At 39.7% G+C, this 144,179-nt stretch overlaps 3 protein-coding genes across 7 annotated transcripts; 1 reads left to right on the top strand and 2 right to left on the bottom strand.

Annotated features, from left to right (window-relative positions):
* Positions 1–18,585: 18,585 nt before the first annotated feature.
* On the bottom strand, positions 18,586–34,872 carry LOC131219384 (uncharacterized). Its single transcript, XM_058214490.1, has 2 exons — positions 34,451–34,872; positions 18,586–18,879 (listed from the first exon to the last, which is right to left on the bottom strand). Exon 1 carries the CDS (start codon positions 34,835–34,837, stop codon positions 34,451–34,453), a length of 387 nt encoding a protein of 128 aa, XP_058070473.1. The 5' UTR covers positions 34,838–34,872; the 3' UTR covers positions 18,586–18,879.
* A 34,397-nt stretch (positions 34,873–69,269) lies between these two features.
* Positions 69,270–93,884, top strand: LOC131219383 (nuclear transport factor 2-like). Of its 4 annotated transcripts, none has more exons than XM_058214487.1 (10): positions 69,270–69,363; positions 71,941–72,035; positions 72,164–72,301; positions 75,919–76,222; positions 76,692–76,924; positions 77,031–77,211; positions 78,205–78,326; positions 78,416–78,481; positions 91,471–91,538; positions 93,389–93,884. In XM_058214487.1, the coding sequence occupies exons 1-10, from the start codon at positions 69,279–69,281 to the stop codon at positions 93,633–93,635; spliced, it is 1,539 nt and encodes a 512-aa protein (XP_058070470.1). In that variant the 5' UTR covers positions 69,270–69,278; the 3' UTR covers positions 93,636–93,884. The 4 variants fall into 4 exon arrangements, with proteins under 4 accessions (XP_058070470.1, XP_058070471.1, XP_058070469.1 ...); XM_058214488.1 differs by having other exon boundaries at positions 69,274–69,363; positions 78,208–78,326; positions 91,471–91,534; positions 93,385–93,884; XM_058214486.1 differs by having other exon boundaries at positions 69,274–69,363; positions 91,471–91,534; positions 93,385–93,884.
* Positions 93,885–103,438: 9,554 nt separating this feature from the next.
* On the bottom strand, positions 103,439–128,118 carry LOC131219382 (uncharacterized). 2 transcript variants are annotated; one of them, XM_058214483.1, is made up of 4 exons: positions 127,911–128,117; positions 111,985–112,030; positions 110,376–111,352; positions 103,439–104,102 (listed from the first exon to the last, which is right to left on the bottom strand). In XM_058214483.1, the coding sequence occupies exons 3-4, from the start codon at positions 111,320–111,322 to the stop codon at positions 103,970–103,972; spliced, it is 1,080 nt and encodes a 359-aa protein (XP_058070466.1). In that variant the 5' UTR covers positions 111,323–111,352; positions 111,985–112,030; positions 127,911–128,117; the 3' UTR covers positions 103,439–103,969. The 2 variants fall into 2 exon arrangements, with proteins under 2 accessions (XP_058070466.1, XP_058070467.1); XM_058214484.1 differs by lacking the exon at positions 111,985–112,030 and having other exon boundaries at positions 127,911–128,118.
* Positions 128,119–144,179: the final 16,061 nt, after the last annotated feature.

Genomic DNA, 144,179 nt, shown 5'->3' with positions numbered 1-144,179 from the left:
AGCGGCCCTGTCCAGATGTGGCTCCACATCTCAACAGGAGTGACTCTCAAGTATTGCTAGATCATTTTACAGAAAGATTCAACTACTTTTTTGTTATTTAGATATACTAAAATTTCTAATTAATATTATTTTTGTTGCTTTTCTTGTGGCCCACCTTTGGCATATTGAATAATTTCAAAATGATATGAAATCAGTTTTTATTTCAAGAGACAATGTCATATGGACACTCAAGTTTTAGTTGAATTCCAAAAACAATATTTGCTTTTAGACTGTTTCCTAAAACTCACCTGTAGTTTCAAAACACGGTGAAAAAGGCACTTGTTTTGACTTTGATTCACGGCTATTAGAGAACCCAAGATAGTAATGTTCTTTTAAGCTTTTTGTTCCTTGCCCACTCCAGCGGTGGATTATGTTGTGGCCCCGTGATGAAGCATTTGTTTGATCCACAACATCCATTCTTTATGATTTTAGGACATGATCCCAAAAATTGGAAAAGATCTAAATCTCATGTGGACTCACAATTATTAACGATGCCAATTAAATCCTACTGTTAAAAAAATTACTAGGCCCCCATTGTAATTCCCTTTTTTTTCATTCAACCTGTTGATTCGGTAACGTGGACCTAAATTAAGGCCCCATCATGATTCTTCTTTTCCCTTAAAAGTTTTTTTGCCCCCAAAAAGTCATTAAGGATAAGCGTTTAATCCATTTTGTTTCCTATGGTGTGGCCCACTTGAAATTTGGATCAGCCTCATAAATAGGCATATGCCCTAAAATGATCTCAAAATTGGATAGATGGTGTGGATGTGCCACATATATCATGATAACTTTTGTCACCACATGAGTTATGGATCTACCTGATTTTTAAAATCCTATCTATTTTAGTCTTTCAAAACATATGGAGGGAGTGGATTTGTCACGGACATCTCTAAGGCCCCCACACAGCCCCGGGCACAAAGAGAGATGGGTTGCCACGTTGGGGGAGAGAAGAGAGAGAAACATGTGCTCATCAAAAGATAAAAGTCTCTTTTCAAAAATATGATATGAAATACCTAATGGTACGAGTCTATGTGCCGTGTTTTAGCTACAGGCATAAACCTTGACCAGTTTTAGGAAATAGTTTTAAAACAAGTTAAAAAAAAAAAAATAAAAAAATAAAAAAAAAATAAAAAAAAAATCAATCAAAACATAAGTGTCTAGCCAGCATTGTCTCTTATTTCAAAGCATATTAAATAAGTTTTCTAATCAACTTATGATCATACAATTTCGACACCATTTGAGTGAGTCATAGCTAATTTTCTCTAGATGTGTATGATTATAATGTAATTAAAGAGTATTTTCACCATTTTAAATATTTTGTTGAAAGAGATAGTTAAGATTGAAAATTAGGCTTTGAAAGAATTGTTTAGATTAATTAATGAAAGATTTAATTAAATACTCCGTTTGAGTCGTAATTTGATAGTCGATTGATCTTATAAAATTGTGTTTATTCTTCTTATTGAGTTTCTTAGGGAATCACGGTATCATTTATCAATCATCAATCAGCTTTACCATTCTTTGCTATCATTACAATTAAATAACTGTTGTTAGAGAAATAATCTTGTATCTGACCATCAATCATTTTTCCTCTCATTGAACTCTCTAGTTTTGCACCATTTAAAAATGGCCATAACTCTTCAACGGTACATGTAACATAGTTGTAAGGTAATCCAGACCGCCTAAATGTAGGGTTGTACACGAATCAAGTTAGCTCGGTTAGCTCACTTGACTTGACTTGAAAAAGCTTTATTCAACTCGGTTCGAAACTGAGTTCAAGCTGAGCCGAGCTGATTTTTTGAGCTCAAAAAAATTTCGAACTGAGTTTGAGCTCAACTCGACTCAGATCGAACCCAACTTAGATCGAACCAGTTCAATGACTCAGTTACTTTGATATTGATGTTGCTCACCAAGTGTTTGATGAAATGACTCAATGAAGTATTGGCTAGTGGCAAGGAAGGTATGTTTCATCAAACAAATACCCTTTATTCTTGATTTTGATGTTGCCTACAAGGTGTTTGATGAAATACCTTTAAAACCACTGTTGGTGTTTTACATACAGTGAGAATTTGAACGTGCAATCCACGTGTTTGTGAAAATGTTACAGGTGAGCTCGACTCGATCTTGGCTCAAACTCGGCTCGAACTAGCCCGAGCTACTAACCAAACTGAGCCGAGCTGGCCAGTCAGGCTCGAGGGCCAAGCCAAGCCGAGTTCGAGCTGAGGTCAGCTAGTAGCCGAGCCGAGTCGAGCTGTACCAAGCTAGACTCAGATCGACTTGTGTACACCTCTACCTAAATGGTAAAATCAATCATGGATGGAACATAACCAAAATATCGTACTAAGAAGACAATCTTGGACCATTAAGATTACCCTTGAAATTTAGACCACTCACTATTTTCTTTAATGAACCAATTGATGGCCATATGGGATAGTTATGATTTCTTTATCAATCTGTACTAAGAAGACAATCTTGGACCATTAAGATTACCCTTGAAATTTAGACCACTCACTATTTTCTTTAATGAATCAATTGATGGCCATATTGGATAGTTATGATTTCCTTATCAATCTGATTAAGGGATATGCTCCATCCGCGATTTGAATGGTTAGACAAGTGTAAGTCATTAAATGGTGAAAAAAATCCATGGACGATGGAACCCACGATTTGGATAGTGTTTGATAGATGTAAGTCATTAAATGATTAAAAAAGGCATAGGAGTCCTAGAGAGAGGGAGAGTACGGATCTGGCTATCTATCATTTTCCTATCATTAATATGCGTCATGACTAGAGAAAGATTCCTGGATTTGGCTATCTGTCACTGTCCTCTCATTCATACATGTTATGAGTATTGATTCAACCAAACGGTGCCATTTACCCAATAAGAAAATGACCATGATAGCATATCTCTCTCTCTCTCTCTCTCTCTCTCTCTCTCCAAAATGATTCTTTATAACTGAGATAATTAAAGCTCGGGCTCACCCATGCACTTTGTATGGCTCTCCTTCAAGGTGATGATTGAATTTGTTTTCTATAGATAACCTTGACCGTCCATTTTTTAGGACACTGATGTAATGGTCTATAAGAATCCAAATCCGTTGGTTGGGCTGTCCATGTGCCGAAATGCAAATCAAAATTTCACTGATATGAGAGTACTGGATCAAATATCATCTCTCCTGATATAAGAATATATAGTACTGAAATATGAATTTATTTTCACACGTGCGTGCATGTGTTGTATGGCATTGCTTGCAAACTAGACCGGGTCAGGTGGTAAAAGCCCACTACGGCGTGAGTGTGGGGGGGTATGTGTGCGTGTGTAAAATAAAAATAAAAGTCACTGGATCGTGTCAATCATAGACTTAGTGGGTCAATTCGAGCGTGTCAAGAAACTATTTTTCATAATTTTATTAATTATTGCGGGGTTTTGCTATTGTCCCCCACCTTTTTAATTACATGTTGGATGTTTATCATCAATTAGGATCAAGCCTCTTTAATTACATGTTAGATGCTCCTCCGTGGTTAAAAAATCATGCCCTTATTGGATGATCCTAAGTCTCCAATGAATAGCATGGAAAATGGATAGTCAAGATTGAGTAGATAAACATATTAATGTAAGACCTTATTAGGTGGGTCATACATGATTATCGGTTTAGATCTAACCGTTCGATTATTCAGATTGAGTGATTCGGTGGACCCCACTACAATTGTGATCATTGCAAATAAGTTTGGGACGGGATGCTTGAACCATGATCCCTATACATGATTATTAAGCCGAATATAGAAACCTACTGTGTAGAAACCCAGAAGGAGAGAAAGTATAATGGTTCCCACTTTATATTGCTTATTATTCCAAAAGCAGCACTTAACATTTAGTGATTATAACCATGCGATCTGTTGCTCGTAAAAAAAAAAAAAAAACACTTACGGTTCTAACAGATTGCCTCCTTCAGAGGGCTAGGATCATTTAATTTTCATGATCCTTTCACCATGGCTTTCTTCCAATGGCTCTATTGAATGAATGGTCCCGATTGGTAATTGGGTACCCCACATGTCATTAAAAAGATTTAGGGGGCGTTTGCTAATGTCCCCATGAAGGTGGGGATATTAGCAAAACCCCCCACATAAAATACATAAGCTTGTAAGAACTTGTAATTTCCTCACTTCTTTCCGTGTTGAATGAGTGAGTCAACTTGGTAGACTAGGCCGCGGTTCATGCTGAAATAAGAACATGACCTTATCAGCTTTGGGATGTGCTAGTAAATTATCAAACTGAGTTGACTCAGCGAGTTTTAAGTTCACTAACCCAATTTGCAAACTAGTGGAGACATGTTTGGTTGTGAATCAATGTTGACAATGATAGATAGATATTTCAATGTAGAAACTGACTTCGGATGAGTAAGTCATAAGATAGATGTTACATCCCTTGAAAATTAGGTACAATTTGAGATAGACAATTATTAGGTTGGGCTCAACCTATTCCGACTATTCCCATCTAAACTTCAGGTCAGGTTGGCTTGGATGGTTGGGTTGAGCTTGAGCTTAAAATCCTCCATACAAACTTAGGTTAGGTTGGCTACGGGTTGAGGCCAATTTGCAAACAAGTGGAGACATGATTGGTTGTGAATCAAAGTCGATAATGACAGACATTTCAATGTCGAAAATGATTTCCAACAGACAAGTAATAAGGCGATGTTGCATACCTCGGAAACTAGGTAAAGTTCAGGACACAACTTGGGTTGGGCTCAACCTAATCGGAATAGCCTAGGCAGAACTTCAGGTCAGGTTGGATTGGATGGTTGGGTTAGGCTCGGGCTTAAAATCCTCAATCCGACCCCAGGTTAGGTTGGGTGATGCCTCCAAACCTGATTTATGCAAGAATTAATATGCACGAATTATGACGGGTATATATGATATAAATATAAAATCATGGTTTGCATGAAAAATAAGATTAATGATTACAGCTATCCATACTATCAATTTTATAATATATGGCACGATCGGAACTATATGTCCATGCATTTGAAATAGGGTTCCTGATTGGGACAGACTTGGAGCACACATATGAGTGGTCTGATTATTGTAATTGCCCATGTTATGAACTGCCACATGGTAAATACCCCATCTTTAGTTGAATTTATAAACATTAGAAAGAAAATTTTCAATGGCTTGCATTCAACTCTAAAATTAAAGGTTCTTCGTTTTAACACTGAGGTCTTGGTATCAATTCCCTGGTGGGGGTTGCTAATAGTGAAGTGTGAACTGACAGTGGGTTGTATTAACAAGCTAATTTAAAAAAATTAATTAATTAATTTAAAAACAAACTCTAAAATCAAAGGTTAGGCTAAAACAAGGATTGGTGAATGTAGTGTTCTTCGTATCATCTTGTCCCTCCTCTTGTTGTTATCAAATTCCAATGCTACTAATTGAATAAAACTAAAAGATTCGGTGGCTATTATGGGTTTTTTTCAAGATTAGAGGCTGTTGTTATTCACATCTCATAATCTAAAAATATCTAATATTTGTTTTGAGATCTCTCCGTCTTCTCTTCCCACTTTGAAGAGTTGGTAAATTTTGTTATCTTTGTGTGCCCTAAAAAGTTAACAAAGACTATGATCATAGATCTAGATGACTACCTATGTTTGAAATAAGTTGCAAATGCTCTATTTGATTAGTGGAACTTTAATTATTTTGTTAATGAGTTAATAAAAGGGAGTTATATCTAAATTTAAATATTCAGAATATATAAGTTTTTAAATCATTGGTGAAATTATTAAAAAACATTAAATTTCAAGTTAGCTCATGCTTTTTGAAAAAAAAAATGTAGATTATGTTCGGCGGGGCGTCGGATGCACTCCATCCAACATCAATAGAGAAGCCCCACATGGGTGTATCATAAGTGGGGCCCAAAGTAAAAAGTTAAAAAATTCTTACATAAAATGACCATTTTATTATTTTTATTGTGAGTTTCATATAGTACACATATACACATGGTGCTTTTTCATCAGCGTCGGATTAAGGGCAGAAATGAAATCAGTGTCCTTTTGAAAATGGTCCACGGAGCATCCAAAGATTAAGTCAGTACCACTGTTAATCCCATTTGGCAACTAACTTTAATCATCAACGCCCACGATTTCCTTAGCCATTGATTGAATGGTGAGGATCATAAATTGAAATGATCTTGAGAAACATAGGCAATGCAGGTGGACCACATAGAGCACAACCAACCAAAATTTGTGATTGAACAATGAAACATATTCTATTATAACCATAACCCAAATAGATTACTGTATATTCTTCCATTATCATCATTGTGGACCGTTCTTCTTGTTAGCCATTGATCAGAAAAAATAGCTGGTCCAATCAATGTTATTTTTTGGAGGTATGGTCAAACAAAGATGGGTCCCACAGGGTGAAAGGTCCCGATCAACGACCAGTGCCGACAAGATGGTCGGCTATTATGATGTGAATATACAGCCATGTGGGCCCCATCCTATCACACATGCTGGATAGAGGAGGAGAGTGCTTTTTAAGTCTTATTCAGAGCGTGCCCAATGCATCGCTTTCTGTCTCCTTATTGACCTTTTGCACTGGATGCACTGGAATATGGTAGAACCATCTCTTGACCGTCCACGTGGCAGTGTAATATTTCTATCAATCCGGTACGTTCGCCTACTAGGACAGGGTATGGATAGCTTATATTTCAAATACCGAAACTTATTACATCGTATCCGTCATTTTTCACAGGATCGAATATTTGACCGTTAAAATCTCCATTTGCTGCTTTCACTTTGATGGCCCTGATCAGATGGACAGAATTCGCTAATGGGTGCCATTTTTGGGATATAAGCTATCCATACTAGGGACCACTATACTAATGGACCGGACAGCTACACCAGCTAATGGCTGATGGTCAGTGCTCTGTGGGCCCCACCATGATGTTTATGTTTCATCCATTCCGTCCATCTATTTTTCGAGATCACTTTATGGTACGAGAACAAAAATAAGGTATATCCCAATCTTAAGTGGACCACATTATAGGAAACAATGTTGAATGAACATCGATCATTAAAAAGTTTTTGGGGGACATAAAAGTTTTGGATCAAGCTGATATTTGTTTTTTCCCTTCATCTGGGTCTTTATGACCTAATAAACAGATTGGATGTCAAATAAATAGTACATTGGGCCTTAGGAGGATTTTAATGGTGGATATCCAATCACTACTGTTTTCCTGTGGTGTGGTCCAACTGAGAATTATATCCCTCTAATTTTTGGTAAAATTCACTAAAATGATCTGTAAAAATGGATGAACGGAATGGATGAAATAAATACATCATTTTGGGTCCCACAGAGCACCGACCATCAGCCACCAGACTGGTTGCAGGGGGAGTAGCCAATCCGTTTCCGCGAAGAGATGGAGGTTTGCCCATTCCACACGTGTAGATCCGTACACATCGACACGCACGCATAGGAGAAAATATGAAACTTGTGAAATCTGAGCTTTCCATAAGGGTTAGAAATAATCCTCACGTAGTCACGTATTCTACCTAAAATGTACGGAGACTTCAGCCCCTTCCTGGGCCGCGTGACGGTGTGAACACCACCCGCGCATGAAGTCATTGAGATGCCATTACTTTTTTTTGGCTTTTCTTTTACGTCGTTTTAGTTTTAATTTGATTGGAGTATGGTTAATTTAGAAGTATATTTGATTTGGAGTTGTCATTGACTTAATAAAAATTTAAAATTTATACTCAGTTAAAAATTGTAAAATTATTTAATGGTAAGAAAATTATAAGATTTTCCAACTTAAGTGACCCGTGCAGTTGGTTTGCGACTATAAATTATAGATAAGAGCCTCAGTTACATAAATAAAGATGTTAAGCACCATTTTCCGTTCACATTACATACAAAGTCTATTTTACAGGATTTTATGATTCTTCGGAGAGATTTAGCAAGGTTTCGATCGGTATATTTCATTTAGTTGTATTTCACAGATTTAAGACTCCGAGTAAGTAAAAAAGATAACATAAACACACGTAGCCTTGCTACATATGACTTAAGACCCTAGGTAGGTAAAATAAAGTTTTTTTAAAATGTGGAATTGCAAAATAAAGACAAAAGAAAGTATGCGCTCTTGATATATTTGGAACATGTGGACTAGAATACAAATTAATTTGAGGTATGAGATTGTAAAATGGAAAACCCGACACTCTTTTTTGCGCAAAAGGAATGGCCAGATATCCCCGATCTCAACCTTACTCTTGACTTTACTGGCTTCTCCTAACAAATTGATTTTTCTATGGTTGACCTTCCGAGTCGGGCAAGGCCTCGGAGTCGGTTAAGAATCTTCGAAATCTTTGGAGAAGAGGACGCACCCGAACATATCCCTTTTTGCCCTGCTCTTTCTCTCTCCCTCACCTTCCTAGACCAAAGGCTTGGGGTCGAATTTATAAGGAAAACCTGTCAGCTAGCCGTTGGCCGACGGTGGACACTTAGTAAAAATTCATTATGCAAGATCTATCAGAATGTATCTAAATCTCCAATTGGCCGGAAGGTGGTGTCAGGTATCTGTCGGCCAACGTTGGCCGACAGTCCATGTGGCACTATAAAATGGGTCATTGACACTTGTAAGGGCGAAAAATGGGAGCATGGATGATGACATCACCATCGGCTAGTCATTAGCATGTGGTTTTATTTTGTTAATCTGATGTGTTGGTTACATCCGAGAGGTGCCGAGAACCCTAAATGTGTGACCTGTTTGGATTTGCAATATTTTATGGGTCAGATAGAGGTGATTTTAAGGTGATAATCAGGGTTCCCAGAGCAATCAGATGATCTGTCGGGATCTGATTTGTTATATTTTAGATCTGTTGATTGGGTTCGTCAATTATTCTTGCAATGTCCCAAGAGTCCTGCCCATTTGATCCATTGAATTTGTAACGGTCCTCAAATTTCAAGGTGTGATTTTATCAAGGCTTAATTGAAGTCAGAAGAGTAGTTTAGTATCATGTTGGGTGCGGTGTCTACAAATTTTCCCATTTGGCAGAGGTTACATGCAGTTGAATGCCAAAGCAAGTGGACATCCCACCTTCCAGGTTAGACATAGATGCAGTCTGGTCTATTCCAACCGGAGTACCATTGTTAAAATGATCATTTGGTTAAAGACTAACTTGGACGTCTCCCGAGGATTGGGAAAAATGTTATGATTTGTCCCTACACTTTTCGTAGCTTTACAAGTCATCAAATTGCAACCCTTTTACATTGTGATCGGTATTTTTATGGTGAGTGTGTCTGCGAGTTTAGATTTTTTATTGTTAGAGCTCCTATGCTTTTTGTGGCCTTATGAAGATAACCTACCTTCATCTGGATATGTAATTCTTGATGTTGCACAATCTCACAGGATCACTTGTAAGACAGGCCGTTTGTAACGAGCAGTTGCATGCATATTTTGCAGCTTTATGGACCTTTCATGTTATGAATTGTTGGGCTTACAAGTGTCCCGGACTGGAGTCACACAGGCTATCCTTTTGTTGCTTGAGTTTTTTTACTTTGACACTTCGATTGTAAAAAGTTTTTTCGCAGCTGGAAGTATGGTTGCACTAACTTGGATTAATCGTTTGAGCATGTGAGGGGAGAGGACTCTTATTATCATCATGCCTTGTGTTCTAAAACTTCTCGTTCTAACTCACTTGTGGTCGATGATGGGATTTTCTTCATTGTCAGCAGAGTTATGTCTTTTTGGATAGCGTGGGACTTTAAACATCAGAATCCAGAGCTTAGACCAATCTAAGAAGCTTTGTGGTGGGGATGAGGGTTTGCCCCTAGGGGCTAATTTTTATCACTTTTTTATTCTTTTCTTTCTTTCTATTTTTGTTGCATGCCCTTATTATTCTCCAGAGATTGGACTATTTTTCTTCTTTTTTCGTACTTTTTCTCTTCTTTGTTTTTAAAAAAACCTAAGGCAACGTTTTAGGGAAGTATGAAATTTCCCATTCTGGTCGATTTCTTTGGGCTGCCTTTTACAGTCACACCCGTTACTTATGATAAACTTTGACGTGATCGGCATCGACTGGCTCAAGAAAGTCTTCACCTTTCAAGCTGGTAAGGCAAAGAGCGCCTCCTAGAAGAACTTCTTATATATTAGGTGGGCACCCTTCAGATGGGTTTGAACTTGCCCCCAAGATTAAGCAGGTGAGGGGGGAGGACTCTTATTATCATCATGCCCCATGTTCTAAAACTTCTTGTTCTAACTCACTTGTCAGGTCCTCTCGCGATTTCTTTTGATACCTATGAGAGAGTGATGCAATGCTTGTGCGTACTTTTCATTGATCTGGTATAGTTGATCGCAGCGAGTTGGTGGCCACTCTACTTTAAAGAAGTCTTTTGTCTTCTAGTGTACAAAGAGCGTCCCATCCTCAATGGAGTTGACCTAGGGAGTTCCATAATGGCTTGGTGACTTTGCTTTTCAAGGATGTTGTTATGGTAGCATGAGTTGCGGCTTCCACCCATTTGGTGAAGTAATTGATTGTCGTAAGGATGCACCCACGATCATTAGATGCTTTCAGGCTCGCTTTAGCTAGTGATGTTAATACTCCATATTGATAATGGCCAAGGTGTTATCAGGTTGTAAAGTTCAAAAGCAGTGCATGGATCCAGTTTGCGTGCTCTTGGCATTTGAAGTGTTTCCTATCATGCTGGTAGCAATCTGACTCCATAAACATCCAGTGGTATTCGTGCTATTGGATCTTCTTGACTATCATGTGTTCATTCATTGTGGACCGCAGACTCTGTTGTGGACTTCGGATATGATCTATACTTCTTCTGTTTCATTCATGTATCGTAGCAAGACCTGGTTGAAATATTTACTTGTACAGATTGTTGCTGCAAATCATGAGTTGGACTGTCAAGCGACGATCTGTAGATGTTTATATCTTTAGGGTATGTCTAGACTTCTAGATATTGCTTGATGTTAGCGTATCAAGGGCAGTTATCATGTTGCAATTCGACTTGTAGGAAAAATATTAGGTCCTAGCCAAGTCCAAGCGTGTCTTCATGAGGAAAGACAAAATTTGACAAACGCGGTTTTAAGAATTCAATCTTTCTTTGTTTATTCTTAAGGGTAAGAATTTTTCAATACGCGCTTCCTTAAGGATTTCAGATGCCCCCTAGGTTTATAGCCTTGAAGTCATTAAGAATAACATTGGCTTTTGAATCAAACTTTCTCATGGTCTTCTAGTTCGAGAATCAAATCAACATTTTCCTCGTCCTTAACCTCTTCCAAACCCATGAGTTCAAATTCTTGTTCTAGATTGAAATCGTAAAAGTCAAGTTCGAATTCATGTGGATCATTAGATAGGCTTGGCACTTTGTTGTTGGATATTGAAGGGTTTTTTATTTAGATTTTTGGATTTTAATTTTTTTTTATTTTTTACCTTAATTTTTTTAATATTTTAGGGTTTTGAAAGTTTTTGAAATTTTGAGTATTTTTCAATTTTGGGGGGGATTTTTTTTAAGCAAAAATGGTGTTTTGGATTTTGAAATGTCTTATTTTTTAGCTGTTGGATTTTTATAGTCTCTAAGTAGAATTGCACTGCGAACCAGGGGTTGCCTTTATTGTAGTCATCATCCTCAAAAAATTGGCAGACTTATTCTGTCGTTGTGGGGATTATGATTGAATTGCTACCTTGTACTCCTTCCTCTCAAGAGGCAGGTCCAAGGAATACCATAGACGGATCTTCACGCTATTGAGCCCAAACGTCATGGTGAAATGGGGATTGGGCTCGAAGGCATTTTTGGATGTGGTGGCTCCTGAGGCATCTTAGAAGTGTTAGAGTTCCTCTGATTCTTGCAGCTCAAGTGAGATTTGGACTGTGGCTCAGTCAATAAAGGGCATTTTTTGCTCCTTGCCTGAGTCCTCAGTGGTTAGCTTAATCAAGGTCAAGCCACACAGTTGGTCCTTTAAGGCAGAGATCAACTTGTCATCGAAATGAATGATCCATGCACTGGTGTGTCTGATTAGTGTGCAAATGAAGGGATTATTTTTCTCTTTGTGGCCTCGCTCTTTTCTGAGACCTTGCCACCCTCGCCTCACATTTGAAGTAGGTTGATATCCTGATCCGATCTTGCTTGGATTTTCTCGAACATCGATGACTCGGTTCAAGTCCTGGAATTCAAGTTGATAATAGAAAGTTTGGTGCTTGCCAGGAGAGAAGACATAGTTTGATCCGATAGGACACGTAGATGGAATGTAGTTTACAGTCTCGATTTTGAAATGGTTGCATGGAGTGTGCTCCTCAAATTGTTGTATGTCTGTGACTGAGGATTGAGAATCTAGGAGTTTAGGACCATAAGAGACGGAGGTTGACGAGTTAGAGTAACTTATCAGGCTCTTTTCCTAAAGGATTACAAGCTCATTACATGCTAAGGGGCCCAAAGAGGGGACTAGACTATGTGCTTGGAAGACAACTGGCTGGTCGGTGAGGTGTTCTGACTTTGCCAAGGTATGAGGCAAACGATTTGGTTCAAATGCCCTTCCCTGGAGGACAAGGGATTGACTGGACCACTTTGGATTGTAGTAGGGAATTATGGTGAATGTTGGCTCATGGATCTTTCCCTGGAGGACCTATGGATGATTGGCCCATGACTGGTTGGAACTCAAAGATGAGGGACATGCCGACTTTGGGGCCTTCCGTTAAAGGACCAATGGTTGATTGCCCCATGATTGATTGAAGCTAGAATATATTGGCTAAGGGGCCTTCCCATGGAGGACCAAGATTGGAGGAAACATTGATCTAAATGGTGCCCCCTGCAAGATGAGCAGTGCAAACTCTGGGAGGAAGTCAATGGCTTTAATAGACTGGGCTAGATGGAGAGGAAACCTTTTCTTGATGAAATTGATAGTAACGGTGCCCGATGTGTTAAGGCTCACTTGATGCTGTGGCAAATGATTCTAATTTATGTTGTTAGCAGCTCTGTTGGAAAGCATGATCAAAAAATTTCTTTAGTGTCAAATTTTGGATTTTAATGTAAAACAATGGTCCATCGTATGCTCCCTAGACTAATGGAATGTGCGATACTTGCCTTCGTTATAGTTTAGTGTAAGCGTGTTTGGTGGAGGCCTAGGCTACAATGGAGCAAGAATTTCCCTTTGCATTAGCGTGGTTAGTACCTCACGGTAAGATTGAGCCAATGGAGTGAAATGCCTAGGTTCTTGAACCGTAACCATTTTTTTGTTCTAATTGGAGTATTGCAGGTTCCATCTCTATGGTTGTTGCTAATGTCATTGTTGTCCCTATTGAAGGGCAAAAGGTGCACCTTGGGCAAAGGTGACAAGATGGTTATCTTCTTTTGGATAGGGAATAGGGACATTACAAATGATGTCCTCGTATTTGGTAAGCTCTCCATCCCCTTTATTTCAATCTTCCAAGGTAGCTTGATGTGGATAAGGGGAGATTTTTTCAGCCTTTATTCCGGCTCCAACTTCTTCCTCAATGCAGATTAATTAGATGAAGTAGCATATAGATACGAGATGAGGTGTCCAGATACACTAAGATTTGCTGAGTGGATAATCATGGAGATTTGTTCTTCCCCATCGATTGCTATTTTTATTTTAATGGCTATGGCCCACCACCGCCCAACATGAGCTAGCAATGAGAACTTATCATTTCTGTCTTAAGGCAGCAAGATTTGTCCTTCTGGTTGACGCATTTAGATTGCACGTGAAGCAGTCTACAAATGCTTGGGCAAGTTGTTCCAAAGTCTTGATCCGATGGTAATCGAGTGACGTGTACTAATCAAGAGCGTCACCCTATAGGGACTTGAAATAAATGGATTAATGCTCTAACAACACCTATCATGGCATCAAGTTCCCCACAAAATACAAATGGGCTACGGGACATTGTATCATTTGAATTTTGGTACCTCGAAGTTTTGAGACACCCTGGCATCCAGAAATGGACAAAGATCCCTAAATTTAGTGGACGGAATATCTACCCCATGCTGCTTCTAGAGTTTGCTTTTCATGGCCCTAAGTTGTTCTTCAAAATGTTTTCTAAGCCGATCAATTTTAAAGGGATCTAACTGGGGGAGGTTTCCCCATGTGGTGCGTGATTTGTCATCTCTTCATAGTGGTCAACCTTTTGGTTGCAACTATGACCCCTATTGGGAGGAGGTTGGATTTGGTTGTAGCTCCTATTAGGGGGAGTGTATTGCACTAGAATCGGGAGGGGAGATTATGAATGAAAAGAAATCTCGACCGTGGGAGTATGTTGTCTGTTGGAATGTACATGTTGTGGCTGACTGGAATGTTACTATCTAGAATGCAAAGGTTGGAATTACGATTGGCTCTCGTTAGGAGGAGGATGTTAAAATTGACTAGAATGTAAATGTTGGAAATAAGACTAGCTCCTGTAAGGCGGAGTTGGATGGAACTGATTAGTTGTATTGAAAGTTGGGTTTTAAACTAGCAAACCAACTGGAGCAATTGATAGTTATAACGGCACGCTTTAGATTGATGGGATGGCCCTACTTTGGAGGAAGTGGGTCACGAGTTCCTCTAACCTTTGCAGGCTGAGGGCTATTTCAAATATGGAGGGCGAAGTTGCAGGTTTGGTGATTGGACACATGGGTGATCATGGGGGAGCAAATGGTTCACCGTGTATTGACATGATAGCCTAGGTTGGGAGCATGTTATGGTGGGTGGAAGTAGACTTTAACGGGTGTACTCGTAGATGACTTTCGAGTCCAATGGCATTAGAGGGGCCTTCTTCTTTGTCAGACAATGTCTGCCGCTTCTCTCTCTCTCTTCTTTCTCTAGTTTTTTGTATTTTACTTTTTCATTTTTTTATTTTTCTTTTTTTGATTTTTTTTTTTCTTTACTTTTAATCATTATAACAAAAAGTAGAGTGCAAGCTGTACAAGCCGAAAGATAAACGAGACCAATTTAAACTGGAATAATAAAATGTACAAGCAGGAATGTAAATTGGACTAGTATGAATTGGAATTGCAGAATATAAAGGTAAGAAAGTAAGTGGACTAGTGTTCACTGTAGAGCTAGAAAGTAAATGTGCTGAAATTGTGGAATCTCAAAAAATAATAATAATAATAATAAAACCATAAACACATGTTTTGAGTCTGACCTTAGTGGCTAGCACAAATCCCCAGTGGAGTCTCCATTCTTTGAATGCTTCCAATGCTTGAAGATGTGAAAGATGCCCTCACTCCCTTGGCTTTCCTTCTTTGTCGTTCTAGTTTTGCTTTGGTTGGAGTATGGTTAACTTAAAGGTAAAAGTACATCTAATTTAGAGTCGCCATTAGCCCAATGAAGCTTTAGAAACTACAGCTAGCTAGAAACCATAGAATCGCTTAAAGGTCAAGGAATCATAAGATTCTCCAACACAAGTAACTCTTACAGTTGGTTTGCGAACGTAAATTATGAGTAAGGGCCTTGATTACAGAAAATGAATGGGTTAGGCACCCTTTTTTCACCCCCCGCATGATGTACAATCTCCACTTTATAAAACTTTACGATTTTTTTATTCAGCAGAGTTTTAGCATTATTTTATCTAGTCATGCTTCATAAAATTTAAGAGCTCAGGCAAGCAAAAAGAGAACATAAACAACACCTAGCCTTACTACGAAGGGTTTAAAACCCTAAGTAGGCAAAATAAAGTTATTAAAAAAAAAAAGGATGGATAGGAGAATTGAAAAATAAAGATAAAAGAAAGTGAGTATGTGTTTTTGATGTTTTTAGGATGTGTGGACTATAATGAAAATTGATTTGAGTTGTGAGAAGGAATATGGGAAACCTAACACCCTTTTTATGTGAAAGGAATGTTTGGATATCCCTTATCTCAACCCCACTCTTAAAGTCCCGGCTTCTTCTAACAAGTTGTCTTTTCTGTGATTGACCTTCTGAGTCAGGCAGGGCCTCGGCTTTAATCAAGGATCTCCGAATTCTTTAAAAGGGCTCACCTGAAATTGCAATTTACGACGGTTTTGGACTGTCGTTTTTTCACTGTCTTGCCAGCTTCACTTGAATTTGCGTTCAGTTTGAGTTGGTCGTTAACCCGGCATAAGGTCTCTAGCAAACCGTCTACTTCCAGTTCTTCATTCTTTGTAAGATGTATAATTTTGAGATACAGTTGTTGAAGAGTGGTCTTCAATATCGTGAGAGATTGGACTAATTAACGGTGCAATTTTGTACAAGTCGTCCACATCAGTGTAGCCTCTCATCTTCCATCAAGTGCTCAAGAGAATGCCGACTCTCAGCAAGTAATGTGCTTGTGCCTGCCATTCCAAGCCACAGAAAATACCTTCTCCAATAAGTTACATAATTATACATGATTTCTTTCGCTATTATTTGTAGGATTGGCCATCCATAACTAAGACGTGTAGATGACAATCTCTTTTGTATATAATGCTTTACGGAAAAGTTCTCTCTTTGTTAGACTATTGTACTCTATGAATTACTGGGAAAATAGCCTTTATTAAACTCTTATATCTAATGCTCCACAATCATTCCTCAGTATAAGCACGTCTTTAACTTCTTAGCCTTAAAACTTCAATTTCACTGCGCGTGGTATATTGACAACACGTAGTGTGTCCTATGAGCCATTGGGCCTGGCAATGCTATGTCAGGTGCAGACAATGCTCATGTTTGGCGGTGTACGGCTCCAATACATGTGGAATTACCAAACCTCCACTACGAATGAGGGAAGGGAGCCCTTTACTTTCATGGACTTGGATCAACCCATCTATCAATTTTTTTCTCACATCCATGAAGAAATGCACCACACGTGTCCTACTCTCCCCGGCCCTGCATACAAGATATGAGTCTCGCTCATCTGGTGGGCCCCATTACAGATGCCTGCAAAGTTGGAGAACGTTGGGCTGCTCCGCTCATCAAATGGGCCTCCTGTGTGAAAGATCGGACGTCAGAAATAGCAAGCCCTCAACATTAATGGCACATGCATGGGCCAACCTGATGACCCGGACGGGGCTTCTCCTTCTCTGTCAGCCTGGGGTTTAAATGCCCACGCCCATACACGTCTATGTATAGACATCAGCTAGAAAGCAGGGTCCAGGAGCAGACAGGCCCACTTGAGGGAGGGTTGTGATGGTTGAAATAAAGCCACAGCTATTGGGCACCAAAACCACTGCTCCAAAACACATCCCATTGTCCTTTACCCACAGCCCAAACTCATCCCAAACCGAGCAAGACACAGGCCAGGCCCAGACCAGCCCATAGTTCAAGAACAAGAACTCTGACTCAACTGGTCGGGTCTACTCAACAAAATCCAAGTATATTGTAATTTGTAACATATAGAGGAAGAATATTTCTTGTGGAACTCTGGTAATTGGCTACTACTTCCTTGTGAAAATGTTGTGGGCTGCCTTTTGCTTCCATTCGCCAATAAAGCAGTGGATTGGTAACACATTAGGAAATCGGATTGCGTACTGAGTTATTTAGTACACTCTCTTATCGTACTGAGTAAACTCAGTTGGGCCCACCTTGAATGTATGTGGTCTATCCATCCCGTCCATCCGTTTTTCCATCTAATTTAAGGGGTTTAGCCCAAAATTCAAGCATATCCAAAGATCAAGTGGATCATGCCACAAGAGTGGGGATAATGATTTCCAATGTTGAAACCTCGCTGGGCCGCACAGTGATGTTAATTTGTCATCCAACCTGTTCATAAGATCATATAGACATGGATGAACTGAAAACACAAAATAAGCTTGATCCAAAACTTCTGTGGACCCCAAGAAATTTTCAACGGTAGAAGTTCAATTTAACTGTTTCCTGTGTTGCGATCCATTTGAACATTGTATATGCTTCGTTTTTGGGCTAAAGAGCCTAAAATTATCTGATAAAATGGATGTACGGAGCAGATCAGATACATTGATCATGGTGGACCTCACAGAGTTTACTCAGTACGCCAAGGGTAGTGAGTTACTATGCAATCCGCTTCCACACATTAGTGGTTGTTACCCTTACCGTGTGGGGCCCACCTTGGTGAATGTGTTGTTTATCCACGCCGTCCATCCGTTTTTCCAGCTCATTTTAGGACGTGACCCCAGAACTGCAAATTAGAGAGTTGAGAATTGCCTCGTTAATCATGTGGACGCCCATTCACTGGTTGGACCACGAGATGAATGGTTTGGATCATCACAAGTAGGCCATGTGTAACATGGAGAAACTAGACAGACCACCAATTGAGGTGATTCTACAGGCTCAGAAACCAGGCCCCTGGATAAATTGATTCTAGAGCAGCCACAAGGAAACTAAAAGGCAGGCATCACACACCATTTCTGCCACACGGAACATGATCCAGGCCATTCATCTGGAAGGTCCCTTCATATGTGAACTACTGGATAGAGATCTCATTGACCAAAGAACCTCACATCCACGAAAACAGTGAATCAAGAACTGTATTTCAGGGACCTCATCTCCAACTCAGCTTTTGCACAGAGACTTTTTTTTCTTTTGCATGGCTTGTGGCCCATCCAAGGTGGGGAGACCTTATTGAACCATCTGCATCATCACACGGTGCCATATGCATCCTTGCAATTTCAGGACTAATAATTCATGGCCCAAGATGAAAAGCCCATGTGCTTTTATTTTCTGCACTACCCAACTGCCATTGCAATTGGATTTACCAAAGCAGGGATCATCTAAGGAGAGAAGAAAGAAAGGAAAAAAAAAAAGAAAGGAATGAGAGGTTCTAATCACAAAAATGAAAAAGAACATCATACACTGCCATTTGAGAATCCACTATGTTTTTCAGGCTTAGGAAGTGGATGCAATGTGATCTGCAGAACTTCACCATGCAGCTCCAAATCCTGAAAAAGAAAAACAGATCTATTGAGATTCACCGTAAATAGAGAACAAGATGCATGAGCAAAAAGGCCACAATAACATTGGTACTGCAGTGTTCAACAGACTCTGTACTTGCATGCACACATGTGCCCATGGGCATCTGCACCAACACAAACGTTCCCAGCCATACACGCACACATACCGACACACCCAACCACATCCGCCCACATGCTCACATACCAAACAGTTCAGAATTGGTGGGGAATCAGTTAACAGAGCAACATGCAGCAAGTAGAGCTTCTTCCCGTAAATCACGTGCAAGTCAAGAGCTTTCTAATATAAACCATCCATGTGGTGAAATTCCACTAGCGTGAGTGTGTGGGGTGTGTGTGCGTGTGTTTTTTAAAAAAAAAAATTATAAAAAAATAATAAATAAATAAATAAATAAAGTCAAGAGCTTTCTAATATAAACCATCCATCAAATAGTTACTCTTACATTCAGCATATTGTGGTGGTCAGAAATTGGCTGGGCGTTAGTCCCGAGATGAGACGTCTCTCAAGATCCAACTTCTTTCAGGATTTGAAGGCTGTGATTCCCATTGTGTAGTAATTTCCATAATGCAAAAACGTTGAAAGGCATCTACAATGCTACTGAAACTTAATTTTGCTAGGTGCACCCTAGGAAAACAAGTCCTGGTACAAAGCAGTGTCAAGAGAAAATGAGTGGGTGGCTGTTTTGGCCTTTTCAGGGATTCGCGGGCTGGTTGGTTCCTATGACACGGAAGTGTTAGCACATCAGGAAGGATCATCAGTTCTTTCAACTTCCTTCTCCATAGATCTTGTAATTGAAGGTGACTCCCAGAACACCATTAAGTGGGACTCATCATCTAATCCCGGAACTTGGAAACTTGCATTTAGTATATAATAAATTACCACCAATGGCCAATAAGATTGTTTTCTCTAGTGTGCTCAAAGGATGCAAACGTGATAGTGGATTCCCTTGCAAACAATGGTTTACAAGAGGTCGGTCACTTTCAACTCCTCAATCATCTTCCTTCAATGTCTTTTTTTTCTTTTTTGAACATTGACAATTTTATTAATGAAAGGCTGCGGCCAAATGAATAGAATGTGATAAGGACAAACACTACAGATCTAGCCAACTATCAGGAAACTGAGCAATAATCTTTGACGAAGTTGCCCACTCCATTACATGCATCTTAACCCTACTGAAGACCTCTGATACTTGCCCTGCCCGATTCCTAAAGCATCAATTTTTCCTTTCTAGCCAAAGGAACCATATCCCCGCTACTAAAGAAAGATGTCAAACTTTTTTCCCAACCTTCCCAATACCACCACCATGCCGCATCAAGAAAAATTGATCAATCGACCTCAGCATGACCCAAACTGATCTGAACAAGTTGAAAAAGTAATAAGGACTTCACCAAGAATTTTCTAGACTTAACCAAACCATTGAGTCCTCTTCCGATTACACAGGCTGAATCTTGGAAAACAAAACCAACTAGTTAACCATCTCCTCAAACTCCTTGTCGTCTACATTACTCTACAAGGCGGAGCCCAATTAACTTCTTCTCCTTGAACACTAAACACCACTCCACCAGTAAATTCTCCTCTAACAAAATCCTCGCTGACATGGAAAAACGACCCCCAATTTTTGCTCCCCCACCTAGATATCCTCCTGAAACCTAATCTTCTTTCCATTGCCCAAAGAACAACCAACCCCTTCCTATGCTATTTTTTACAACCCCACCAACTTCCAAGGAAATGAAGCCCTATAAAACGAAGACGACCGGATCCATCTATCCCCTTCTTCCACCCCATATTTCCTACCTGCCATCTCTCTCCACAAACTACACCATCTTCCACCCCTAATCTCCAAACCCATTCACCTAATAATGTTAAATTCATTCCCTCCAAATTCATAAGACCGGCTCCCCCTTCCCATTTAAACCCCCGATCCATCTATCCCCTTCTTCCACCCCATATTTCCTACCTACCATCTCTCCACAGACTACCCCATCTTCCACCCCAAATCTCCAAACCCATTTACCTAATAATGTTAAATTCATTACCTCCAAATTCCTAAGACTGGCTTTAGAACACTGAACACTCATGCCATTTTATCTCTTCCTCCCTTAACCTAGCATTATACTTACCTCTATAAACCTCTTTCCAAGCTCTTTCTTCTTCTGACAGCTTGCCTTCCTCTTCATTAATATCCAGCCTCTGAATCTCATATAACAACCCCTCTTCTCAACTTCCCAAGCCTCCTTTTTCCACGCATTAATTTTTCCTTTTAGCAGTTTTAATTTTTTAATAGAACAAAACCTGCTCCTCCCCGAACTGACATTGATGACCACCACTCTTGCACCTGTTTTGAAAATCCTCTATCTCAAGCCATGCAAGCTCAAATCTAAAAGGCCACGGGCCCCAATCCTCCTCGTCCAATTCCAACAACATCGAACAGTGATCTTAGATAGGCCTCGGCAAGCCTCTTTGGTATACTAGAGGAAAATTTTCAACCCAATCTGGAGATAATAAGAAATGATCCATTTCGACTTAATTACTCTATCCTGACCATTAGACCATGTATACTTCACCTCTCCCATAGGCAAGTCAATCAATTCATTTCGATGATCCACTCTGAAATTTTCCTCATACGACAAATAATCCTACCCCCATTTGACTTCTTGTATGTGAATCTCACAACATTGAAGTCTCCCCCCACACCATGGTAATAGCCACTTATTCCTACACACATTCAGCTCAGCCCATACGCTACAGTGAATACCCAGCGAAACCCTGTTGATACATCTCTCAACATCAAGGAAAGTGAAAACTACCCCTTAAAATTGTCCTCCCCTGCTCCATTTGCTAGAGTTCCAAATTATCAAAATACCCCCTGCTGATCCATCTGCATCCAGTGATTCCCATTTTTTAGATTCCCACCACTACAAGGAGTCAACTATCTCCTTGTGTACAACCTGTATTTTAGTTTCTTGAAACGCAACCATTTTCACTTTATTTTTTCTACACATACCTGCTGCCTTTTTTGTGCACACCCCAAACCGCATACATTACAATTTATTATCATCATTGGAGATCTGCTAAACCCATACAACCCCTGATCTAACTGTCACCAATTAATGCACCTCACTAGGTGGCCCAGAATCCAAACACAGGTCATCCCTGTCTTGAACCTGGCCCGCATCATTTTGACCTTGCTTGTTGCATTACCTACCCCTTCCACAAATTTGAGCAGTGTGACGTAGTCCTCTGGCCTATTTCTAAACGTGAACCCCAGTAATCGTGCCATTTCCCTTGTAACCACTTTGATCCGCTTCATTCCTTGGGCCATCAAAAATTTTCCGACCCCTGACCTACTGAGAGATTCACACTTTACCTCCCAATACTTTAAAATGGGTTGGAGCCAACTCCACTTCTATCAGACCATCCGGTTGCCGAACCACTGCCAGCGGCTGAGCTTCTTGCACCCCCACCACTCAGATAGATCTTCAAGTCCCCTTCTCTACGTTAACGACTTGGCTATCAGATTCTGTCGCGTACGAAATGAAGTTGTATCTATGCTGTCTCCTCCTCCCTTTCCATTGCGATGACTTCTTGATTTTCATTCTACGCTTCGACCGTCTAGCTCTCCTCTCCATTTTCATGGGATTCTTCTATCTTTGTCTGCAGCTCCACCCATTCCGAGATGGCAGCCATCGAACATCCTTCGTCAGCTTCCCCCGTCTCTTGTTGAGCACAGTCGAAAAGGGTTAGGGAATATGAAGTGTCAGGGACTGTATAGGAAAATCCTGCACATGTGTGACCCCTTATGTTAAAAGCCACAAGTGTGAGGAAAACCATTTCCTTTGCATGCTTTTCTTTCATCACACTCCCTTCGAGACGAGTCTCGATTTGAGACGCTTCTCCCCCCTTTAAACTCTCTTCAGGAGCAATGTCTTCTTCTATGATGTCATCCTGATAGGTGTCACCTTATCCCGTATTTGCATTAATTCGTTGGCATGCTCAAGAACCATGGGTCAGCTCTCAGCTTCCACTTCTTTAAAAGTTGCTGAAACCGTCACCTCACCCCACCCGCCCTTGCCACGTGTCTCTAGCTCAACGGCTATTCCCACCAATCATAAGTTGGCCAATAGGATTGCCACAGACATCTCTCGCACCTTCTGGTGCTCTGGCAGAGTACACTACCTATGCACCTTCATCGATAGGAGGCTGGTCCGCCATTACCGCACTCTTTCCTTGTGGCTCTAACTCCTTGCTCTCCATCTCTGCTTCTCGGAGTAATTGGATTGAAATTTTATCCCTACCAACTCTTGGAATCTCTCAGGGATTGAATGAAGCTTCTTCTTCCTTATCAGAATCCTCGCGTATCGAAGCATATGACAGTCTTCCGTCAGAGGGTCAATCAATACAACCTCCCCAACACGTTGGCCGATATCTCCATGAACACATCATTAAACAAGAATTATAATGGAACATCCCAGATTTGCAGCCAGATTTCCTCCCATCCGAAAACCGACCAATCCTCCCACTGCCATATCCCTCGAACCGCATCGTCCTAATACAAATTGTACACCATAAAGAAACTATCGGCCTCTGGCTTGTGAGCATAAGGATATATAGACTTCATCCTTCTTAGAAACTTGACAACCTTGTCCTCTGTATCTATACTGCAATTGTTATTCAACCAATCCCCGACTTCTTCCTTCGTAACTCCCGGTCTCACCGATGTACAAAACAGAACTAGAAGGGTTTGAAAGAAGTTTCCATCACCTTTTCATTAATTCTCACTTCCAGAACGTCTTCCGTATCTATCTTCCATACCCATTTTTCTGATTTTTCTGAGATTTCCCCTTTCTCTGTACTCCTACTCCCATCACTTGAACTTCCTTCCACCACCTCTTTATAAGATTTTGTATTTTTTACTACCTGAGTATCAGAGGCAATCTTCATAAGCGTTGAATATTTTCCTTTCCTTTCTTGCTCGAAATTGACTTTTCTGTCATCCCCCTTCTTGTTTTCCTTCTGTTTCCCCCCTTGTTTTTTCTCTCCTGGCCATAACATGCTTTCTGTATAGCTAACTTCCTGCCTCCAAATCTCTCACCATTCAACATCTTTGCAGCCCTTACTACCACCTCCTCCAAACTCATCCAGACAAACGTAAATCATCTGAGCCAACTCAAACAACATCAAGGGCCATGTCATACTACAAGTGTTTCTAGAATATACTACGAGACAACAATGTCAAAGCAATATAAGATTATTTTTACAAAAAGTAAAAGTGCTAATGAAGGAAGCTTAATCATAACCTCGAAACTATAGTTGCACAAACCATGAAGCGAAATGACAATAGATTAGGGTGCTGGAATGAGAATGTGTCTGTTTCAAAGTGATAGCGAAGTACAAACAGCTATGAAGTTGCACCTACCTAGAAGGATCGTGCAACCAAGCTGATACCCATATAGACTTATGCAATCTGGTTATCGAATCAATGAGATTTAGATACCCGGATTGCAAAAATGGAGAAAGAACACTAACACAAAGATAATAAGTAGAGAGGAATAAACAACTTCATTGAAATTGGAACTTTTTTATTTCTTAAATAAACCTCACAAACTCAAAAAATGTGGTAGTGCTTCTACCTCCTAGAACAACCCCTTTATAAGACCCTAAAAGACACCATAAAATGCCTATGAATCTTTGATTAAAATTTTGCAACTACTCCAATAAGATGCTGAATTGCAAGAACTCAAATCTACAAAGCTTTGGCCATGTTGTAATGGCCTAAAAATAAATCTAGCAAATAATCCCCAAAATCTTTAAAGAATCTTCAAAATCAGCACTTTTTTTCTAAAAGTAGTAAATGTCATAATCCTCATCTGAAAGAGGACCCAGCTCTCTCTAGTGATGTATCTTAGCTCAAAGATCAAAATATAGTATTTGATATTGGCATCATTGCAACTATTCCACTATTCCAGAGTTTGATGATCTAAAAAGTTGCCATGCGACAGGTTCTAATCATCCCATTTCTCTAACAAAAGAAAGCCGGCCATGTTTGGATACCGGATAGCATGAATTCCATGGAAATCAATGGATAAGGAAATCAGTTTTCCTTTGATGTGACAAGTTAGAACGTTAAGATACAATGAAAATGAGAGGATTTCACAAAGCAATCATTAAACTTATCCATTATTAGGAATCTCCAGCACTAAAAACAAGGTTGCTATTGTCTAATAAACAAGACTACAATTTATTATCTAAACAAGACCCGTATATTTTTCCATTATTTTAATTAAAAATAGAAGAAAATGTAGTTCGAACCATACGTTATTATAGAGGGGTGAATGCCACACACTATTTAAAACACGGATATTGCTGTCACAATCATCGCCTCTCATAAACCTAAGGTGTTCATAGCAACATCCAATGGATAACCAGTGTCTACTCACTATCTCCATACATGTCTGCTACATCTTGCCCAAGTTACACCTAAGGGTGGCAATGGGTTCAGCTATGTCGGGCCTAGGTTGGCCCTAGCCTAGGGCTAATACCTGAAGCCCCAACCCTAGCCCAACCTCAGCCCTATTAAGTTGAAAAGGCCTTTGCCCTGGCCCTGGCCCTAACCCTGGACTTAATTGGGCCAGCCCTATAGGGAAAAGAGTCAAGTGATCGAAGGTTAGGGCCTTAATTGGGCCAGCCCTATAGGGAAAAGAGTCAAGTGATCGAAGGTTGAAGTCTAATTTCAGATTTTTTGTTTTTACATATCCTCCATCCCGAAGAATCCTACATATAAATGGTTTGGATCATTGAAACATGACCTCGGATCCAATGATTATCATTATATATCACATGTACGTTAAATGGGAACCATTAACATGTGCCTTTAAACCATTATAACAATGGCCCACTTAAACACTAGAATGAGCCAACATGATGGAATGGGTTGAGCCACTCAACATTGTGCCTAGCCCGAGCATCTAACCTAGATTTCAGGCCTTGGCCTAAGGTAATGGGTTGGGCTAGGGCTAGGGCTAGGGTTGGGCAAGGGTTGACCCTAGCCGACACTAATCCCCTAAGCCCTAACCTTAGCCCACCCTAGGCCTTAATCTAGTTCAAAAGGACTAGGCCCTGGCTCTAGCCGTAGCTCAACCCTAATCCCTTAAGCCCCCTTAGCCCTAATCGAGTAGGAAAGGCCATGGCCCTGGCCCTAATCGGGCCAAGGCCAACCCTACGGGAAAAAGAGTCAAGTGATCAAAGGTTTGAAGTCCAATTTAAGATTTTTTAAAACATCCTACATATACATGGTTTGGATTATTGAAAATGACCTCGGATCCAATGACTGTCTTTATACTTCACATGTACTTCGAATGGGAAACATTAACAAGTGTGTTCAAAGCATTATAACTATGGCCCCACTTACACATTGGATTGGACCAATGGGACAAGATGGGCCAAGATGGGCCAAGCCACACAACACTGGCCTTATCTTGACCCAACCCAAGCATTTGGCTTAGATTTTAGACCCCAACTTGACCCTCAAGCCAAGTTTAAGTGCCCAAGCCCTTGCACCATAGGGCTCAGTTGCTTGGGTCAAGTCGGTGACCTAGCCCATTGACACCCACAGTTGTGCCCCATCATCATATTCATCTTCTTTATGACATGCACTACTTTCATTTACATGCAATGGGGAGTGCCTTTGACGTATTCTCAATCCTCAAGCAAATTCACTTTAACTGCAGAAAGATGTAAGAGGACATTCGAAAGATAGGCGCCCAATAGCCAACACATAAAGCATGTGAAAAAAGTGGTCTTATCATGTCTTAGGTACATTAATCCACCGTCCATAACCACCTGACCGTGAAGACAGACGATTTGTCTGCCTTCCAGATGATGATATCCTTACGTTCCTGATTAGGAAGCGCAGGCTGAATGCAGTCCATTAGCTCCACTAATTCAGTAATCTCCCAATCCTCCAGATTTCTTCTGCATTGAATGTTCCAGGCCACCTTGTCAGCTTGTATAGAGTAGTTTTCAGCTATAAAACTGTTGCGGTTTGCAGCCAGGCGATAAATGGTGGGAAATCTGTCTTTCAGCGGAATTTCGCCAATCCAAGTGTCCATCCAAAATCGTATGCAATCTCCCTTGCCAACTTCAAATCCAATCCTTTGGATCATCTCATCTTTCATTTGGCAAATGCCTTTCCAGATTGCAGATGCCCTATAGGAAGAGGATTGTCTCGTCCACCACCCCCCATCAGAGCTCCCGTATTTAGCTTTGAGGATTTTGTTCCACAGACAGTCCTTTTCAGTGTCGAGTCTCCAAATCCATTTCCCTAAAAGGCCCGATTCATCAAATTTAAGTCTTTTATACCAGCTCCTCCATCCTTAATCTGCTTGCAAACCTGCTTCCACTTCATAAGATTGAATTTCTTCTTTTCTTCGTTGCCTCTTCAAAGAAAATTGCGTCTGAGGGAATCTATATCCTTGAGGACCTTAGCATGGCATCAAAACAAGGACATGAAATAAGTAGGGAGATTAGACAGGGCTGCTTTAATCAGCGTAAGACGGCCCCCAATAGAAAGATAATGACATTTCCACCTAGACAGGTGGTGATGGAATCTCTGAATAACTTTGTCCCACTGATTTTTTTTGGGCGACCCAAGACATAAAGGGAGACCGAGGAAAGAAGTCGAGAAGGACCCCGATGAACATCCCATTAATTCTGCTAAGTCTCTAACCTCCTGGATATCCAAGTCAATCCCATAAATTTTGGATTTGGACATATTTACCTTCAAACCCGCAAATGCTTCAAAACACCTAATAACTGTTCTCAAATTGGCAACAGATTTTGTGCTTGCTTCAGAGAAAATAAGGATGTCATCCGCAAACTGCATGTGAGAGATAGGGTCTTGCAGTCCTTTCATTTAAATTCCCCTAAGAATGCCTTCCTTCTGGCCTTTGAGAAGCATCGCAGATAAGACCTCGCCGATGATTAGAAAAAGGAGGGGGGAGAGAGGATCGCCTTGTCTGAGCCCACGAGAACTTTTGAAGAATCCTTTGGGCGATCCATTCAAAAGGATTGAAAAATAAGCCGAACTGATGAATTACCCTATTCAACTCCTCCATTTCTCGCCGACCCCCATACGCTTCATCAAATATAAAAGGAAATCCCATTCAACGTGATCATAAGCCTTCTCCATGTCCAGGTTGCAGAAAATAAATTTCTTCTTTGATCGATGACAGGAATGGAGGCATTCGTTTGCAATAAGAGCTCCGCCGATGATCTATCTACCCGAGATGAAGGCGCACTAGTTAGGGGTGATGATAGAGCCGATCACTTTCTGCAGCCTATAGCAAGGACCTTGGCCAGGATCTTATACAGACTACCAATGAGGCTAATTGGTTTGAATTCACTGAACTCTGAAGCCCAAGAAAACTTTGGAATGAGCTTGATAAAAGTCGCCCCAATATTATTAGATACTCTACCTCGTTCATAAAATTCATTGATAAAAGCCATAACCTCATCCTGAAGGAGATCCCAGAAGGATTGGAAGAAAATAATCGGATAGCCATCTGGGTCGGGGGCCTTGTCTCCACCTAAGTCCATCACTGCTTTTTTAACTTCATCCACAGAGAAACACTGTTCCAGGAAAGTAGTATTATCTTCGCTGATACTTAGGAAAGATAGATTATCCAGCCGAGGCCTGGACCATCCCTCGTTTTGAAGGAGCCCTTGAAAATATGAAATAGCTTCCCTAATAATCGACTCTCTGTCTTCGATGCGGTTGCCGTTTATAGATATGCTACTGACGCGATTGACCTTTGCATGCATGCTGGCTACGCCATGGAAGTACCTTGTATTCCTATCTCCTTCCTTGATCCATTTCGAGATTTCACCTTGCAAGACTTTAGCTGATAGGGATTGAATAAAATAGATTCTATTCGCCAGAACCTCTTTCAACATTGGGGTGCATTCAGCAGTGGCATTGATTTTCTAGATTTCTAAAAGGATCGAATCCATCTCCTCTTCCGATCTTCGCCGTTCCTCCTTTGACCACTGCTTGAGTTTTTCTTTCAGCATCTTTAGCTTGGACCAGAGGCTATGTCCCGCAAAGCCATGAGACTTCCACTAGTCAACCACCATGGGTTTGAAACCTGCAACATGGAGCCATGAGATATCAAAACGGAATGGCTTGGGACCCCAGTCTTCCTCCTCAGCCGATAGAATAAGGGGCCAGTGATCTGAAGTAGTCCTGGGGAGGACTGATTGAGAGGAGGAAGGTAGGTGGTCCAGCCAATCGGTGGAGATAATAAAACGATCCAACCTGGACATAATCGGGTCAAGCCTCCCATTTGCCCAGGTGAATCTGGAGCCGAATAAAGGAAGATCAATCAGACAGTTACCGTCGATCCAGTCAGAGAAGGCGACCATATAGGACTTCATTTTGCTCCCCGTGGATTTCTCAGTCGAGAACCTGATGGTGTTGAAATCTCCAGCAAAGCACATTGGACCGCTGAAACTCTGACAAATTAATGATAGTTCTTTCCAAAAGTCTTTCCTCAGATCATTGTTGGTAGGGCCGTAAACGGAGCAGATCAGAAAATCCGTAGCCATTGCGTTGTTTCGCAGAATAGCTGTGATCGAGAAATTCCCAACTGAGCTGTTGAGGAGAGACCAATACGCTGATCTCCAGGCAATCAGAATACTCCCAGAGCTGCCAGATGCATCCTTTACCACCCATTTAGCATCCGAAGCCTTCCAGAGCGATCTCATAAGACAATTGTCTAATCGGTTCACTTTGGTTTCCTAGAGGCAAATAATGTGGGGATTACATCTACTACAGCTGTTCCTGATGAGCCTTCTTTTTTGCTTAGACCCCACCCCCTGAAAATTCCATGAAAGAACATCGCATCCCCGCAGACCCTTTTCGCCTCTGTCGTTCATGAGGTGCAACTTGGATGCCGAGTTTTCCTGCCCTTGAGGTTCGTCTCTGGGGAGTTCTATTTGGATCCAATGGTCGTCCTCTATTCTCGACACACTGGAATAGGGCAAGAAAGTCCTCTGGACAGTCGCCGAAAGATAACCCTAACAGTCTCCCAATATGTCCCATTGCGTCGCGAATCCACTTCTTCCTCTGGATTTTCTTACTCAAAGAGGCCAAATGAATTATACCTTTAAGGGTCTTGTTTGGATAACAGATGGATGTCTCATATTCATTAGATAATAGTCACCTTGTTTGTTATGCCAAAGAATCTTAACTATGGATAAGTGTAATGATTGCTTTATGAAATCATTTCATTCCCACTATATCCAAAGATTCTTACTTGTCACAACAAAGGAAACAAATTTCCTTTTCCATTGATTTTTATGGAATACTTGCAATCCAAACATCGCCCAAGCGTGTGTGTATTGGACATTTTAAATACATCTTTGAAAACCAATTCATTCCTTTACGCCCAGCTAGGACCATTATATATCTTGAATTTCTTGGCCATCAAATTGACCAAACCACATCCATGATGTTAAGATATGGAATATCTCAATGAATTCGTTAACCAATTTCCTTTTATGCAGATTGTGAAATCTTTGATGGAGATCATGGGCATAAATTGTGGGTAAGAACTTCCTTTTTTTCTTCATCTTTTTCCAAATGGTAACGCATGACCTAAAACATCATGGCTACTAATTCAACCTTCAGATTATTTGGGATCACCATGCACTCTAACACTTTTTCCACCTTGTTGAGCAAATCAACGAAGTCGACAACATGCAAGCGATCGTGGAACTCTATAATTTTTGCCTTTGTTCCAAGCTTTCTATTGTATTTCAACAATTGAAGAATTTGATCATTGGTATCTTCGGCATCCAAGGCCACCTGTTGTTACTAGAAGCTTGGTGGGGACCTCCCTCTATGTGCCCTTGTGCACCAACTTCAATCTCCAAATTCCCTCCATGGTGAAGCTCTCCCACTTGATTAATGAGATCAACTTCCGTGTGAATGAGTTGATCTACTCACTCTATGAGTGCACCAACGTTGTTAAGTGCGATCACATAATCGTTGAAGCCATTTCAAGCATGTGAAGCGTTAATGCAAGACGGATGGTCTAACCTACAATGATGTGTTGAAACTAAATAATGGATTAATTAAAGCAATCGAAACACAAAATAAAATTACTCTATCTCGAAGTTAAATAATACAAATAACAAAACATGTTCCAGTTCAAAGCCATAAACAATCCCGCAATGTAGATCTAACAAAATATGAATCGATTAGGATCAATAGAAGGTAGAACTTCCATCTAGCATAGAGATTACTCTTGATTCAAAGGTAATCACTTGTCCTAGTTAGGGTTTTGGTGGGTTAGGGTTAAATTTGAGGATTAGGAAATTGGGGGATTGGATTAGGATTTTAGGATTAGAGGTTGGGATTTGGGTTTTGAGATTTGGGAGATTTTGGGTTAGGATTTTGTGATTCGGGAAGCTAGGATTTGGAGATTAGGGTTTTGGGAATCTAGGTTCTAGGTTAGGGTTTTAGCCTTTTAGGGTTATAAGATTTAAGGGGAAAGGATGAAGGATCAAAGAGGGAGAGAAAGGGGGAATAAGATGGCCATACAGACGGTCGTACGGTTACAGTCGTACTGTCACATTCACACGGTCATACTGTCAAGGGTGAGGGTCCGTACGGTTGTATGGTTGTGGTAGATCTAGGTTTAGGTGGGTTTTTTTTAGAGGAGAACAAAAGGGAAATAAAAGAATAGAGAGAAATAGAGAGAGATTGAAAGAAATGGAGAGAGAGAGAGAGAGGAAAAAAAAAAAAGAGAGAGAGAGAGAGAGAGAGAGAGAGAGAGAGAGAAAGAAAGATAATACCTTGAAAGAAGAGAATAAGAGAGATAAGATGGAATCACTCCATGTCTTCACACTACTTCAATCACAGGAGGTTTTCTTTGCTCAAGCAAGAAGAGATTTTTTATATTCAATGCATAATAATGCTAGGGCACTCACACGCCCAAGCCTTTATAATCTATTTGGGGATGTTTTTACAAAAACACCCCTATTACTCTAAAATATCTAAAATAACCCCTAAATCAACTAAAACATAAAACAACGCACAAATTAAATAAAATAAATGAGAAAATAACTAAACTAATGTCCCATGATGTCCACATCCAAGATGGCCCAATGATCAAGATGGGCCAATGGTCCGGATGATCCAACGCGCAAAATCCAACAGTCCGATGAAAACGTCCACTCAATCCAACTGTCTAGATGTGATCAATAAACTCTTATATGTAGCCCACATGCATCTTCCCAGTGTGGGATCATCAAAGATGCATGTGGGATCTTCCAATGCGACTACGTACTCGATCTAAACCCCATATTATGATCATCTAACCATAGAGATGTTGGAACTGGGGCCAAAGCTCTCCTCCTCCTCTAGTTATACTCTGAATGGTGCTCGAATGTCCTCATCAACTGCATATGCTAAAAATGGGTTTTTTGGGGTTATGCAGTCGCATAGTGTTTCTATGTGACCGCTTATGCGGTTTTATGCAATTGTGCCATCGCATACGATGGCATATTCACCTAAAAACCAAATTTATGACAATTGGACCTTTTTTCCCCTCAAATCCCCCCACCCAAAAAATAAAAAATAAAAAAGAGGAAAAAGAATCTCTTTTTTTAGTAATTTTGAATTTTTGTTATGCATTGGTTAGTAGGCCAACTTTTGTAACCCACCTGAAGATTGGGTTAGCCTACTCTTCAGCCCAAGGCCTTATCATAATAAATCTAGCCCAATTCATATCTTATATCATGCGCACATCATGCTATTTGACATGGTGGGGTGATTTACCGCTTCAAGTTCTGCCTCATGTGAATACCCACACGTTCTATCTTTTATTTACTCTTTACCAATACCCAAACATAAGAAACTATTTATAATGAGACAGCTTACCTGTGAAAGACCAGTGCACAAACATCTCCAAATGAAACAGTTTACCTGTGTAAACATGTTACATAAGGGGTGGTTTGGATGCTTGTATAATCCTATTAATGTGAAGTTGTCAACACACTAATCATTACATATAGAGAGTTTCTCATATAAATTGTTTCTATCATGTCTGGCTAACTAGTAAAACGTTCATCATATATATATAATTTTATTTTATTTTTTTTTAAATGGCTAATTGGTGAAGTATTTAACAAGTAGAAAGTGAGTATTCACACCAAACAGAGCTTGAAGCAATAAATCTCACACGAGCGCTAGATATAAGATAGAGTAGACCATTAGGTTGAGCCTATTGTGATAAAGCCTTGAACCGATCCTTAGGCTAAAGCAATCATTAGATGTGTTTAATAAGTAAAAAGTGAGTATTCACACCATACAAAGCTTGAAGCAATAAATCCCACATGAAATCTTGATATAAGAATGACCATTGGGTTGAGCCTATTGTGATAAAGCCTTGAACCGATCCTTAGGCTAAAGCAATCATCATATGTGCCACAAAAGTGGCCCACTAACTCAAGTGAAGGTTTGATGCCACAAAGTCATGCCCAAATATTCGAGTGTGGGAGGGAGGGAGAGACGTTGTGGGTTTTGGAAGGTTGGCTGGATTTCTCTTTAATAAAGAGGAATTCAAAAAGCTGTAACCGCTTGTAAACTGAAACACAGCTTTTTTTCAGGAAACAAAAGTGGGGATTTTGGTCTGAACTGTTTACAACTTGTAAACACTTCATACCCCTTTTCCCTATTCAAACACTTTACAAGCATCCAAACGACCTGTAAGTGGGATTTTACTTGCATCCAGCGACCCCTAAACGACAACTAATTCAAAACAATCAAGAAGGTCATAACAGCGTGTTTGCCTGTTCCAAAATCTCTGCCCGGGGATTTCATGCCATTTCAGGCCAGAAATGCACCCTTCAGATGTAAATCCAATAATAGGTGACTGCCCCAAATGCATATGTTTGCTTTTCCCCATCCAAACACTTAACAAGCATCCAAACAACACCTAAGTGAGATTTTACTTGCATCCAATGACCCCTAAACTACAACTAATTCAAAACAATCATCATAACAGTGTGTTTGGTTGTTCCGTTTTTTGGGTAGATGGGTTGCGCTCGTCCAAATCTCTGTCAGGGGATTTCGCCAGAAATGCACCCTTCAGATGTAAATCCAATAACAAGCACCTGCCCCAAATGCATATATTTGTTCTAATCACAATGGTATCCAATTCAACGGTGTTTGGGTAAATCCAAATGGTACCCAAGAATCCATGGCCAAGCAAAAACCAAAAAACAATAGGAGAAAAAAAAAATTGCACAGTCGTATTGCATTATCAAATCCAATCCAGAAGACCCAACATCAAAACTACCCTAAAACCAATCAAACAAACATACGTTCATATTCCATTAATTAAAATCTAATAAATGCAAATTCCAACTACAAAACCACCATAACCTAATCCAAACAAACAGCAATCCAAAACCCAAACCCTGAAAACAAAATCAGATAAAAACCCAATTCCTGGAACCCGGAGATCGTCCCCTTACCTATTTCTGGTACCCGCCACCAATGGTGCTCCCGTCCTCGACGACAACATCGGAGAGGTAGACCCGCGGGAAGTCCGAGGCATCGAACTTCTTCTCCTTCATCATCTTCTCGACGTGGGCCTTGGTGAGAATGGTGCGGCGGACGGGCGGTCGGTCCCTCCGGCGGTCCCGGGTGTAGTACTTGATGTCGAAGACGGTCTCCGGATCCGACGAGGGGATGGAGGCCACGCCCGGCTGGGTGGCGGGGCAGAAGCGGCGGTACTCGAGCGCGCGGGGGACCGCGTTCCTGTACTCGGGATCGGCGCAGGGGCCGGTGATCTCCCACGGTTTCTTAAAGTAGCGCTTCAGGGATTGGAAGAAGGATTTTGCAGAAGAAGCCGCTGCCATTGATGGAGGAGAATGAAAGAAACAGATGAAAGAGGGTGTCTGAGGGGTATTTATAGGGGAGAAATGATCACATACAGTTGCTGTGTGTGAACTTTCGAACAGTCCGTTTTTTCCCGTGAATATCTGATCCGTTGAAAAGATGGGCTAGATCACGATGATGAGTTCATGTAAAAATCACGCAGATCCACTCATCGGGCTAGACACGGCAACAAAATCATTATACAGCCGATGGTATTACTCAATGTGATGGTGGGCCCCCTAGTAAGTTGATCCATTTACCTTTTTTATAAAAGATAATCTGCGTGATGTGGAAAGAGTTTTGCACGGAATGGGATGTTCTGCCTGTGGGGCACGTTGACGTGGAAGAAATGGTTGTACGTGAGTTCACGTACAGCTGCTGTATGCAATCATTCCCCTTTGTAAGAGCACTACTTGTGAGCCTGGATTCGGAACCCCGTGACTGGAAGCCCCTGATTTGGCACTGGAGTCTAATCAACTTTAATCCCAAAGTACCTATGCATGCGCATGGAGTATTTATAAGAGTTTTAAATTAATTACTAAATCAACTTTAATATCTTTAATTAGTGAGATATATAATTCTTGACGCTATGGTTTTGATAAGCCTGCTCACATATATGTTGTACCTGAAAATGATGAAATTCTAAGTCTCGGATTGACCGTAAGCACAAGATCAAATTTGAGTGACTAATCGACAATTTTTAATCGATGATTAATAGGGACAATGTTTGGACGATACTAATTTACTTGAACAATGATTGGACGGTGTTGATCATCCTTAGTGGGCCATGTGACCAATAGAATGATAGTGTACAGTGACACCCATGTCACACCTGCAACTATTGAAATGATTTTAGGTGTAATCCAAGCTCTCACCGTGAATTGCAAACCCCCTCGAAGAGGGGATTAGAAAGTCTCAGTTACTTTATGTTGCCAAACAACCAAGGGGATTGGAAACCCCCTCCAATCCCCTCCAATCCACTAGTCGTTTGGCACCATGAATTGGAGGGGGTTTACAATCCCTAGTCGTTTGGCAGCGTGGATTGGAGGGGATTGGAGGGGGTTTCCAATCCCCGAGGTTGTTTGGTAGCATAAAGTAACTGGGGATTGCTAATCCAGGGGGTTTCCATTTGAGGGGATTTCCCCTTTTGGATAAAAGTTGATTCACACTCCAGGGTGCCAAACACACTAAGAGGATTGCAAATCTAGGGGGTTTCTAATCATGGGGGTTCTGAATCCAGGGGATTCCAAATCCACACTCCCAAATAGGCCTACTATAACTAGTAATGCATCCCCACCTCTCCCGCAACATAACATATACGAAGAACATATGTACAATTCAAATGATGGGCCCTCTCTATACACATTGTCTTCAATTCCTAACAAAAGCCAATAAGAGAGAGTTACATGGGATATGGATGGATTTGCTTCGTGTATTTGGAGATATATGAAGATATATAAAGAGTATCCTATGATAGTATAGTGGGAGCACATCGAGCAACGCCATAATATTGCTTAAGTGAACGATTGAAGAGCAATCATATAAAAGCGGTTACGAGACAGATGGCAAGAGCAAGACTAAAGAAGGTCATGTAGAGTTGAATGGTTATAGTGACCGTTAAAACGTAGGAAGGATCGAGATTGCGAGGGTAGGGCTATAAATAGAAATTCAACAAGAATTTTTATCTCATACCAACCCAACAAAACCCAAACATATCTTTCAATTATCATTTTGATTACCTCTCATTTACATCCCTTGGTGTACTCACTTTACTTTTTTTGTCAATCAATTACATTTCATTGTATAATTCTTTACTTTTTACATGCTATTTACATTCCATAATGTAATTCGCCGAGTTAATCAAGTAGCTGGTAATCATAGCTGTAATTTGGGTCTACGCTCATATACTGGATTCAGTTCCTCATTTAGGAAGGTACTTCACAGTTGTCCTCTACGACCAACCGTAAGAATAAATTTCCTATTTTCTCTTTTATCTGTACTGAAAAGTCATTCCATATGAAAGGCAGAGGTGTAACCCGTCATTAGAGGACGAACCCTATCTTCTGAATATCGCATAATCATATTTACACATTAAGCGAGTGACTGAATAGGCGACTGATCTCATTGGATCTTGATCACATATTGTGTATTTGTCTATCTCGACGCTTGGGGTCATAGTTGTTTAGTTTGAATTGAGCTACAAAATGTAATTATGGCATGCCTACACTTTTTTTTCTTTTGGTTTTAACTTGTTACTACACAACACTATCAGTTGACACTTTCACTATTAGCCACCCCCACTAGGGATCGATACCAAGACGTCAAGTGTTGAAACGAGGTATCTTTCATTCAGTTTACCACTTGAGCTATGGATCAGGGTGTATGTCATGCCTACACTTATGATGTGACCAAATTGCCGAAAACAATGAGCAACAGGCCCATCGCGGAGAGGGTTCTAGATCAAGCCGATTCGCTAATCAGATAGGCCACACCATTGTAATGAATGGACAACCAATGGCATGAATAGACGTACAAGTGTGGCTCCCTACTGGGTGGATCGACCTAATTTTATGTAAGACCTGTATTCTAGACCGCACCGTTCCGTAGGCTTCCGCGGTCCTCCCGATTGAATTCCGGGAACCATCGACCTGTATCCGACGTTTGCGGGCGATCCTAAGCCGAGACCTGCATACCAAAGTCGGCTCGACCTGAAACTTATATCTTAGCAACCGCGCCGTCACCGCGGTTCCAATGCCGCGACTCGCGCACCGATCTAATACCTAGGCTAGGAGTTGTGGCCCGCATTCATTTTGAGAAAAACGCCGCGTGTTGCAAATTTCAAGGGAATCTCTACAACACGTCCTATCAATCAATTAAGTCAAGTACACTCCATACCTCAAGTACAAGCAATCCATCCCTCCTTTTCCCAAGTCAACTCTCTTCCCCTACCCATCCCTCTTTTTCTAACTTTCAAACTGAACCTTACCTCTCCATCTCATTTCCTTACAACACACATCCCATATCATCCCATCACTCCTCTCTCTCTCTCTCTCTCTCTCTCTCTCTCTCTCTCTCTCTCACATTCTCTAGTAATTTTCCAAATTCCAAGCTCCTCTCTCCCAAATGCTAAGTGTGGCCCACCTTCTCATCTCCCATCTCAAACTTCCAATCACCATCAACCTCCATCAAAAGTGAAGGCAAGGAATATACAAGTCCAAGGAGTTAAAGAAGGAGTGATATAGGTGGGTGATCCACCATTGATTTCAAGTTTTGGGCCCACTTGTTGTGGGATCCACATTGATGTATGCAGTATAAAGAGGGGCCCATAGTGGCGGGGTCCCTCTATCTCACCGTTTCTCTTTCTCTCTCTCTCTCTCTCTGTCTTGTATGAATGGTGTGTGTGGCCTATCATGAAGTAAGTATTTCATCCATGCCGTCCACCAAGTGGCCCACATGGCAATCCATTTGGAAGGGCCTGATCGAAGGAAAACACAAGTATCAGTTTGATCTGAGGCCGATGTGGGCCACACGTGTGGGACCACCATGGCATATGCATTAGCTCCACACCGTCCAGGGGTCAGGATGGCGGGGCCCAGCCTCATATTGATGTGGATTAATCCACGTCGTCGAGAGCGTCCAGACCTCCTGAACGCTGGACATGTATTATATAAACATGATATATGGTATATATTTATATATATTATTATAATATATATTATCATGATATGAGGTGGGCCACACGTGTGGACCCGCCATGTAAATATGTATGAGATCTCCACCATCCAGAACATCCAGGGGTCTGGACGGTGGCTCTTTATAATTTATATATATTATTATATTATATTATGATATATTATATTATATTATATTATATTATAATATATGTAAGGTGGGCCACGTGCGTGGGACCCACCATTGATGTATGTTTGTATCCACGCCGTTCAGCAATCTGGATGGGTGGAGTCCACCGTGATGTATGTTTATATTCACGCCGTCCATTCATCAGTTGGACAGGTGGAGTCCATCGTGATGTATGTTTGTATCTACGCCGCCCATTCATATGGCGAGCTCAGCTTTGGCTTAAGACGAAAATGAAGCAAATTTAGTCCTCTGGTGGGCCACGTACGTGGACCCCACCCCTGATGTTTGTATTGCATCCAAACCGTCCATCTATTTTGGACCACCTCGTCTCACAACTTGAGACTAAAAATAAGACAGATCTAGTTATCAGGTGGACCACACCATAGGAAACAGTGGATTGAACACCCACCATTAAAACTCCCTTTTGGGTTACAGAAGTTTTGAACCAATATGATATTTATTTTCCCTCACTGTTCAGGTTTTTGGTGAACTTATGAACAGTCTGGATGGGAAATAAATGCTATGGTGGGCCCTCTAAATTTTAACAGTGGAAATCATTATCACCACTGTTATTCGTGGTATAGTCCAGATGATCTTTTGATCTGATTTATCGTTTGGATAATGCTCTAAAATGATCTCTATAGATAGATGAATGGTTCGGCCTAAGTAGTGCGGCCCACTGGTTGTACTTGAGAGGCCCAATATGACGTATATGGGGCCCATGGTTAAAGGCCTATTGTGATGTATTTGGAGCCTAGAGGCCCACTGTGATATACTTGGCCCATTTGATTCGGCCCATTTGATCAGTCCATTTGATCGGCCCAATTGATTCGGCCCATTTGTACAGGCCCATTTGACTCGGCTCATTTGATTCAGCCCATTGGTACCCCTATTTGATTTGGCCCATTGAATCAGCCCATTTAAATCGACCCATTTGTATTGGCCCATTTGATCAACCCAATTGACTTAGCCCATTTGATTCGGCCCATTTGATCGACCCAATTGACTTGGCCCATTTGATTTAGCCCATCGACTCGGCCCATTTATATCGGCCCCCTGATCGACCCAATTGACTTTGGCCCATTTGATTTGGCCCATTGACTCAGCCCATTTGTATCGGCCCATTTGATTCGACTTGTTGATACGACCCGATGTTATATACATTGGCCCATGAGTAAGGCTCAATGTGATGCGTATATGCCCCATAAGCGAGGCCCATGATGATGTATATTAGACCATTGTATGAGACCGTGGACTCATTATACGATTGACCCTATGAGCGTCATTCTTTGGGAGTAATGTTTGTTAAAGGTCCACATTGATGGAGAATGATGGTTGGACGCCCACATTGTGACCTTCCCTTAAGCCTTGTTAAGCCCTTCCTCATCATTTTCTCGTGAGTTAACCTTAATCAGTGGGCCCCCATTCACCATAAACGGATGGTTTCGCACTATTGGGTTTGACATAACCACGGCCGAGGGCCGATCTTTATATTATGGTTCGATTGGCTGTTCATACATGGACCCCGCCTTGCTTATAGGCCGATTATCGGTGCCAATTATTGTCACACCCCAACTCGGAAACCAAGCTCACAAAATTTTCGATCGCCGAATCTGATGCCGACAGCCTCTGTAGTACCCTATTCTCGGCTCCCGGCATCTATACATAAGGTTCTGATCCTGGGATCCTACAAGGAAGATTTCAAACATGATTTTGATTCAGTATAAGCATAACCATAAGCATAACCCACGAACAATAACCACAAGAACACCATCACAAAATCTACTATGATCAAAAACTTTGAGTACAATGTGTATGAAAGAGAAATATAATATAATGAAAATAACAGAAACTCCAGAAGCTCGGCTGCACACTCCAACTACGGCGAGGCTATGGCTGCATCCTGGTGTCACCTGCACGCATCAATCGTGCATAAGCTTATAGAAAGCTTAAAGGGTGGTGTAAGTGTGTGCGCAATATGAGCGTGCTCAGAATGCAAGGTTAGAGTAATGCGGAATCATGCTGATGAGTACATGAATGCAAGCAGCCGTACCAAGGCTATGAGGTGCAATATATGAATGCTATCGGCCAAATCAAGACCATGCGATGTATGATGCAACTTAAGTATATCAATCCTCATTAAATATCAGTACAGTTCTCATTTTTTATAATCACCAGGATTTAGTTACTCCAAATGGCACTGCCCGTCTCCCAGCCGCACAGTCTAAGTGAGCATAAGAAACCTCACTATCTGCCTGGCCAATAGTGTGCCAATACCTATCCGGCACGTCGATAGCGGACTCATTCATGAGCTGGTCAAACTCAGCCTAGTAATGCCCCTACCCTCGGGTGAGTAAGGCCACACTCCTTTCCAACCGACCAGGACATAGTGGGAGATGCGGCCTCCTGGTATTCGGCCCTCGTGCGCTCATATATCCACTCAGCCTCGACGTTGGAGTCATCTTCTGGTACCATCAAGTTTAGAAATTTTCACCCAGGGACATCTATGCCGCCCCGATGCTAGAAACAGTATTTCTGGTATTCAATCCAGCCACCCACGATGTGTCGGTGGAGGCTATGGCCCTGATGTTGCTAGGGCATCCAATAATCACAATCACACAAATGCAAGTGCATGAATCACCCTACAAGACATGCAACAATCCTGAGCGTACCGCGCGCTCATGTGAGACAACTCCGCCTATCAGGGAGCCTATAAACATTCTACCTAAAGGCATATGCTATGATTGGTCACTCCTCATATCAGGCATACATATGATGCGTATGATCATAAATCATGCATCTATACTAAACAAGTTATGTGGTGATGAGCTCTGTTCATAACGAAGATTCGTTTAGACGGACTGTAAGACCCGTGTCCTAATCCGTACTGTTCCGTTAGCTTCCGCGGTCCTTCCGGTCAAATTCTGGCAACCTTCGCACCGTATTCGGTATTTGCGCATGATCCTAAGCCAGGTCCCGCACACCGACGTCGGCTCGATCCAAAACCTATGTCTTGGCGACCGCGTCGTCACCGCGGTTCCAACGTCGTGACTTGCGCACTGAACCGATACCCAGGCTAGAAGATGTCGATCTGCGTTTATTCCGAAGAAACACCGCGCGTTGCGGATTTCGAGGGAATCTCTACAATTAGTCCCATCAATCAACCATTAAAGCATCCCATACCTCAAGTACAACAACCCATCACCACCTTTTACAAAAGTCCACCATTCTTTCCACCTCACCACTCCTCTTTTCCAAATTTCAACAACAACCATACACCTTTTCACTGTTTTCAACCCAAACCATCCCCCATCACTCCATCACCCATCTCTTTCTCTCTCTCTCCCTCCCTTTACAACTATCTCTCTTATTCTTTTTTTCAAAAAAAAGAAATCCAAATCCAAGAGAGAGCACCATGAGTCCCCCATGGTGAGAAAACTTCATATGTGAGGTCCACCTTTCCCACCCCTTCATCTCTCATCTCAACCATCCATTTCCCATCTTCCTCCATCAAAGGGTAGTACAAGGAGCCAAGGAAGCCAAGGGAGCAAGAAGATCTAGCGGTGGGTGTTTGGATAGGATAGTTTTTGATGTTTTTAAGATGGGCCAAGTGAGGCCAACCGATCAATGGTTTGGATCTCGCTTTGGACCCTATGATGTGGCCAATGGCCCACTTGGATCATCATGATCATTCCATGATGGGGCCATTCTCCATGGACCCCATCATGATGTTTACTTTCTTGCATATTTAAGGTCATCTAGACCATTTGTTTTAGTGGAGAAAGGATCTCCACCGTTGGATTTCAATTCCATGGACCCCACATGTAATGGGATCCACTTGATGTATGATTTAGTGCAAGGGAGGGCCCATAGTGCCGGGGTCCCTCCATCACACGGTCTCACTCTCTATCCCTCTCCCTTTTTATTTTATTTTTATTTTATTTTATTTTTATTTTTATTTTGTTGTATGATGGTAAGGTTGTATGGCTACTTGAATGGACCCCACCATGTAGTAAGCATTTTATTTGAGTGGGGCCCACCTTATAAGTATAATACCCACGCCGTTCATCAGTGGTGGCCCACCTGAACAGGCCCACCTCAAATTGCAAAGACAGTCCAGCGTCCCTGGACGCTGGACGTTTAAATGGAAAACATAAATATCCTTTTTTAAAAAGCCTTGGAGTGGTCCACTCACGTAGGCCCCACCTTGATGTATATATTAAATCCGTGCCGTTCATTCCTTTCCCAAGACGATTTTAGGCGTTGAGCCAGAAGGTGGGATCCATCAGATCTTCAGGCGGGCCATACTGTGACAAATGGAGGTTTGCACCATTGAAACCTTTCCTAACCCTTTTATACGCTGAAGCAGGCCCAATATTGGGCTTGTTTTGTCTGTCGCGAGGCATGGGGAGTCAATGGACGGAGCAGATCTGCAAGAGGTGGACCCCACCTGCAAAATCTATGAAAAAAACGAATATCAAAAAAAAAAAAAAAACAAAACAGCAGCAGCTGCTGCTGCTGCCGCGTCAGAAGCGCAGCAGGCGCTGCCTGCGCCAGCGTCCGGGCGGACGGTGACCGAGCAGCCACCCACGGCTGCAGCCGTGGGCCCCACCTTGATGTTTATATGTCATCTAACCCGTTCATCGGGTGGGCCACTACCTGACGTGGGCCCACCCCAAAAATCAGACTGATCCAAGATTCGGGCGGCCCACATCAAAGGAAACAGTGTGAATTGGATTATACCGTTGAAACTCCTTTTTGGGCCCACAGAAGTTTTGGATCAGGGTGAAAATTATTTTCACCCTTCATCTAGGTCTGCTGGACCTTATCAACGGTCCGGATGGGATATAAACACTATGGTGGGCCCCACATGGAGCCCACATTGACGTATGTGTTTCATTCCCACCGTCCGCCTGGACGGTGGACGTGGAGCCACTTTGATGTGTATGGGCCCACTGTGATGAGTGTGTGGGCCCACTGTGATGTGTGTGTGTGTGTATATATATAGATATATATATATATATATATATATATAATATTATAGTTCATATAATATTATATACATATATTATGTATATATATTATATACTATATACATATTATATACTATATTATATGTATATATATATATATTTTTTTTTACTAATGTTGAGGCCCGTGATTGAGGCCCACCTCAGTACTTGTGACCCATGGTTGAGGCCCACTTTGATGTATATAAAAGGCCCATGGGTCGAGGCCCATTTGATGTAATGGGGCCAATGAGTTGAGGCCCATTTGATGTGCACATGGGGCCCAATTGGTGAGGCCCATTTGATACATATAAGGCCCAGGTGAGTAGACCCATTTGATGTACATATGGAGCCCAACTGTCGAGGCCCATTTGACACGTGTAAGGCCCATAAGCTTAGGCCTATTTGATATGTTCTGAAGCCCCCGGGTTATAACCCATTGCAATGTACATAAGGCCCATTGGTGTGGCCCACTTAATGAATATAAAGCCCATATGACTTGGCTAATTTGATGTATTTAAGGGCCCAATGGATGTACCTAAGGTCCATTGCAATGTGTGATCCCAAAATAACTTATGAAATGATATTTGTGGCAGTCGTGCCTTGGGAGCAATGTTGGTTTGACGTCCACATTGTAAGTGTAGTGTGGTTAAATGTCCGCATTATGACTTTTCCTAGGGCCCATTGTTAGGCTCGTGCGTGTTATGTGTAGGCCGTCTAGGCCCACCTTTGTTATGTACATCATCCATCCTATATAGCATGTTTAATTCCATGATTCATGATCATATGCATCATACGTATGCTTGATATGAGGAATGACTGATCATAGCATATGCCTTTGGGCAGATTGTTTAGGGGCTCCCGTACAGGGGGTGTTGCCCTACATGAGCGCATGATACGCGCAGGATTGCTGTATGACTGGATAGTGTGATTCATGCATTCGCATTGTGTGATATGGTTACTATACGCCCTAGCGACATCAGGGTCGTAGCCTCCATAGATGTATCGTGGTTGGCAGGATTGGATACCGGAAATCCTGTTTTACATGGGGTGCGATAGATATCCCTGGGTGAAAGTTCCTAAACCCTTATGGTACCAAGAGGTTGCTCCAACGTCTAGACCGAGTGGGTACATGAACGCTGAGTGTCGATTACTAGATGGCTGCGCTTTCCACTGTATCGTGGTCGGTTGGAAGGGGGTGCAGCCTTACTCGCCCGAGATGAGGGGCAAAGCTACGCGAGTTTGACCAGCTCGAGGAATGGGTCCGCAATTGATGAGCCAAGCCTGATATTGGCAGGCGGATAGTGAGGTCTCTTCTACTCACCTTATTGCGCGCGATGGGGCGGCAATCTGGTTTGGAGTGTACTGGACCCCGGTGATATTTTAGATTTGAGCCGTATTGACATGTGGACTTAGATGAGGATTTGTATGCTTGAGTTGCATTTTGCATTGCATGGCCTTGGTAGGGCCTACATCATTCATGCTTTGCACCGCATGGCCTTGGTACGGCTAATGGGATTCTTAGCATTCATCAGCATGTCCCGCATTACTCTGATATTGCATGACTACATTATCACCTTGGGCATACACTTTCACCACCCTCTAAGCTTTCTATAAGCTTATGCACGACCGTTGTGTGCAGGTGACGTTGGATCGCAGCAGCGCTGAGGCTTGGACGCGTGGCTGATCTTCTTTTGGAGTTTTGGTCTATCTTCATTGTATTTCCCTTATGCTCATTGTACCTGTAAAGTTTTTGATTATAGTGGAAATGTGATGGAGTTTTTGGTTGTTGTTTGTGGGTTATGCCTTTGGTTATGCTTATTACGAATCAAACGGATGTTAAAAATCCTCCTTGTAGCATCCCAGGATCGGAACCTGGCGAATGGGCGCTGGGAGCCGAGAATGGGGTTCTACGGAGGCTGTCGGTGCCAGATTCGGCGATCGGGAATTTTGTGAGCCCGGTTCCCGAGTTTGGGGCGTGACACGGACTACACACTACAAGTATGGACCTATCAATGGGCCCTAGGGAGAGTCATAATGCGAACATTTAACCAACATTATCCTTACAATATGGACATCAAACCATCATTACTCCCAAGGCATAGCCCGGTATAAATGTCAACACATATACCATGGTGGAATCACACTACAATGGGCCTTAGGTACATCCTATTGGGCCTCAATCCATGGGCCTCCAATGTATCAAATGGGCCTCATATATCACATCGGGCCTACTCAAATGAGCCGAAACAAAGTGCCGAATCAACTGGGCCAAGTCGAATGGGCCGAGTTGAATAGGCCAAGTTCAAATAGGCTGAACCCAACTCATTTATTTTTAGGAATCAATAAATATAAAATGAATCATATCAAAAGATCAACTAGACTATAGTGGAGATAATGATTTTTCCACGATTAAATTCCAGTGGGCCCCATCATAAGGTTTATTTCCCATCCAGCCTATTCGTAAGGTCACAAAGGCCTGGATCTAGAGAAAAAACAGATATCATTTTGGTCTAAACCTGGTAGCCCTCAAGAGTTTTAATGATAAACGTTCAAACCCACTGATTTCTATAATGTGGTCCACCTGATCCTAGATCTGTCTCATTTTTAGTCTCAAGCCTTAAAATTTTATTTCAAAAATGGTTGTACGGTTTGGATGCAATACATGCATCATGGTGAGTCCCATAGGGATGGATGGCATAGATAAATCACATACCCCATGGTGGAGGTCCATATTAATGAAAGGCGTGGATACAATACATACATCAGTGGGTCCCATGTGGGGCACACCATAATGTTTATTTTCCACCTAACCTGTGGATAAGGTTACACAGACCTGGGGCCCACCATAATGTTTATTTTCCACCCAACCTGTGGATAAGGTCACACAAACCTGGGGCCCACCATAATGTTTATTTTCCACCCAACCTGTTGATAAGGTCACACAGACCTGGGGCCCACCATAATGTTTATCTATCATCCAATCTGTTGATAGGGTCACACGTACCCTGAAGAAGAGGAAAAACAAATTTCATAGTGAACCAAAACTTCTGTATCAACCTAAAAGGGTTTCAATGGCAGTTGTTCAGACCCACTGTTTCCTATGATGTGGGCCACCAGAGTACTGTATATGGCTGATCTTTGGAGGGGGGCCCGCTGCCATAAAGGGCCATCAAATGCACGGCGTTGATGTTCACATACATCACGGTGGGGCCCACGGCTGGGACCGTGGGTCTCAGCCTGCCCGTCCGTCCGTCCGTCCGTCAGCGCGGCAAGCAGTGGCAACAACAGCGTCAGTTGCAGCATTATATTTATTTTTATTTTTTTATTATATTTTTTTGTTTTCCTGTGGGTTTTTCACAGGTGGGGCCCGTATCAAGGAAATCCGACCCAACCATTAAATTTTATGGCTCAATACAAACGCATCAAGCCCAATATTCGATGGGTTTTGGTGTACAGAAACATCAAGGCGTATTTCAACGGTAAAAATGTCATTCTCTATGCTATGGCCCGTCAGAGGGTCAAATTGGCTTCATATTTCGGCTCAACATCTAAAATGATCTAAGGAAAAGGATGGACGACTTGGATTAAGTACATACATCAAGGTGGGGCCTGCATGAGCAGCCCACACTTCACTCTTAGCACCCACCACGTCATTACACATCTCCACACACCACGTCAGTTCACATTTCACCGTGTACTCTTGTCCAGCATCCCTGGACGCTGGACAGTGTGGGTAAACACAGGCACCATTTGGGTCCCACATGCACTTGGCCCACCTGTTGGGCCTGATATTTGTGTTTTCTCATTAGCCAGGCCCACTAAATGGCCTGGATAAAACAGATGAATGGCGTCAATAAAATACATCCATCATGGTGGGTCCATGATCGATGTGGGTCGGCCACACCCATCACAAAAGAGAGAGAAAGAGAGGGAGAGAGAGAAAGAGAGAGAAATAAGTGGTGTAGATGGCGGGACCCCGCCACTATGGGTCCCTCATATGATTGCAACACATACATCAAATTGGGTCGCGCATACAAGTGGGTCCTCAAATCATGAAATCAACGGTAGAAACTCAAAGATCACCTACTTGTAGGCCTTCTCCTTGATCCCTTGGACTCCTATGCTCCTTGCCTTCAACTATGATGGAGGTTGATAGGGTTTTTTATGGTGGGGATGAGAGATGAGAGAGTGGGCCACACTTGTTGCTTGAGAGAGAGGAGCTTGGACGTATGGAATTTCTTGCTTGGGAGATTTAAGAAATGAGAGGAAAAAAGAGGTGATGGGATGATATGGATGGGATGATGTGGTGGTTGTAAGGAAAGGTATGGGTTGTTTGAAAATTTGTAAAAGGGGAATAGTAAGGGGAGAGAGAGAGTTGACTTATGGAAAAGGAGGGATGGGTTGTTGTACTTAGGGTATGGCTTATACTTGACATTGATTGATGGGACATGTCGTAGAGATTCTCTCGAAATTCACAACGCACGGCGTTTCTTCGGAATGAACGCGGACCCACAACTTCTAGCTTGGGTATCGGATCGGTGCGCGAGTCGCGGCGTTGGAACCGCGGCGATGGTGCGATCGCTAAGATACAAGTTTCGGATCGAGCCGACTTCGGTATACAGAACTTGGCTTAGGATCGAGTGCAAATGTCGGATACAGGTCAAGGGTTGTCAGAATTCGACTGGAAGGACCATTGAGGCCTACGGAATGGTACGATCTAGGATACGGGTCTTACAATTATCGAGGTTGATTATTGGTGCCGATTTCGATTTTCGAGGCCGATCTGATTGTTGAGGCCGATTTCGATTATTGAGGCCGATTTCGATTGTTGAGGTCGATTCCGACATCGAGGTCGATTCCGATTATCGAGGCCGACTCTGATTGTCGAGGTCAATTGTCAAGGACGGATATCGAGGCTGATTGCCAAGGCCCATTGTGATGTATATGGGGCCCGTATTTGAGTCCCATTCTAATGAGCATTCGGCCTCGGCTTGATGCATTTAAGGCCTATGTAATGTATGTGAGGCCTATGTGATAAGGCTCATCGTGGTGCATTTGAGGGCCATGCGATGAAGCCCGTTGTGTTGTATATCAGGCCTATGTGAGAGGCCCATCGTGATGTATATTAAACTCTTAAGTGAGGCCCATGGTGTCGTATATTAGTCCCTTGTATGAGGTTATGGGTCCACTATATGTTAGGCTCTATGCGGGCCATTCCTTGGAGGCAATATTGGTTAAATGTCCACATTGTCGAGGCCGATTGTCAATGCCAGTTATTGATACCGATTATGAGTATGTGACAGCATAACATCATGATACATGCCCATACGCATCATCTGTATGTTTATTGTGAGATGTGATTGATCATTTCATACGTCATAGTACAAATGATTTATGGGACTCCCTGATAGGTGGAGTTATCCCACGTGAGTGCACGGTATGCGCATGATTGATACATGATTGGACTACATGACTCATGCATCTTGCATTGTGTGATAGTGATTACTATACACCCTAGCGACATTAGGGCTATGACCTCCATAAGCATGTTGTGGATGACTAGATGGGACACCGAAAATATTTGGTTCGAGTATCTGGGCACTTTGGATGTCCGTGGGTGAAAGTTCCTAAACCTCCGAGGCCAAAAGACGCCCCAATGTCGAGACCAAGTGGATATATGAGCGCTCGAGTACCGAATACCAGGAGGCCGCGTCTCCCACTGTGTTGTGGTCGATTGGGAGGGGGTGTGGTCTTACCCGCCTGAGGGAGTAGGCATAGCTAGGCTGAGTTTAACCAGCTCGTGAATGGGTCCGCTATCGATGTGCCGAGTAAATATTGGCCGACTACTGGCCAGGTGGATAGTGAGGTCTTTTTCACTTACCCAGTTGTGCGCTTGATGGGGTGGCAAGCTGGTGTAGAGTGTACTAGACCCTGTTGATGATCCTAGAAATGTACAGTACTGATTTGTGGAGCAGGAGTTGCGTACTCATTTATTCATTCACTATCCACTTGGGCTGGTGGTGCGCAACCATTTGTTACGTATACCTTCGCAATGGTCAGGATTTCGGTTGGGGCACGTGAATAACCTAAGATCAGGAGTTTATCACATTGAGTCTGACTATCCAAAGTAGGTATGGGACATGTTTGGATAGAAGTCTCTTGTGATGGGCCCTATAGCTTGCGATACTACGTACCATCATCCCGACTTCACACTCCAACATGGTCATTCCATTTGCACCGCATATTACATTACATCTGCAGCATATGAAATTTTGAGTTACTATGTTTCTGCATATATATATATGTGTGTGTGTGTGTGGTCTAAATATGACTGACGGTATTCGTAACTCATCAGAAATTGTATATTGCATTGCACCTCGGCAAGTGATATTTGGCTCTTCATGACTCCTCTCTTGTATAATTGATCTGTATTGCGTACTCTTTTATCGTATGATTCATGATCTTACCAGTATTTCTGATATTGTATGATTATGGAATTGTATTGAATACTTGGCACTTACCTTGTGTACATACTTACACCACCCTTTAAGCTTTTTATAAGCTTATGCACGATAAATGCGTGCAGGTGATGTTAGGTTGTAGCAATGTGGAGCTTGGAGCATGTATCTGACTTCTGGAGCTTTGAGTTTGACATATGTATTTCCCTTTCAGCATTATATTCAAATCTTTATATTAGTAGATATGTGATGATGATGCTGCCTTTGTGATCTGGGTAAGCTTGTGGTTATGCTTCTTACGAGATAAATGTACATTGGAAAATCCTTCTTATAAGATCCCAGGATCGGAACCTGGCATATGGGCGCTAGGAGCCGAGAATGGGGTACTACGGAGGTTGTCAACACCGGACCCGGCGATCGGGATTCTTGTGAATCCGATTTCCGGGTTTGGGGTGTGACATTTTACATATGGGTGGTTTCAATGCTGGGTCTGCCCTTTTTCATAGACAAGATTTGGTGTGTCAATAGGAGGTTAGTGGGAGAGATGGGCACATAACAAGCTGGCATGTAGCCGACTGCAGGTGATCAATTCTCATTTGCAATCTTGGCGATGAATATGGCAACATAAGTTTCTCTCCCTGAAATTTTTTAAAATTAGATTTTTAACTTAAGTATCCTCTGGATGATTTCAAGCTTCTTTTTTTTTAAAATCAAAATCTTGAAACATAAATGTCCTTATATACTTTTTCAACTTTCAATACTTTTACTTTCTTTTATTACTATTACATGACAGACTCTTCTTCTACCAGTACATTTTAGCGATCTCTTGTGATTTTGGACTACAACTTTTCAAATACTTATTTATTTACATTCGAGACATATGCTTTAAAATTTCTAGACAAAAGTGTCTCCAAATACCTTTTTCAACTTTTTTATACATGTAACTTCATTTATCACTACTCTTTAACAAACTCTTCTTCTACAACTACACTTCGACGATCTTTTGTGCATTCCAATTATTCTTTGGTAATATTTCGTGTTTTTTTCTTTTTCTTTTTTAAAGACACAGGGTGTCCCCACCTCTTTTTTGAAGTGAGACTAATCCCTGCGGATAATATTTCGTGCTTTCTGACTACTCTCTCTAACAAAAATTTCTACTTCGGAAAAATGGGTTCTTCTTCTCCTTTCCACCTGTTATGTTGAAATGGGTTTTCTTAGAAAGAAAATTAGAGAGATGGAAAAAATATTACAAATATTCAATTTTTAAAAAATAGGTTCCTTTTCTTTTTAAATTTTCTACTTAGATAAATCTTGTATATATAAAAAAGAAAGAAAGAAAGAAAAGAAAAGAAAAACTAACCGAAAAAAGAAAATAAAAGAGAAGGTATAGCAAAAATACCCATTTAGAATACGTGTTCTTATTCTTTTTAGTAAAAGATTCTATTTAGATGAGCTTATTTAGAAAGAAATTGATATGAGGAGGGAAATATCAAAATCTCTACTTCTAAAAGGTGTGTTTTTCTTCTTTCTTCAAAACATTAGCCTTGGATGGGTCTTTTGTAAACGTGAACATGATTTTGGTCCACTTTTAAAAGCTTAAACGGTATTCAAATTAGATGATTTTAGTCTCATTCAAACAATTGTTGAACTATCTTTCCATTAAGAGTAAGATCGGCCCGATCCGACCTTGTAACGAGGGAGTTATGTAACACCCCGGATTTCGGGGCTGAGTAGATACTTGACTCCCGATATCCCGAGTGCCACTTATGCTTTGCGGAAGCGGGATTTTACAATTCGTTTCACCTGGCATTTGAGCAGTTCGTAGAATTAAAATAGACTATATGATGTACTTTGGAATAAACGTAAATTTTAACGCGAGTAATCAACTAACAAGTAAAATATATTTATCCAGAGTACAGGACTACAACTGAGCAAAATATACGGTTTCAAAAATACAAAATGTATCGACTCTAAAATCTCATTGACGTCTTGAAAGTGTCCTATATCAGCCCACCCAACAACTAAAAGTACAGGGACTCCTTCGAGTCTGTGTACGTCTCCTCCAACGTAGCATACTTCATAGTACCTACATCTACAAAAGTGTCTAGTTGATGTTTTAAAACATCATCCCAGAGTGGGAGCGAGTGATCAACTTAGTGGTTCCATTAACTCTAAGTTATACATGTTATCAATTCCACAGGTGCAAATAATGAAAAACAACTAAGCACACGATTCTTAAATACTCTTGTTAATACACATACATGGTATTATGATATGATACATGCCCTCACCATCCAACACTCCCTTAAGTAACACCATATATACATTCGCATATGACCGGTACTTCCTCAATGCGACCTCAACTACCGAGTCGCCAACCTGTGCTAATGCAATGCTACGACTATTCATGTTAGCCAAGTATTTAATTAAGTTTGTTCATCCAGCAAGATTGGAGAAGCTTAAACACCTCCGTTTAATCAATAGCCTTATCCAGATCACTTAGTCCAGGGCGGCCATAATGGCTTTGAGCCTGCAATCCATAATCCAAATTTAGGTATCATCCATTTGTCTTACAAATCAATAATTTCAAAGGTAAGACATGATGCCCAAAGGTATGAGGATCAACTCGGTATGGATCGTCACCCAAACACCAAGTATGACACTTAGTTCCGAGGTGCGGGCTTGTCACATAAATAAATCACCACAAGGAAGGGCTCGTCACCCAATTTCATTCATGTCCGGGTTGTTCGAACGGTACTCTGGCATGAAACTATTAGCCGGGTAATTTGACGGGGGTCGTTCGAATAAAGATCTATCCCTCCCATGCTCGCTGGTCACTACGAGGATGCTTGTCACTTCAGCATAAGCCGACAACACGGACACAATGTCCCATACCACTATACACGGCTCCCAAGACTTAAGAATCACATCACTAACGGTTAATAGTAGGCCTCTCAAAGGTATGAAGTGCTTCAAATTCAGGCAGGTGTGATCATACATGGTGAACACACATGGTTGGTCGGCTGTTAGGCTACTTTGGTTGACTTAGATAAACTCTGGCATAACTGGCATTGGGTTCAAGCATCCCGTGTAGTCTATCTACTGTCGGTTATCCTTGTTCGGCCCGTATTAATCAGACTAGTTTGGGGCAAACAACCCAATTAGGAACAGATAAATTAACTATGCATCTGTAGGAACAGATACAAGCAACAAATCAGAAATTTCTACTCTATTGGTCATTTTATCGAACATGCAGGCCGCGTAACAACTAACCTAGCAATTCGTGTGAGGTAAGGCATATTTGGTGCATAGGCATGTATCTAATAGGAAGCATGAGCAACAAATTTTGTAATTTCAACTTATTCTAGCATCTAATTGAACGTTCGAACTATATATATTACACATGATTAACATTTTATGGGAGGCAAAGAGCCATACGAGCACGCACTGGTTAACATGCAATCATCTATTCACTATATAAATCATTAATGGTGACAGAAGGTTTGATAAACGGCAACCTAGGGCTAATGGTCCGCACCTAAAAGCGATTAGTCGATTTTTTGTGCCGCTCCTAAGGTTGGGTCCGTAGGGTAGTGTGTCGATGCCCTGCGCTAGTGAAATTTGCTTGTAAGGGGCGCATGAAATCAGCCTATAAGGCTCAAATCACAAAGAGGGCATGATAGTTACCTCTTTTCTATCGTTGGATTGTCCCTTACGGCGTGGCGTTGTTGTGAGTTCCGTTGTGGCCAGCAATGGTGGGGAAATCTCCCGCACAAGCTCTCCCAAAATCTCTCTATTCTCCACTCTCTCTCTCTCCCTTTTGCAATTGAATTTTTGTATGGGAGTATGGAAGAGAATTTATGGGCTTTTATAGTATCAGATTTTGTGCCCAAATGGCCTTGGGGGCCTTTTTTCCACTATACTTGCCCATAAGGGAGCTGATTTCGATTTACAGTATCCTTTCAGGAGCCCACTAGCTCATTTGTGTCAGGGGAAATGTGCCCCATTATAGGATCTAGGGTTTGTCAGAATTGGGCGACAATCGGACACTTCGATCAACCATGGGGGCCCCACTTTCGATGGACAATCGTCGATGATCGATCGGGCCCACAGTTATACGGATATGACCAGAGAAATATCCTTAACTCATGCCTCAAATTTAGTTACGATCTAACGGTCGGAAAGTCACAACTTTGCGAAATAGCGGAATGTCTATTTCACTTAAGGTTTCAGATTTCAGCCTAGGGGATTCGCGCGTTTCAAGCACTTAGCTTCTGACCCAAGTTGAGCAATTCTATGAATTTCTTAGTTCACCACCCACAATAGACGTCAAGCCCAGTGAGATGGACATTATTTTATAATTTCGGAACTAGTGGTCTACTAACGAGCGACATGAGCTTATTCAGATAATTAGGACATTTTTCAAATGAATTGGGTATGGAGATTTCTTTGACGCAGTTGTTAGGGTCTGGATTAAACTAACTTCACAATGTGGCATATTCGAAATTATTGAAAATGGTGATTCGGTCATGATCACTCTAGATCGTTGGTTCTTAGGCTAAATGAGTGACCAGGTTGATTTGGTTTATTAATCAAGATCCGACCCATAGTTGTCTCGGCTTTAAGTAGGTCTTTATTTGGTTATAGTTATCTCGATTGGTCAATGATAGGTTGGCTAGATTTGGGTCCTATGTAAACAAATCATGGGGCTAAATTCGATGTTTAAGTAATTGGTCGGATTCGTTGGCTTTTTATTATTGATTAATCTTATTTGTGTGGTTCTTTATCGGTACCACCCACTATAGGCTCACTTCGAGCATCAAAGGTCAATAAATGATGGCGTGGGCTAGTTATATTTTTAAAAAATTTAAAGATTTTTGGCAATCCAAAATGGCGAAAATTTAGGATCTTACAAGTTATGACCGTTTTCATAGGATCGCGCAATACTGAAGACAAACATAAACGCTATCATGGACTGTGGGCCTTATTTTGAAATGTTATCCGGTATCTAAATGAGATGATTTCAATATCATTTAAAAGCTCATTGTATAATCTTTCTAATGAGCCTAAAATCACCTTGATCTAACCTATAATGAGAGAGTTATGAGCATGGTGCTGGATATAACTGCAGTTACTATAGTGTTAGAACTATGATCAATGCATTGTTAGAACCGTGATCATACACCATTACAGTCATTATCCACTATGATCAATGCAGTGTCAGAACCACGATCATATACCATTACAGTCATTATCCACGCATTGTTATAACTACAATCAATGCAGCACTACAACCATGATCAATGTAGTGTTACAACCATTATCCATGCAACATTACAACCATTATCCATGTGATGTTATAACCACAATCCATGCATGATGGCGACCAACATCAATGGTGGAGTCAACACAATGAACAATCCACTTTAAAGGTGGGCCTCTACATGATGGAAGTAACATTAATGGTGGGCTCAAATGATGGATGACCCATATCAAGGTGGACCCTACATAATGGATGGTCCACATCGAAGGTCAACCCCCAGTGATTAATGACCCACATCCAAGGTGGGCCACACATGATGGATAGCCCACACGATGGATGATCCACATAAAAGGTGGACCTCACATGATGGATGACCCACATCAAGGTGGGCCCCACATAATGGATGTCCATACATCGTTACAACTTTATTGTTATAATCGTAGCTAAAAAGAAAGTAAAATACACACAGAAAATTAATTACTTTTTCTTGGGTGTGAGTCGGGTCCATTTTACCATGACCTAGTCGGACTCATTTAAAGATGGGGTTTAAGTTAAGTAGGGTTGTGTTGATTTTGGGGGAACCCAACCCATTTATTAATTCGAGTCAAACTTTTAGACCAAAACCTGCATGGTGTAAATGTTATGTTTTTTAGATAAAAATAAATTTTAAAAATAAAAGTTATTTTTAGAAAGTAAATAAATATATTAATTATTTAAACTTTCCATAAATAGTGTGTATAGTCAATCGGTATGAGAAGAGATTTTTGCTTATACAACCAGGGTTCAAATCTCCTCGAGGACGTCCGCGCACGCGCATGGCATGGGCTGTAGGGCTGCTTGGGTGCTTTTTGGTGCTTTATTAGGCGCATTTAGCACTTCGCATCGTCGCAAGGAGCAAAAAGATAGTCTTTTTGGCACATGGTTCAAACTTTTTTGACCATGGTACAACTGGAATTGAACGAGGGTTTATCCAGATGATTTTATGACCTTTGTTGATTAAGAGTAATTGTGACATGATTGTACATGTGGCACCTATGTCATGTTTTCCTGTTAGATAACTGCTCCTGTCTGAATGGGTACAGAAATAACTGTCATATGACATAGAGTCATGTCCTTTCATGGAAAGGTAATTATTTGCTGTGAATGGGTATGGATTTCTTGAAGAGGCTCTTTAGCACCTCTTCAGGAAGAAATCCATAACCTTTCAGTTGATATAAATCCTGGATACTATAATCCAGAAGTATAAACTCTTAATTCTTAACATTATATCATCTTCTGTACAATTACTCTCGATCTAATCTCTTATTGAGTTTTTTCTGAACGTCTTAAGGTATATCGGTGTCAAAACTAAAGATCTGTTCAACACTTAAATGTGCAAATTTTCGTGTTGAAAATTGGATTGAAAGTTCATTGTATCCTGAAGACAATTTGCAGATTTCCTTCGTTTGCACTTGCTGGAATTTTCAGAAAAAGGACAGCAAATCTATCTTGAGAAATCAACTATTCAAGTCGAGCCTTGAACTCGAAAGATCTGATCGTTTTCTTCTATCCTCCGTTGTGTATTGGATTTCTAACAGTAAATTATAGACCAGACCTACTAATTTTAGAGTGAGTTCTAATGACCCATCAGCTCAACCGTACCCATTTGCATCCATATGTATCCTCTACATGTGTAAAATTTATTAACATGTGCTGAAATGTACAAGTGTGAATGCCATTCAATTGTCTATACAGAGTTGATGGTGTTGTATGCATGCGATCTTAACTGTGTATCAAGTGAGCCCTTGCTATGATGGTACTATGACCCAAAAATCAACTCCATACAATCATTATGTGCGATACATGGTAAAAAACCATGGCCATGGATGTGGTTTGGCTGGTGACTCCAACACTAGCTTGCTAGCTGGTATCAAAGCTCTGTGGGTGCCATGCCCCAAAATCTAGCACTTGGGCTACCTAGACTCCAATCATGCATCCCATGGCATGACTTTAATTTAAGCAATTCACAAACAAGTTCATGAATATCGCACATTAACAAAACTACAATTCTATAAATCCATTAAAATACTTAAACATCATTATAATAATTTAGATGTTCATATAAACTATCATTGCATGTGTGTGCACACACACACACACACAAAATACAAGTAGAAAGATAAATCTAACGCTAGGTAGACTTCTAAATCTCTACACCAATTCATTCTTTGTCTAAAACCTTGCATCCTAAAATGTTACCCGAGATCGGGTGAGCTTACACACTTAGTGGGATCATATCTACCCCAAATATGAAATCTCCAAATTTATAACAAAATTTATAAATAATGAAAATACATGATTTAAAGTTCGAAATATAAAAGTATTGAATTGTAAAGATGCCATGAATGTAATGTCAGAATGGTAAAAATCCTCTGAATGTTATACTCCATACATTCTATAAACAATAAATTTAAATAACCATTATCTTTTATAACATTGTACCTAAGTGGATGACCACGTTACATTAACACTCACACATCGGTACTTATTAGTGATGGACTCATTTATATGTTAACTAGTCGAACAACTACTCCAATTGTACATTTGGCGTATGTTTACACACATAATTGTACTTATACGTCATATATAAAGGAGATTCCAGCTAACCAAATGTGTTCTATAGTCTTTCACCCAAGGGATACGATTGTCATGCTTACTAGTTTTATGGTCTTTCACTCAATGGACATGATCACCCTACTTGCTAGATTTAGGGTCTTTCACCGAAGCGACACGATCGCCGTACTTGCTGGTTTTAAGGACATTCCAAGGGCAATACACCTAATATTTTTCATAATTTTAAAAAATATATGCATGTGTGTGATGAAGATTCAACGTAAAACACATTATTTATCACAAATTTATTCACTGACTGCACCGTTTTTACTCCTCCAATAATATTCTAATTTCTTATAACCATCATTAATTGACTTATACCATTTTTTTTTTATTTTAAAGAAAAATTAATAAGACCATTTTTAAAATTCAAATTAATAATTCTAGAAATAATCTCATCTGAGTTTTAATATTTAAAATTCGTAAGTATAGTATTCTCGTTTAATCCAAAATTTCGAATTATAAAGAGATTTAATAAATTTTATTGAAGTATAAAAAAATATAACTTAAATTCTATATCAAGTTAATTCATATTTTAATTTAATTCATGTTTACTTAAATGAATTATTTCCGAAATTATATTATGAACTAACTTAAAAAAATTGATTTGATTTTTTTTTTTCACAAATTATAAAATTCAAAATTTTAAGTAGATTTACAATCTAAATTTATCGAATTAATTCCAAATGATCTAAAATTACATATAGGTTCTAACAAATTGTTATGAATTGAAATTTTCTAAAATTTAGAAATAAATGAATCTGAACTTAAATTTAACCAAGTTGGTTTAAGTTAATTTAATCTAAATTTTCATAAATTACATTAAATTAAGATTTGACTCTAACAAAATCTAAAATTTCGAGGTGGGAATAATTTACAAAATTAATTTAAGTTATTAAAATTTCAAAGTCCAAAATCTAAATTAGAATTTAAATATAACTTAACACAATTAATTTAAAATTTTTAAAAATTAGATTAGATTAAAATCTAAATTTAGCAATGTTTATCTCAATATTTTGGAGTTAAATCATATTACATTTTGAATTCTAACAAAATGATTTGAATTGAATTATTCTTGAATATTTCTAAAATCAATTTAAACAAAAAACTAAATTTAACAAGAGAAAAAATATTCCATAATCGAAAATTTCAAGTTAAGAGAGATCACCCACTAGATAAAGGCTTTAGAAAATTTCTTAATTTTCTACTTTATATATATATATATATATATATATATATATATATATATATATATATATATATATATTCTCTTTTTTTATTTCTGAGTTAGTTGTCTAGCGTTCACTTCTCGTATCCTAAACATGCTCACGACCATATTTATAATAAAGGCCCCACAATTCCCAATGCACACATGTGAAAATAAACTTCAAACAATCATTTATTTAATCCTCACCCTTATATGACATTTCATGTAAAAGAAACACCCACCCTCGCTTTTTTTTTTTTTTTAATTACACTAAAAGCTTCAGGAGTTAGTATAACTTGATGCTTGTGATGCATAACAACATGTGCATGCTCGCATGTTGGAAGCATGTGCATGGATGTTCGCGTACAATCATGAATATGCAATTGCCAACTGATCACGTGGGTGGTTGATGGATCAAATGGATGAATGATTTGGGTGGTAGATGGATTTTGAGGGCGAGTTGAAAAGTTTTATGAATGATATTGATTTTGTGTATGAATTTAACTGTTGCATGGAGTTGGTTTATATCAACGAATGGTGGTTAACTGATCTTCTCATAAAACTTAGATAATTTATAATAGAACTTGTACGGTTTGTAATGGTTGGGTTGCTAATTATGATGGATGATTTAGATTGTTGATCTCTGATCATACTAACACACCTTTTGTGTTTTAAAACCAAACACACTCATCTAAAAAGCTATTGATTCTACAACGTTACTACTTAGTTAACACACACAGGTGTTTCACTTAAAAAAGGAAAATAACATTTATTTCATGCTCTTAACTTTCTAAAAAAAAATGTTAGGATGCGTGCTCTTAACCATCTATCTATGCTACGTGCATGTGAGATATGTTGCATTAGGTGGGCTATACCATATATGAGATGCATAATAAAATGGTCAAGCAGATGAACGGGTGAGATATATGGATCTTTAGTTGGTTGATCGGTTAAAAGTTTACTGGTGGTGTGCATCGTGTGTGTGGTGTATTATGCATGTGTGTTGTGATACATGCATGTATGAATGTATGATTGGATTTAAGAATGCTTTAGTTGGTTGTTTGGTTTGAATGGATATTAGATTTGAACTATAAATGGATATGTGGATGGTGGAAGTCCATGGGCGGACGGAAAGGTCTCATGGACGTGTGATGGATGGTCATATCAAATGGGTGGAAAGGATAGTTGGGATATTGATTGAGGGGAGATGTCATTACCTTCAAAATATTGACTATAAGGGCTTATTTGGGAGCGTGGATTTGGAACCCCCTGGATTGGCAATCCTCCCGTGTGTTTGGCACCCTGGAGTGTGAATCAACTTTAATTCAAAAATACCTATACATGGTATATTGACAGGGGTTTGAATTTAATTACTAAATCAACTTTAATATCCTTAATTAGTGAGATATATAATTTTTGACACTATGGTTGTGATAAGCCTGCTGAAATATATACTTTGCCTGAAAATGATGAAATTCCAAGTCTCAGATGGACCGCAAGCACAAGATCATGTTTGAGTGACTAACCAACGATTTTTAATCATTGATTAATATGGACAATGTTTGGACAGTGCTGGATAATATTGTTTGGACGGTGCTGATTTACATGGACAATGTTTGGACGGTGCTGATCATCATTAGTGGGTCATGTGCCCAATAGAATGATAGTGTACAGTGACATACATGTTACACCTGCAACTATTGAAATGATTTTAGGTGTAATCCAAGCTCTCACCATGGATTACAAACCCCCTCAAAGAGGAGATTGGAAACCCCTTGGATTGGCAATCCCTAGTTGCTTTATGTTGCCAAACAACCAAGGGGATTTCAAACCCCTTCCAATCCCCTCCAATCCGCGGTGCCAAATGACCCCTAAAGATTAGGTTAGTGTTTCTCACTTTCCAAAGAGGTCTAATGGGTAATGTTTAAAATGTGAATACACTACAATCTTAGGTAGTTTCATGCATGAGTTTCTTAATGGATGTGATTAATGCACATTGTTCACGAGATGAGTGTGAAGGTGGTCCACCTAATGCATGGTTTGGATCAGTGAAATGATGGCCCTAGATAGATATTTTAAGGACGAATGGTTGTAGGACATGTTTTTAGAATGAATGGTCGAGAGGTTTTAGAAATACGAAAAGAGTGGTCCATATGGTTGATTGATATATAGGATAGATAGTGTATGATTAGTTTTGTAAATCAATTCCCACATTGTGATCTATAGGGTGACAGACATATGGTATAGGATTCATATGCATGTAGTGAATTATTTTTAGTTTTAGAGAGTTTTGAAGTTTATTATTATTATTATTATTTGTGGTGGGCTCTGGAAATAGACTTAAACATGACCCAATAGAAAAAAGTAATTTAGTATAATTGGATGGTAAGGAATGCACCTTGATGTGAGTTGTTAAAATTCCATTTGGTTGATCGTTTGATGGTTATGAAGAATATGAATGATAAACGATTGAATGACTTTGAAAATGAGATTTTTAAGTGTTATACTTGTATTGTGAAATTGACGAATTGTCTATATATCAATAATGAAGATTCAATGCTATAACCTTAAAACATACCTAATTGGGAAGATATTCCTGATTCCTCGATGTAGCCGATAAGAATCTTGATCTTCAGCACCTTACACCCTCGGAAGAAACTTCAATGGGACTGGAGTTTTCTTTCTTGTTGATGAGGGGATCAAGACATGTATCTATAGAAAAGAGGGTCAAAAAAGTTTACCCATCACACTTCTCACCTCTAGGTCTTCACACGAATGTTTTCATATCTAGCTTAATAACCATGTATAAGAACCACAGTTCAAGCATCCTGCCCTAAACCTATTTATAACGATCACAAATGTAGTGGAGCCCACTAAATCGCTCGATTTGAATAATTTAACGATCAAATCTAAATCAATGATCATGTAGCCCACCTAATGAAATCTTACATCAAGTGGTGGTCCATAAGGTACTTTAATAGGTATAGAGGTCATTAACTGTTGGTGTTGTAAGTAGACTACTTGATTGTGAGATGTGGGGCAATGTATGTAAGGTTGAATATAAGGATACATGTACCATTTTTCTTCTTTTAGAAATTACATGATTGCCACCAAAAATGACTTTGGCTTGTGCCCCTCTAAAACATGTTGTAATTCGAAGTAGTAAATAATCATATAAATTTGCAGAAAAATTATGAGAATCATCACGATGATTTTTGGATGGGCCATCACGTGGATATGATGAAATTTCGATAGACGACCAAATGTTGAGATCTAGAAGTGGAGATTAAGGATGCATGGTCAAATAATTTGAATAACCTTTAGTTAAAAATTTACCGGAATTGAACATTTATAAATAGGCTTTTTATAAGGGTTTAAATGTAGGGGTGTATACCCCCTTATATTTCTTAGGTATTTGTGCACTTGGCCAGAGTCTTAGATTGAAATTTCTAACTGTATGAACAATCCTTAATGTGTTAAGGAATAAAGTGTATGAAACAAATGAAATCATTGCGTATATGAGTGGATACAATGATATCATAGTTGGTTTACAGTGATCAAATGGTCCGATGGTCAAGAGAATGGACAAGATGTCAACATCAAGGATAGATGGAGGATATAATCAGACAGAATCTCAATTGGTCAAATATTCATGTGTCTATTAAGTTTAAAGTGTACCAACCTTAAACCATGGTAGGAAGATCTTAGGCAAGGTTTAAGAATAATGTGATCAATTTACTTTATTAGGTGGTTTGGTGTGTCAATGGATGTGATGCTTCGATGATTAGATTGCTCCGATAGAGTGACCCACTACATGATGTGACTAGATGGATTTTAAGATCTAAGGATATTATGTTATTTCTATGATGTGACCCACTACATGACGTGACTAACTGAATCAGTGAAAGTTTGAATATCCATGATAGAATTTGCAATCAAAATTACTTTGATCATCCAGGAAAAATATTACTTAAAAGGCTAAAATTTTAAAATAGTTTCTATATCATCTTCAGGGGTGTACATCCAGTTGAGCTGGCCTCAACTTGGCTCGGCTCGAACAGTGGCTGACCTCAGCTCGAACTTGACTCGGTTCGGTCCTCAAGCTTGACTAGCTACCTTAGCTCGGTTCGGTTAGCAACTCGGGCCAACTTGGGCCTAGTTCGAGCCAAGATCAAGCTGAGTTCGCCATTGAGGCATTTTCACAAACACTTGAACTGCAACTTTAAAAACCCACTATTTTACAAATAGAGGCAATGGTTTTACAGGTATTTTCTCAAACATCTTTTAAGTAACAAAAAAATAATAATAATAATAAAGAGAAAAAAGACATTTGTTTCATGCACAAACCTTCCTTGCCACCTTGCCACTAGCCACATTTCGTGAAGTCATTTTATCAAAAAGTTGGTGAGCAACATCAATGGCAAAGTAACCGAGTCACTGAACTAGTTCGATTCGAGCCGGATTCGATCCGAGTTGAGTCGAGCTGGAGCCTACTCGAACTCGGCTCGAACTCAGCTTCGAACCGAGTCAAATCGAGCGAGCTAACCGAGCTAGCTCGTCATCTTACTAACATGTAAGTTAAACAACAAAATTCAATCTAAAAATCATAAAAAAATCATTAAACCCAAATGGTAATATATACTCAGGTGTACATGTGGTTTTACAGTGGACCCCACCATAATATGTTTTTTATCCATGTCATTTATTCATTTTGACAATTAATATCAGGGTACCAGTGAAAAAAATTAAAGCATAACCAATGCTTGCGTAGAGGGTTCAAGTCCTAACCTCAGTGGTAGTCTCTTATGAGTTTTAACACTTGTTCTTGGGTTTGATACCCATAAGTGGTGAACTCCCACTATGGCGTGCGTGGGTGTGTATATAAATTTTATTTTATTTTTTCGCTTTACCCTCACCAAGTTAGGCCCACCTGGATGAATATATTGTATATCTACCATATCCATCTGTTTTTCTAGCTCATTTTATGACATGATTCAAAAATTAAGGAGATTTAAATCTCAAGTGGATCACACCACCTCAAACAGTGGTGAGCTAAAAACAATGGTTAATAAGTATTAAGGCTCTTTGTGGGCCATGAAAATGTTGGATCAAGCCAGTCTTTGTTTTTTCCCTTCATTCATATCTGCTTGACATTGTTGAGAGACTGGATGACAAATAAACATTTTCAATCGCCACTGTATCCTGTGGTTTGGTCCATCTGAGAAATGGATTTGCTTAAATTTTTGGGACTGCGTGTTAAAATGGACTGAAAAAACGGATGGATGGAGTAGATTTACAGAATATCGTCCAGGTGGGCCCCATGGTAACACCTAATACGCTCCCTGATTTTCAAGCCATGCCATCCCGCTTGCTTGTTGGGGCGACCATTCTGTATGGGTTGGATTCCGAACAAAAGCCACAGTGGGCCCCACAAACAGAGCTGTAAAATCACGTGGTCGAGGATCCTGCCCAGTGGGGAAACGGATTGGCTACTCCCCCCACCACCGGCTGGCTGGTCGGTGCTCTGTGGGCTCCACCATGATGTATGTATTTCATCCATTCCGTCCATCTATTTTTTCTAGATCATTTTATAATATAAGACAAAAAATGAGTATATCCCTATCTCAAGTGGACCACATTACAGGAAACAGTGTTGAGTGAATAAACAACCATTAAAAATTTTTTGGGGGCATAAAAGATTTGGATCAAGCTCATCTTTTTTTTTTTCCCTTCATGTATAACCTAATCAACATATTGGATATCAAATAAACAGTGCAGTGGGCCTTAGGAGGATTTTAAAGGTGGATATCCAATCACTATTGTTTTCCTGTGGTGTGGTCCACTTCAGATTTATATCCCTATAACTTTTGCAGTCAATCCTGAAATGATATATAAAAATGGATGAAACACATACATCATGGTGGGGCCACGAGCACCGACCACCAGCCACAAGGGCTGGTGGCAGGGGGAGTAGCCAATCCGTTTCCCCCAATGGTGAGGATAGAATTCCATCCAATCGGTATTTTCGAACGCGGATTGCGTCGTACTGGGCCAGTCTCCAGCTGGGAACGGGCAGGAGATCTGAGTGCTCACCGTGATGTATGGATTTTATCCACACTCTCCATCCTTTTATCCGTATAATTTCAGGATATAGGTCCAAAACTGAGACTGGTCAAAGACACAAGTGGACCACACAATGGGGATTAAACTCTTACCGTTGAAAACTTCTTAGGGGCCATGGAAGTTTTGGATCGAGCTGATATTTGCTGTTCCCCTTCATCCAAGTAATTGTAACTCTATGAATAGGTTGGATAGTAAATAAACATCACCCTTCATCCAAGTAATTGTAACTCTATGAATAGGTTGGATAGTAAATAAACATCACCATGGGCCCTAGGAAAGTTTCAAAGGTGAGCATCACCACCACCACTGCTTCCCGTAGTGCGGTCCACTTGAGCCTTGGATTTTCCTAATTTTGGTCCCATTCCATAAAATGAAGTAGATGGATGGTGTAAATAAAATCCATACATTACGGTAGCCACAAAGAGCTCTTGCTCGTTCCTAGCTAGAGACCGGCGGGTAGGATGCAATCCACATCCAGTATTTTTGGACTGGAATCGTCTACTAATAGAGGTGGTTATCGAGTCAAGTCAGACTGAGTTAGGTTTAACTCGACTTAATCTGGTTTTGTCAAATCCCTGACCCGAACTTGATTTGAACATGATCTTGGCTGGGTTGACCCGAATCGAATCCGACTCGATTAGAGATATCGAGTCGGGTTGAGTTGGCTACGATTTGGATCGATTCAATAGACCACCAATCGAGCTAGGAAAAAAAAAAGATTAGAAAATTAAAAATTACCTAAAATGGACGGATTGCTGCCGGATAGGTGGATTACTGTTGGACGGGTGGAGGGAGGAAGTGGACTGGAGATGAGAGAAGGAGAGGGGGATGTGGAGGAGGAGGGACGGTCGGACGGGTACTGGGTTCGGGTAGATGCCAGTAGTCCGATCGGGTGCGGCGCAGGTAGGGTTAGGATAAGATGGGAAAAAAAAAAGAGTAAAATTTTTATATATAGTACCTAATAATAGATTGAGTCGGGTTTCAGATCAGGTCCAGTCTGACCGGATCAAGTTTCGATTCGAGTCGTGTCGAGTTACTATGTAACCTGAACTCAACTTGGTCGGGATTCGGATCCAGACGGGGCTACTTGATCCGAACCTGATTTTGTCATTCGATTTGGGTCGAGTCAGACAAGTCAGATCCCCGAGTCGAGTTGGGTCCTGCCCAGCTCTACCTACCGCATTAGTTTCAAGCAGCGTAAAACATCCATACTATGTGGGGGCGCATCATGTGTGTATGCAAATATGCTCCGTTCATCAGGTGTTCAACCTTATTTGAACCGTATATAAAAAAAATCATCCCATAGAAATGTCTGGTGGTCCACACCAATGTTAGCAATGCAAAATTTCTCCAAAGCCTATAAGTCTATGTGATATGGCACTTCATCCTTACGAGTTGAACCTAATTAACGGCTAGTGAAAGACACACACATGGTGGCCCCACACACAGAGCCATGATTGGAAATCCATCATCGCTGCTCCATGTGTCATGGCCCACCAGAGTTTTGGATCTGGCTGAATGTTTTTGCCAATATTTAGAATCGAGGATAGAACTTAGTGGACGGAGTGGATTTTACATGTACTACATGGTGGGCTTCTCATTGCTTGGGTGTCGTACGCCGTAGCATGTGGGGTAGGGGATTTTGGTTCAATTTGTTTGGGCGAAAGTCATGGTTGGAATTAGAGGTGTACATGAACCGAGCTAGCTCAGTTAGCTCGCTCGACTCGACTAAAAAAAGCTTGATTCGACTTGGTTTGAAGTTGAGTACGAGTCGAGTTGAGCTGATTTTTTTAGCTCAAAAATGAGTTCAAGCCGAGTTTGAGCTGGCCTTGGCTCGACTCGACTCGGAACAAACCCAGCTTGAATTGAACTTGGATTGAACTCGTTCGGTGACTCGGTTACTCTGATATTGACGTTGCTCACCAAGTGTTTGATGAAATGACTCAACGAAGAGTGGCTGGTGGCAAGGAAGGTATGTATAGGAAACCAATACCCTTTTTTTCATGATTTTTTATGTTGCTTAAAAGGTGTTTGATAAAATACCCATAAAACCATTGTTGCTGTCTTGAATACAGTGAGATTTTGAAAGTGCAGTCCAAGTGTTTATAAAAATGCTGCACAGGTGAACTTGGCTCGATCTCGGCTCGAATTGGACTGAGCTCCTGACCGAACCGAGCCGAACTGGCCAGTCAGGCTCGAGGACTGAGCCGAGCTAAGTTCGAGCTGAGGTCAAGTAGTGGTTGAGCCGAGCTGTGCCGAGGCCAACTCCACTCGGTTCAACTCGATGTACACCCCTAGTTGGAATCGGATTGCCTGCCATGGAACTTCATAGTAGGGCCCACCATGATGTTCCTAATAAATCCACCCTATGCATCTATTTTTTCCCAGTGCTCTATTGGCCCTATCATGATGTATGTGTTTCATCCATGCCGCACATCTATTTTTCTAAATCATTTTACGGTATGAGATCACGAATGAGGTATATCCCAATCTCAAGTGGATCACATCCCAGGAAACAGTGTTGAATGAACATCAACCATTAAAAACTTTTTAGGGGTCGTAAAAGTTTTGGATTAAGCCGATCTTTGTTTTTTCCCTTAATCTAGGTCCCTAATCAAGAGATTGGATGTCAAAAAAACAGTACAATGGGTCTTAGGAGGACTTATATCCAAACACTATTCTTTCCCGTGGTGTGGTCCGCCTTAGATTTATATCTATTTCATTTTTCAAGCCTTAAAATGGTCTGTAAAAATGGATGAACCTTAAGGATGAAACACATACATCATGATGGAGCCCACAAGGCACCAATCACTCGCCACTGGGCTAGTGGCAGGGCAGTAGCCAATCCGTTCTCCAAAAAAATGATTTAGATTCATAAATCAAGTGGGCCGCACGACGGCTAAAATTGGGCAGGAAATGTATACCGTTGAAGCCTCTTTTAGTCCATCAAGTAGTGATGTTTATATACCATCCATATCGTTAATAATGTGATTCTTACTGGGATGAACTAAAAATACAAAATATTAGCCTGACTAAAAACTTACGTAGTCGTAAGAACCTTTCAACGTGGACGTTCAATCCTAACGGTTTCCTGTCGTGCAGCCTTCTTGAGTTTTGGATATACCTCATTATTTTTTGGGTACAGTACCAACGTACTGACATATTCTTTAAAAACAATGTACGGATGGATTTCTCACAAGCATCACGGCGGCCCCACTAACTTACCGTCATAGGAAGTTAATGCGAAAGGCGTCGGCGGGGAATCGACGTCACGTCATGGAACATTCATTGGAGGCGTCCTACACGTCAACGGTCAAGATCACCGCATGCACTGGGATGCCATGTGAGGCCTAAAGTGACGTTTTTGAGAAATCCACTCCGTCCATCTATTTTTCCTGATCATTTTACAATAAGAGACCAAAAATCAGGTGGGCCTAAAATTCAAGGCAGCCATAAAAAAAAAGAAAAAGAAAAACAGAAAAAAAAAATTCTACAGTTGAAACCTTATTGGCCTCCACCTTGATGTTTATATGCCATCAAAACCGTTTATAAGGTCATTCCCACTTACATGAAGTGAAAACATAAAAAGCTTTGCCTGATACTAAACGTTCGTGGCCATGCAAAATTTTCAACGGTGGTCACTAAATCTCCGCTGTTTCCTCCCGTATTGACTACTTGAACTTTGGATCCACCTGATTCTTGGTGACTTGTAGTAAAATGATCTTCAAAAACAGATGTACGGATCGGATTTCTCATAAAATCACGGTGGGCCCCACCAAAATCCCAGATCTTTCGCACGAAATCCGCGTCCCATCGGGACGTGAAACACACTATAGTACAAAATAGATGTATCAATGCCTCAGTATTGCTCTTCCCTCGCTCTCGCTCTCTCTCTCTCTCCTCCACGCTGACAGGCGTTGTCCCATCGAAGGTTTCTCTCTCTCTCCCTGACAATGTGTATCTTTTGAAGTATTTTATGAGGTTCTGTTGATTCTGTAGTGTTTTTTTTTTTTTTTTTTCATTCTTAGAATTAGCAGATATCAGAGCTTTGATTCGGTTTTCTATTGATTTTCATTGCTGGGTATTGATCGATTTCTCATATTTTCGGATTTTTTTTTTTTTTGGGACTTATTTCCAAGCTTGATCTGCTGGGATTTTTGTTGTTTTTAGATCTATGGTCTTGATTTCATCTGAGAATAGTTCGATTGATTTCTCACATTGTTACATTCTGGTTTATTTTTGGATTGATATCTGAGCTAAATCTGTTCTTTTGTTGTTGTTGTTGTTGTTGTTTTTAGATCAATGGTCTTGATTTAATCCGAGAATAACTCACTGTTTGGTGGATTCTGCCATCTGGGTGTTGATTGAAATGTCGTTATGTATGGTGTGTGTGTTTGATATATGGTATGTTGATCTAGGGTTTTTGTTGGTTTTAGATGTAGCGCCTTGATTCAATTGCAGAACTTCTCACTGTTGTGGATTCTGCCATTTGGGTTTTTATTGAAACTGTGATTTATGATTTTGGATTTTTAGGGCTTTTGTTATTTTTAGAAGGGTTGTGATTCAACACCAGAAGTAGGCTGTTGGTTCTGCACTTTTATTGTGCTGGTTTTGATTTTCTCTCATTATTTTCTTTCTTTCGGGTATCTAGGTTTATGTTGTTTTTAGATGTAAGGCTGTGATTTAATATAGGAAGTAGGTTACTGTTGGTGGATTTTGTCGTTTGGGTGTCCATTGGAATGACGGTTTATCATATGGGTTTTGGTTTATCCTTTTCTCCTGTTGGATTAGATATCTCAGGATTTGTTGTTTCTTATTTCTCAAGTTTAGGGTTTTATCCTTTATTTTCCAATTAAACAGTGCTTTTGGTTTGTCGAGGGATGTGAAGCTTAGTTTTTTTTTAATTGAATCTGTCACTCCCTTTGTCCTCGCACACGTGTGCACGTGTGGGTGTCTGGTTTGCGAATTCGAGGCTTTAGTTTGGATTTTAGGGTTTTTTATTTTTATTTTTATTTTTAGCATTAAGAATTAAGGAAAAATACACTGGATTGGCCCCAAACATGGGTGCCTTTTAATTTAGCTTAGCGCATTCCCAAGTCCTAGTAGGCAGAGCTGCCTTTCGACTATCCGGATGGTTCATCTGCTGGGCCCCACTATGGATGTATGATGCTGCAACATACTCTTCCAGCAAAATAATCTGGATGTCTGATTATTGACATGGAAGCGGATGGTGATGGTTAAAAAAAAAGAATATAGGGATGATCTATAGGTGGAGAAAAGTGGCACATCGATTGGATTGAATGGCTAGGGGTTTTCAGGGGAGGAGATTTTGGCCTTGTCCATCTCTGGTGGCAAGATCATTGGAAGGTGTGAGTCACCACTGGAGGAATGCTGGCCTGAACAACTATGCTGCTAATTTCAGCTTATCCTTGCATAACGCCTCATCAGGGTTTTGGTGTTTTTTCAGCTCTTCCCATAACCTGCTTCTGATTATTCTGATGGTGTGGACAGCTTCTTCTTGCATCTTAATCATAGACACTGGATCTGTCTACTGTAGTTTTATTTTGGTATTTTTTTTTTGGGATTCAGGAATGTGATTCATGTTGCTGACCCCAATTAGTTGGGATAAGGCTCAGATGATGATGGGGATGATGTTTATCATGTTTTATTTGATGGCGTATGCTGATTGTTATTGTGTGTCTGTGTATTTTGCTTGCTGTCCCTTTATCAGCCACCTGTTATGGGTTTGAATTTCCTGGTATGGGAGTCATATTGGACATAGATGTTGATCCTGGATTATCCAGTTTCAGAGATCTTCTTTCGTTAGATGTGCCATAGAAGTTGGGCCCAATAATATCTGCATGTTGGTCGCTGAACCATGGCGGCACTCATACAAGCTGAAAACTGGAACTTTAAGAGTACAAACTTTCGGACCAAGCATTGTATAGTGCCCCTTTAATGATTCAGGCATTTCGGGGTTTTATTGCTTTTAGGGTTTTCTTGAGTTGCGCTGCTCACTGGGTTTGACACTGCAATAGTGTTTTTTCTTGAATGTATCAATCAATACCCATTTGTCTCTGTAGCATTTATTTCAGTTATAGGCTATGCATTGGGGTTTAATGGTGTTCTTCCTCCCCTATGTTCGGTATTTCAGGTTTGGCATTTTGGGCCCAATTTAGTTTTTCTTGTACTGATCTTCTCTATTGTTTAGACACTGTGGACAGAATTTCTCCTTGCATTTCTTCATTGCTACTCGATTTCTTTGGTATAGTTATTATGTTGGATTTCTGGGGTTTCTAGCAGGGTTGGTATTTCTCTCTCTCATATGTTTTCGTTTTACTTGAACAATTTAGGTTGAGGTTTTTTTTTTTTTTTTGTGCGCGCATGTTTCTTGATAGCTAATGAGAGCCATGGATATGGTTAATTATTTATTCTTCTTTGCTGTTCTTTGAATTCAATGTCGAATCTTCGTGTTTTGGGTACTGAAACGTGTCCTTTGTTGATAAAGCGAGAGATCTTCTAGTGGAAAACTATATCTGCAGCATCTTGACTGAAGAAATGGCGTCGCAGACGGCGAGTCCTCCCTCTCCTGCTGCTCCAGTGGTACTTAATGTTTTTTTTTTTTTTGGTTTTTGTTTTTTGGTTGTGGGTTTCTTAAGTTTCTGATTTTTAAATGTTCTTGGTTTCTTTCAGTGAATTGTACGTCTCACCAAGGTCTGATTGATTTACAGGTTTGCAATGCTTTTGTTGAACAATATTACCATATTCTTCACCAATCACCAGAGTCGGTTTACAGGTTTTATCAGGACTCAAGCATGCTAAGCCGGCCTGAACCCACTGGTGTAATGACTTTGGCAACAACCGTGCAAGTAAGCTTGTTGGACTGAAAGGTGTCCTGAGTTGTTCTTCTTCTTCCCCCTTTTTTTTTTTAAAAACATTTTTATTGGAGTTCTTTTTACCAACAGTGTATTTTTTGCTTTCAGAAGCTTGCCTGGCCTGCCTTTGGGGTGACGATAGAATAGTGCCACTTGCTTTTTTGGGCCATGATGTGTATATTCTATTTTCTGCTTTAATGAAATAGATTTCCTTAAAAAAATAATAATAATAATCCAAAAGCTTGTGGACTGTCACTCAGATTTAAAATGCTAGGGAAACATAATACTGGAGACTGAATGCATGTATGATGTAGCTTGTTATGAAAAAATCATAAGCCAGTGCAATGTTTGCTTCTTGTACTAATTAATGTGTTTTTTAAACCCTTTTTTTGATCACTAACAAAATTTTATTAAAAGAGAGAAATTTTTTGCAATGGAGTACTATGAAGTGAACTTTAAGTGTAGACATTTTTGAATGTCTACCCAGTCGTCCAATAATGCTCCAAATCTTCTCAATAAACACCAGTTGCAGCCAACAAGAAGAAGAAGAAGAAGAAGGAAAAGAGGTCCAACATGTTGTTGCTTACAGCCATCTGTGGGTCCCACAGGTTGATCAGACCATTAAATGGACAAATCCCATTGAATCTGTGGCACCAATTGAACCACAAATAGATGCCTGATTTATATTCAGGCAGCAATGGGGTCTACTTGATCCAGTCTGAGGATCCAATGGTCCTGCATCAGTCGGTCACAGATCCTTTCTTTTGCCAAAACATTGAGCAAATGACTCCCTACATTGACAAGCGGAATTTTTAATCTAGTGCCATGGTTGCTGATACTATTGAATCTAAAGCTCAATTTCCAACCCTCGCAAATGGTGAGTTTGACATTCCTGGAATCACCTTCAACAATTACTAGAACAGAGAAATTATTTGAGAAAAGTCTCAGAAGTTTTCCAAAGATTCCTCAACTCCACATCACAAGTTTCCTCCCGCACTTGAAGGGACCACAAAGAGACATTTGAATGGATGGCCCTATTGACAAAATCTTTCCACAACCAGGTCCCGGGAAGACTAATGGATCCCATGTCGGTGTGTTTAAGGCTTCATCCGCATCCTAATGCGTACACCCAAAATACCATATGTTGGCTACTAGTGTAGCCTCAAAAGGTGTGTCAAGTCCCACTTCACTAGGACTATGAAGTCTTTCTATGACCTTAGGTCTAACGATTAATCGAAGCTCACATTCAAGTCTTTCCATGTTTGTGCGTGTAAGTCTTCATCCGCATCCTAATGCGTACACCCAACAACACCATATGTTGACCACTAATGTAAGCCTCAAAAGGTGCGTCAAGTCCCACTTTGCCTGGACTATGAAGTCTTTCCATGACCTTAGGTCTAACGATTAATAAAGCTCACATTCAAGTCAATCCAATTTGAGCATGATGGGCCTCTCAGTTTGGTGACCTGATATGATTCTCATCAATGAGAATGTCCACTCGAGCCCAACAGGTGCTTGTAAACAAATGAACACTCACACTCCTAGAGGTGAAGGGCACAAGCAACAAGATGCCCAATGGATGGAGATTAATCCATCCCAACTCGTTGTTTTTTCCTCATCACATCGAATAACTACAAAGCTGATCTTGATTTGCTCAAACTTGATGATGTAGTTATGGAATTTAGGGTACTTGAGAACTGCGGTGCCATAACTCTCTCCTAGCTGTCACAGTCAATTGTGTCAGCTTCATTCTTTCCCCATGGACCCACAAGAGAGATTCCAATTTCCATATAAGAACCCCTAAAATTCCACACACAATTAATAAACAAGAATAAAACATTCCATTGAATTAAGTGGTCATGAATAAACAAGGTCCATCAAAGTATGAATGTATCATTGGCTTTTCAGGGTGTAAGCATCTAACAAAGGGAGGTGTTTACAATGATTCCAAACATAATTGTTGCAATTAATTGGATGATTTAGATTGTCGCGTCAAAGCAATTCTTATAAAGTAAGGGCAACCAAAAGTGGGGCCCACATGTCCAAACGGAGCTGAAAAGCCATGCCCGAGTTGTTGGCTACTCAAATATTCTTGGAACCGATTGATACATGGTTATCAACATGACTTACATTCCAACATGTTCAGGTTCTAGATTCCACCAAATCATGCTCGACTTGTGTTCAACTAGGGCCTATTTGGTCAACTTTTAGCAGGTCAAGTTGACAGTGCTCGACGGACAACATTCTTACCAAACAATGGCCCGTTATAACATCAAATACATGTCCAAAACAAAAAAGAATACATATTTGGGATCCTCACATTTTAAGAACTTCAATAATTTTTAGATTTTTCCCCAAAGATAAAAAAAGTTTCGGCTGTCATAGGGCCTGTCTTTATCAGTCGATACAGGCTAGCCGTTACCGTTACATAATACCTTGGTAATGAATTATATACGTAATTTGGTACATTTCAATAGTACACATTTAGAATCATAATCTGGTAATTTAATTTAGGAAAACATGACTCTCACGGGTCAATGTGTTCACCTGTTCGAGTCAAATATGGTGGGGCCCGACCTGACTCTGAGTCTGGAGTTTGCCAACCTTGGATCAGGATCATGCACCTCACCTGTGTGCCCTGGTTATAAACACTGAATTGGACGATCTGTAGCGTTGTATCAGTGACTTACAGCTAAAATGGAAAAGGCCATTTCCTCTGTTTTATCAGCAATGGAACTTTGTTGAAGAGCAGAGTGAAAACGGCAAAGGGAAAACATCCATGGACAGAGAAGCCTCCACAAGACCCCAATAAGGGAGCCCTGTCTAGATGTTGAAGAAAATGAAAATTTTAACCTCAGCCCAGAAACCCTAGCATCAGCAAAGCAGACATACAATCAAAGCAAGCACTAGCGCTGTGTGGTCATTTATTCATGCTCTTCACTTGACCCAGGAAACCTTGTGCTCCCCCCTAATCAGCCCACAGTTCACTTGAAATATGCCGGCAACTGAGCCCCTTGAAGCACCCAATCAATCCAAAGAGCACAAGTAACTCCCACCATGCTTGTTTGCAGGCGATTAATCAGATGGTTAGGACTGACCAACTGCACTGGCACAATTTGGGGTTGGTGGGGTGAGATCCATAAACTATCCTCTTTCCTGTATAGCTGCATTATGCTGTTTGACAAGTACCTCCAACACGTCATTTCTTTGTTATATGGAGTGGCCTTATTAGCATCCACTTTGTGTTCCTTGTGCTCTCCACATGTTTAAAATGTTAAAATAACCATATTGATTTCCTTTTCTTTCTTCAAATATAATCCAGTCGCTTTTTAAAAAAAAATAAAAATAAATAACCATATTGATTTTAAGAATTGATCTGTTTGAAAACCTTCAACTAGAAAGTCGTTGGGATGCTTGGATATTTCTATGGACAGATCTTCTTATGACATGTTGCGCACTGCTTACTGCAACAAGATTTGAAATTTTTATCATTGAACTTGTGGTTTTCTTAATGAATGCTGAATACAAACTTTTTGTATTCAAACTTCAAATAGAATTTGGCATTTTAATTATTGATAATATATTTAACTTTCGTTCATGTTGTGGAGCAGGCCATCAATGAAAAGATTCTTTCCTTGAACTCCACGGAATTTAAGGCTGAGATAAAGACTGCAGATGCTCAGGAATCTCACAATGGTGGAGTGATCGTCCTAGTAACTGGATTCCTGACTGGGCTGGATGAAGTTAGAAGGAAGTTCACCCAAACGTTCTTCCTTGCTCCACAAGACAAAGGTTTCTTTGTCCTCAATGATATTTTTAGGTACATGGATGAAAATGAATCCATTGAGACCAGTCCTGTGTTAGCCAATGGTATCAGTGAAAATGCCCCAAGTGCTCCTTTAACTCCTGTTCCAGGTAAATGTTGCTCTCCTTCTTCCTTTCATACTCAACTGAGATTAGATGTGATGGCTGCCTGTAGGAGTTGCCCACTTAATTCTCTTCTTCCCACACGTGCCAATGTAGATCTGGGTTGTTCGTCTGTTGAGCCCAGCATGTATGCGCTGTGGAACACAAAAAGAAGAAAAAAAAGAAAGAGCTGGTCCAGTCATAGGTGGCCATTAGTGAATGAAAAAATTGATGGTTGGAAAAAAAACTGGGCCACCTGATTATTCAAATTTTGGGCTACACCACAGACATGGAGGGGCCCACGAGATCAATGTCCTGGTTCATGCACCCATGGTTTGCAACCCATGGTTTGCAATCCATGTGTTAGGGAGAGCAGGATCAGATGGCTACTCTTGCTAGTAGTCATATCACAATTCATTAATCTGCTGGGTTCAACATATTTTTTTTGAAACCCTCTTAGCTGTGAGTATGTTTTCAGAGCCTGCTCCTGCTCTGGATCGTCATCTATCAGACCCTGTAATTCCTCTGTCCGAGGAGGATCTTAACAATGGCGAGGAAGTTTGTGATCCATCAGATCATGAAGATTCAGTTGGTGGGGAAGAGGGCATTGTGGACCCAGCAGCTCTTTCAATTCAAAATGAAGTGCAACCTATTGCTGAATCGGCTTCTTTGGTCCAAGTAGATGCTCCCAAGAAGTCATATGCATCCATTGTAAGTGACTATTAACAAAGGGAAAGCGACTACACTGCATTGATAAATATCGTTTTCTTTCCCGCATATGTATTGCTTTTAGTGAGACTGAATTTTTTGCCTACAGGTTAAAGTTATGAAGGAGAGTGCAGCGCCTAGAGCAGTGTATGTACCCACCGCCACTGTCTGGATGGCACCTGCAAGCACAGAGCAGCAATCGCTTGCGTCAGCAGCCCCGCCTTCAGCACCTGAGACCCCAACTCCTAGTGACAGAAATGCCCCTGAAAGCAGCAATATTCATGAGGAAGGTGCTTAACATATGTTTCTCATATAGATATGTCTATGTTTCTGCCAATTTGAACAGTTTTCCATTAAAATTCAAAGTTCTATAAGAGCTTTGCTAAGCCCACGCACTCCTTGGCATGTGGCCGACATCTGAGCTGCGAATTAGGTGGTCATACAGTTAGATGACCTGACCTGACCCAGGAATAGGCTGGTCAACTCATCGGGTGGTAGGGCTATCAACAGGTCTGGTCATCTAGTACCTATCCCTGGTTAACTGGGTTTAGGTATTGATGGGTTGGTTCCGTTGGGGTTCGGTTCTTGTTCTTGAAAACCTGGACCCAGATCTGATCGGGTTATTGGGTTTTTGGATCCAGTTTTGGGTTTGATTAGGGTTAAATAAGAGCTTACATTGCAGGTCAGATTCGACGGATGGATTAAATCATATATAGACACATGCATGGTGTATACTGTTTAAATGGGCTGTCTTGCATGCGCATGGCTTGGGAAACTTCATTGGATTGCTAGAAATATCAATAAATATTTAATATATGTTATAATACTATTAAAATTATATGGATCCGTCCTGGACTGGACATGACATACCCCACCCTATTTAACTGGATCTAAGTAGGTGGACCCAACCCAAACCCGATTTCTAACTGGGTCCAAAACAAATAAACGATGAGTCCCAAACTCGGTTTCTAACCGGGTCCCCCCCAACACACACACACACACACACACACCCAAAAAAAACTGACCAGTTAAAATTGGGTTGGGTCTGTTGGGTACCCATTGATGGCCCTATCACGTGGGCCACATTTTGTAACAACAATGGATGGTTTTAAAAGAAATTGTCAACGACTCTCCACATTGGAGCAGCCTGATTTACTTTGTGGAGGTCATTTACATGGTGTTGATGTCTGCCTCATGTGCTGCTTGTAGTAGTGCATGTGAGCTTAGCAGAACTCATTTTCATATGGTATACTCTTACACGATCTTCATCCTGTTCTTTGCAGCAGAGGGTCACTCCATTTACATCCGTGGTTTACCTTTGAACGCGACAGTCCTCCAGCTCGAGGAGGAGTTCAAGAAATTCGGACCTATTAGGACTGGTGGTGTTCAAGTCAGAAGCAATAAGGTCTGTTTCATAAAAGTGACTTGTGAATTTGATTTATTTAGTTCGAGTTTACATCTTTGGTTTTCTTTTCTCCTTTTAATCTTGTGCAGCAACAAGGATTCTGTTTCGGTTTTGTTGAATTTGAGTCATCAAGTTCCATGCATAGCGCAATTGAGGTATGGATGCTGCAGTTGTTCCAATTCATATTCCATAAGTTACTTAAAATGAAATCTGTTTGATGCTGGTTATGGTTTTTTTATCAGTGGCCATAAATATTTGAGGGATCCTAATATGTCTTGCTAAGTCTTTATGAGAAATCCTCATTTGGATCACCCTTTACTAAAAATGGGCCATAAACACTAGATGAATGCTATTCTGCCCTATACAAAAGCCTTAATCTCCGCCTAGTTGGACTCGCGTATCCAAGTTTACTGCAAAACACCAGTTTCTTCCACAAATCAACACTATTAATCCCACGTACTTCATCTGAACCAGGATTTCTGAAGGAACTTTTTTTTTTTTTTTCGAAATTCAATTTGAAGAAGCCAATTGTGTAGCCTTCCAGCTAGCAATTCTCGAGTCTCCCATTCTATCTTCTTTCACTTCTATCTGACCTTGTTTAACAAATTACTCGACGAATCAAATGCTAAAGAGATTAGCTAATACTCATGGGTAATTTTATTTATTTATTTATTTATAAAGTAACTGCAAAATATATTGAAGAGAAAGAAACTTACAAAAGAGAAAAAGAGAAAAACAGAAAAGAAGTGAACTGCTGAGATAGCAGATCACACCTAAGCACCAAGAAAAGACAAATCAACCATCTTTAAACCCTTAACATTAACAGCCCATTCAATGACCAGCTTTTTAGCCTTAGAGGCTACAATCCTACCCGAGAACGCCCTATCATTGAAACACATATTATTCCTTTCTTCCCACACCACCCACCAAATAGCCAGGAGAGCCATGCGCCATATGATAGAGTTAATTTTTCCGAGCTTAAACCCATTCCAATCAGATAACATCTTTGCAGCAGACTCTGACGCGCACCAACTGACTGAGAAGTGCTGGCAAAAATCTTCAAGAATAGAGGAGATGAAAGGGCAGTGAACCAGTAAGTGGTTCACTGATTCAGCGTTGCGCATACAACAGAGACAAACATTAACTAGTTGCAGGCCTCTCTTAGATAGGTTATCTAAAGTGAGAATTCTGTTTCGACTAACCAGCCACCCGAAACAAATATATTTAGGCGGGACCTTGTAATTCTAGATGAATGAGGGGACTTCAGTCAGATGGTGGGTGGAAGGATAAATTGCTGTGTAAAGAGACTTAACTGAGAAAGAAGCTGATTTCTCGAGAGGCCACATGATACTATCAGACTGAGAGTTGTTAATCTTGATTGGGAGATACAATTCAGAAGATCTATATAATCATCGGTTTCACTTTGGTTTAGATTTCTAGTGCATCTGATGTCCCAAACTGGCTGATCGGATGAAGACGAGCAGCAGGTGTTAATGAATATATTCCTATCGGGGGCAAGCCTGTAAAGCTGAGGAAATAAAGTCTTGAAGGAATAGTCTCCACACCAGGTATCTTCCCAAAATCTGATGGAGGTTCCATTACCCAACTCAAATCTAATATTAGAGCAGACAAGATCTTTCACTTTCAGAATACCCCTCCATATGTGTGAAGCCTTATAATAGGAGGATTGTTTCGGCCACCAATTGCCGTGAGAAGCTCCATATTTGCCCTTAATGATTGAAGTCCACAAGGCTTCCTTTTTGGAGGCAAATCTCCAAGTCCACTTCCCCAGCAAGGCTTGATTCATGAGTCTCAGATTCTTCACATTTGCGCCGCCCTCATTGAACACTTTACACACTTCCTTCCATTCAAGTAAATGGAACTTCCTCTGATTTTCCTTGCCAAACCATAAGAAATCCCTTCTAATTTTATCGATGCTCCTGATTACAGACCCGGGACAGGTGAACAGCGACATAAAATAGAGGGGAGGGCTAGAAAGGGCTGCTTTTATGAGGGTTAGTCTTCCTCCAATTGACAGATACCTACATTTCCATGAAGCCAGATACCCGTGGAATTTGTTGATAACCCTGTCCCACATGTGTTTTGGCGGGGGGCCGATGCAAAGAGGCAGCCCAACAAAGTAAGTAGGAAAGGACTCAACTCGGCAACCCAATGTGGCGGCAAAGTTCTGAACGTTCTGAGTGGGGACATTAACTCCAAGAATTTTTGACTTGCGAAAATTAATCGTGAGGCCTAAAACAGCTTCAAAGCATCGGATAGCCGTGAAGAGATGATCTATTTTCTCTTGTGAGGCCTCTGAAAAAATAAGAGTATCATCTTTGAACTGGATATGAGTGAGGGGGACCTCCAAACCTGGCACGGATATGCCACGCAGGATACCATGTGCTTGACCTTTTTTCAACATTTGAGATAACGCCTCTGCCACTATAAGAAACAGAGGATCTCCTTGACGCAATCCTCTCGAACTCTTGAAAAAACCTGCGGGAGAACCGTTGAGGATGACCGAAAAATGAGCTGAACCAATACAAGTGGCAATCCACCGTCTCCATTTAAGACCAAAGCCCATCCGAGTTAGCATGTATAACAGGAAGTCCCACTCAACGCGATCATATGCCTTAGCAACATCCAATTTACAGAAAATCCCTGCAGACTTCGACTTGTGACAGGAGTGAAGGATTTCATTAGCAATAAGGGCTCCATCCATAATCTGCCTACCTTTAATAAAAGCATTTTGATTGCTGGAAATGAGAAGACCAATGACTTTTGAGAGACGAGCAGACAACACTTTGGAAAGAATTTTATACGGACTCCCGATCAGACTAATAGGACGAAATTTAGAGAAAGATACAACTCCCGTCACCTTAGGAATGAGAGAAATAAAGGAAGCACCCAACCCTTTGGATAATCTGCTTCCATCATGGAATTCTTGAATGAAGGAGAGAACGTCGATCCGAACCGTTTGCCAGAACGTCTGATAAAAGCTAATCGGAAAGCCATCTGGACTTGGAGACTTGTCAGCGCCCAACGCATCGACAACTGCCTTTACTTCGACTTCAGTGAATTGAGACTCCAAGTGATCAACATCATCAACCTGCAGGCAGCTGAAGGAAATGTTATCTAATTTCGGTCTAATCCAGTTCTCTGACGTCAAGAGGGTCTTGAAGTGAGATATCGCCAGATCGGCAATTTCTTTTTTATCCTCCACCCTGTTTCCTTTATCGAAAATGGTAAAGACGACTTTAGATTGAGAGTGCATCTTGGCCATATTATGGAAGAACTTAGTATTCTTATCCCCTTCTGCTATCCACTTAATTCTGGATTTAATCCTCCACGAGGATTCGTCTTCTAGAGCTTTTTTGCTTGAAAGCTCCTGAATTATAGAGATACGCCTGATCAACATCTCTTTTGATAACTTGATATACTCATGGGTAATTTGATATACTTGATAAATTGTTCAGTTATATTTAGCTTTTCTTTCTTACTCTTTTGTTAAGCAAGCTGGCAGATGCTGTTCAGGGTGCTAAATTCTTAGTTTATTACCGCTAGTTGTGACACAGGACCAGTGTTGATTTATGATTTGAGATCATACGATTATTGTATTGAATTGTGCAATATTTGTGGTCATTTTCTAATCTCTCTCTCTCTCCCCTCTTTTGATGGCTCATAGACTTATTTTAAGAAACTGTTCTTGGTTTGCTTTAGAGCCCAAATTGTTACAAGCATCTCAGACTCTCAGTAGAAGAGAGCCTAAGGTTTTATGGGGACATGCAGAAGTGAGGTATATCCATGATTAATGGATTAGTGATACTTCAGATGGATATACATGAGTTTATTAGGAATGAGACTTTTTCCCCCCAAGAAGCATGAGTAGATCTGTTGAAGTATGTGAGATTCATGTTACTCATTAGGCCATCCTCACTATTAATAAAATTACTCGAGAGAGGCCATCCTCACCATGTAGATTCCTTGTCCCATAAATAAGGTTGGTCACTTACCAGGTGAGCCACATGTATGTTGAATCTGGGCTGATGGGTGTTCTTTAACTGTTGACCATTCAGACACATGTCCTCTTGTTGAGTGACCTTCAACCTAGTGGTCTTGGATTCCCCACTCGTGGTATATTGGCATGCATCCTTTCAATTTCACCTACGAGTCCTGTTAACAGGCTCTTTGATGTAGGACGGATAGTCTATAACCTACAATGATGCAATGAAGTTAATCAACAGATTAATTAGAGAAATCAAAACACAAAATAAAGCTAATCTATCACAAGGTTAAAGAGTTCGAGCATTAAAGATGCTCCAGTTCAAGACTACCTACAATTCCGTAGTGTAGGTTTTAGAGGATATTGATTAATTAGGACCTATGGAAGGTAAAACTTCCATTTAGCATAGGGATAAATCTTAATTCAAAGGAAATCACTTGGTTCTATTAGGGTTTGGGTAAGTTAGGGTTAGGGTTTTAGTATTTGGGAATTATGTTTTTGGGAATAAGGGTTTTTGAGAATTTAGTTTTTTTTTTTTTTTTTTGAAATAGGGTTTGGGAAAATGGGGAATTAGGGTTTGAAGATGGAAACGAAGAAGCAAGAAGCGGGGTAGGTTTGTTCGTATGGACGGCCGTACGGCCATACGAACCGGGTTATCCATATGGTTGGGTGGGGTGATGGATTGAGAGTAGTCTAGACGGCTAGGGTGATGGTTTGGGTTAGGTTTGGAAGGGCTAGGGTGATGTTGGTGTCTTGGCGATGGTCTTTGGTTGGAAACAAAAGAAAAGGGGGAAAAAGAATATGAGAAGAGAAGAAAGCAAAAATAAGATTACCTGGAAAGAAAATAAAAGAAAGAAGATAATTGGAATCACTCCATGGCTTCACACCGAACTCCAATCACATGAGGAATTTTGCTCCAAAACAAAGTTAGAAGAAAATTTCATTCAATAGTGAATAATGCCCCAAGCTTCACATGTCCAAGCTTTATATGCTCTATTTGGGGTGTTTTTACGAAAAACACCATTAATATTATAAAATGTCTAAAACCCCCCTAATACCAACGTCATCATAAAATAAACTAAAATAATCAAACTAACTAAACAAAATAAGTAAAACTAGTGTCTAATACGAGTCCATGACCAAGACGACCTAAGGATCAAAATGGCCCAACAGTCAAGATGGCCCATCATGTGAAATCCCACGGTTCGATGCAAAATCTAACGGTTCGATAGATGTATCCAATCGATCCAACCATCCAATACTCTCAACTAAGTAGCCCTCATGTATCTTCCCAATGTGAGGTTTTCAAAGATACACGATCATGCATGTGGGATCTTCAACGTGACTAGGAACTCAAATTGGGCCCATTGGGCTCCATGTAATGATCTCGTAGCCATAAAGAAACCGGGGAAACTCATCTCCTCCTCTAATAAATCCTAAAAGGTGCTCGGATGTCCTCATCAACTTCCCTTGGCTAAAAAGAGTTCGCCTTTGGCGAAATAAAACTGCGATAACGATCTAGGAGATTCGGGTCTAGTCTCTGAAGCTCAGTCTCTGTAATTCACGTACTGTCTAACTCTTACTTGTTCTTCCACTTGACGAGATATTTCTGGAAACCTCTGTATTCAGTAGAAACTACTCGGTCATTCAAAATACATTCTCCCTCTTCTCTTTTGGTAGGTATGGATGGTAAAGGAGGTAAAAGCTGGGAAAGCTAATCTGGCAAGAGCCACCGGTCATGGGGCAGGTCGGAAGTACCACCATCTGGGCCAGTGTGAGGGTCGGGAGAAAGGCTAGTGGGTGGAGTTGCTGGACCCTTGTAAGACACAAGATCTTCCACACTGAATATAGAACTAATGCCCATATCAGGTGGAAGATCTACAACATATGCATTAGGACCTAATCTTTTTAATATTTTATAAGGTTCCTGCATTACGGGCTTGTAATTTTTTTATGGCCCCTTGTGGATATCGTTTTGGCCTTATCCGAACTATCACATAATCTTCCACTTGAAATTCTTTAGACTTATGATGAGAGTCATCAAATATTTTGTACCTTTTCATTGCTCACATTAATCTGTTTCTTAATTTTAGGATGCAAGTCATGAATATGTTGTGCAAATGCATTTGTGGACTTTGAAGCTCTATGGGTGACTGACATGGGAATGAGATATATAGGCTTCCTAGGCTTATAACCATGCACTACCTCAAAAAGACTCATGCCAATTAACTCATTGAATGAACTATTATATGCAAACTCTGCAACTTGTAAAATTGAATCCCAAGTCCTAATAAGGTTAACTACAAGACATTGTAACAGGTTACCTAAGCTTTAATTGACCACTTCTTTTTAACCGTTAGTTTGAGGGTGGTATGCCGATGAGAATTGAAGTCTCGTACCCTTCATGTGCCAAAGTGTCTTACAAAAATAACTCATGAGTCTTACATCTCTATTAAACATAATGGTTTTTGGCAAACCATGCAAGCAAACCACCCCTCCAAAGAAAAGCTTGGCAATGTTGGTGGCGTTAGACGTTTTGGAACATGGGACAAAATGGGTCATTTTCGAGAGACGGTCCACCACCACAAAGAATCGTGCTTTATGATTGTCATGAGTAGCCCAAACACGAAATCCATACTAATATCTTGTCACGGATCGTGTGGCACCGGTAAGGGCATATATAATTCAGTGTTCCGCCTTTTCTGCTTTGCCAGTTGACAAGTTCTACATTGTCCGATGATTTTGGCCACGTCGTGCTTGAGGTTGGGCCAATAAAACCTATCCTCGACAAGGGCAATAGTCTCGTCTCTACTGAAATGACTAGCTATTCCAACATAAAGCTCCCAAACTAGAAAATTCTGAAGGGAGGTGCGGGGAATGCAGAGTCTGTCACATTTCAACAAAAACCCATCGATTAGGACAAATCCACTATCACTACTCGACTAATCATCCAAAAGTAACATGTAAACTTTTTCAAAATCTGGGCATGCTAAATATTTTCCATTCAATTGTTCGAACCCAATGACTTCCACACTCATGGATTGGAGTAACGCCACTCAATGACTAATGGCATCAACATGTTTATTCTTGATTCCGACCTTGTGTTTCAAAATAAAAGTACTCTTGGAGAAACTCAACCCACTTGGCATATCTTGGGCTTGAGGTATCGCAAGGCCTTATGGTGAAAAAACAAGACGAGTTCTTGGGTAGAAGATAATATCGCCATTGTCGTAAAGATTGGACTATCGTGTTGAATTTTTTGTCATAGGTAGAATATCGTTGCTTCGCCTCATTCAACTTCTCGCTAAAATAGGCAACATGGTGCCCTTCCTTGCTAAGTACTCCACCTATGTCCACACCAGATGCGTCACATGCAACCTCAGAGACTTTAGAAAAGTCAAGAAGGCCCATGATAGGAGCCTCAATAATTTTGTCCTCAATCTCCTTTAATAATAATGCCTTGGAGGTAGCATTGGTTCATTTGAACTCTCCATTCTTAATATAATCTGTGATGAAACTAAAGCCTCAGATGAACTGCCTATAAAAAGTTGCTAAACCGTGGAAGCTATACACCTCATGAATGTTTTGTGGTTCGGCTAACTTACTATAGCCTTGACTTTCTCGGGATCTGCAGACATACCCTCAGATGAAACAATGAACCCTAAGAAAACTTTGTCAGACATGAAAGAACACTTCTTTAGGTTAGCATATAACTTCTCCCTCCTAAGGACCCGCAAACTTGACTCAAATGGTGGAGGTGTTGTTCATTGGAGATACTATAAATGAGGATGTTGTCAAAATATACCACCAGGAACTTATCCATAAAGGGCCTCAACACCCGGGTCATCACTATTATGAATGTACTCAGAGCATTGGTCAAGCCAAAAGGCATGACTAACAACTCGTATAGCCCGTCCTTTGTCTTGAAGATCGTCTTCCATTCATCTCCTGGTTGAATGTGTATGTTGATACCCTCTTTTGAGGTCGATCTTGGAAAAGATCGTGTTACCGATCATCATATCCAACACGTCGTCAAGACGTGGTATAAGAAATCGATATTTGACCGTTATCTTGTTGATGGCCCGACTGTTTATGCACATGCGCCAAGTGCCATCTTTCTTAGGCGTGAGGTGGGCTATCACGACATGTGGACTCAAAACTCTTCTGAATGAACCATTTTCTAAGAAGCTTATCCACTTGCTTTTTCAATTCCGCATGCACGGAGGGGTTCATTCGGTAATGAGGAGGGTTTGGTAGAGTCGACCCAAGGACAAGATCTATGGCATGCTAAATGCCTCGCATGGGTGAAAACTCATCCAGTAATTCCTCAGGGAAAACATTGCTAAACTCCTTCAACACCGGAATCACTTCAGGTGGTAACTTTACACTAACCTTGCGCGTGACCTCTCTTGCTACGACGACATACACCATCAAATCGGCCTTAGTTTCCCCTTCTAACTTTTTGGCATTTATTATGTGGAGAGATTTAGGTTGGGACTTCCTCACATCTTCTTCTTCTACTGCTTCTTCTTCTTCTTCTTCTTCTTCTTCTTCTTCTTTTCTTTTCTTCTTTCTTTCTTTCTTTCTTTTTCTTTTCTTTTTTCTTTTTTTTCTTTTTTTGAAAGGTAACGATTCTAAATTGATAAGATGAACATATTACAAAAGAAGGGGGAAATCGGCTCGCTAAGGTAGCGAGCAGATTACCCACCTAAAAAAGACAAATTACAACCCTTTAGAGAAGCAACATTAGAGGCCCATTCCACTAAAAGGAATTTCACCCTATTAACTAGAAAATCTGCCGAGTTTGAAATATCCCGGAAACATCTCCCATTTCTTTCTTCCCAAACTGTCCACCAAGTGGCGAGAAGGGACATTCTCCAAATTTCGTTGGTTTCCTAAATCAGTACCTTGCCACGCTGAGAGCAAACTCTTAGTGGATTCAGGAAAAGACCAAAGAATACCAAAAGGGGGAGGATAGCTGCCCATATATAGCTAACGAGCGAGCAGTGAATGAAAAGATGATGGCCAGATTCTGCGTTGGCCATGCAGCACCGACAAACATTGGTGAGGACCATGCCCCATTTTCCTCAAGTTATCGATTGTCAGGACCTTCATTGCAACTAGCCACCCGAACACTACTATCTTGGGAGGAGCTTTGACTTCCTCATATCTTTTGGATCACTTTTCTTGACGTTCTCCTTCTCCGGGGTGCTTTTGGGCAGAAGGGAATCCTCTTTATCCTCTTACTTTCATGAATAAATGAACGCGTATTCGAGCAGTCGAATAGTGTCACATCACAGTCATACAACCAAGGTTTGCCCAAAATGATGTGGCCTATGTCCATAGACAAAACATCACACTACAACGTGTCTTTATAAGAAGCAAACCGAATGGGAATAACATATCGATGAGAAACCGATATTGAGGATGCATCAAGTCATGAAACTCGATAGGGCAGAGAGTGAGGGACGGGTTTCAAAGCCAAATGAGATACAATGCTAGCGGAGACCACGTTGGTGCAATTGCCACTATCAATTATCACCTTGTAGTTTTTGTCACCATACTTGATGTGAGTGTGGAAAATTAAAGTCCTGTGCCAATCATCACTCTCTATAGCATGGGCTAAGGCACATCTGACAACTACAATTGGCACGGTTTCAACTCCAACTTCTTCATCACTAGCACTTGGACTGATATTCTTCTTCATAATCGCCCTGATCATCTGCATCCTCATCAAACTAGCTAATCACGAGGGTCATTCACTCTTTCGTAGGGCACTAGTATGCAAAATGGCTGTATCCTTGGCAGTTGTAACACCGCGCTTGCTCACCCACCCTCGTGCTGGTACTAGCTAGACCTTTGCCCTTAACATTCCTATTAGTGGATTCAGTACTAATAGGGGCTTTGGATTGACTTCCAAAATTAAGTTTAGCTCTTTGGGGAGTAGCCCTGACATTGGATTTCTGAGAGTTGAATTGGCTCATAAATTATGGTTTTAGATACTACTATTGCTCTTGCACCACTTGATAGGCATGCTTTAGGGTGCTGATATCTTAAGGAATAAGCTCTCGCTAAAGCTCGGGAGGCCCATTTGAGATGGGAAAGGGTCACTAACGAGTCCTCATATCGCATCATATATTCATCAAACTTGGAGATATAATTAACCACGGGCATTGATCACTGCCGAAGGGATTGCTATTGATCCAAAAGCTTCTGCTGGTAAGAGAGTGGAATGTAAATTTTTTTTTTTTTTCATTATCTTTTTCATCTCAACCCACAGTGAGATCAGGTCATCTTCAGACCTTTCCACCTTCCGCTCAACATTCGTCCAAAACAACTTGGCTTGGCCCAACAACTTCATCTTGGCGAACCTTGCCCGATGGCCATCAGATATATCATACCACATGAAATAATGATCTGTGTCTGAAAGCCAATCGAGGAAGGCCTTGGGGTCCAAGTGACCATCATCACTCGGGGCCTCAATCTTCACACTCTTCATTATTCGCTCATCAATATCATGGTGGTCCTGATACTCTCCAAGGGTGGTGGGGTACGCATCCCACCACGACCATTACCTCGGCTATGACCTCTCCCACGTCCTCCAACTTGGTTTCCTCCAACTTCGCCCTCGCTTGAGATTGGTCATCTTCCCCATTGTTAGGGTTTGCCTAGAGGCAAACTTCCAACTGGGTTATGCGGGTGTTAGTCACTGCCACTTGGTTGTTGGTGGTCCTACCTTGGGCCTCAAGGGCTGCAAAACGGTTATTCATGGCATTGATAGCCTCGGTAAGTTGTTTTAGACTCATTGTGGCGTGTAGACCAAAACCATGACTAATATGAGTGGGCAGGGATCTAATGAGAACCTAAGAACTAAAGACTCTAGATGTAATGTGATGAGAATGGAGAGACTGCTAACCCTAGACATGACAATATGAAAACCTATGCTAATTTGAGGACCACGCTAACCCTATGCTAAACCCTATCTCTGATACCAAAATTTAATGCAAGACGAATAATTTATAACCTTCGAATGATGCAATGTTAATCAACGGATTGATTAGAGAAATCAAAACACAAAATAAAGCTAATCTATCACAAGGGTAAAGAGTTCAAACATTAAATGATGCTCCAGTTCAAGACTACCTACAATTCCGCAGTGTGGGTTTTAGAGGATATTGATTAATTAAGACCAATGGAAGTTAGAACTTCCGTCTAGCATAGGGATAAATCTTAATTCAAAAGAAATCACTTGGTTTTATTAGGGTTTGGATTAGTTAGGGTTAGGGTTTTATGATTTGGAAATTGTGGTTTTGGGAATTATTATTATTATTTTTAAGTAAGGTTTGGGAATATAGGGAATTAGGTTTTGAAGATGGGAAATAAAGAAGCAAGAATGGGGGTACGGCTGTTTGCATGGACGGTTGTACGGTGCATCCATATGGTTGTACGAATTGGGTTGTCCAGACGCTTGGGTGGGGTGACGTCTTGGGAGTGGTTCGGACGGCTGGGGTGATGGTTTGGGTTAGGTTCGGAAGGCCTAGGGCGATGGTGGTGATGATCTTTGGTTGGAAACAAAAGAAAATGAGTAAAAAAAAAAAAAAAAAGATGAGAAAAGAAGAAAACAAAACTAAGATTACTCGGAAAGAGAATAAAAGAAAGAAGATAATCGGAATCACTCAATGGCTTCACACCAAACTCCAATCACAGGAGGAATTTTGCTCCAAAAAAAGTTAGAAGAAAATTTCATTCAATTGTCAAATATGCCCTAGGCTTCACACGTTGAAGCTTTATATGCTCTATTTGACCTTTAATACTATAAAATATTCAAAACACACATAATATCAACTAAATCATAAAATAAATCAAAATAATCAAACTAACTAAATAAAATAACTAAAACTAGTGTCTAATATGAGTCCATGATCAAGACGACCTAATGATCAAAATGGTCCAACGGTCAAGATGGCCCTTCGTGCGAAATCAAACAGTCCGATAGATGTATCCAATCGATCCGACAATCCAATACTCTCAACTAAGCAGCCCTCATGTATCTTCCCAGTGTGAGGTCTTCAAAGACACACGATCATGCATGTGGGATCTTCAACGTGGTTAGGAACTCAAATTGGGCCCACTGGGCTCCATGTAGTGATCACTTAGCCATAAAGAAACTGGGGCAACTCTCCTTTTCTGATAAACGCTAAAAGGTGCTCAGATATCCTCATCACTCTTCCTATTTTTAATTGGTTTTATGGGTGTAAATATTTCAACCATGCGAGGGTATTTGCTAGTCTCTTGGTCTAAGCTTTCGCATCCTATGCGTCTACTAGGTAACCTTATCATTTCATAACTATTTGGTGTAGCCCACTGATGGGGAGGATCCACCCAAGCATAGACACCTCCAAGCTAAGCACAAGAATCACACAAGGTAGAAAGAAAAAAAAATTAGAATTTTTATTCAATTCAAAGGTGCCTTTATACAAATAATTATATAAGCTTTTGAAACCTACATGTGGGGAAAACTAATAATGTCATTGACAAGCAATGACTTGTTACAAATATGGAAAATAATTTAAAGGGATTAGAATGCATTTAAGAATATTTGATTAATGGATTATTTATAGCTCGCATTGCTGGCTACTTACCTAAATAAGAGGCCTAGGCTTTTTTATTGATGGGTCAGTTGTTGGGCTCGGGCTTAATGGGCTTGGACCTAGCCCATGGATTATGCTCCCAAATAAGCTTGCATCACCTTTTGGAGAAGCAAATTATATCCCAAGCATAAGTCCACCAACTAAAGTTGAGGAATTTCTTTCTTTGTGGAGGAGTCGAGGAATTTCTCTGTCTTTTTCTTCCTTTTTAAAAATAAGATGGAGATTTCTTGTCTTGGGAATGCAAATTGTTTCCTAAGTTTGAAAATCCATTTTTTGGTTTTATTATTTATTTATTGTTATGTTGTTGTCTCCAATGTATAAAATCCATTTTTTGGTTTTATTATTTATTTATTGTTAAGTTGTTGTTTCCAATGTTTGAAATCCATTTTTTTGGTTTTATTATTTATTTATTGTTTCCAATTAGGTTTCATCATAGTTGGATCTCTACTTGCATTCTAAACTTTTGACGCTTTTTTATTGGTTTTAGGCTTCACCTATCATGCTTGGGGGCCGTCAAGCTTTTGTTGAGGAGAAGAAAACTACATCTCGAGGCAAGTTATTTTGTCTTTAAATGCATAATTTACTGGAGCTGACCCCAAAAAGCTGGGACAGGGCTATGATAATGAAGATATATAGTTGCAGTTGGATGCACTTCTGAAATGCAATAATTTACTCAAGTGAAATGGAGCAAATTGCAGCTACCGTTCTCAGTAGCAAAGATTAGGATCTACGCTCCAAATTGCTGTTAAATTACTTACTTTCAAGTTGGAATTGAAGGGAATATAATTGCAATTAGAGGGACTTCTTTCTCATTATCAAATACTCTAGATGGTAATTACTAATTACACAATTATTAGCTTTGCCTCTATCGCGACTCAGAATCTAGCATGTTTTGCCACCCACTAGGGCCAACATGCTGAGATCATCTTGATGATTTCAACCTTCAAAAAAAAAAAATTTAATTTTTTTTTTTTTTTTTACTACCATAACTGACCTATTGTCCCATAATCATGCTTCAGTGACGATTATGACTGTTGATATTTAGAGTTGAATGCAAGCCATTGGAAAACTTCTTTTCATTGTCTAAGTACATCTACCTATAGTCATGGTCATGATCATCCATTCAACCTAAGTTTCTTATGGTGGCCCCCAGATAGCATGGAGTTCACAACATGAATGGTTTCGATCATTGCAACCACAGGTTATTTGGGCCTCAGTGTCTGGCAAACGCATGCTGGGTGCTGAGTCTGCGACAAATGCCAAATTAACTCATTACACAGTATGGTCATCTTGAAAACTTGTTAGTGCCATAATCCTATGCTAGTTTTGCACAATTTAAAATGGTTGTGATTTTGTCAAACATACACATGGCATATTTGCAAGGCAATCCAGATGGTCTAAATCACTGACTCAACTGTGGATGGAGCATAACCAGGAATTTGCATTGATAAGTAGCTATCCGATTTGCCCTTTGATTTCGGACCACTCAATATTTTACTTTTAACCATCCATTTGATAAAGATTAATTGGATGGTTAGGGTTGCTTGATCATTGCGATTTCAGAGATATCCTTTACATGTAATAGGACCCACAATTTCGATGGTCTGGATAGCAAAGCAGTACATCAATGCCCACATGGGAGGAGGTTGAGTCACCACCATTTTTAAATGGTGCAAAACTAGCAGAGCCTAAGACACGATATGGAGCAATGTTCCATAACACCACCACACACTCACGCCATAGTGGGATTTCACCACCTATGGGTACTCAAACCCTTGATCAAGTGGTAAAACTCCTTAGAGTCTACCACCGGAGCAAGAGTAAGGACCCAATTTTGTTCTAACTTTTTTTTTTGTCAGCTTGTTAGTACACCCCACTGTCAGTTGACACTTCACTGTTAGCCACCTCCACTAGGGATCGATGCCAAGACCTCAGTGTTGAAACGAGGTATCTTTCACTCAGTCTACCACTTGAGCTATGGAGCCAACTCGACGAGTTTTCATGAGGTTGAGTGCTGACTCCGAACTCCAAAATCTATAACCATCAGCTGTGCCGATGATGGATACGGGTTCCATTTTCCATGCTGTCCCAAATGCAAACCTTAGTTAGCTTGGAGTCTATCCTTCTGTTACAAAATGGAAAAAAAAGGGAGTATTGAACATTGCTTAACACGGGTTCCATTTTCCTTGTTTTTGCAAATGCAAACCTTAGTTAGCTTGGAGTCTATCCAACTGTTATCCAGCGTGATGTCCAACTGCTCACCTAAACCACCCAAAATGGAAAAAAAAAAAATAGTGTTCTGCAAATTGCAATTGACTTTATAACTAGAAAATTTTCTAGACTAGAAACCATCCTAAAAGTTTTCGAACTGACAATTTTCTGCTGGTGGCCTTGTCTACAGCAAGTGGCAGTGGGAGAGGGCGGTTCCCTCCTGGAAGGGGTGGTTTCCGAAGCGACAGTTTCAGAAGCCGTGGTAGCTTCGGCGGCGGGCGTGGATATGGAAGAGGCGATTTCGGGGGCCGGGGCGACTTCTCAGGCCGTGGCCGGGGCCCATCTGGCCGCAGTGGCGAGAGTTATCAGAGAGTCGATCAGAATGGGAACAGCAGGGTGGGCCGTCCAAGTGGGATGAACCAGACCGTAGTTTCTTCCTGAAAACACAACGAGCTGATAACAGCACACCCGTGATGATATTCAATGGACGGGCCATGGTTCCTCAACACATAATTGAGGTTGTCTTTTCTAATTTTACTTCGACACCTGAGAATTCATTTTTGATCGTGGATAAAGTTTAGGTCTCTCTCTCTCTCTCTCTCTCTCTAGTTTTGAGATTTACATCAGCAATGCGTAATTATCAGACTTCATGCAAAAAAGGACATTGAATCTATATGAGAGATTTCTTCATGTGTGTTTGTGTTTATTTTATTTTTGTCCTTTTGACATATAAAACCCTGCCTTTTGGACTATGCCCAACTACCTCCATACCTTTTAAGTATTGCTAAATAAACCCAAGTCTTTCCAAACGTTAGTAAATAAAAAATAAAAAAAATCCTGCCATCAATGAGCCATATGTACTATTATTGTATTTTCAGAAATCCAAAACTGCACCTTTATGCACTTATGGGTCATTACACCTTTTTCCAACAGCCTTTACCAACCATCATTACATGTCTTTACACCTCGCCCCTTTGCCAGTGCCACATGCGTGTAAAGCTGTACACATGCTCACGTGTATGAGATCTGATCGTCCGTAAGGTTGGAAATAATATTCCGTGATGGAAATACTATTGAGGGGTGTAATGTATTTGACCCCAGTTTGAAAATATAGGGGTTTATTTAAGAATAATTAGAAGGTAGGGAGGAATTTAGGTATAGCCCAAACAGGCAGGGGTTTATATGTCCAAAGCCCTTTTATTTTTGTCAACTCTAGAATTACTATATGGAGAAAACATGGAAGAGAATGTAGGGTGCTAAATGGCCATATCTATGTTCGTCAAAGCACAATCTGTATTGACGGGACGCTTATACAAGATCTGGACTGTTCATCAACCATGCACTATCGTGGATGGGCCATACAGAACTACGCCAGTCACATGATCCTAACCATTGGTAGGAGCAATCTTGCACGTTGAATGCTGACTGCTGCCCAAACCTTTTTCTTAACCGCTCATTGTAGTCTGCAGGAGTCCATTCACCTACAGAGGTTTGAGATCTGGAGACCGTGGATGGCCATGCACTGAGAATATCCTAGCCATGATAGGAAGAATTTTGTCCATTGGATGTTGATTGTTGCCCAGACCTGTTTTTCTTAACCGTTCATTGTAATCTGAGGAGTTCTCCATTCAGTTGTTAGGATCAACCAATGACTGTGATTTGTTGGGGTTTCGTCATTCACTGTAAGGCGCTGTAAACTGAAAGTTTTGGATCTTGGATACGTGTACTGCAAATATGGATGGTTGAATGCTTCTTAAGTAACTTGGATTAACTGAATGGCATTGGATCTTTTCTCCAATCTGAGAGATTTTTGAGGCATTGTCCATAAATCTCAATCTGGTTATTGTACCATGGGCCCCACTTGGATGACTCTAGATCCGAGTTCTGTGGGCCACAGCATGATGTATGTGTTGTATCCACACCGTCCATCCATTTGGAGAGATCATTTTAAGGCATGAGCCAAAGAATGAGGCAGATCCAAATCTCAGTGTTGAAACACAATCTGTCTACCACTGAGTAATGGATTAAGAAGAGCATTTTATTTGTTTAAAGAAAATTCATTTCCGTTAACCCTAATTAATACCCAAGAAAGGCATTATCAGTCAATCCTAACCACTCAAGGGCCTATTTGGCATTGCACCTAGAGACGGCAGAATTGATTCTTTGGAATTGTTTTTTTTTTTAAATTTTTTATTCAAAAAGAATTTTGGATTTGCTTTAACAATTGCTTATTTTTGTGCGTGCATAAGAAATATAAGGTTTCAACGGTGAGCCTTGAATCCTTATTGTTTCACGTGATATGCCACTTTAAGTCTCCGATCTACCTCCATTTTAGAGTCATGCGGATGGATGAAGTGGATGTTGCACAGTCATTGTGGTGGGTCCCACTGCCATAGGTGCCGTAAGTCGTGTCTGCACGTGTGCAATAAAACTAAAAAGCTCATGCATACGTGACATATTTGCCATCAAGACACGTAGGTCTGAGATCCATCTATTAGAAAGGCACTGGTATATTGATGCCCTAGCTCAAGAATTAGTTTGATCCACTAGTCAGGCATGCCACAATTTTCAAAACAAATGTACGGCTTGAAAACACTTGGCTGATTTTTTCTAACCCATCCGCTTGTTCTAATATTGGGGCCCACCTTTTGAGTGGACCAGATTAATTTTAGGGAAAACAATGATCAGATCAACTGGTGGATGGATTCGATCTTGGTCCTACGTGCCATGATTCACACGTGTGGAGGTGTACGGCTCACACTGTTGCAGTGTTGCTGGAGGAAAAAGCACAAATTTGGAAATTGTTACTCTAAAATTGATGGAAAATGATCTAAAATCATTAAGTGACTAACTAAACACACCTCAAAGATTTAAAAAATGATTTTCAAAATCAAATTACGAAAAAAACACTTTCTTTTAGCCAACCAAACAGGCCCTTAAATTCCATGCGGGATCAACAGTTAGATTTATCTTATGTGGGACCCATCATTAGTTGATCCTAACGGCTCATTCTTCCAAGTGGGGCACCTTGTTAGATGATCTCAACCATGTATTTCATCATTACTAGATCCTAACCACTTGTTACTAACCACGTGGGGCCCATCTTTACCGGTGGTGCCATCCTTAGAAAATCTCAACTGCGTGGGCTTTGTTTTTTTTTTTTTTTTCCCTGAATGACAACCATTTGGGCTTTGATGCTAGTCAATCGTAGCCAATGATTAAAAATCGGATTCTATGGGTTGAAACATCATCTGCTCAAGGAAATTATACAGTACGCCATGGTCTACCACAATGTGGTAAGCAATCAATCAAGAAGCCACAAGTGGCAAATAAATCACTTTCATTTATTTATTTTTAGTTAGACGACCAGTGGTGCATTTAATGTGAAATTCAGTGGATTGGCCCATTTAATGAAGGGTCTCACGTAGCAGTAAAAAGGGGTAGCGTGAACTGCTTTAATGAGACTTTTGGATGGCAAAGCAGGTGCATTATGTCAAAGCTATCATGATCATATTTCTTATAAATAAAGGCATTCATGATTTTTTGTTTCTGCTTCTTTTTTTTGTTAGCTTTTTGGTACACCCACTGTCAGATCACACTTCACTGTTAGCCAACCCCACTAGGGAATTGATGCCAAGACCCCAGTGTTGAGAGGAGTTATCTTTCACTCAGTCTACCACTTGAGCTATGCATCTGGGTGTAATTATTATTATTATTATTATTTTGCTTACTATATGAATGGAAGGTGTTGGAAATGGAGTAGAGAGGAATAGCTCGGCCAACCCCTTGCATGGAAGGTGTAATATAAAAAGTGGAAGAAAAATAATAGAATTGTTAGGAATATCTTGCTGAGTTTTCATCTACAACTATTTGATCTCCACGAATGAGTCCGTGAGACCACCAAGCAAATATAGCATGCCCTAGTTAAATCGTATGCTAAAATATCGGATGTTGAAATTAAGACAATGTCAATTGGGTGCACCATTAGGGACCACATAAGAAAAGTAGAGCAGATGATGACTAAATTGCAGAATGTAAGCCGTGCTCTAACAGAAAATTAGAAACTGATTGTAATGTTTCGATCTCTCCCAGACCCATGGTCCCACATTAAAGATATCTTAAATTATAATAAATTAATCAAAACTTCAGATCTTAGCCCATCATTTAAAAGACGAGGTTGAGTATAAGATTATCCAATCAAGTAGCAATGCAATTTACGCTACTGCGAGTAGTAAGAAAGTTAATTAGTGAAAGACGAGAAATGGGAATTTAGGTAGAAAAAAGGTAGAAAACTCTCACTAATTAACCTAATCTATCCTATCAACCACCAACTTCTTCTATCTACATCCACCTGTTACCAACATCAACCTCCCCAATATCATCCATACCCACCTCAAAATCATCAATATCCACAAGGCATCTATGACGCCTTGGTTCTTGAAACCCGAGTATATGACTCGTTTTTAAAAAACTCGAATGTTAACCTTTAAAGATAGTCAAATTTTACGTATATATTTTTTTTATTTTCTTTTTGCAAGTGAGTAGTTCGGCGAAAGAGAAATAAATCAAGCATGAAGGAAATTTACATACACATTATAATATACGAGCAGCTGCCCATATGACTTATACAAACTAATGTCTTAATACTCACGATTACAAAAAGTAAATAATTTAACATATTAAACAAAATAAATTGCAATTAGTCTTGAACTGCAAGATCATGCAGCTACTCTTGGGCAGATACAACTATACATCATTGGTATTTGTACCCTGCTCCTCATCAACCTGAACATGAGTATCATTTAAATCACATGCACTACCTGTATAGTTATATATTTAAAGAATGAGTGACCAACTTAATATAAATCTCCTCAAGATTACACATCACCACATTAGTTAAGCATAGTCTAAGCAAGAACCATACAAAACAATCAACGATACAAACTTATTTAAATGCATGGATGTGTGAATGCATATTAACTGGGATGGTCATCCAGTTGGACGAATGAATGAACCTTTCAAACAGTTGATCCATTTATGCAAAAGAATGGATCTTTTAAATAGTTGACTCATTCAAATTGCAAAAGGGGTCGTTCGAGTAGTACAATAGTATTTCAAACAATCAACCATGAACCCGATAATGCCCACATGCCAAATGAATAGACATTTCAAACAGTCAGCCCATTCACGCACGAGAATGTGTCTTTCAAACAGTCGACCCATTCAAAATGGAAAGAGGGTCGTTCGAATGATACACTGATATTTCAAACAGTCAACCAGTCACCTAATAACGCTCACGTGCCATGTATGCATAATTAGCCCAACCATTATTGTTCCAATTGCAAACAACCAATTTAAAAAAGCTCAAGTTTTACTATAGGGGACCTCATCATCGAGCATATGTCGACAGTTCGGGCATAGTGTCCTATACCACCATTCCCAACTCAGGGTTTAGGGTTTAGGGTGTCCTATACCACCATGAACCCGATAACACCCACGTGCCAAATGAATGGACCTTTCAAACAGTCAGCCCATTCATGCACGAGAATGTGTCTTTCAAACAGTCGACCCATTCAAAATGCAAAGAGGGTCGTTCAAATGGTACACTGATATTTCAAACAGTCAACCAGTCACCTGATAACGCTCACGTGCCATGTATGCATAATTAGCCCAACCATTATTGTTTCAATTGAAAACAACCAATTTAAAAAAGCTCAAGTTTTACTATGGGGGACCTCATCACCTAGCATATGTCGACAGTTCAGGCATGGTGTCCTAAACCACCATTCCCAGCTCATGAGACTTTAACATTAAGATGTTTAATAGTAACTTCCTCGGCCAGTGACCAATTATAATTTTTCAAGTGGGACTTATCATCACGTGATTATACAAAAATAATCCATCAAGCTACTTAGGACTATGCGATCGAAGCCACATGGGGCAAATATCAAATCGAAGCCACATGGGGCAAATATTAAATCAAAGCCACATATGACGAATAATCCATCAAGGAATGCGATAAAAAGGTATCGCCCTCAAAAGCCACATAGGCACAACGATCCACAAATGGAATCTACTTAAGTGATTACTAATTGGGTCTATAAAGCTATTCACCAGATGTCTAACAGCATCAGTAATTGTAGGAGAGGAAATATTAGAGATAGAAAATTTTAGATGAATCCTCACCCAAACCCACAAAATATAAGGACACTCAAAGAAAAAAGTAATTTGACTATCATTAATAATATTAAACCTCATTGGCATAACTTTAGTTTAAGCCTTATAAGAAAGATTATTCAAGCATTTATGAAATACCCAAGAATATTCCCTTTAAACCAGGCTAGATCAGCCCAGGGGCATTTACCTTCATAGGCTAACAAGCTTGCATAGCTGAACTAACGAAAGGTAGTCATTTGTGGTTAAGGTCAACACAGTTTCGTCCTCGTAAGCGACAAGAGAAAGATATCTCATTTTACAAAAATATTGAATTATCTTATAAAAGTTGCGAGATAAGGAGATTTTTTTATTTTTTATTGTTAGCTTGTTAGTACACCCCTCCCCACTGTCGGTTGACACTTCACTGTTAGCCACCCCCACTAGGGATCGATACCAAGACCTCAAGTGTTGAAACGAGGTATCTTTCACTCAGTCTACCACTTGAGCTATGGATCAGGGTGTGCGAGATAAGGAGATTATCACTCATTGTTTTGAATAAACATGCTAACTTTAATATGAGAACCTGTAACCAAATTCTCAATAATATCGTCATCATAAAGGTCAACAAAATTGCAGTAACCAAGCTAAAGGTCATACCAGAAAGATGTGTGAGTTCCAAAACCAACTAGGTATTTGGTATGACTCTTGATAATGTCTCGAGTGCTAAGAATGCTACATTAGGCCCAGGATGCATTAGGAGGGAGCTTTAAATTCCAAAGAGAGCTAGATTTTATATATTTTTCATGGACCCACTTAACCTAAAGGCTATCTTCCTTAAAAATGATTTTCCACATTTGCTTCTTAAGGCAAACTTTGGCAGTGATATCAAAAGAAATTAACCCAAGACACCCATCACTCTTGGGCCGACAACTTTAATCCTAATAAACCGAATGAACATTGGAAAATTTCCAACAGAAGCTCCCAAACCTCCTTTCAATGATAGTGAAGCAACCCTTGGGGAGGAGAAAAATGTAAGACCAAAAGATATGAAGGCTAACCAAAGTAGATTTAAAAAGCTCCAAGGAGAGGATTAGCCTTCCATCTTCCCAGTTTCTCATTGACTTATTGATCAATGATTATCAATCCCTAATGTGAAGTCTGGCAGAGGAAAGAGGAATGACAAGGTACCTAAAAGGTAGATTGGAAGGAGGAAGAGAAGATGACTATGTGTTTTTAGAGATTAATTACAAGACTCGAATGGGTGTTAAAATCAGAGAAAAGGTATTTAGGTTTATTGTAGATTGGGGGTCAACATTGGCAAAAACCATAAAGTTATCAGCGAAGAGAAGGCGTGAAACGGTAATTGATCCTAAAGAAAATGAGCAACTAATTAGACCATTCACACAAAATATAAAAAGCAAGGTGAAGAACATCTCCATAGCAATGGTAAAGAGGAAATGAGAAACAAAGTCTCCCTAATGAAAGCCCCTATTGCTTTTAAAGAAATCTAAAACTTTCCCATTTACTATGACTAAGAAAGAGGGAAAAGAGATGCAAGCTTTAATCCAATTTATTCATTGATTAGGAGAATTAAGGGCATGAAGGCTATGAAGGATACCGAATTAAAAGCCTTTTTAAGATCAACTTTCAGGCACATTCTAACGGAGCCTAAATCTAAATGGATCCCACGGATGAGAACGTGACTAAGGAGAATGTTATTGGAGATATTTCACTAAGAATAAAGGCAGATTGAGCATGACTAATGATTTCTAGCATAACTTTCATCCTATTGACCAATATGCAAAATATAATCTTATAAATCTTAGTAAGCGTTATAGGTCTCAAATCATTAGCATTAAAGACCATGCGAAGAAAGATGAACAAACTTGCTCTTGTGTTTTAAATCAAGTTTAGCCAACATGCCATTAAATACATAGTGAGTAATAGTTCAAGTTGTAACTCTATGCAAGATTTCTATGAGCTAAAAGCACAATAGTTTAGAGTGGATCATTTACATGGACAATGACATTGGCATATCACAGTCAAAGTTTATATGATTAGATTGGTTCATGGAATTATTTGGACCTTATAGATACATTTCATGTACCCTCTATGATACAAAATTTAGTTTCTATTTCTTTTTTGGATGGATATGACAGTTCTTTTGAATAGGGAATGGAAAGTTTGTTAGTTATAATCATTTTGATATTATTCTTATTGGCTCCTCTGTTAATAACTTACATCAATTGAACTTAGATTCACCATTCATCCAATATGTACTACATGAGGCTGAAAGTGGTGACATTGTGCAACACTTAATTGAAGAGAATTCTTTCATGTTATAACACTGGCATTTGAATCATATCTCTAGGGAGAATTGAGAGGCTTGTGAAAAATGGAATTGTTGACCCCCTTGATTTTACATAATTTGGTGTTTGTATTGAGAGTATTAAGGCCAACCAAACAATAAGTTGAGATACCACGGAGAGTATTGGAGTTTCAAAAGGTGGAAATGCATACTCACTAAGAGTTATGGAATTTCAAAAGGTGGAAATGCATACTCTTAAGGTTCACATTGTAGCCCTTACATTTTATTGTTATGTATATGTACTCAAGTTTCTTAAAAATTCTAAAATGAATGGTTTAGATAATATCTTCTCCTATCCACAAGATCAAGAAGTTTCAATTTCATCCTTTCAGCAATGGACTCACCTCTATCTATCTCTAATGAAGGGACAAAGCATAGAATTCTCTTCTTACAACACAATAGGGTTGCAATAAAAGAGATAATTATTCACAACGTGAAACACACTAATAATTATATCGAAAGGGGAGGTAATCTCTCCTCTCTTCTCCCTTCCCTCATTGTATAGACAGCCAAGGGAGGAGGAATTTGTGATGCTTATGCATACCCCTAGGGGTGCACATCGAACTGGTAGAACCGTGGAACCGGACTAGAACTGACCAAACGGTCCGATCTGTTCCGTTCTAAAGTGCACCGATTCTGGTTCCGGTTCCAAAAATTAAGGAACCATTTAGTTCAATTCCGTTCCGGTTTGGGGGTATGTAGAACTGAACCGAACCGTGGATCCGATCCGTGGAACTGAACTTGGAACTGAACCATGGAACCCAACCTGAAAACGTGAGTTTACAATATATTTTAGTTGTATATTTGACTCATGATTTATGGTTTACAATGCACTCATTGCTTGTTTTCATAAATGTATTTTTTCACACCATATACAATATCTAAACCATTCATCAAGTGGATCACAACATGAATGGACATGGTCTAAATTATAAAATAGAACATGCAATTGGGCTGAATTATAAAAAGCCCAGAACCGTGGAACCAAACCGATTTTCACGGTCCGGTTCCAATTCGGTTCTAGGGAGCTAACAATCTGGTTCTGGTTTTGAAAATCCTGGAACCGTAAGGAACGGTTCGGTTTCGGTTTCACCCCAGAACCGGACCAAACCGAACCGTGTGCACCCCTACATACCCCCCTTTTGTGATAGGATCTTATATGAGAGAAGGTAATTGCCATGCACCCAAATGGACTCAAATCCTTTCACCATTTGTAGCATCCACCCTTGGCCCAAAGTCTCACCTTAATATAAGAAGTAGATTACAAAAAAGATTCAAACCATTATATTTTCATTACATTTTAATAGTAAAATCAAAAGATTTAATAATTAAATTGAAATAGAGCCTTTTCAAATATTTTCAAATGCTCCTCTGTGACCTTAGGTCTAATGAATGTCCAAGTTGCAACATGAACATATTAACCATACTAAGAATGATGGGCCTCTTGGTAAGTGCTATGATGTGATTTGTTTAATGCATATGACATCTACACTCTTGTGTGATGAAGGGCATAAGTTGCTAGATGCTCAATAGTGGAGATCAAGCCATCCCAACTCATCTTCAGTTCTCTCCACATAGGAAAAGGCATAAACTAATCTTGCGTAGTCCAAACACAAGATTTTAGGGTATTCAAGAACCATTGTATGAAAACTCTCCCTTAGCTATCATAGTTGTTATGTCCACTTCACTTTTCCCCTAAGAGCCTATGAAAGAGACTCCATAAAGGAATCTACTACAACCCACTTAAAATATAAACGCCCTATGTTTTACATATATTTTATAAAAACAAGTCACAATGACCTAGTTCCAATTAACAAAATCATATCGCTTTCTAGGGCAAAAAAATATCTAACAAACTCCCACTTGTCATAAAGCCAATTATTACACCTATATGGATTACCAATTACCATAGTAATGTGAAGAAATTGCAATAATTTCAAATTCCTTTTTCTATTTATTGACAACATTTACATTTGACCTTTGATTCCCTTTTTTGGCGGCGATAAAATCAAAATGGCATTTTCCATTACTTTGGTATCAAATCATAAAATCCGTACACCATGTCACTGTTTGGATTCGAGATTTCTATGAAAATTTGCAATGATTACAAATTCCTTTACCTGTCTTCTGAAGACATCTGCATTTGATCGACGATTTCAGTGTTTAGTTCGGTAGTGGTAAAATCATTCCTTTACATTACTGTAGTAATTGGTAATCCAAACATGGCCTAGATTCTACATGCAATTCCAAGTTATAAACATGTCCGGAAAAAGTTTTGCGAGCGGCGGTTGGTAAGAGGGACTGCAAGATTATCAGTAGAGGCAATCTTTAAAACTCCTATCTCTTCATTCTTCACATATTCATGAAATGATTGGTAAGAAGATCTGCAAGATTACAATGGTTGACAGTTAAAATATCGTGGATCAATGATTTAAAAAAAATAAAAAAAAATTAAGATACTTAAATCACATGAAAACATTCTTGCAACAATAGATGAAACCTTTGAGACAATCGGTTGTTGCTTTGTGTTACAGAGATGGTCAATTCAACGATACAAAAGTATATCAAAGCACCACACAAAGACAAGCCAAATATGAGCTCAAGCATTCATCCATGCACACAAACATTATACTTGCATGTATTCAAGCATTGATAAGTACATATCAATCCATTCCTGCATGATACTTCCATACATTTATAATACATTCATCCATATATGCATAAGTAATTATGGAATAAAATAATTATTTATTAACAGTAGACAAATTATTTTATTTTTTGTAATTTTTAAAACTTTGAAAATAATTATTATTAAAAATGCAACACAAAGGTCATTGGCATCCACTCATAAATTTAAAAAAACAAAACAAAACAAAACTTTCATGCAACATTATCATTATTTTTTAAAAGTTTACTATGAAAGCCCTAATATTAAAATAAAGAGGCTAGGGGAGAAGGGCTAGAATATATTAAAATAAAGAGGCTAGGGGAGCGAGAGGCTATTCCAGCTCTCTCTCTCTCTCTCTCTCTCTCTCTCTCTCATACTTTCATGGTATTCAAAATCGATTACGTAACGGCCATAACAGAAACAATCATAACATTTATGCATTACAGGGTTGAAACAACCATTATAGAAAAAAGGGGCCATAAAGGCCCTGTAATGGTCCTATAACAGTTTTTTCAAAAAAATGAAAAAGGGTCGTAATGGCCGATACAAGGGCTGTTACAACCTGTATCATAATAGTAATGGTGGTGGCCGTTATGGCCATCGTTACCGTTTTGGAACACCTTGCATATTTTCACTCTCAATCTTACTCAAGAACATGGTATCAAAGCATGATCGATCCAATACCTTTCCTCTCTCTCTCTCTCTCTCTCTCTCTCTCTCTCTCTCTCTCTCTCTCTCTCTCTTCATTTTCTTCTTTATTTTTATAAGGTGAAATTCTAAATCATTTGGGAGCTAGTTTACACAAATAATCTTTTGTCTTTGTTTAACCACCACATGGTGGGTTGTGTAGTTGTGTCTCGTAAGTTTACTATAGGCCCACTTACACATACAATCAATCGTGATGGTTCAAAATAGGCTATCATGCATCATGTCTATGACCAGATTTGAAGATCAAGCGTGTATATAGAAGTCGTCTATGATCAAATTTGAAGATCGAATGTAATGTGAAGTTGTGAATGAACGTGAACATATTCATTATTAACCAATTCGTACATATGTGATGGCGATTATTGATTTACACTATCTAGAACCAAGTGTTGGGTAGGTTTAACTTCAAGTTCCTCATGTGTTTGGTTTCTTCTCTCCCCTAAATATTGATGTCAGGAGTGATGCCAATAATAGCCTCCTATCTCCATTTGAGTTGATGAATCTTCAAATTACATCGACCAAACTAAAAGGTGTGAATTATTACAACAAGCCACATTGGTGGAAGTGTTTCTCACAGGATATATATGTATATACCTAAGCCTGTTAAAAGTTCAAAAGCTAGCAGAAAATGCTTGTATTAGAGTGTTGTTGAATAACATGGAATTGAGTATTAATGCAAGCATTATCTTTTTCTAAACAGCAAAAAAACGTGTGGCATAATTTGAAAGGAATTTATTCAAATAAGAAGAATTAACACGAATGCATGAGTTGCTTCGGGAGATCTTTGCGTTACAACAAGGAGATGAGTGCATGTGGATATTATTTGGCATTGCAAAGTATGTGAGAAGAATTGAACATATATCAACCATCGTCAATTGATTATGAGACAATGAGAAGGCAAAAAGCAATTTCATATTGCCAAATTCCTCTATAGTCTTCGCCTTGAGTTTGAGCCTATGTAAGCTCAAATTTTGAAGGTAGAGAAATTCCGTCCCCTATTAAGACGTTTGCTCGTGTTCAACTTGCAATTAATATAAATACGGAGTCCATATTCATCTAATCGTTCGACATTTGTTTCTTTATCTAGTAGGGGAGAGAGGAAGTGGTGGTAGCCGTGGTGGTGTTAGAGATTCAGAGGGTGGTCATGGTGTAGGTAAAAATACTTAGGGAGGTTGTGGTACAAATTTTGGTGGTAGTTGCGTTCGTGATTGTGGTAATATGCCGTCAATGTTTTCAAATCACATAGAATCGCATAAGCGACCAATAAGGCTACAATCTTTCTTTCTTTTTTGAAAAATTTAAAAATAAAAAAGGAAAAAAATTCTAAAAAGTAAAGAAAAACTGTCTGATTGCTACAAGTGATTGGATTGGATTTCTTTTACCAATTTCATTGTTTTTTTTTAAAATTTAAAAAAACCTATTTCAATGTAGTTTGACTATTAGACCATCTAAAGTTATATTACATATAACAAAACAAATATAAACAATTAACAAGTTACACTCTGTGTGTGTGTGAGAGAGAGAGAGAGAGAGAGAGAGCACGAGAAAGTATGCCGTTGCATACTCTGTATGTGATGGCATAATCACATAAACAATCACATAAACAATCACATAAGCCACAACATACTTATGGCATACAAAAGTATGCAATGTATGCCATCGCATACTCCCCAAATGGCATATGGCATCATGGCATGTGCAATACAGATGGTCCAAACTGGATATGCGATCGCATATGACAACAATGTTTGTAGTGTTCTCATTGTGGTCTTTCTACCCACACTGTCAATACATATTTGATCTTACTCATAGGCCAACTTGGGTAAATCAGGTTTTATCTTTTGATGATAGTTCTAGGAGCTATGTCTCCAAGCCTATCTCATCCATTTTGAATTAAGTATCGCAGGTGATATAGTTACATTGTCTAAGGATGAGCATGCCAAATTGCTAAAAGATTATTCCACCCACACATCTGCCTCCAATGTTACATTTGTACAATTAGGTAAGATGCATCTTGCTTCCTATGAAAGTGTTCCTAAAGTTTCTAATTTTGAAGCTTTAGACCATATGACTAGTAAGCAATGTTTTATCTCAATTAGATAAGTCCACTCCTATTTCTTCTATAAAATTAGCTAATGACATTACAACACATATTTTTGAGTTGGGTACTTCTAGTCCTACTCCATCACTTTCAATGTCATCAGTGGAATATATTCATAAATTTCTCCTTTAAGTTTCTTATCAGTGAGCTAACCTAATCCCTGAACTATTCTGCTATACTTTGTCCTTCCTATTATAAATTTCAAGATCTAAAGACAGAGAGGATGATTGGTGGAGGACACGAAGTGAATGGTCTTTACTATCTCGACAGTGAAATAAATGGAGTTGCTTTGTGGGTACATATCTCACCTCATTAGTGACACTTGTGTGGAACCCATTATTGCTAAGTCACAGTACCAAAATAAGATTGTTTAAACAATCCTAACCTTTAATCTGTGGACACTTGTTCGTTGAAATAGGACCATTGGATATTTTTCATTCTTATTATCCAATAAATGTTTACCAATTTCATTGTTGAACAAGGAGATAAACCTAATTTTTATTATGAGATATAATTTGAATAATTTAATTTTAATCACTTGCACACGATGTTTGCAATTTAAAAAATAATTAATTTGATGTGTTTTCATCCATGTCTTTTATGATTTATAAATTATATAAATTGATTTTGAATATAGTTGCATCACTTCTATAAGACAATGCATAGGTTAGGACCCTATACAAAGGAAACTTATTATGTGCACTTTTTTTGTGACATTTAGATTTCTAAGTGGGTAATGGTGTCCTTTTTAACATCCCCTAAAGTTTCATTAAAAAATTCAACCAATTTCTCAATATTTCCCAAAATTAGCAAAACATTCAACAATAAATCCGATATTTCCCATGCGATACCCGATATGTTTCTGTATCCCAAGGGTGCCATACATTCGACAATACCATTACTAATTGCCTTGGCAGACCCTTGGTATTACACCGTTGGATATAGCAACATATTGGGTATTGCACCCTTGGGATACAAAAACATATTGGGTATCACACCCTTGATACCCAATATTTTTTTGGTGGATGTGTTTCACTAAGGCTTTTGGTCGCACTCATTTCGATAATTTCTGCATCTAGCTGCGCATTCATGATATATATGCTCCAGCTTGAGGGGAAGTGTTGGTGGACAGTGATGATCTTACATGTGGTATCTCATTATTATTAGGTTGAAATGTGTTAGAATAAAATTTAGGCTCATGGCCTTCACTTATATATTAAGTATGAAGGGACATTTCTGTACTTTTGCTTTTATTACGAAAGCCTTAATAATAAAATAGAGAGGCTAAGGGTGTGAGAGGTTATTCCAACTCTCTCTCTCTCTCTCTCTCTCTCTCTCTCTCAAGAACAAAAAGAAAAAAGGGACCCCCACAATTGTACGACACATCTCATATGAAGTGGGGATCCCTTGTTGCACCCCACCACCATTCACTAGAAAGGACTTTTCTTAAAGAAACCCATAAATGGAAAATATTTTTTAAAAAAAATATTTACTGCATCCTATTGACAGATGTCGCTCCTCAATAGGAGGAATCACATAGGCATCAAGCTCTAATATTAATCTAAAGCATGAAACATGGATTGAAAAAAAATCAAGATACATACGGATACAATGATGACTAGATCAAACCACTAAAGAGGCTAAACCAATGGAGCACTCTTATGCTTCATGACCCAAACACCAAGAGAACAAAAGATGATCTTTGCCCCTCATATCAAACCGCTTAGATGGTAACCAGAGGGGGATATTAGCTTTGATCTATAATAAAGGGAAAGTTGTGTTCTCTTCTTTCTCACCTTTTTCTCTCTTTATTTATTTATTTTTATTTCTCTATCACACATACCAAAGGCTTGCAATCATCTCAAAAGAAACCCTAATAGGAGTATTTATAACTTACAAGATAAAGTCATGGTGTGCTAAAACAGTTATGTAATGGCCATTATGTAAAGATAACGATGATAACCATTATGTATTACAAGGCCAAAATGGTAATTAAAAAAAAAGGGCCCCAAATAGCCCTATAGCATGACGTAATTGCCCTATAATGAGGCCAAAACATATTTTCTCAATTAAAAAAAAAGGCTTTGACAACCATTTCAACTGTATCATAATAGTAACAATGGTAGCCATTACAACCACCACTACCGTTATGGAATACCTTGGATGAAACACACACACACACACACACACACACACACACAGAGGGTAGGAATAGTTCCAAAAACAAAGGTAGAGGGGCAAGAATCTTTCCAAAAGAAATGAATTGAAAGTGCAAAGGGAATTCTCTCTCATTGTTATCCAACTCGAGTTCGGATAGTGGCAAACAATAGTTTAGTGGCACAATGAACAAACTATGGGGAATTTAAATTTGTGCTAGCAAAAAATGCCTAAACTAAGTGTGCTTCCATTTTCCCACTTTTTCGACCCCAAATCACAAGTGAGATATGTATTGGAGTGGGATTTGCTTCTAAATGTGCCCTTGTTTAGAGTGGTCATCCTCGTATTTAACACCATCAGTGTTCGAAATATTGGTATCACGTTATGTATCACATCCTTGGGATACAAATATGTATCAGTTATCACATGGGACATATTGTTTGTATCAAGTAATTTATCATACTTTTTAGGAAACATGGGGAAACATTAGGAAACAGGTAATTTACTTTAATTAAAAAAATATATATGTTTTTTCCGAAATTGACAAGGACTTGATAAATCAGTAGATCAACCCTCATACATGCTTGATTTCATGTTTAGAGTGCAACATTGCAAGCAATTTGGGAGAAATTGGAGAAATTTCGGATTTCCCCAAATCAGACCACCATACACTAATTTTAAAAAAGAAACAAAACATGGAGAACGCGAAGAACCAAGGATATCGAAATCAAAGCTCCAACTCCATGATTTTTCATGTAAAATATGAAGAACCAATGGATTTGTAACCATGACATTGATTTAACATAATTTGAATAAAAAAGGGATCAGAAATTGAAAATGCTCATTGGATCGAACATGTGGGATATATTGGCACTACTTGTGCATTTCGTATCGCACTAGTGGGATGCAAGATATATCGTGGGATATATCGGCCAATATCATCGATATTTAAAACATTGAACACCATAGAATTAGCCTGCAATCATTTAAAAAATGAAAATAAGCACAGTTGAAAGAACATACTTGGATATTGGACCAGACCAATTTGGAACATCTGCTTGGAAAGCTTCACCAATCCTAACCCCAGTTGTATATGGCTCTGTGTCTTCCAACATGAATGATATTGGGCAACATTTGCTTTGTGATGTTTTTCTCATGCATCTTTCCTTTGTAGTACTCAGTGATTTACTAGAGGTAATGATCCCTAGTAAAGGTTTTGGATTCTTTTTCAAACAAGGTTTACAATACCATTCATCCGCCGGTATCCTTTTCACTCTAGGGTTGAAGCAGGACAAATGAAATGCTTCTTCGCAAAGGTCGCAAATTAGCATATTCAACGGAATGTCTATACAACAACATATTTTGCAAGATATAGAACCACCGACATCCTTGTCAATGCCCGTGGTGTCTATAGAAGCACAAGGTATGGGAAGATCACATGATTCCTTTTTCAAGTAAGGTTCCCTCAAAACATATGTACCAATGTCAGAAGATGAGCATTCTATGGCATAATCTATTTCAGTCTTTATGAAATCAAAAGCATGTTCCATGTTAGATTTTGATGAAGAGCAGCTATCATTTGCATTGGAGCAATCATCCAAAGCTGATTTTTGGATATCTATGGTGGATGACCTAGTGCACCGTGTCGTGTCTCCAATCGAACAACTATTGGTTGAATTCACAACAGCCTCCAAATTTGGGTCATTCATGTGTGTTATGTGAACATTGTTGGGACTTTGTGGATAGTGCCACTGACAATCTGATGTGTTTCCATTATCCAAAACATCACTTTCCAATACTTCTACAGGCATCAAAAGTGCCTTGACACTATCATGACTGCTGTTAGAAAGAAAGCCACTGCCTCCCTTTGCACCGCATGTTGCTAAATGCACTAACAAATGAGCGATGGAATTCTCAAGCTTCCTCCGTTTGCTTCGTTGCTCAATCATAGGCAGGTTGTGTTTCAACATTGAGGTCTCAGGTTCAATTCTCTAGTTTACCTATATAAAAAAAAAAAGTACATTAATCATGTTTTGGATGTGAAAAGTCACACATCCAACCAAAAAGCATGTCTGCTGTTTTCCATGGTCGGATACAAAAGATCAAGGTGCTCATATAGAACTAGAAGAGAACTTTGGATAAACACTTCACCTATTATGATATGAGGCTGAGTTTCCTGTTTGGAACGAACATGGAACTTCCCTGTTTGTACTTAAACAGTACATTTTGGGCCATCGTTGGTTTATCCAAGGCATTGATCTGATAGCCCCATCATGGATGGACCATGCCAAAAAAATATATTTAATTAGTCATCTGACCCTTTCCATGGTTGGTATGTAAGTAAATGGTTAAGAAGAAAAAGCACCCAATAGTCCACACTCAAAGGAGAAAAGACAAGATTCGATGGTTAGGATCTTCTAAGTCGAGAGAATTATTTGGGCATGTTCCATGGGGCCATTGAATTAATGGCTTGAATAAATCAATCATGGGTCCCACACATACAAACTTGGTGCACAGGAGGGAAGTTCCCTGTTTGTTCCAAACAGGAAACTCAAACTTTTGAATTTTTTTAGAGAATTTAGTTTGCAGTATTCTGCCGTCAAACATGCATTTATCAAAAGAAGTGTCTTACACAATGTACAAAAGAACCGTCTTTGAAGCTTCTTAAATGGAGTAACCTGGACCATTGAAAGGAACAAGGTTAACATAAAGGAAGAACAGTAAATGAAAAAGGAGGAAATGAAAAGCAGGACGTCCTTATATCTACACAACTAAACATGCACGCTTGTGCACACATACAAAAAAAGATGTGAAATTGTAGTTTGCCAATGAACCCACATAACCAATCCATATAATAAGGAAGTTTAAAAAATAAATAAATTCTAGATATGAAACCTGTCAAGCAAGTCAAAACTGTAAATACATTTGAAACTTCATGCTGAAATGACTATTTGGAACTGTTATGGCCCGTTTGGATGTACTTGTGGAAAAAAGGGGCTTCCAAAGTAAGGGGTTTCAAGCCTACTTCAGTCGACTAAGCACAAACCAATCAGATTGTTTTTGTCGAGTCATCATTTTAGTGCCTATTTTGTTGAGCAGAAGAGTGAAACGGGATTTGCGAAGTGAATCCAAACACACATCAGAAAACCCATTTTGGCCCAGAAGTGGAATACATATCAAACGCCCTTTTGGAGGGGTTCGTCCAAACAGGCCCTTATGACCTAGGTGGATTTTGTGCCCCGTTATTCAAGATGGTTTCTTTTGTCGGCCCTTAGACAAATTCGTACATCCCAAAGTAGGTTGTTTGGATTCATTGAAAATGTGGGAGAGGAAATAGGGTTTCTTGAGAAAATTCATAAATCTGTCCTTTTGGTTGCAAAGAGTAAGCAATCTGTCAAGGCCCTGAACCTAGTAGTAGATTCCTAGTGAAATCATGCCAGAGACTGTTATTCTTGGCTATGATTGTGGCTTTTATGTGGATAGTACCAGAAGCAAGATTTTGATAGAAGATAGATTGGTTAAAGAAAAAGCAATAACATTTGATGGTTTTTTTCCAACTTCATTGTAACCTAGAAGAAAGATCTTTGCACATCCTTTGAAATGCCCTTGAATAAATGAATAGCACTTTTCTCTTCATTTTTTTAGGGACCGTTTGGATTTGTGGAAAGTGTGGGAAAGAATATAGTGGTTTTCCTAGAAACCTTGTTTCCAATTGATCATGAGAAAGAAAAAACTATTTCTCATATTTATTTATCAACAACATTTTCTCGAGAAAATCAAGCTCTACTTCCAAATCATACGTTTGGCAAAATAAAATTCTCTTGACAAACTCTTTTGGTCACAACTTCAACTCAAAGTGTTTATGAGATAGTGTGGGCCCCACTTTAAGATGAGGCCCCTTATTGTTGCTGTCGACACGCATAAGAAGCTTCAGCCAATCCAAAACTCAGGTAGGCCACACATGTGATCGATGATCGGATTAGCCTAACTTTGGCAATCTCCATCGGACAAGTGCAATCGAGTGAATGTTGTACACCTACCATCATGGGCCTAGTCCTCATCGTTGAATGGCACACACGTTAGCAATCCAGGGCATTCATCCGGTAGTGTCCATTGTGATCATGGACCAAAAAATAATGTTGATCTGCTGATCCGGTGGCAAATCACAACAGTATGAAAAGGATGAATGGTTGCGATCGTGGACTAAAAAATAATATCTGGCGGCATATCACACCCACATGTGAAAGATGGAAAGTTAGAAAAATGTCCAAGGGTCCAAAATTCAACATTCACGTGTGCGTCACTTGATGGGTGTAACTTGCTTTTTTGTTTTTGGTACTTCTAGTTGCCACTACCTAATGAATGGCCCAGATCGTTGGCTGGCATGCATGCCACCTAAGATCCCAAGCCCACGTTCTATAGACCATATCAAATTACTAATTGTCCATTTTTTTCATATATGTGAGTCCACCTATGACAATAAACCTGAGGAATTTTTGGGCTAAGGAATATGCACCAGATGGACACTACATGGACATCCTGGATCCCACAGGTGCCACATTGGCACAGGTGGTAACTTTTGCCAGACACTTGGAAGTGGGACATTTGGAATTAACAGTTAATATGCCAACATAGTCTGGAAGCATTTCTCTGAGGGGAACCTGATGAACAAGTTAGATGGAACATAGTGGGCTCCACACACAAACCTATGTCCATCCTGTCCCCAAGTTGTGGATCGGGTTGTTTTTTTTGTCCTAGTGCCTAACATTTAGCTGATGCATGGAGTGGATTTGACATAGAGAACATGGTGGGCCCCATGTGGAACTTAGTTAACAAAAGTTATCCCGCCCCTTACCTATGTTAGATAAACATGCATTTTCAGAAAAAGGAAAAAAAGAAACGTGACTTCAAATGCAAGTTTTTTGACACTCTAGTAGAAGATAGCGCCTGATGTGCAGGAACTTAGAAGCTGTACATGTGGCATTCGTTAACTCAAATTAAGCCGGCTAGACTGTGGAAGCCATTGCCTCTTAAGTCACAATGCAAAAGTCGGATTGGTTGAAAAATCCTAACCTCTAATTCGTAGACACTTGTTTATTGGAATTTGGAATAGATTTCCACCAATCTATTAGACCGATGATCCAATAAGGGTAGTTCATAATACATCTAAACCGGAACCAATCATTTGAACAGTTTATTTTGAATGATTGTATTCCACATGTACAAATCCTAAGTTCCTATGTATCATCTACCACCCTTTGTCGTAGTATGAAAACCTTTTTTCACTTGGCAAAAGTTTGGCCAACGAGAAAATGTGGAAAGAAAACATCCTTTCTAAGGGGCTAGTTGAGAAATAGAAGGCCAATTTTGACAGAAAAATTGCTGCATGGGTTTTCCCACCCTTTCCTACAGTTATAGCATCTACAAAGAGCGAAAACAGGGTTCTCCAGAAACCCTGTTTCTTTTCCCACCATTTCACCAAATCTAAAGAGCCCCTTGGTATTTTTGTTTATATCATTACTTGAATTCATTAGCTAATAATGGGGATTATTTGCAGTGTTTCTAATGTTAAATGAAAGAATGAGATGCCTGTGGTGCATCCTACATCAATGATGGTCAAGACTTCGGGCTTGGGTATTGGCCAAAGCAATAGAATATGTCTAGACCTTAGTTGCAGGAGCCTTCTAACTAGGTGGTGCTCCCCACTTCGAACCACACTTCAGACTCACACTCCTGCTTTCAAGCCTTTTATACTTGACAGCATTTTGAAGCAAGCATTTCCCCAATCCCAGATCTGAATATGTTGCCACTTTGCTGAACTTTTATTGCAACTATAGGCTAGCTAGGCCTGGGCCAAGTAAAATCAATATTTCGATTCAAAATCCAGGCCTCAACCAGCATCAGACCCGCCCATTGCCAGACCTAAGTCTACTCCCTGGTGAAAGCTAGGCCCTTTTTTTTTTCGAATGGCTAGCGTACGAGCTAATGGGGCTGAATTCCATAATTAGTCATTTTAATTCACTTAAACTAGAAAAAAGCAATCCAAATTTACACAAAAAAATGGGGAAGGAAACACCCTTCATCTAGATGAAGAAACTACCTCCAGAATCGATAAATCTCACCAATGTGTCAGACAATACTCTCAGAAAATTTCTACAAGAGCATAACCAATAGCACCAACAAAGAGCCTCTTTCTCAATGTACATAAACCCTATGAAAACATAGTAAAAACCCTACTCAATCTTAGCCCTTAATTCATGCTCAATGTGTACTTTTGATCTCTAATTTCCTAAACAAAATAGAACTACAATCTCCCCATTTGGCTGGCACTAGAATTTCAAAAGATCTTCTAAATCTTTCAAGAATATTAATCAGATTTGACTAAATAAGAATCCTTAAACTAGGTTAGTTTTGCTAATCAAGTTAACCAACCACAATGAGGAAACTTACTAATTCTAGAAAACCCAATAACTTTAGGAACTTTTAATTTAATGAACTTGTAAAAGTTGGAAAGTTTTAAAATAAGAATATCTTAAGGTCCTCCATATGCTCACTTCTCTAGCCTAAGAATAAGACTTTTAGTGGGAGTGGTTCCCTACGATTACATCAAAGTCCAAAAAAATATCTTCAGAAGCATGTACCTAGTCAGTGAATCAATCATAACTTGCTAAATCGCTGTCCAATTCACACAACCTCAAGGCTATTGAAACAGTAATTTGTTAGTTTGTCAAGCAGGACCAATTAAGAGCCCATTTGGAAGCACCCTCAAAATGCCTGTTTGAGGATGGAACCATTGTTTCAAACCAGAACGCAGGTTTTATTGTGTGTTTGGATGCAGTTTGCAATCACTGTTTTAACACCACACGATGAAATAGGGACTAAAACACCAACTTGCCAAAAACCTATCCAATTGGTATTTGACGAGAAGAACAAGTGCTACTGAGGAATGCTAAGGCAACTCAAGTGAAGAGTGATTGATGAGATGAATCATTCGCATGTGCCAACATGCACATCCATTGGGGAATCAATATTGTGCAAACGATAGGCATAGGCCCCACCACGAAGACCACCCTTCTTGAAAATACGGTTGATATGCTCACTAGGTGGGCCACACCTATATGCTGAATCAAACTGTTGGTTGTCCATTTATTCCAACGATGTGTTCTACATAACGAGATGACCAGTGCGATTGTTGTTCCAAGTGATCTTAATGGTGAGGCGCACATTTTGCATAGTACCAATGTCCTCTAGAACATGGCTTAAAGACTAAGTTGTATCACGTTAGGGACATAAGCAAGACCACGATTGGTGATCCAAGCCATTGAAATGATGGGCCCGAATTGGATAGACCACAATTGGATAGACTGGAAGACCCTAGTCATCCGATCTTCACTATTTCCATATTTGAGTGTAGATGGTTGTCAAACATCTATTTGGAGCCATCAAAGGAGTATTGGGTTATCTGCATCCAAACAAGTACACCTGCAAATTGCTGTCTAACCCAAAAAATATTGGTCAAAACTCCTATTTGGGCTGAACACCTTTGACTAAAATTACACGTCCAAACACATGCTAAGGCCCCGTTTGTTAAATCTGAAGTCTAAAGACCGAATCTGAAATCTGAAGCCTGAATCTGAGATCTAAAGCCTGATTCTGAAATCTGAAGTAAAAAAAACTCGTTTGATAATTATGGCTGAAGTCTAAAAATTAAGTACTGAATCTGAAACAAAATGTTTGTTAACAAAGATCTTAAATGTCTGAAATATGCTAATTTGACACATTTGTCCCTATCTCTAGTTTGGAAATGTTTTACATTATAAAGAAATTATTTTTTATTAAATGAAAATAAAATCATTATATTTAATTCAAATAAACTAAAATACTTAATAAAAAACTAAAATATCATCATAAGGCCCTCAATTCCTCTTAGCAGGAAGATTGTCACTATGTGTTGTATAGGATTGAACACCAGTAGAAACAAAACCTTCAAATAAGGCCCACCTTATATTTATACGCTATCCAAACCGTTTATAAGGTCATTCCCAATTGGATGAAGTGAAAACATATTGATCCAAAACTTTCATGGCCTATTTAAGTTTATTTTCGATCCAATATGTTCATAAGGTCACAAATACCTATATGAAGAGGATAAATAAATAAAATCATATTGATCCAAAACTTTTTGGGCCATAAAAGTTTTGGATCAAGCGCCCCCAAAAAGTTTTAGATCAAGCTGATCTTTGTTTTTTCCATTCATCTAGGTCTATATCAACAGATTGGATGTCAAATAAACAGTACATTGAGCCTTAGGAGAATTTTAATGGTGGATATCCAATCACTATTGTTTTCCTAGGGTATGGTCCACCTGAGATTTATATCCCTCTCATTTTTGGTATCAAGCCCTAAAATGATCTTTAAAAATGGATGAATGGAATGGATGAGACACATACATCATGGTGGCGCATAAAGAAGTTTCACAGGTTAAAAGTTGATTTTGTATTGTGCAAACAATGTAAAGAGAAAAAATTGTCGTAGTAACTTCAAAAGGGGTAATTTCGGAAGCAAATTTTTTCATTTAATGAAGAATTCACTGAGCGCATTCTGCATTCACCATTAAGCCAAACTCCTATCATGGAAAGAATTCAGTGAAAAACCACTTAGCGCTTTCGTTCTTCCGCATTAACGATGCATTAACAAACACCACTAAACACGGAATATTTTCCCAATTCCGCGTTAAGTGCAAAAATTCAGCATTAACAAACAGGCCCTAAGTGTCATTCAAATGTCTTTTGGTACTTTGAAATTGGAGATCTTTAAGTAACAAAAATCCACTCAATCCAATCCCTTTCTTATAAGTGAACCTGATGAGATCACACAAGGACCCAAGTTCGAGGTTCCAAATATCAATCTCAACGAGTGTGTTCGCAACCTAAAATTGATACAATACAGGGGAGACAAATTTTGTAGGGATATAAAAGGGGGCGGGTGGGGGGGGTGGTGGGGGTGGGGTTTGAATGTGAAATAAATTAGATCCATCATTTTTTGAGCTTTTGACATGCATCCAATGGTATTAGACCATTCTTTGGTATAAAAAAATAAAAAATAAAAAAAATAAAAAAATAGTTTGTCAACCTGACTTGTTGAAAGTTAAGTTGTCTTTGACTTCTAGATCTAGTGTTAAAGCATATGGGAAATTAAATTTTTCGGTTGATCATTTGTTGACACCAGAAAAATCACTTTTCCTAGTTGCGTGTAAGGGTCAAGGCTAGTATGAAGGAGTTAGCACACTTGACCGAGAGTTGAAGTGGGACTAATGCTATAAAAGGAAGTTTAAACCAAATGGTCTCCAATAAAGTAGTTTACAGCTCATCGGAAAGCTTATCTGATTACCTTCCGAATGAGCCCAAGATTAATCTAAGGTGTAACGAGGGAGATCTAGTCCATTTACCAAAACCATGCCTAATTGGCTTCGCAAGCAGAGTGGGTCATGCCACCTAGGACTTCAGCCCTATTTTCAACAAGTCAGATGGTCTCCAAATAAGATGATTATAGACCCATCTGCAAACTTGTAGAATCGTCTTTCCAAAGATCCCAAGATTGTCCTGATCCGACTTATAATGAAGAAATTACAAGCGTTTTAGTAGGACTGCATGGTGCTACCAGATTGTGAGCAAAAGATGATGGGAAGCAAAGGGGAAACATGCGCTTCCATGCATGCTTTGCAACACATGCATCTCATTCTCATGCACCCAATGTACTCTACAACATTGCATTCCATCACCATGCAACAGTAATGTGTTGCTCTCCATCACCATGCAGCAATAATGTGTCATCTCTCCTTACAAAAAAACAATATTTACTGGCCACATGTCAACATCTGCCATACATCAGATGTCATGTCCTCATATATCATCCAAGTGGGCCACGTCCCGTATGCACCTCATCAACTGTTCATCAAGTGGACCATCAGTCCACATTCCCTTTTAACCATCCATCAAATGGCCACCTTACCAGAAGTCCATCAAAGGGTATGGCAGCTATTCACCAAAACCAATTCCCATCTTCAAAACCAATAGTTGTCGCATCTCCTCAACACTTGTCATCTCTCATGTCTCACACAACACTTGTCATCTTTCATGAGCTTCACTCAAGACTTGTTGCTACTCTCACTGATCATCAAGTGGGCCATGTTATCATCCATCATGAATGTTGTTGTCCATCCTCCATCATGCAATACATGTCCATGCCTACATCATGCACAATTGCATCATTTAATGGTCATATCATCAACTAGTAGTTGTGCTATCATTTGAAGGGCACCTCATTGTAAGGTGGGTCGCACTATCATGAAATGAGCACCATTCATCAAGGGTTGCTGCTCAATCCGACCATCCATTATGTACATCCCTTGCATTCATTCATCAAGAGAGGCATGTGTGTCCCTCATGCATGGTCCTGAATGGCGGCATTGGCCGCCATATCGGCCCCACGAAAAAATGATACGATATGGCGTCGTGTATCGAAATCGGGGTCGTATCAGCCTGTGTCAATCAGAATTTTTTTAAGCAAAAAAATATGAAAAAATATCAGAAAAATAGGAAAAAATGAGATATTCACGAATCTATCATTTATTTTTATTTTTTGTTTTTGTTTTAACCATGTATTCAATGGTGTGTCATACCATTCTTTAATGAGAATGTTGTCTATTGATTTGACTTATTGAAGGTCAACTAAATGGGCCTTAATTGAACACAAATTAAACATGATTTGGTAAACAATGGCCCATTACAAAAGAAGATGAAAATATAAAAAAGAAAGTGAAAGTTTACCCTTCTTTTTGAATTTTCCCATAATGGTCCACTTCGCTTTGATTTGTCAAATCTCATTCAAATCATTTGTTTTGATCCCTAAATAGGTCTAAATCTAGCCTAAAATGAGTTTTAAGGTTTTTCCATGGTTTAAATGAAAAGTAATAGAGGAGACGTGAGTGAATTTTTGAAAATAATAATAATAAATCAAATTTGGAGTTTTATGGGTGTATCAACCTGTACCGGCCGTATCAGCTATATTGACCCTGTATCGGCATCGATACGGGCTGATACAAACCAACCAATTCTGATATGGCCCCATATCACGTACATATCGAGCCGATATGGATACAATATGCCCGTATCGGCCGATACGATACCGATTTTCAGAACCATGCCCTCATGTGACTTCCACTAGGCACGTCATTCATGCATCCAGCCGCACTAGGCACATCCCTCATGCATTCCATGAATGCACCTCAAAACACGTCTCACAATGTCTCCAATAGCTCACAACACCCAATATCTCACTACATCTTCAATATTCGATCTCATGCATGCATTTTATCTCATGCATCAACATGTAAATACCTTCTCTATGCCGTGACTCCAGTGCATTGCTCATGCAGTGTGCTCTATGGGTTGTATCCCTACGCCTTTTGTGGAAGGCATATTATGGAGGCTCTCCAAGGTCTCTATTTACAACAAACTTGCTGGTGTACTGTCCAATTAAGAGGAAGGAATGCCAAGCTACCCTTCATGAAGCCGATTAGACAACCCAACAAGTTATAACGCTTTCAAAAGAGCACCATACACTACTATGATCATTTGGCAAAGCTCCATGTCCATGGGCAATGTTTATCATTTAATTTCAGCTAGTGCTTGCTCACATGTGACCAAAGCTCTTTATAATGTCTCCTATGAGTGCCAAATCACCATATGGTGCACTCTCTCCATTGTGACATTTGCGATGTCTCAAACACAATATTAACAATGCCGAACATTGTCCAGTTTATCCATCTCATTCCATAGCAACCCATAGTTGCTCACCCTCTATTATGTAATGATGTGTTCTCCTTCAATTATGACATTCATACTATACACTAAAGTAGTAACACTTAATCTCATTATTTTGTATGAGAAGGTGGGTAACTAAGGGCATAGGGGTCAACTACGAGATTGGCTTGCTCGCATAATGCACTAGTTAGATGAAATTAGGCACCAATAGGTAAATTAATCCTGGAGCTTAGTCCAACCCAACACTTCAAGAATGTGGTCGCTCGCCCATGCCACAAAGTAAACATTACTATTCATAATTCATATGTCAAGTCTACAATGTGCAGGTTCCGCCTAAAGTGCATGATTACTAGCTCAGCAACTCCTAACCTAATCACGTAAACATTACTAGTCATTACTCATGAGTGCTGCCTTGATAACTCCTAACACGGCTCCATAGCTCCATACAAGCCATGGCGTCATTAAGAGATAGAGATCTTGCCTAAAGTGCGCGAGTGTTAACTCAACAACTCCTAACCTCGTCTACCACTGTGAATGTCATTTAACTCCAAGAGTCTCATCCCCAGTCACCCGAAAGCTACCCATGGTATAATAATTTTCCGCTAATAGGCACCAACACATATGATATATATATATATATATATATATATATATATATATATATATATATATATATATATATATATATATATATATATATATATCATGGTTGCATTAGCTCATCTTCTACATTACTATAGAAGATGGTTGCACCTCATCGTGCTTCCTCATCCTGAACATGTCTTTTACTCATATGTCAGTGGTGGTCAATTCTTGTGCAAGTGGGGAAGACTAGCTTGCCAATAAGAAAAACATTGTTGATTATCCAAGGCCTAGAAAGATTGATTGCGCATGTATATTTAATGTATGGCTATAAAAGATACATATCATAATGTATACAAAAAATGAACAAATTACATCACTCACTCTCTAGAGTACATGGACTCTTCCATTTCACATGTGAAAGACTCGAAATATAGCACAGTGGGATCTCTACCATCATAACCATTGGGGATAGAATACCACACTCCGACTTACATAAAGAATGTCAAGTTCTCTTGATTCCCATTTGCATGACATGGGTCTAAAATAAGTTTCAACCAATAGAATTTGTCATGGGGTTAGCCACAACATGCCCATCTCTCACCCAATTTCTGACGTAGTGATATCTAATTTCAATATGTTTGGATTTCTTGTGATGTTTTAGATCCTTAGCAAGATCGACAACCAATGTGTCATCCATCTTAATTAGGAGAGGACCTTTAGCAATCGAAACACCCAAAGCTCTTAAGAATCTCATAATCCATTCACCTTCTTAAATTGTTGCATAACATGCAATACATTCAACCTCCATAGTCGACAAAGTAGTCAAAGACTATTTCTTTCTAGACTATGAAATGGCACCGCCATTTAGCATAAACACATAGCCCGAAGTAGATTTGCTTTCATCTTGATCATCTCCCCAAGATGCATTTAAAAAAAAAAACATGCAGCCTTAAATCAATATTGCAATAACACAACATGCACTCCTTAGATCCTCACAGGAAGTGGAAAATCCTTTTGATTACTTGCCAACAAGCAAGGCTTGGATTAGTTTAATATCGACTCACAAGTTCTACAACATAACATATATTTGGCACAATACATAACATAACATACATGAGGTTGCCTATCGCACTGGCATAGGGCACATATGACATAGATTGCTTATCAACATCAGACTAGGGACACATACTTTTATTGACATCAAATTAGGGCACAAATACTTTTATCCGAAAATCCACAAAATCTTCTATAATCTTTGAAACATCCCTTGTGGCCCTTGAATCCACAATCCATTCATTAAAGTTTAAGTCAACTATCAATAATTCTATATAAACAAAACTAAAAGGTGGAGAAAATGTCATTGTTTTACATTCGGGGCAAGTCCTAGCCTAGTGGCCTTATTTTCCACATACAAAAGATAACCGTCACCATGTCCCCTAGGTCTTTTTCTATTATCTCTAATTGGCTGAAAGGGTTTTGTATACATATCACAAGTCCAAGATGGTTGCAAAGGTTTATGGAATGTTGCATTGGTACTAGGGTGGTCATTAATGGTCATGAGAAAGATGTGGATGGAAACGAGGAATAGGAGGTCGATAAGGTAGATTGGATTGATTGGTGGGAGCTTTCTGCCATTTCTACCTACATGAATTCGTGACTCTTTTCTTTGATTGCCCAACCTTCTTTTGGCTCTCAACAATAAAAATGACTGACACCTCTAAACTCAACCTCCTGTTTTAAATGATGGGCCAAGTCTCTAAAAGTTTTGATCGCCTCATTGTGATTCAAAATACCTTTAATATGGGACCATTAATTTGGGAGAAATCAGAATATTGCAATAATTTTTTATTTTCGATTAGAGCATAACCTACATTCATCAATTAGATCATCTTCTATTCCATTTTTCTGATATTGTCCCTAATGGTGCACCCAATCAGCATCCTATATGCATTAAATTCTATTTGCATCATCCTAATCTTGACATCTAATATTTTGGCATACAATTCAACTAGGACATCCCACATTTGCTTGGCAGTCTTATGGACTTCGTGCATAGGGATCAAATCCTTGTCCATGGAAGTCATCAAGATTTTTGTGGCAGTTCTATTATTTTTCTTCCACTTTATATTTTTGTTGAGCGAGGTTTAGATTACCTATGAGAATATCCTCATCCTTTACCTCTAGCTTCTCCCAGACAATTTTTAACATGTACAATATATTTTCTTCATCTAGCAATATTCACTAACAGATCTGAGCCAGCTATCAAAATTATTCTTGTCAAACTTCTCTCTTCTCAAGAGATCAACCACGATGAATTTGGAAGCCATTTCTAATCACTACCTATGAGAGATTGGCATATGATTCAACTAGGGTATCCCACATATGCTTGGCAGTCTTACGGACTATGTGCATGGGATCAAATCCTTTTGCATGGAATTTAGCAAGATTTTTATGAAAGTTCTATTATTTTTCATCCGCTTTTTCATATTTCTGTTAAGTGAGGTTTAGATTGCCTCTTTCACTTTCTATATTTCTTTTGAGCGAGGTTTAGATTACCTATGGGAACATCCTCATCCTTTACCCCTAGTTTCTTCTTGACAATTTTTAACATGTACAATACATTTTCTTCATCTAGCAATATTCTAACAGATCTGCGCCAGCCATCAAAATTATTCCCATCAAACTCATCTCCTCTCAAGAGATCAGCCCAACAAATTTGGAAGCCATTTCTAATCACTACATCAAGTGATAGAGGGCCCTATATAAGTCAATAAAGAAACACATCCAAGATACTAAAATTCAAATAACCATATGCAATCTTTATCAATGGTATAAAAGGTCCAAGCTAGCATCACACAAACTAGTTTACACAAGATAAGTATGATCATTGTCAGTCCGGCCCAAAAGTTCTACTTACCTGATTAGGCATAGCAAAAACAATCAAATTCAAAAGGACAATAAAGGAATCCCTCCATTGGAATAGTTAAGTGATGCACACAATAAACATACCACACATCAAATTTAAAAAGCCATGTAATGAAGTAATGCAATGCCACTACACACATATAAAAAACTAAACAACTACGCAATGTACCAATGTCATACCACCATAAGCAATGCAATTATGCACACGTGTTGCAATCGACACTCATATGCCACATTAACAAAAATACACAATGTACCACAACACGAACAATAAAAGGTGCGTCGACAAGCCACTTCATCATCTTCTAGTCGAAACTGTATCAGATGTCGCTCTAATACCATTGTTGGGTGTGTAGGCGGACAACATGGAATTCATTACTATTTTTCTTGTTATTCTGGACAAAGCAATATGATTACACAACCAATTCGAGGAGCCGAAACACAATACCTGGTGGCCTGCTCAAATCAATCACATGGGGAAAGGCAAAACAATTCATATCCCTGATCCAACAACAAAAGTGGCATACTAATGATGTGGTCCTGCTCAACTTGCCAGTAGACAGGCCCCATAATATATATATATATATATATATATATATATATATATATATATATATATGTATGTATGTACACACACACACACACACACACACACACACACACACACGTTATTGGTTGCTACGCTGTTACTAACCCTATGATTGCTTGCAGGTAATCAGGCAGGGTGCTTGACAAGACATGGGTATTTTGCAGGACTTTAGAAAATGCATCTCTATGAAGCAGCAAGGTTTGTAATAGATCGGATATCGAGATCTGGGCTAGAATCCTCTTCAACTGTTGAGCCACATCATATGACTCGGCTACTTCGGCTCGTCTTGCAAGCAGAGGAATCTCTGGCGCAACGGCAACGAGCTCTCTAAGCTGCGCAGGTTGATAAATGCACCCAAAACGGGTCACATCACTGATAGAGGGGTTAGAGCGAGGCTCTGCTACTAATTGCGCAACCATCAGGTCTTTGGGCCGCATGAGGGTCATCACAGGCCGTGGACTCTTCAAGGTGATGGCTGTGACTACTCGAGTCTCCATAACAGGACCCGTCGATGGCTCATCATTGGTCCCATTGCCTTTGATTTTAGCTGAACCTCTTCTCTTCGGGGCACTACAATGGCTGGGTTGGGCACAATCTATTGAGACAGATCTTCGGAAGAGTGTGTGTGTGTGTATCCACCTCTAGCTTTTGGAAGAACTCCCGAGAAGCTTTGGGAACACCATTAGATTATAGCACCATATTCCACCCTTAGACAGACGGATAAACCAAGAGTGTGAATCAAATCCTCGAAGACATGCTTCTCGCATGTGTTATGGATTTTCAAGAAAGTTGGAGCGATCATTTGCATTTGATAGAGTTTTCTTACAACAATAGCTATCAGTCAAGCATCAACATGGCACCGTTTAAAGGATTGTATGGATGGTTATGTAAGTCTCCCAGTTGTTGGTTGGAGGTAGGAGAATGAGAATTGCTTAAATTTGAAATGGTAGAAGAAGTAGCTAAGAAGATCGTAGTGATACGAGAACGTTTGTGCACTGCCCAAAGCCGCCAAAAGAGCTATGCGGACGCCAAAAGAAGAGACTTAAAATTTGAAGTTGGCAATCACGTGTTCTTAAAGGTGTTGCCAATGAAAGGTGTCATGCAATTCGGAAAGAAGGGGAAATTAGCGCCACATATAGGATCATTCGAAATCCTAGAGAGAATTGGACCTATTGCCTACATACTAGCACTACTCCCACAACTCGCCAATATTCACAATGTTTTCCATGTATCCATGCTTCGTAAAAATGAAAGAGACGCACCTCACATAATAAATTGGTTGTTATTAAAAATCCAAGAAGATGCATCATATATCAATAGACCTATGTGCATCCTAGACAGAAAAGAGCAGGTGTTGCGAACGAAAGTGATACCATTGGTCAAGGTCCAATGGAGTCACCACAATGAAGAAGAAGCCTCATGGGAGCGAGAAGCTGAGATCTGAGAAAAGTATCATGACCTCTTTACCGGCTAAGGTACAATGAATTTCGAGATGAAATTCTATTAAGGAGGACAGAATGTACTATACTAGCAATTTTGAGGATAATTTTTTTCCTAATTATTTAATCATAACTGATCATCAAGTGAGTCATTTAAACCACTTAAACCAAGATCTATGACAATTTGATATAATATAATATATATATATATATATATATATATATATATATAACCTCATCTACTATTTCCTCACCTCAGATGTTAGTGTTGTCACGCAATAGTATGATACGACTATACATGTAGGGTAGTGCGGCTACCCCAAAAGGAATGGTGGCACCTTTCCAAAAGGGGGGTTGGCATGGCTTTTCCCAAAGAGGGTCGGTGCGGCTAATCACAAAGAGTGGGAAGGGTGCAACCACACATAGGGGGAGCGAGAGGGAGGGAGGGATTATATAGGCCCCATACATGGAAAGAAGTTAATTTTTATCTACAACCTAGAGACAAGATCATTCCGAATGCGATTAAGCTCATTGTTGATAGGGACAAAAGTGATTTCATTCATACTTCCCAATCAAACAAATACCGGTATAAATAGAATTATTCTCTAACAACCTTCATAGCTAGGACCATATAGGACTCTTGTATAAGAAATCTCCTAATATAGCTTAGACTCTATCTTGAGGGGTCTCTCAAGAGTGATCATTATTGACAATTACGCAAATCTTGACATGTGGCATTGGGCATCTTAACGCACTCACCCCACACATGTGTAGAGATACACATGTGATAACACAACTCAACACAACACTCTACACAATAAAGTGGGCTAAAAACATGAAAATGGACCACATATGCCCAAATAGTAATCACCTCCAAAATTTATTTCTAAAGACATAAAGCAAAGAACCCAAATCATGATTTCTTGGAAAAATAATCAAATCCCAAAAACCAATCAATCCAACCACAAATAACCCATATTGCAATAATTTAAAAGGGAGAGAGGGAGAGAGATCAAACACCAAATAACCAAACAAGATTTATGCAAATATCATACGAAAATCTAAACAAAGAGTGAATGAATAACACAAAAATTCAAGAAAGCAAGAAATATCACCAAAGAAAAGAGAACCCAAATTTTTAAAAGATAAATAAATAAATAAAAGAAAAAAAGAAAAAGAAGGCGTTTGGATTTACCTAAATTCTGCAGAAGGAAGGAATGGTGGTTTTGGAAGGGGAGGTTTGGGAAAGGGAGAGAATATTTTGGGAAATCTTGAATTTTAAAAGGGGGAGAAGCAAAGAAAGAGGCCCTATCCATGTGTTATTTATAATGAGAGTGATGGAGAGAGATTGTAAAATAGCGTTTGAACTTTCCCGCTTTTCTCGGCACAAAAATCGGTGAAAAAGTTCGGTGGAAAAGGGAGACGGATGGGCTACTCCTCTGCCACCGGCCCGGTGGCTGGTGGTCGGTGTTCTGTGGGCCCCACCATAATGTATGTGTTTCATCCATTCTGTTCATCTATTTTTAAAGATCATTTTAGGCTTGATCCCAAAAATGAGAGGTATATAAATATCAGGTAGACTACACCAAAGGAAAACAATAGTGATTCGATATCCACCATTAAAACCCTTCTAAACCTATTATACTGCTTATTTGACATCCAATCTATTGATTAGGTCATACCGGTACAGATGAAGGGAAAAAACAAAGATCATCTTGATCTAAAACTTTCATCGCCCCCAAAAAGTTTTTAATGATCAATGTTCATTCAACACTGTTTCATGTAATGTGTTCCACTTGAGATTGGGATACTTAACTTTTTGTCTAACACCGTAAAATGATCTAGAAAAATACATGGACAACATGAATGAAAGTCATACATCTGCTGGAGCCCACGTATCACCAACCACCAGCCAGGAGAGTAACCAATCCGTTTCCGCGGAAAGCAGCCGATTGCGTACATCAGCCCGCGTTACAACGTTGGTCATCGTTATCTCATTGTTTCCTGTGATATGGTCCCTTTGAGCTTTCAATGTTTCAATGTCTTGAAATGGGCTAATAAAACATATGAACGGCGTAGATAAGACGCTAGATTATGGTGGGCCCCACTGTGTTTACGAACGTAGGTGGAAAGAGGGGACTTAAACTGAAATTACAAAAATACCCTCTCAAGCGTGCATGAGATCCTCTTGGTCGGTCAAGTGACCCACCTCGTGCTTACCTGTTAAAAACTCAAGCGGCTTAATTTTGGAATGTTAAACGGTTATATCGTTTTAGGTTCCACGCAGTCCATCTAAGACGCCTCCCTTGTTTGGTCTTGATTCCAAAATATACGACGAGTGCGACTTTTTAAAAAAAATAAATATTATACCTAAAACCTCCAAATTCCAAGTATTGTAATTTTTGAAGAAGCCAATTTCCTATGATATCCGTACCGTGAGGGTCGCGTGACAAATTTTCTTTATCCATCTATTTTGTAAGATCACAATAAGATAGGATTCTAAAAGTCAAGCTAATCCAAAATTAACGCTTGGGAAGTTAAGCAAACTCAAATTTAAAATAAGACTACAATAAGATAGATTTCTAAAAGTCAAGCAAACCCAAAATTAACACCCTGGTCCATAGCTCAAGTGGTAGAGTGAGCGAAAGATACCTCATCTTAGCACTGAGGTCTTGGTATGGATCCCTAGTGGGGCTGGCTATCAGTGAAGTGTGAACTGTGAGTTGGGTGTACTAAGTAGCTAACACAAAAAAATAAAAATAAAAAAAAGCAAATCCAAAATTACGCATACTATAAAAATAAAAAAAAAAACCATGGGAATTAAACAGTTGGCCTAACATAAGTTTTGTATCAATATAATATTTTGTGTCTGTAATTTACTTTAGTAATAATGTTATGAACGGTTTAGATGGTGTATAAACATCATGGTCAGATATAAGAAAATTTCAACGGTAGATTTTTTTTATCCCTACTCTTGGTTGGTGTGGCCCACCTAAAATTTGGATATGCTTGATTTTTAGTGTCCTGTTGTAGTCTTTTAAAACAGATGGACAAAGGATTTGTCACAAACATCTCTATATATCGGGCACAGGAGTATTTCCTTGCCCCGTGTAATTTTAGAACAAGATTAAGAAAGTCAGGCAAATCCAAAATTCACATGGGTAAGACTTTTTCGAAATTGAAAATGATATTTATATGCCATCCAAACCAATCATAGGGTTATTACCACTTTGACAAACACTAGCCTCAGATATCATCCTGATACGAAACTTATGTAGTGTGGGGCTTTCAATTACCACCGTTTTGTGAGGTATGGCCCCTATGAGTTTTGGATCCACTCTACTTTTAGATTTGTGTCTATCATGATTCTGCAAAACAGATGAACGGAATGGATTTACCACAGACATATATGTGTGCCCCACAAAGCCCCGAATACAGGAATATACGGGAGTTTGGGTGATAGGCAACTCTTTCACGGAGACGCCCGTGAGATGAACGGATTAGAGAGCATATGCACCTCACAGAACCCTACACAGAATTAATGGTGGATGTTTCCTCCCAGCAATTTTCTGTGGATTATATGATTTTTGGGTTTAATGGTTAAAACAAGGCAACATTTGGATGAATGGTTGGATCTTAAAAAAGTTCTACCTATGTGGCTCTTGGTTTGGGCATGGATTGGTACTAACCCTGGAGGACCTACCTAGAGATGAAAACCGATTAGCTACTCACCTTGCCACTAGCCACTCTATGGGCCCCACCATGATGTATGTGTTTCATCCATGCCGTCCATAAATTCTTCCAATTTATTTTATGGGAGCCCAAAAATGAGGTTGATTCAAATCTCAAGTGGACCGCAGTGTTGATTGAACGCCCACCATTAAAAACTTCTTTGGGGCCACAAAAGTTTTGGATCAAGTTGATATATATATATATTCCCTTCATCCAAGTCTATATGGCTTAATCAACAAGTTAGATGTCAAATAAACATCATAGTGGACCCTTAGGAGGTTTTTAATGGTGGACATTTAATCACTACTATTTTCCTATCACGTGATCCACCTTAGATTTAGACCTATCTAATTTTTCAGACCAAGCATAAAATTACATTTCAAAATGGATTGACGGCAGAAATAAAACACACATATTATGGTAGGGTCCACATAGCACCAACCACTAGCCACCTGGCCGGTGGCAGTGTTACTAGCCAAACCGCACCATGTAGACTCCATGGGGCTTACCATCATCATGTGTTTTTATTAGCATTGTTCATCTATCTTCACGTATTATTTCAAAGCATAAGTTAAAAAAAGAAGCAGGTCTAAAACTCAAGTAGACCAAGCCATAGAAAGTAGTGGTGACAATGACACTTGGCCTGAATAATGGAAGAACAAAAATAATAGTTTTGTTCCAAACTTTTATAGCTGCGAAGATCTTTTCACCTTTATATGATTCATCTCTATTATTTCCGGTATATAGTACAAAGCTTTATATTTTTACCTTTTTTGAATTCATATAATAGAATTCAATGTTGGGCACCTCACTGCCTAACAAAGTTCTTCTCAAGATGGCCTAATTTATTAGATTTTCTTGGCAGGACACGTCAGGTGAATGGATTGGATGTCATTTGCACACCACACGTTAGGTGTTGCCCACAATATGAAATGTTTTAACTGCGACTGGTCCCCATCCGAACCATATTTTATGTGTGCCGCGTGCCGCACATGAATTTCGGATCTATCTATCTTTGGCATCGATACGAGGTAGCACACGGACAGCAAGGATGTCACGTGCATAAAGTCGGTCACCTAGATCCATCATGGATGGATACCTCACCATGGGGCCCACCTTGATGTATATGCATTACATCCATACCATCCATCCGTTTTGACACTCCATTTTAGGGGATAATCCCAAAAATAAAAGACATATAAATCTCAAGTGGCCCACACCACAGGAAACGGTGGTGATTGAGCATTAAAAACTTATTGCGGGCTACACAAGTTTTGGATCAAGCTGATATTTTTGTGGTCCATTATCCGATTCTTAGTGACCTTATCAACAAGTTGGATGAAAAATAAACATTCTGGTGGCCTCCAAGAAATGTTTATTTGTGGATATTCAATCACCACTGTTTCTTATGGTGTGGACCACCTAATATTTGGATATAACTCATTTTTTTTGGAATATGCCATAAAATGAGTTGTCAAAATAAATTGACAGCATGGATGTAAGACACATACATTATGGTGGGCCCCACTTCAGTGGATCCTGAATCCACCGAACCCACTCAATATTGTAGGGCTTATATGCCCTTTGTGTGCAGTGTAGATTCCAAAAAATAAGCTGATCCATGACATGTGGGGGACACCGAACAATGTCAAATCATGCATAAAGCCTATAAGTTCACATGTTTTAGCCCATTAGATTTTAGGAGTGCTTTTTTGTGTTCCTTTGTTTTGTTGGGGCTGTTTAATGAATGGCCCTGCTGATAAATACCCATCACGGTGGGCCCCACAAACCTGAGGGAAGGTTTTATTTGTCTAGCACCTCCCCTCATGGTGTGGCTCACCTGACTTTCCATTGGTTGATTTTGACCCCTCGCCATAACTTCAAAGGCAAATCTCACGTTGACGTACGACGTGACATCGCTACATTTCTAGCATGGTTAGTCTAAAAGAAGGTGTAGTGTAAATCGGCCATAACTTTTGATCCGGATATCATTACGAAATGCATGACCTGTCAATTTTTACTATATCGGGGCATTCAAGGTGAACCAACCCACAAAGTGATTCGCATCTGTCTATTTTATCAGAAAACGTACGCTTTCAACTTAAAAATAAAATTTTAAGAAAAAATTAATATTTTTAGTAATTCTAATTTTTTTTAATATTTCTTTATTTTAAAGTTTTAAATTTTTTTATTTATTTTTTTAAACAACATATAACCAAGCTAAAACTCTTTTAGCAAAAGTTTATTTAGAAGTTTTATTTTTAGAAATTAGGCTTTAAAAGAGTTTTACTAGAATTAGAATTTTTATTAAAGTTGAATTATGAATTTTATATTAGTTTTTTTTGTTATTAATGGTGTAAGAGAGACATACACATTAGATAATTATCAACTAATTTATTTTCAGAATTATTAGAAATTATTTTATATTTTCTTCCCTCATTAATTCGAGGAATATATGTGACGAGTCCAAAGAAACTCCATAGAAGAAAGTCCTCGCACTCATCACAACCATCCCTTCATCACAAGCACACCTCATGTAAGCCCCACAATATAACCCAAAGTGACATATCTCCCTATGACCCAAAGTTCCAGGGGGTTACCAAGGAATTTGCATCCTCTTTTTGCCACAAGTAGACTCCTTCATTGTTGCAATGTGACCGGGCCACATTATCACATACTGCATTTAATATTGTTGACAATGTCGGTGATGATGTGGATCAATCGCAATGCAAAAAAATAAAAAATTTCTGCTTATGACAAGCAAATAATCCGAATTCATCACCATGATGTGTGTTATATCCGCTAAGTTCATCCATTTCCTCCATAAGTTTTAGGGCATGAGACCAAACTAGAGAAAGATCCAAAACTCAAGTGGATCATATCCAAAATGAGATATAGCCACCCACGGCTGAAGCTTTCTTAGGGCCACCATGATGTTTCACAAGGTGATTACTACATCGATGAAGGGAAAATGCAAATATAACCCTAATCTAAAACTTTTATGACCCTCACTAAGGTTTCAACCGTGGGTGTTCAATCCTCCCTCACCTAGCCATTTTCGATCTGCCTTAAATTTGAGCTCATGTCCTAAAATGATATGATGAAATAGATGAACCAAGTGGATATAAATAAACATCATGGTGGGCCCATAGATCTTTAGGTTATAAGCAAGTCGCGTCCGTTAGCTATATCCATGTGCTGGGCCAAGATGATAGAAATAAGTGGTTGGATTAAAAAACTTCAGCTTTCTACCCATGAATCATTGTTTCTGTGTGAGTATGCAGTTGGTTGCACTAAATATTATGAAATTTCACTATATTTTTAGGCTCATTAGATTAATTAATCACTAATTACTATTAAATTTCTCCATATTGGGGGCAACCAAACGCACCCTATAAACAACTTTTGTTCTTGGATCCAATTGTCACTTTTCAAAGCTTTGGGGCAATTTTGGAATTGCATAATTACATAGTTTTAAACTGTGGCCCACCATCAGAAGATGTTTCAACACAAAAATCAGGTTACTCCACTGAGTGGGCCAGGATATTAGAACTATGTGGATGGTTTAGAAAATTTCAGCATTCTTCCCAGTAATTGGTGGTTTCTGCATAAGTATGCATTTGGTTGCACTAAATATCATAAAATTCACCTATACCCTGTGCATTAGATTAGTTAATTATTGAATATCATAAAATTTTATGATATTTGGGGCAACCAAACGCCGCGAAAAGAACTGTTTCTCAGATCCAGCTGTCAGTTTCTAAAAAGTATGGGGACAATTTTGGAATTGTGCTATTGCATGGTTTTAGCAATCTTTGGATTTTGGATTTGATTATTTAATTTACTTTTCTATTTCCTTAAGCAGATTTTTGAATTATAGCAAGTTTCCTACTTTTATTGGGATCCAATTCACCTGGTTGCCTAGTTTCCTAATCTATGTGGGAGATAGGAATTGAGTTCCGATCCTTCAGATCGGATCAAGGTGAAACAGGGTCCAGCTAATTTATATTAATTGGACTTAGTACATGGACCTGGTCCACCTGGATCCCAGGTGGCACACTGACACGGGGAAGGCTGAGACGGGGATTTCCTGCAAAAGCATTTCGTAGGAAGTTCCTGCACTGGGAACCTATGTAGGGCATGATGTTTTTGAGAAATCCACCCCACCAATCCGTTTTACAAGCTAATTTGTTAATTTTAGGACACGCAACCAAAAATGTGCTGGGTTCAAGACTCAAGTGGGTTATATGAGAGGAAACCGTGGGGATTGTATTGCCACCGTTGAAACATTCGTATGGCCACAAAAGTCTTGTATCAAGACTACTTTATTTTTATTTTTTTTCAGGTCATTTGTTCATATCATGGGAAATGACCCTGTAAACAGTTTTGATGGCATACAAGCATGAAGGTGGAGCTAAAAAAGGTTTCAACAGTAAGCATTTCTTTCCCTAGTTTTCCCTCTCGTATGGCCCACTTGAGTCATGGATCCGGTTTAGTTTTGGCCTCATATCCTACAATGAGCTCGCAAAACGGATGGACAAAGTAGATTTCTCACAAGCATCATGGTGGGTCTCATCGAGGTTCCAAGTGTACAAAACCTTGTATCCACAAGCTTCTTCTCGAATCAACAAGGTTATTCTTGAATCCACACAAAATAATAAAAATAAAAATAAAATCAGGTTTTATTAATCAATAATGGTGACCATAGACTAAAATTTACTAAAAATAGGAAGGACTAATTTAATGATGTGAAATGATTTATGGCATGATTAGAAGCAACTACTAAGAAGGTTGCATATACTAAAATTCTAAAATGAAGTAAATATGTCCAAACTAAAACTTACTAAAAATATTAAGTTTTTTTTTTTTCTTCTTCTAAAGTTATGATTTTGAACTAGAAGAAAGCATTTTCTCACAGAATGGAGCGACGCGCGCGAAGCACTTACAATCCCGAATGGCTTATTCCAATCAAAATTCATAGGTTGTATGTCCTGTGACGATACCCGGATCAAAAGCTAATAATTAATTTACGGTTCGGACTTCGAACGACAATTTCTTCCTATTTGAAATGAACTTCTCTGATCTAAACATGCCTGGGTCGAGTTACGTCATGCCCCACAGAGAATTGGGACTAGATCTAACAGGCTATGTTCGCTTTCGTTCAAGCTTCTTTTGATCCAGTTGGTTTGTGGCCTACTTTACATCACACACCTTATGAGCACGTCCAAATCCCTTTGCTTGGCCGAGTCAGGTCCGATGGTAGGGTTGTTAATTAGTCAAGTCCTATAATACCCATGCTAATCGGGTTCAGATCTTATCAGTTCCAATCTTGTTCTTGAAGACTTAGATCCTGGTCCAATTGAGTTCGGGTACCATTGGGTTATGGGTCCTTGTTATCTAGGTTTAGTTGATTTTTTCAAATAAGAGCATTTAAATGGTTGGGCCCACTTGATGAATGAGTTAGATTGCACACATATGGACCATTTATATGCAAGCTTAGTGTGTAAATGGCCTCTTACATATGTATGGCTTAAGAAACCTCTCCCATTGCTAGAATACCCAATATATTTATTACATATAATATTATTACTAAAACTTATCCAACCTAATTTTAATCCGGTCTAAGTTGATGGGGCTGACCTGAACTTGATTGGATCCATTTTTAAGTAAGTAGGACAAAAAAAAGAGAAGAAAAAAAAGGAGGTAAGACCCAAACTCAACCCAGTTACTTAATGGGTCCAAGAATAGGACCCAAAAGGGTTTTAAGTTGGGTTGGGCGCATCAGGTACCTATGGGTCTAGGTACCCATTGGCAACCTCATCAGGTGGGTCAACCTAATCCACTGCAAATTCCTAGTTGATTGCTGGACAGTTTTGGATGTTGCTACTCGATGGCATCGAAGGTTCTTCGATATCATCAACAGCCTTTGATATCATCGACAGGTCTTCAATGAGTGTCGATGCCATCAAAGGTCCCATTGAAGATGCACGTAGAATTGTGTAAGTACACAATTTGTTTCTTATTCCAATTGTCATAGTATATATATCTAGTGTAATTAGGATTATGGTGGAATTTAAGCTTTCTAAGTTGTTCTAAAGGGTTTAAGGGCATTATTAGGGATTTAAAGGAGATCGAGGGGTCGTTCAAATCGACAAGATGATCCATCTTTTGTAATATTATTTTCATAGTGCATTACTTGTCGCTTTGTGTCGTGGTTTTTTCCCGTAAAGTTTTTTCCACATAAAATTTGGATTGTTCCTTGTTTGGGTTTGTTTGTGTGATTGCGACTACTTTGCTTGATTCAGCTCTATGTTCTTCCACGAGTCCCAACAAGTGGTATCAAAGAAAACGTTAGGAAGCAAATTGAATATGAAAGCAATGTATCAATGACATCTAACATAAAGTTCGACATAGAGAAGTATTTCGGTAAAAATAATTTTGAACTGTGAAAAGTTAAGATGAATGACATCCTATTTCAATAAGAATTGGAAGATGAACTCCTTGGAAAGTGATCAGAAACTATGAAAGAAAAAGAATGGAACAAGTTTGATAAAAATTCCAATATCTCAATCTAGTTATTTATAACAGATGAGGTCTTTTATAATGTTATGAGAGAGAAAACAGCTGATACATAAGCGAAATATAGAACATCTATGCGAAGAAGTCTCTTAAGAATCGCTTGTATCTGAAGCTGCAGTTGTTCAATCTGAAGATGACAGAGGGGGCTGACATTAAGGCCCACATCAGTAACTTTAATAGGCTCATTTGTAAACAGCTAGATGTGAATGAGACGATGAAAGATGAAGATCAAGTATGTATTTTGTTGAATTCTCTTTCAGAATCGTATGAGTCATTTAAATACTCTTTGTGAATCGGTAGGACAACCATTAGTGTTGAGACCATTATTTCAGCACTTCAGTCGAAGGCTATGAGAAAGAAAAGTGGTGATGTGGGCACTTCTGCATATGTATTGATAATTAGGGAAAATTTTTTTAAGTGGGATACAATGGATCTCCGCGATCGAGATCTAAATCCAAGAACAAAGGCAAAGGCAAGGTAAAGTGTTGAAATTGTATCATGACAGGACACATGAAAAATGATTGTCAGAATCATAAGTCGATGAAGGAGAAATCAGATAGTTCATTTAGAGAGGATAATACTGCGGAATCTAGTGAGGAGGCAAGTGGTAGTGACGTACTGACCGTATCAAAATTGGAGTATTTCAAAGATGAATGGATTTTGGATAACGAGGCTTCAGATCACATGACCCCTCATAGGAGTGGGTTCACTAGTTATAGTGAGTGTGATAATGGTCAGGTGTTTATGGGCAATGACAATGCTTGTAATATGGTTGGTGTTAGATCGGTGCGCATCAAAATATTTAATGGCATGGAGCGTATCTTGACCAAAGTGAGACACATTCCTAAGTTAAGGAAAAGTTTAGTATCTTTGGGTGCACTCGAAGCATTAGGATACAAATTCATCAGGTTCAATCATGTCCTTAAAGTTTTAAAGAGGACACTCATAGTCATGAAGGCATAAAGGAATGGTAACATTTACAAGTTAATTAAGAGTACTTCATTGGGTGCACCTGCAATGTCTGTAATAGATTCCACATCTGCACGTATGTGGCATGTGCGCTTACGCCACATGAGCAAGCGAGGCATGAAAGTACTCTCTGACCATTGCTTAATTAAAGTTTTTAAAAGCATTGATTTTAGTATATGCAAGCATTATATATATGGTAAAAAGTCAATGTTATCTTTTAAGTTTGGTAAACATGTTTGTAAAGGAGATTATGGATTGTGTGTATTCTGATGTATGGGGGCAGTCGCCCATAGTTTCTGTTGGAAGGTCATCATGGTTTGTTACGTTCATTGATGACTATTTCAGAAAAGTTAGGGTTTATTTTATTAAAAAATAAATCTGAAGTTTTCACCAACTTCAAACAGTAGAAAACGATGGAAGAAAAACAGTCAGGGCGAAAGGTGAAAGTGTTGAGAATAGATAATGGGAGAAATTTCACTTATAAGGAATTTAATTGATTTTGTAAGGATGAAGGAATCGTGAGGCATAATACAATGTACCATACACCAGAGTAAAATGGTGTGGCTGAGCGGATGAATCAGGCTATCTTTAAGAGGACCCGATGCATGATGAGTAATTTTGGGTTGGGAAAGAAAATGTGGATTGAGGCCGTTAACATGGCTTGTTACTTGGCGAATCGATTCCCTTTTATTGCTATAAATTATAAAATTCCAGATGAAGTGTAGAGTGGTCAATAGGTTGACTACTCGAGCTTGCAAGCTTACTCTCACGTACCATCAATCGAAAGAGATAAACTGGACCAAATGGCTAAAAAGTATGTCTTTATCGGCTATGGACATGGTGTGAAAGGGAACAGGCTGTATGATCGAGTCACACGGAAAATCATCCTTAGTCGTGATGTAAAATTTGACAAAGGATCCGTGTTCCATAAGGATGAGCACAATGAAGCATAAAAGTTGGTTGTTGACATTTGAATAAATGAAGATGAGACACATGCTGATACTAAGACGCAGACGAGGTACAGGAGCAGGTGGAGCAACGTCCTATAAGAAGGAACCTGCCAAGAGATCGTAGGCTATCAAGGAGATACATGGATGATTTGAACGTTACAGTTGCCATCATTATGGATGGGGAAGATCTGACTACTTTTTAGGAGGCTCTTGATGATGTAGATGCTGAAAAGTAGGAAAGCAACAATGCATAATGAGATAGATTCCCTGTACAAGAATGAGACGTGGGAGCTGGTAGAACTTCCAGTCGGTCATAAAGCGATCGGGTGTAAGTGGATCTTCAAGAAGAAACAAGATAGGTACAACGCTAGGTTTGTAGCGAAATGATACGCTCGGAGAGAAGGTGTTGACTTCACTGAGATATTTGTGCCTATGATGAAGTAAGTATCTATCATATTAATATTGACGTTGATTGCCTAATATAATCTCTAGCTAAAATATATGGATGTGAAGACTGCTTTCCTGCATGGGGAATTGAAAGAGCATATTTACATGAAGCAATCAGAAGAATTCAAAATACAAGGGGCAAAGAGCAAGATTTGCAAGTTGATGAGGTCATTTTACGGCTTGAAACAGTCGGCTAGGTAGTGGTACAAGAAATTTAATTTTGTTTATGATGAGTGAGAGGTTTATTGGGAGTGAGTATGATCATTTTGTCTATTACAAGACACTAAGTGATGGGAAGTTCATTATCTTGGTATTGTATATTGATGACATGCTTATCGCCAGTCATAGTATGTCTGATATTGACATACTGAAGACTCAACTGTCAGGGACATTCGAAATGAGAGATCTGTGGGCTGTAAAGAGGGTTCTCGGCATTAACATACACAAATACAGGAAGAGGAGCAGGTTATAGTTATCTCAGGTAGAATACCTTAAGAAGGTATTGATGAAGTATGGAATGGACAAGGCAAAGTCGGTTAACGTTCCCTATGCGACTCATTTTAGGTTTTCTTCTGAGGAGTGTCCTAAAAAGAGATGAAAAAAAGCATGTTATGTCTCGCGTGCCTTATTTAAACGCGGTTGATAGCTTAATATATGTCGTGTTCTATAAAAGATCGAATATTTTACATGTGATGGGTGTTGTTAGTAGATACATATTTAACCTCGGCAAGTAACAATTGGAGGCAATGAAATGGTTGCTTCGATATATTTGAGGTACGCATAACTACATTTTGACATTTGAAAAATTAGGGAACAAGTTAGTTGTAAGACCCGTGTCCTAATCCGTATCATTCTGTTAGCTTCCGCGGTCCTTCCGGTCAAATTCCGGCAACCTTCGCACCATATTTGGTGTTTGCGCACGATCCTAAGCCAGGTCCCGCGCACCGACGTCGGCTCGATCTGAAACTTATGTCTTGGCGATCGCGTCATCGCCGCGGTTCCAACGCCGTGAGTTGCGCACCGAACCGATACCCAGGCAAGAAGATGCCGATCAGCGTTTATTCCGAAGAAACACCGCGCGTTGCGAATTTCGAGGGAATCTCTACACAATTAGTCCCACTAATTAACCATAAATGCAACCATACCTCAAAGTACTCCACCCATTCCCTCTTTTTCCAAAAGTCCATCATTCTTTCCACCTCACCACTCCTCTTTTTCAAATTTCAACAACAACCATACACCTTTACATTTTTTTCAACCCAACCCATCACTCCATCACCTCACCTCACCCCTCCATATCTTCTTTCTCTCTCATTTCTCATATCTCTCCCAAGCAACTCAACCCCCCTCACGTCCAAGCTTTCTCTCCCTCTCAAGTGTGGTCCACCTTCCATCTTCCATCTACACCCTCTCATCTCTCATCCCCACCATCAAAAGTCCATCAACCTCCATTAAAAGTGAAGGTAAGGGGCTAAGGAGTCCAAGAGAGTAAGGAGAAGAAAGATAAGGTGGGTGATTATCTATTATTTTAAATTTTAGGGCCCACTTGTTGGTGGGACCCATTTGGATGTATGTGATTTAATCAAGAGGGCCCATAGTGGCGGGGTTCCTCTATCTCATTGTGTATCTCTCTCTCTCTCTATCTCTCTCTCTTTCTTTCTTTGTAAGGGTGTGGATCCCACCAATATGTGTTACATCTCCCCCGTCCATCTACATCAGATGGTGTGGCCCATTCTATTATAGGTGATGATCCGCACCATCCACTGTTTAGATGGGCCAAATGCTATACATATATATATATATATATGTTATATTTTATACGATATATATAATATATATAATATAATATGTATTATATATATAATATAATATATGTATTATATGTGTATATATATATCTGGTGGGCCACGTCCATGTGGGACCCACCATAATGCATGAGTTTATCCACACCGTCCAGCGTCAGTGGATGCTGGACGGGCGTGGCCTATGGAGTGTGTATACTGATAGATTATGCAAAAGAACCCTAAAGAAAAGGGGAAGAAAAAGTGACTTTTTAGTGGGCTGCCCATGCGGGCCCCACCTTGATGTATGTATGTGATCCACACCGTCCAATCTATTCTCCGGCTTCTTTAGGCGTTGAGCCAAAATTTTAAGGCGATATGATCATCGGTGGGCCATACCATCTAAAACTATGTGAATACATGCCGATCATAAAAAAAGTACTCGGTGGGACTCACATGAAGTTTGGATGCAGGTGTAGTTCTGGACGGGTAGAACAGTGGGATACACATAATGGGGGGGAGGATTGTGAATCACATCTCGGTGGGCCCCAAAACAAAAATAAAAAATAAAAAAAAAAAAAAAAATTCAAAGCGGCGGAGCTCTGCTGCTGGTTGACGGGCGGACGGAGGGGCCTCACGGCTCATGTGGCCCACGGTGATAATTTCGATCATCAAAGAAGCTTTGATGGGTCCCCAAATTCATCCGTCCACGCCAAAAGTCAGTTGTATATGGAACTTCGGTGGGCCACATCATTTAAAATCATGTGTAGTCATGCCTAAAATATATATAAAATCGTTGGTGGGGCCTACCTGAAATTTGGATGCGACTGAAACTTGGTCTCAGCCAAGTGGGACCCACATAATGGACGGGCTGGATTCGTGAACCACACTTCGGTGGGCCCTACATCCACCGTCCACATGACCCTTTAAAAAGGGGTTGGACATTATATAAATATTACCGTGGGCTCCCTGCCCACGTAACCTGTCAACAGGTTAGATGAAAGTAAACATTACGGTGGGCCCCTTCACCACATGGCCCTGTGGATAGGTTGTATGAAAAATAAACATTCCAGTGGGCCCAGTCCAGTGGGCCCTACCTTAGTTTAAGTGGCTTTATGAACAATTGGGTGGAAAATAAACATTATGTTGGGCCTTAAGTTGGGTGGAAAATAAACATTATATTGGGCCTTAGGCTGGGTGAAAAATAAGCATCATGGTGGGCCCCACTTATCTAAGTATTGTAAACCACACCCTCCATTGGTGTGGGCTCCATCAGGATGCATGTGTTTCATTCGACTATCCAACCATTTTTGAGATATTTTAAGGCCCATTGTGGAGGCCCATCTTCATGTACTGGTGATCCTTGTTGAGGCCCACCTTGATTTGTATAAGGCCCATATTATGAGGCCCATTGTAATGTCTGATTAGGCCCATGTTGATGCATGTGGCCCGTCATTGAGGCCCACCTTGATATGTATATATGAGACTATGTATGGGGCCCATTTAATGTATTAGGGGCCCACAGGTCAAGGCCCAATAGGACATACATAAGGCCCTGATAGGCCCATGCTTGCGGTGTAATTCCGCCATGGTATATGTGTTGATTTTGTAGGGCCACGCCTTGGGAGTAATGTTGGGTTTGGCGTCCACATTGATAATGTTGGTTAAATGTCCGCATTATAGTTCTCCCTAAGGCCCACCGATAGGCCCAAACTTGTGGTAAGTATGCCGTCTAGGCCCATCCATTAGACCTAGAACCCATCTCTTATTGTATGTTAGTATAGATGCATGATTCATGATCATTCGCACCATATGTATGCCCGATGTGAGGAGTGACCGAATCAATACCTTTGGATAGGCCGTTTATGGGCTCCCATAGGTGGAGTTGCCTCATATAAGTGCATGGTATATACAGGATTGTATGGATAGTGTGACTCATGCACTTGCATTTGTGTGATTGTAATTCGTATGCCCTAGCGACATCATGGCCATAGCCTCCATGACACATCGTGGATGGCCGTTGAACCAAAAATATTTGGTTCTAGGATACGGGCGCCATAGACGTCCCCCGGGTGAAAATCCCTAAACCCGATGGTAGAGGATGACTCCAATGTCGAGACCGAGTGGATATATGAGCGCACGAGGGCCGAATACCGGGAGGCCGCGTCTCCCACAGTGTCGTGGTCGGTTGGAAAGGAGTGTGGCCTTACTCGCCCGAGGGTAGGGGGCAATACTAGGTTGAGTTTGACCGCTCGCGAATGGGTCCGCTATCGACGTGGATAGGTATTGGCGGACTATTGGTCGGCGGATAGTGAGGTTTCTTACGCTCATTTTGGGTGCGGCTAGGAGAGCGACAGGCCATTTGGAGTGTATTAACCCCCGGTGATGAGAGAACTGTATTGATACATGTTGAGGATTGGCATGCTTGAGTTGCATCTCGATCGCTTGGGATGGCCGATAGCATTCATATCTTGCACCGCATAGCCTTAGTAATTGATTGCATTCATGTGCTCATCACCATGATTCCGCATCACTCGACCTTGCATTTTGAGCACGTTTATATTGCGCACACACTTACACCACCCTCAAGCTTTATAAGCTTATGCACGATTGATGCGTGCGGGTGACGCTACAGCCATAGTCTGGCCATAGTTGGAGCGTGCAGCCGAGCTTCTGGAGTTTTGTTTCTTTTGTTGCATTGTATTTCCCCTTTCTGCCGCATTGTACTCAAAAGTTTTTGATCATAGTGGATTTTGTGGTGGTGTTCTTGTGGTTATTGTTTGTGGGTTATGCTTTTGTTATGCTCATTATGAATCAGACTGATGACTTGAAATCCTCCTTGTAGTATCCCAGGATCGGAACCTGGTGAATGGGTACCGGGATCCGAAAATGGAGTTCTACGGAGGCTGTCGGCGCCGGATTCGGCGATCGGGAATTTTGTGAGCCCGGTTTCCGAGTTCGGGGCGTGACATTAGTAGGCTATGTGGATTCAAATTATATATGCTA

The sequence above is a fragment of the Magnolia sinica genome, chromosome 11 (genome assembly GCF_029962835.1).
Source record: "Magnolia sinica isolate HGM2019 chromosome 11, MsV1, whole genome shotgun sequence".
NCBI lineage: Eukaryota > Viridiplantae > Streptophyta > Magnoliopsida > Magnoliales > Magnoliaceae > Magnolia > Magnolia sinica.
This window is presented reverse-complemented; position numbering and strand designations above follow the sequence as displayed.

What these genes read in the sequence shown, in the direction of transcription:
- LOC131219382 (XM_058214484.1), bottom strand. Translation starts at nt 111,322, where the DNA reads ATGTTGAAACACAACCTGCCTATGATTGAGCAACGAAGCAAACGGAGG. An exon ending in TGGTCTGGTCCAATATCCAA is followed by an intron (nt 104,103 to 110,375) that starts GTATGTTCTTTC and finishes GTAATCTTGCAG; the next exon opens with ATCTTCTTACCAATCATTTC.
- LOC131219384 (XM_058214490.1), bottom strand. Translation starts at nt 34,837, where the DNA reads ATGGCAGCGGCTTCTTCTGCAAAATCCTTCTTCCAATCCCTGAAGCGC.
- LOC131219383 (XM_058214487.1), top strand. Translation starts at nt 69,279, where the DNA reads ATGTATCAATGCCTCAGTATTGCTCTTCCCTCGCTCTCGCTCTCTCTC. An exon ending in CCATGCATAGCGCAATTGAG is followed by an intron (nt 78,482 to 91,470) that starts GTATGGATGCTG and finishes TATTGGTTTTAG; the next exon opens with GCTTCACCTATCATGCTTGG. An exon ending in AAAACTACATCTCGAGGCAA is followed by an intron (nt 91,539 to 93,388) that starts GTTATTTTGTCT and finishes GTCTACAGCAAG; the next exon opens with TGGCAGTGGGAGAGGGCGGT.